Consider the following 101310-nt stretch of genomic DNA (forward strand, 5'->3'; position numbering starts at 1 on the left):
ACCATGACTTTTTATGGAATCCAAACCGTGCACCAAGTCTGTATTTGCATGTTCAGCGTGTAGACCGAGTCTCAGATTGACCCAAGTTCAGGTGGGCCACACAACAAGAAAGTTTTGAATTAACGCTTAAATTGAATAGATTTACATGATGAGGCCCACCTGAGTATTTATTGCCTAAGTTTTTCAGTATACCTCCATCCTTATTTGGATTGTGGATGAATTGATTGGATGGAACCGATGAAATTGCAGCTGTCCCATGATTTCGTTTGCATCAAATGATTGAATGCAAGTGTTTTGCAAACATATCTTGATCGGCCGTTACCTTGTCCTGTCAACTACATCTACACTTATTAGTTCTCTATTGGGAAGAAAAACGTGCACATGAATATGTATAAAGTTGGGGACCAGACTCTCATTATAATAGAATAGTCGTGGGAAGATCCTACCCATTGTATGACTCTTCCACTGCCTACGTCTTTTTACTACTGCTGTCAAATAAGAGTATATCGCTTCAAATACAATTCTATTCAGAGTTGTCAATGACATTCCGTGCCCCATGAAACTGTGTACACTCACAATATCATGGGGCTCCACCCTAATGGTCATGTTATTGATTCAAACTGATTGTTGCACTGACATATGAAGGTATGTTATATTGCTCATAATTCCAACATTCTCCTAGTCGGTACATTCCTGACATTCTTTAATATGCATTGTATTATCTACTACTTATGTTATGAACTTGAAACTTTAGTAGAAATTTGAATGGATCCCATGAAGTACTTTGAATTATCTGGTCCATTTGGAACTACTAACACTAGAGTACAGTAATCATCACCTCGTTTGTTGAGGCAGGAGCATGCTTGATCACAAATATCAGCATTCCTAGCGAGTGTGGAATATGAAAATCTCATGCCAACTATAACCCTCGTGCATACTTCTAAGTCATCCAATCATCTCTATCAAAAGATCGTTTACCTTAATCATAGCCAAATCTAAATGTTCTTTTCACCACATGCATGCACAATAAATATACTTCAATGAATAGAGGTCAAAACTTGAATCAGTAATAAACCTTACTATTCTAAAATGCATACACAATCTCAATATTTGCAATCACATTGACCCCGAGCATCCTATGAGACTAGAAGCAATTATCGGTTTGGGTCAACAAACACTTGACGATTATAAATCATCTTCCTTTCAAGGGGTTTTAAAATACGTTGTCTCATCCCTATCTTAATTCAAATGACTGCAATATTGCAAAGTCTAACACCTGACTTCACAATAAATGTTAAAATTTTGTTCCAATGCATAGTATCAAACGCACTCATGTTATAAAAACAAAACCTAAAAATGGACTTTCAATTAATGAGGCATTTAGTGTAATCCAAACTTATTCATCATAACAGTCCCACCTGACTGGTGTTACTATACGTGAGCAGAAAAGCTTATCACCCTATATGTGTCACCTTATTTATGGATCATTTAGGGGTTGTTTGATTTTTTAATTGCAGTGGTAATTCAAGGTAAATACATGTAAATAAATATTTATGACTAATTTCACCAGTTTAAAATCTACTACGAATTACATTTCAGAAATTGATCACAAAAACCATGTTATAATCGATTTAAACTTGTGGGCCCCATCGTGATGTATGTGACTTATCCACACCATCCAACTTTTTTAATAGCACATTATAGGGCAAGAGTCCAAAAATGAGGCAAATCCCATGATCGAGTGGGCCACACCTTAAGAAACATTAATTGTAAAAACGTCAACTGTTGAAAGTTATTTTCACCCTAGGGCTAAATTGATGTTTATTTGTCATCCAACTTGTTCATAAGGTCACAGAGCCATGGATAAAGGGAAAACAAAATTATCAACTTGATCCATAACTTTTTTTAATAGCACATTCTAGGGCATGAGTCAAAAAATGGGGCAAATCCCATGATCGAGTGGGCCACGCCTTAAGAAACAGTGATTGTAAAGACGTCAATCGTTGAAAGTTATTTTCACCCTAGGGCTAAATTGATGTTTATTTGTCATCCAACTGTTCATAAGGTTACAAAACCCTGGATAAAAGGAAAATAAAAATATCAGCTTGATCCATAACTTCTAGGGCCCACAAAAAGTTTTCAATGGTAGGAGCTCGAGTCTTATTATTTCCTATGGTGTGGTCCATTTGAGCTTTAGATTTACCTCATTTTTCGGCTCATGCCCTAAAATGAGCTGGCTTAAAGGGATAAACGGTGTGGATAAGACACGTATATCATGGTGGACACACGAATATAATGGTTTTTCCTCGGGTGACGTAAGAATGCTAAAAATGAAGGCGGTTGTCAATATCACCTTGAAAATACAGCCGAAAATTCAAAAGTAAATAATTATTACCCATTTACCTTGAATTACGACTGCAATTAGAAAATTGAACAGCCCCTTAGATTCACAATTTATTTCATATAGAAATATTTATGATTTTTAAAAAACTGAGTGCAGGCCTTAAACTGTCACAACACTTGTCAATCAACTCATATTATTCCCAACTAATTAAGCAATTAGAGGGCATATAGATATTTTGAGATAAGATTTCAGGTTGTGTATTTCGAGATTCCTCAGTATTACCATTCCTTTAAGTACTCACAATATCAACACAATTAGGTACAAGTAGTGATGGCACAACATAACAAGAAATTTCTTATTCTAATTAATTAAATACATGTATGTCATGATATGTTATAACCAAAGTAATCTAAACCGATGGTGATATGGCTCGTTGCCAAAATCACCCGTAAAAAATATTAAAAACTATAGTAATATGGTTCATTACAAATATTACCCGTAATGCAATTCTGAATCAACAATAATGTGCCTCGTCACCAACATTACCCGCAAATGCCATGATATACATGCTTTTTACCAAGCCTTTATTAATCAATTTATATATAACTGTATTAAGAAAATTACGATACTATAATTATATCACAAATCAAATAAACTGGATCACATGCTTCTCGTTAGTGTCCATTTATCCAAATTAGAATTTGTCACATAAATATCAAATATGAATAATAATTATAAATATAGGGGTCTGTCGCCCAAAGAAATAATTAACATGGTAAGACTCATCACCGATACCGAATACGAATAATTAAATCAAAGGTACAGGCTTGTCACCCATAACTTGATCAACATAGTAATAGCTCATCATCTAAGACTAATAAAGGAATGGTAGGGCTCACCACCTTCATTGGTGCTCATTAGACATTATTGGGGCTCGTCACTTAGCACATGTCAATAGCTTGAACATAATGTCCTATACCACCATACCCTACTTATGAAACTTTACTTATGAAATAAACTTACAATAACGATTATAATTTATACTTCAATTTAAAAGAAATCGTGGTATCTCATATTCAATAAAACACATGAATGGTCAGCTCTAAATTAGACTTAATCGGTGGAAGAATGGGAACTCTGACAAAACTGACATTGGGTGTAAAACAACCCATGTAGCCTTAGCTACTATTGATTGATTGTGTTCTGCCTCGGTCGACCGAACAAGTTTGTGATAGTCAACCAAAGGCAGGTAGTCTACTGCTCAACATTTTTCATAGCTTGATCCACATCAATGCAATTGTACGTATACATAATATCATGAACATAGTTACAAGCACATAACATGCTATACAACATCATAATAAATCGATTAGGAATACGTCTAAATATTTGATCAGCAATCCAAGCAATTTTATATACCCATAACATATCAAATAGCACAACAAATTTTAATTGCATAAATCCATACAAATCAGACATTTTATCGAGCATGTTATCATCTCAATAGTAAATAGCGTAAGGATTATAATAATGAGATATTCTAGCATTTATAACATAAGTAAATTCAAAAAAATTAAGTAATCATTAATTGAAACTATTAATGATTGATAAAGGGAAACATAGAAGGAATGATCGTCACCATTTGATAGAGATTATTGGTCTAGTTTGCACTTAAGTTTGGGAATTTGAGAGAAATTTAATTTCCCTAATTCAATTTATGAGAAATTCAAGTAAAAATAGAGAATTTATAAATTTCTTTGTTCAATTGCATTGTAGGGTGCGGGTTTTACCTAATATTTCATATAGATGTGGATTAAATGTAGGAATCAGGCAACTCTTGAGGTGTGTTTCAGCAATTCCCTTCCTCTGTAACAAAAGCCCAAATTTAGCTCTCTCTCTCTCTCTCTCTCTCTCTCTCTCTCTCTCTCTCTACACCATTAATTCGAAGGCCATAAAGGTAATTTAACGAATTAAGTTTTGTGTATGGGATAATCAAGATCTAATCCATTAGTTATTTTGATTTTAGGTGGATATTTATTAAGTTATAGTTTTTCTTATTAGTCAGCAGTAGGTCACCTGGTTCCTGGGCGTAGATTAATGGATCGAAAGGTTAGGCCTAAGATTTAGGTAATCGGGCGAATTCATTAGGTTCTTGAGAGTATTTAGTCAACCTTGTACGGTTCTTGAGAGGTAACAACCATATATATGATAGGAACGAGTAGAAATATACAGGGTGTTACAATCTCGCCTATTGAATACGTAGCGCTCCGCATCATTAAGTCTTAAGATCTTTATGTTCCACTGCACGAAATACAACACGTGAATTTTGGTCCAAAATTTATCAACATCAAGACAAATGTATATTCATTAAAACCTCATAAAATTGTCATACAAAAATTTTTACCTTTATATTTTTTATTCGTCTTGTGCTAAGCTTTATACTCATAACATTGTATCTTTAATTGACTTTTTTTATCACATAAGTATTAGGGTCCAACCGTTTGGTTTTTATCTCTCGACTCTGCACCATCGCTTGCTACCTTATCTTTACCATTGTTTTCTGGGCTCCTTTTTTTTTTCCCTTTAGGTTATTCCTTTTAAAGGAGTACGCGAGATGAGTACACTCTAATCGCTCCCGCCTAAGCCCTTCTTCCTCTTGCACGCAGTGCGATATTAGATTAGTCAAGTTTCATTTTTCCTTGTGGGTGTTATAATTGACATTGTAAGTGCTGGAATTGGAATGAAGATAAATCAACACAAATATAAACCACTACGTCTTATATAATGTTCAACTGGAGTGCGCTTGAGTTAGTCGTGAGGTTGACCATCTTTATGATGTGCTCCCTAATTTCATCACCATTATATTTCAGAGACACGAATTCAATAATAATTGTTATAGTCTTTACCTTATCGGATTTAATAAAACTCTTTCCAATTTAGTCGATGAATTCTTTCACATTTTCCTTCTCAAGTATACCCCCGCAAAAAGACTTTAGGATAATTATACTCAGCCTGTTGATCCGTTCCCACCTGTTATGAACTCACTAACGCGTCCGCTGACTTGAGAGGATACGTATTAGGAAACGCAACAGGGACTCAGAATGCTAGGGACCACCCCAGCCCCTGGGCTGACGCTCTTAGACGAAAGGTAAGACTCACAAAGTGTTAGAGTTGGGTAGCGAGAATAAGTAGTGACGCTACGAAATAGGTCAGAGAACCTTATGAAGGGCTTAGGCTGAGGAGAGAGAGCATAACAATATTAGAATTCAACTTAGGAGCCTTACGACACGCTTCAGCCCATTCTTAGGCAAAAAGTCAGGAACTTAACGGTGAGACCCGATCCGACTAACTAGGAAATTTAGGTAGTCTAGGCCACCTAATCCCTCAGGGCCTGTTTGGCCAACTGTGTTAGGTGAGATTAAGGTGAATGGAATGGTAAGAGTAGCAATACATACATGTGTAGGGTATTGTCCCTAGATTGTCTGTATCTCATGTTTTCCAATATCAGGTTTGGGATACATGCAATTAAAGGTAAATCACGAGATTTCCTTTCAAATTACACTTGAAAATCTCATATCACACCTTCCAACACAAGACTCATTCTACAAAGCCTATGAAATAAGCTTTAAATTTCGTCCTACACCCATTCCCCACATGCCATTCCCAAATCTTGAGTTGGGAGTAGCATTGCAACCCCATTTAGTACAATTAAATGCCCTTAGCCAGATAGGTATAAGTCGAAATCTCTCTTTCCAACATATCTCTTTAAATATTCACCCGGCATCACCCTATTCTTGAATTTCCCGGGTACATTGGTAGGAACGAGTCGGAAATCGAAGGATTTGACGGTCGGAAACATCGTTCTAGACCAAATGAGTGGATACCGGGCTAAATTTGATGATTCCGACCTGCTCTAGGATGAAGACTTAAGGGTGAATGAAAATTTACCGAAAATGGAGGAAACTGTAGAAAAATAAGATTTTGACTACTAACCAGGGAGAATCTCATGAAACCACTAGGCTCATTGCGTAGATCGGCTTCTCCTACCCCAAATTCATATATGGCACGTCAAATAACTCATTCCGGTTTGTGAGATAAGCACATCGAAAGATCAACAGTTCAGGGGCCCAGCGTGACCCCGCCCAACTCTCCAGCGGGCTGGCGTGACCCCGCCCAGAGTCCAGCAGCTGCACGGGACCCCGCCCGCTCGGCGTTGCACCCCGCCCGACCGGCGTGGCCCCGCCTACATTTGGACAGATTTTGCCCCAACTTTGAAAAATCATATCTCCTTCGTTACAACTCCGATTTAGGTGATTCAAAAGCCATATTGAAGCTTGATGAGTCTAGTTTTATATAAAAATAAGAATAAAATAAAATAAAAATTATAATATAGTTAAAATTAAGATTTTCTGTTAACTGTCCGAAAATTTTTAATTTCAGGCAGCTATTGATCCTAGAATTTTAATAATTTATTTACTACTCCAATTGATATGAAATTTTGTAAGATGACTTAAAACTTGATGATAAATCATCATAAAAATTTTAAAAATAATTCAGTTGTTAAAGGTACAAGAAACGTTATAAGATGTCTTCTCTCTATGTACACCTCGTACTCGTGTAGGGCCCACTTTCCTTGTAAGTAAAGGCTCCATAGCCCTATTTCCTCTCATTTCCTCCCTCTCTAATACTCCCACACATTTAGTGAAGCCTCTCCCTTTCCCAAAAATCTCAAATCCCTCATCTCTCCTTCATTACAACCCATCATCGCCTCTTTCACATCTTCACCTCTTCTTCCTCATTCCCAAACTCATTGTCTCAAGAACCCATTCTTATTCCTCCCATCCTCATTTCCAAGAACCACTACATTCTCACTTTCAAAACCCATTTACAAGCATCCCTCCCTAAAACCCATTCTACAACCCATATCCAACTCACACTCTCTATTCCCCACCTCCAAACTCTACTCCAAAAATCCAATCCTCCAAACCATCTTCTTCTCTTTTTTCTTTTTTTTTTTTCAAAACCCATTTCTTTTGTTTATTCCCACATATAAACTCTCAACTCATTTCCCAAATCCCTCTCATCACCCATATTTCCTTCTAGACCCATTCACCAAAACCACACTCCTTTCACTCTCTTCTCCCCATTTCCAAAGTTCACTTCCCACAATCTACCTCAAGACCATCCTCAACTTCATTTTCCTAAACATCATTCCAATATCACTTTCAAAGCCCATTCCTAAAACAAACTCCCAAAACCATTCCATCCCTATTTTCCAAAACCCATCTCAAATCCCAATCTCTACTCAAACCCCATATCCTCAACTCACCTTCCATTTCATCTTACACCACCTCATCTCAAACTCATTCCCAAATTTCATTTTCCAAACCCTTCTCAAATCCATTCACACCCAAAACTCATTTCCATTTCTCAACTCTCATTCTAAAAGTCATCCCTAAGACCATTCCTCCAACAATTTACCCACATTCCTCACACCCAAATCCTTCCTAACCGAGGAAAATGTTGTTCCTAGCGACCATCATCTCCTTTTTCACCATTTCGACGATTCTTTCCCTTATGGGGAGGAAGCGCCCCCACTTTCGCCCGACTCAGACGAGTAGCCCCACGACCTTACTAACGACTAGTAGTTTGTTAATGCAGTTGGGTTTAATGCATGTATTGAAGGATGGTTAGGACCTTTGCTTAATTAACTTGTATTTTTGTTGCGTCTAGCCTATCTAGTAATGCTTGAAATCCATGTTGTAACATGTAAATTACCTATGGCATTTTGAAATTTATGTGAATGTATGGATTGTTTTAGAATTTTCTTGTCGTCTTGTGAATGCTTGTATGAATAATGGTCTTATTGTGTCCATCTTAGCGTTATTAGCACTCTAAACTACCAGAATACCTTAAAACTTTCGATTCTTCCTTCCCTGTTAAAATTTATGAAACCAAGGAGTGATTTGCCCATAACCCACTAGCCATAAGATTGAAATGGTAATTCATATAAAAAAAAAAAAAAAAAAAAACTTTTTAGCATGATCATTTCTCGTAGGCATGTTGAGAGACTTATTAAACCCCAAATTGGATATAAATTAAAACGAGGACTCTCGTAGACAAAGACCCAAGGGACAACATTATAAATAGGAGATGTAAACTTTTCAATGATGGCTAAACAATTAGATTGATCGGACTACGAAATTGCGGAACCATACATTTACGAAGTATTCGCGGCTTAACCCAATTCTCGATCCTGGGTGAATACCAACAGACTCATTGCTTTGACCGAGTAGAAGACAAGGATCTACCAGGATTAGGAAGGGATATAACGATCTTTCTGCCCTGGTCAGGTAGAGGATCGACATATGGGATCAAAGTCTACCACAAATGTCTTTCCGTATTACCCCAATCATAAAGAGTAGAATATACCACCCTTAGGTAAACTTTATTATCAAACACTTAGCACAAAAAAAAAAAAGGATTTGACATCGTTTTCAAGCCTCAAAGGCGAAAACTGTTAAGGGGGGTAGATCATAATGAGCTAGGCCAACGTATTTAATATATATACCCTAAAATGTATATAAACCCGAAACCAACAAAACTTAAGCAAATGAAATGATAATATCTTTACTTATTATCCTTAGGCAATTTCGGGGACGAAATTGTTTTTAAGGGGGGTAGATTGTAACATCCTGGATTTTCACTGTTTTGGATTTTCAAAAAAATAAAAAAAATAAAAAAAAATAAAAAAAAAATCCTTAAAAATTTCTTTTAATTAACTTATAAAATCACTTAATGACCATTAGCACTCAATGTTAGTGTATACTGGGGTGGACCAGTCTGGTCATGATAGGACCTGGTGTGGCCCGCCAAGCCCGATGGCTGTTTACATTTAACAACAGCTCGTGTGGGCCGCCCAGCGACCGAGGAAGGTCAGAAAAATCTAAAAATTTAGAAAATCATAGATCTCACTGGACTTGTGGTCCATCGCGGACTGCGGACCCAGTGGACACCCAGAAGTACCATCTGGCGCTTGCCCAATGCGCCCCACCAATGCCAGATAAAAATCTGGCACTGACAAAAGAAACTGAGACTCCGGGCCTTCCAGCCGTCGGATTTCTTCCAAATTTACGGTGAAGGTTTAATGTATTTTTCAACGCCTGCCCACCAAATCTGGGCCCCGATCGTGGCACGATGACCGTTGATCGCGAATCGGACCCGTACGACCAAACCCCGCATCCGTTCGTTCCCAAATTTTGTAAGGCCCCTCATCGGGCCATGGACCACTTATCCTATAAATTTCATGGCCAGAGGGCCATCAGAAATGCTCCAATCACCAAAATGGCCCCCACAGTACCACTTAAAGGTTGGAAACGCTTGCTCAGATCATATATCCGTTCATCCGTTCGCCCTAAATTTTTGCATGGACCCTAGTCAGGCCATAAGGCACCTACACACCAAATTTGGTGGCCAGAGGGGTGATAGGGCCCTAGATCCTAGAAAGACCCTCCCATAAGTCTAGTATAGTAAGAATCCAACACTTGGGGCCATTTGCACCAAATCTGGCATTATAAAAGGGGCTTCTTTTGGGCACCCCTCTCCCCATACGATTTTACCCTAGAGAAGGAAAGAGAGAAGAGAGAAAAAGGGAGAGCAAGAGTGAAAGGAGAGAAGAAAGTGTGGGTGAAGAAGAGCTAGGTGGACCTTAGATCAAGGTGGGGCCCAAGGAAATCAACCATTTCAACTTCCTACTTCTCCTCAAGGGAGAATCTCTCCTCCACAACCTCCATAATCATCCGTTGGCCGTCTAGGTAAGATCCTTCACTTCTTCTTCTTGGAATCCATGCATTGAGAAGGGATTGACATGAAATTTCTCACATGCAAGGTTTGGTTTTAGGGATTCCGGCCGATCTACCCCGAAATCCATGTCTCCTAGGTCGTTTCCAAGCCTCCATCAAATCCAAGGTGTGGACTATTGTTCTTAGGTGGCCTAGCACCAATTTTATTATGGGTTTAATGATTTTGATTGTTTGGATGTTATGATTGGAGAAACTAGAGAAACCCTAGGAATTGCATGATTGTTGAAATTCGTATGGGATGCATGTTGATTCTCATTTGGTGTTGCTATTGCCTTTCACATGATTGGGTATTTGGATAATTAGGTGTTCATGCCTTGTTGCTTTTTCCCTACATTGTTGTTTCATAAAATGTATGATGATCGTGTGCATATGATTTCTTGCAATGGTGGAAGTGCTTAACTTCCTCCCACACACACACACACCTCACTTGCACTTGCATTATGATATTGTTGACCTTACTTGGTATGAGAATCTGAATTGTATGTTGAGAAGCATGAGAACATGAACGTTGTATATGCTAGATGACGCATTGGTAGTCAGCATGCTAGGGATTGCTACTCGAACCCTTGGGTTAGTCAGGAAATATGAGGAGAGCGAAGGTGGCTCTATTGGTAGGACCGCCTTGAGGCTAAACCCGCGGATTTGGGCGAGTGGGTGAGGGCGACAGTAGTTGGACTACATGGGTTGCATGCACCCGATGTCGTACCATTGTGTACTCGCCTGGACTCGTGTGGTCTAGCCTACCGTTGACCAACCATGATTTGTTAACTTTGTTTGCTCACATCTGTATGGAACCTGTGACACCCTGCAACCGAGGCAGCCCATCAATAATCCACCGGGAAATGGTCCACAGCCTCGTGAGCCGGGCATGGTGGAATGTGACACTGTGTTCAAGCTGTCGGCCTACGCTGGGGTGACGCGCCTCCCGTAGTGACCGCGAGCGACCCCATATTCAGCACCCCCATGTGCTTGAAGTCGGGGATGGGGAAAACCCGACGGGGTCAAGGACCGTGGGGTCTCGGCCTCACGCATTGGGGGGCCTTGGCCTCGCATCTAGTTCAGGGCATGTGATATGTGGGGTGTGATAGATTCTCAAACATGCTGGATGAATGGACTTAACTAATAACTCGGCTAACACGATCGCATCGCATCGCACTAGGTAGGGTAGCGACTCGGCAGTCGAGGTCGCACTGAGAGAGTGTTGGCATTGGCGATCGTTAGATGTTGTCGCACGAGGGAGCGTTGTTGTGAGGGCATGCATCATATCATGCTGCATACATGCGCATTAATAAAATTTATGTGATTATATGCTTTTCATTAAGACCATATTTAAATTGATGCATATGATAACCTGAGATTAATAGTACCCACTGAGTTGATCACTCACTCCCACTCTGGAACGGTGTTTTAAAACACCAACCAGACCCATTCATAGATGCAGGTGACTCAGGGCATGAGGAGCCTGACGAGGCGAGTTTGGACAAGGAGGACGGACTCTCCTACTTGCAGCTGATGGGCGGCTCTCCATAGCTTGATCGGGCTGAATTTGGATTTGCTGAGCCGCGGGCTCAGCTTTACTCTTTTTGGACATAGCCTTCTTTTATTATCCTGTTGGGCAACGCCTTGGGCGACCCTTGATTAGTTTTGGACCTGTATATTTGTGAGATTTCCTTCATTTCAATAGACTGGTGCAATTGTGCTTCATGCTTCAGGTGATTCCAAATTGCGCAGTTAAATTTGATTAATCATAAAAAAACCATAAATGCATGATAAGTGACACTCGGGAACTCGGGAGTCGAGTCTATGCACGACCCCCGATTTTTCGGGGCGTAACTGGAGTGCGCTTGAGTTAGTCGTGAGGTTGACCATCTTTATGATGTGCTCCCTAATTTCATCACCATTATATTTCAGAGACACGAATTCAATAATAATTGTTATAGTCTTTACCTTATCGGATTTAATAAAACTCTTTCCAATTTAGTCGATGAATTCTTTCACATTTTCCTTCTCAAGTATACCCCCGCAAAAAGACTTTAGGATAATTATACTCAGCCTGTTGATCCGTTCCCACCTGTTATATTTGGCAATATCACAAGCACAACTAAATTCAGAGGGATTATGGAAGTTGATCCTCATTTAGAGATAAGTTTAATTATATACATCCAAGTGTAATTTTTAACACCTTATTGTATTTTAAAAAGTCAGTGTCATTAAGAGTATGGAGGCTTTTAATTTGGAAGATAATAAATCCAATATTCATTACTCATAAAATGCGTAATTGCTCGTGTTAAGTAAAGATCTCATTAAACCTCAAACATCAATAAAAGACACTTTATTGTATTAAATTTTATTTAATCAGCGGACAATCGACTAGATTACCCATAATGATGGGCTTAATTGTCGAATTCTTGTGTGAAATTCGGTACATTATTATGACTCATTCCTTTGGGCCGAGGTCGCAACATGTGAGCAGTCTTCACAATATGAAGTTGACCGAATGTCGACAACATATACCTAAACAGTCCAACACTTTTGTGGCAAGATGGACCATTTGATCTAATATTGTTAACACTATCTACCCCACCTGTTTGAAAATAAACGCCACCTAATTGATCTTTGATGCATGATAATAGACAATGCTCTTGAATCTAAGAACCAATGAGTATCCTTTGATTACGACTAATTTAGTGGAACGCGTAACTAAGGGTACCCACTAAGACCTACAAATTAGGATCTCACCCAATCTAATTGCCCATCTTATGGATATTATTAATGTCCATAGACAATGAGACATGTGAACCGAGCCATATGGGTCACCATCTGTAGTATGTCTAGCCATTGGCAATGCATGGACCCTTATAGAATGGATGAGCATGATGCCCATAATTTTTGTCCGATGCCCTTAAGCTAGGATGAATAAAATTAGGCCTAAGTGACCAATGTCGATAATCCAAATATGCCTTGTTAGGTTCAAAATATAGTCCTTTCAAATTTCAGTATGACATGGATTTAAATATTGTCATTCGTCAATTATTTAATGTAAATTATACAAAACTAATGAACATAACCCGTCCACTCATTTCAACTAAAATAAATCAAAACTTCATATTTTAACCCGCTAAAGAGGTAGATTATCTTGGATCAACTCAAATACAATGATGGAAAGTGGTTTCTTAATGTCCAACAAAAGTGTAAAACAAGTCCAAAGGAGGCCCAATGAACTTGCCCAAAAATGATTATGTAAATAGACCCTAAAATTTAGGAAACAAGCCCTGGTCTTACCTTGACTGGCAGCCATAAAACAACAAACCAATGATGGACATACACCAAGACTGGGCCTTAGATATGTTGAAAATGAGCTAGGAACCAGGCCTGGAATCAACTTAAAATGGCCCAAGACTCGATCAATTGCAAACACCAAAACCTCAACCCAATCTCGTTCAAAGAACTCAAATTGAGCCCTAAATAAGATAAATATGGGCTAAAAACCATGCCTAAAAACAAGTCTAAAGCTTGTTAAGCCCGCAAAGGAGGCCCAGTCATCATATGCAATAGATTCACCCCAAAACAAATTACCGCACTGTACTCTTAAGCCCTGCCACACATAACCATGTTCCACCACCGTCGTCCGCAACTTCTCCATTGGCGTTAACACCATGGCCACTAACAATTGAAATCGAGCAACTTTCTCAATCATCCTCCATTTTCCCGGTCGCCTCTGCCACTTCTGAGAATGGTTGCCTCTACCATGTTCATATGCTACAAGACGCATCTCCCATGGCAGAAGGAACTCGCGACAACTACATGTCTCAAATCGAAGTTGAAGACAGGCAGCGGGTGGTAAGAGGCTTTTTTTTTTTTGTATTGGGGAAGCTCATCGGAATCCATGCCTTCTGACCCCAAATCATGCCATTATTATTGCTAACCCCTAATCATGGCGTCAAAATCAAACAGTTGTGTGAGGGTTTTAGATCATGGTTGTCGGCGGTTGGGTCGACAATGTTCATATAAGATGACTACGACCATAACTTAGCATGGTTTACGGCTATGGGTCTAATCGCAGGGATCTTATGTTATTAAGGTTCAAGATTGTTTGATTGCGCACGATCTTATAATGGGGTTTGAGAAATCCCTTTTCAATCCTACATGCTTGTTGTTATGTCACTCAACGGATTCCTCCGACAGGGAGGGTTTCCCTTTGATTTCGATAAAAGGGTTGTTGATCATCGACACAAGCCCATGCACTAGCCACCAATACCGTTAATGTGCACTTGCATAGAAAAAAAAGGTTCGCAATTGGCAATCCCAAATATGAATAGCAACGAATAAGATATAAAAGAGAAAACCCTTAAATTGCTATAAGATCTAAGATATTAGTGCAAGGTATGCTCTAATACCAACTATTGAAAGTACAACAGGTATCACGATCTCTCTTGCATTAAATCAGTACATGTAAGTGTTTTGCAAACATAAATTGATCGACCATTATGTTGGCTGTCAAGGTCATTGGAGAAGATGGTGTCTTGTCAGTTTTTCGCCTCTACTACACCTACGTTTCTAAGTTCTGTAATGGGAAGAATGGTGTGTATGAATATGTATACAGTCAGTGACTGGACACTCCTTTAAAATAGAGTGGTCATGGGAAGAATCTACCTATTGTAGGACTCTCCCACTACCCACGTCTCTTTACTTCTGTTGTCAAATAATAATAAATTACTTCTAATATAACTATATCTATAGTTGTTAATGGTACTTCTGTAGGGAAGCGCGGAATGTAAGCCCTCAAGATCTGACGGTCTACATGAAGTTTGGAACCCTCACAAAGTAGAAGAACGGTGCTTCAACGGCCCACCTATCTACTACTGGAGCAGATGGAACTATTCACACATCTGATCCTACGGTACATAGTGGCCCCGGATTGCGATCTATGGATCAGATCGTCCCAAGGACAAGCTAAAATGGACAGACTATAGCGCACACAATATCTCTCTGTATACTCTCGGTTTATCGTATGACTCAATGCTTTACACGAGAGAAGCGCATTCCTTTTTATAATAGAGAAAAGAGAGTTTGGGTGGGATTGGGATAAGGCCAATTAATCCGATCAAATCCCTATCTTCAATTAAAAATCAAATTCATATTTGAATTTGAAATTTAATTCAAAGGAAGAGATCGAAGAAAACATGGGACGTACCCACTAATTATTGCTCACAAGTGGGCCCCACTGGCCTACGTCCAACATCTCCCACTCAATCACATTGTGTGATAGACATATAAATTTGTCCATCTAACTTGCCTAATAATAATCAAAGAACCAAACATCGCGATCAAAAGAATCAGAGACGTGGGACTAGCTGGATCACCATAATCTCCTCACAGGTGCTTTAGTATTAAATGACCACCTGACTAGTACTCAATAACCCAAGCTTTGCAATGCCTATCCTAGTCCGCATGACCACACCGGATGGAGTTAACTCCCGATCTGGAGTACTCGGCCAACATACGCACTTATCCAACTTATCGAGTTATTCTGAAAACTTGATTTTTCACAAACTTCGACTAAAACCAATTTAAAGCAATACTTATATATATATATATATATATATATATATATATATATATATATATATATATATATATATATATATATATATATATATGCTTTTTAAGAAAAATATTATTTGTAAAAGTCTAATAAAAACAACTCGATACTGCCAGCGGATAAGTCTTCAAGTGCGTATTTATAGTTCTAGAAACTTGGTGTAGCTGTCACGGGATCTTCCCCACGCAGATGTGTAATTTGGAATTAATCAAGCCACTTTCCTAGCGTAACTGAGTCTGGCCAATCAAGGACCTTTCGTCATAGTACACTAAAGTAGCGACACTCAATCTCATCCTCATATACACAAGAGGAGGGTAGCTAAGGACACAAAGAGTCACCTACGGGACTGGCTACTCGCACGTTGCAATGATTGGATCGAATCAAAGCAATCTGTAGGTAAAAGGTCCCAGCACGTGGCTACAATCCACGTCGTAAAGTAGACAATACTAGGTGAATGTCGGGTCTACAATACGCAGGTCATTCTACATGAGGTACGACTCATCTCATAACCTCATAACCTGGCTTTAATTTCAGGCCATAACATTGATCGCATGTAACGGAATGGTGCAATTATGTTATTCGACTTTATCAGTCTCATCTTCAATCTTTATAAGATTGTAAGCGAATACGACTCACTCATATCCTCATCCTTTATTATTCACAATAAAGGGAAGTTCATACCTCAATGTATAAACATAGTCCCAAATGTACCTCTCTTATACATTTAAGGTTAGTCAACCCGTGCGAGTGGGTAACCAGCCTGCCGACAAAAATAGAAATCCCACATGATTTCAAGGTAAATGCTGATGATCTTCATACCTAGTTATATTAGTGTTCAATACTGAATAAAATGAATATAATATTCATTAATGAAAGATCGAATATATTACAAAATAAGTACATCTGTCAAACTTTCTTCAATCCCATCTGCCTGACGTGAACTTGAAATAGATTTCTAGTTATAGGTTTCGTCATGGGATCAGCCATCATCTCCTTCGTAGGAATGTAGTTGAGGGCGACCTTCTTATCTCTCACTTGATCACGGACGTAATGATACTTGATCTCAATGTGCTTAGATTTCTGGTGGTGTTTAGGGTCCTTTGCCAAGTCAATGGCGGAAGAATTGTCTATCTTCAGCGATGTAGGCTGACGAACACTCGGTACAACACCCCAGACTCAATAGAAATTTGTGGACCCATACAGACTCCTGAACTGCAGCACAACATGCAATGTACTCGGCCTCCATAGATGAAAGAGCTGTGGATGTCTGCTTCTTACTTGACCATGAGATAGCTCCTCCCCCGAGTAAGAATACATATCTTGAAGTAGACTTTCCCTCGTCGACGTCATTACCCCAAGCAGCATCTCAATATCCTTTGAGCTCAAGGTTTGTGCCTTCATAACACAACATTAGGTCTTTTGTTCCTCTGAGATAGCGGAATATACGTCTGACGGCTTGCCAATGAGACTGTCCTGGGTTACTCTGATAACGGCTGACTATGCTAACTACATAACTTATATCCGGTCTGGTATAAAGCATAACATATATTAAGCTACCTACTGCGCTTGCATAAGGTACTGAGGACATAGCCAATTTCTCGGATTCAGTCTGGGGACACGATTTCCTGTCTAGCTTGGTAGCTTTATCCATAGGAGTTTTATCAGCTTTTGAATTTTTCATCCTAAACCGCTCCAAAATCTTTTATATATAGGTTGCTTGAGACAAATCTAAAAATTTCTTAGGGCGATCCCTGATGATTTTTATCCCAAAAATAAAATTGGCTTCACCGAGGTCTTTCATCTCAAAGTTCGAGAATAGCCAATCTTTAGTCGATATTAACAATTGTATGTCATTACCAGCTAACAGGATATCGTCTACATATAGAGATAGTATCAAAAAAGATCTTCCAGACCGTTTCATGTATACACAATGATCTTCTTCACTCATCATGAATCCAAAAGTGGTGATGGCCAAGTGGAACCTCATGTACCATTGTCTTGAAGATTGCTTCAGCCCATAGATAGATTTCAACAATTTATAGACTTTCTTTGGATGCTTTTTGTCCACATAACCCATAGGCTATTGCATGTATATTTCTTCATCCAAGTCACCATTTAAGAATGCAGTCTTTACATCCATCTGATATAACTCTAAGTTTAAACTTATGACAATAGACAAGATCATGTGGATTGAAGAGAACTTTGCAACAGGTAAAAAGGTCTCCTCGTAATCAATGCCTTGTTGTTGTGTAAAATCTTTAGCAACTAATCGTGCTTTATGCTTGTCCACTGTACCATCTGCCTTTCTTTTGATCTTAAGTACCCATTTATTACCTATCGCTTTACGATTGGAAGGCAGATCAACAAGTTCCCAGACTTTATTCTTCTCCATAGAAGCGATCTCTTCGTCCATAGCATTCACCCAATCGGCCGAGTTAGAAGATAATAATGCATCCTGATACGAATCAGGTTCATCATCATCAACTGCAACGCAAGAGAATGTTTGCCCCTCAATATCGAAGTATCTTCGAAAAATTAACCCTCTTTCACTACGACGTAACTCAGGAGCCTGCTGAGATGTCCTCCCACCGTCCTGACGAACGATAGGAGCATCATCATCGTGAGAAGCAGAACTCCCACTCTCCTGAGATACATCGGGTATTTCAAAAAATTCTAAGGGAACCTTTTGCTTCATTCGGCTTGGGTATCTATCTTCAACGAAGGTCACGTCTCGGGATTCTATCTCAATCCATCGTTCATGGTCCTCATAAACTATAACGTATCTCTTTGAATGCATAAGGTATCTTATGAACACGCATTCAATGGTTTTAATATCAAGTTTAATTCTATGCGGAGTAAGTAGCAAAACATATCCTAAAGATCCCCAGGGGCGTAGGTTGGCCAGAGAAGGAATCCTCCCAGACCACATCTCATATGGAGTCTTAGGAATGGATTTGGTTGGGACTCTATTAAGGACGTAGACGGCTGTTAACAATGCGTCTCCCCAGAATGTGGTAGAGAGATTGGCTTGTGCCATCATCGATCTAACCATGTCCAATAGTGTCCTATTCCTTCTCTCTGCAACACCATTTTGTTGTGGAGTGTAAGCTATTGTGTACTGCCGAACAATTCTAACGTTTTCACAATATGATTTAAACGTTTCAGATGTATACTCGCCACCTCTATCAGATTTAAGGATTTTAATCTTTTTCTTAAGCTGATTTTCCACCTCAGCTTTATATTTAAGAAAACAATCAAAAGCCTCAGATTTGTGTGAGATGAGATACACATATCCATAGCGCGAGTAATCGTCAATGAAAGTGACAAAATATTGACATCCGTTTCTGACATGTACATTAAAGGGTCCACAGATATCTGAATGGATTATCTCTAGTGTGCCCTTGGACCTAGCCGCTTTGGGAAATGATTTTTTCGATGTCTTCCAGACACACAATGTTCACAAAATGGCAAATCAAGTTTGGATAAGGACTCTAATAGACCAGAACGTAATAGTCTTGTCATATGATCCTTTCCGATGTGACCTAATCTCGCATGCCATTTTTAAGATTCAGATACTACATTTTTATTCGACATAGCAGATAAAGCAAGAGGGGCATTATCATAATCTACGTCTAAAATAAATAAATCTGAAATCAAATTTTTCCATGCAAAGATGAGGTTATTCAGTCTCAAAGAAACTCTTGTCCAGGAAAATCGAATATCAAAACCGTCAAATAATAACCTAGAAACAGAAATTAAATTTCGACGCATCCCCGGTGCAAAAAGAGTATCACGAAGGATTATTGTTTGCCCTATGCGCTACGGAGATGGAGAACGTCAATCCCTAGTACGTCTTCAACAGCGTTATTGCCCATGTACAGCTTGTAACTTTCTTTGGCTACAGGCTGGAATTCCTCGAGTCCTCGACGACTCTATGTCATGTGCTTTGTTGCGCCTGAATCCAAAATCCACTCGTTAGATATAGTATCAACGGAAAGGATTTCAGAACAAACGCCTACATACAAAGTATCTTGTGACTGAGAAATTACCGTCTTATAGGCACACAGTCGAGCATAATGGCGAAATTTTCACAGACAAAGTAGATTATATTTGTCTTTTCTGTTTCTTCTTTTCATTCCCCTTCTTAAGATTTGGAGGAGGTGTTATGGTCTTCGTTCTTGATTATTCTTCTTCGCCTTCTTGCGAGTTTTGGAACTATTTATTGTTAGCTTTCCGCTTATAGGTCTCTCTGCTACAAAGGCCTTGGCCGAACCAGGTGAATTGCATTCATTTCAACCTCACGTACCAAGTGGCTATAAAAGTCTCTGAACGTAGTGATAGAATCAGTATGGTTCAGAATTCTTTTGATTTAGGCCCAAGATTCAGGCAAGGAACGGTGCATGGCTATAATCTTCTGATTTTCAATCAATTTACACCCAACATTTCTAAGGGCACCTATTATTTGCTCTATCTTACGAATATGATCTTTGATAGGGCAGCCGACAGGCATCATGTACTCCTGAAATTCTAATTCTATTGCCCTAACTCTCGCATCTGACTTCTGCGTATAGGCATCTGTCAATGCTTCCCAGATTCCCTTAGCGGTTTCATGCACTTCATACGTAGGTATGAGTTCTTTGTGCATAGTGCTAAGAAGGACATTACGGGCTGAACGCTTTTATTTTCGCCACTTATTATAGCGAGTCATCGCAACCCTATGTTCTTGTAAATTTTCATTTTTAGCCAAGATGAGTTCCTCTTGAACTACATCGAGTATGTGAGATATGTCGTCCTCGTCCAAAAAGCATCGCACCGCGCAGGACCAGTCTTCGTAGTTATTGCCGTTAAAATGTTGTCCTTTCAGTTGTTCAGCGATTAACACTTTAGTGACCATATCTACATTGCATGAGTATCACTACTTAGCTATGATCTAAGGTATTGACACTAATCATCAGCATTTATACGTGTTATATAAATTTTCAAAGTATAAAAGTAGTTAACGCATCTTAATGAGATTTGAAAGTCCACATGCCCGAATGGGCGGTGTAGAACAATCAAGTTCTCCTTTTAAGATGGGATTTAATGTTTTTATAAAAATAAATTTATATAACGTGCAACCTACCATTACTTAGTTGCATGCATCATTTGGTGGAGGAAAATAAACTCTCACTTAGGTTATGCATAACCTATTTTTATGTATATAGGGAGTATCTAAGTACTAAGTTTTTCTATATTTTCCAATGAAAAATAAGGGGGCTTAGATCTAAGCACATTAAGCCTAATTATATCACATATATAAACATCATCATCAGAAAGAAAAATAAAGTGCTAAGATATCAGGAGAGTTCTATCTTTACCTGTGATCATGACCATTAGTGATGAATCCGATCATTACCGATAATGATCATTGTTGATGATAGATCCTTTCATCAACATTGATCATCATAGTTGATGATCGTTTTGATCACTAATGAGCTTTATATCAACAGTGAAGAAGATATAATAAAGGAAACAACACAATTGATATGTGTCCATCAACTCATAAAAAATATATATGATCAAATCCAAAACTCAGGATAACACATTCGGTTTGCAACATATCTGAATGTGGGTCACACTATTGTTTTGTTGATTAAACATGAATTCAACAATTATGTGCATAGATCTTTCAACAAATCTATTCATGTGGAATTAACAAAACTATAACATAGTTGCTGCATGTGTACATCAGCCAACACGTGTACGTTAGCTAATCACGTGAGATGTACATCAGCCTATCTGCTTCACACAGCAGGGAGGCATGTATGCCACGAGCTGATTTTTGAAATTATTTCACACATATGCCATCTGCTTCACACGTGAAATGTACATATCATTATTCAACTGATGTACATATCAGATGTGTACCTTTAAATGTGTTGGATTTTATAATAGCAACGTGAATAGCAACTATAGAGAATGTGTAACGCCCGAAAATCGGGGTCGCGCATCCGCTCAACTCCCGAGTTCCCGAGAGTCACCTTTATTTTTCATTTATATGCGTTTAATCAGGTTTAAAGTAGCCTGAAATTCTCTGAACATGAAACATGAACACGCAAGATTGCTGAAATGAAAGAGATCGACATATATATATATACAGTCAAAATATAAATGGGTCGCACAAGGCGTCGCCTAACCCAAACAACAAAAGAATAATGTGTCCAAAAGAATAGTGCGCCCATTGCCCAACCATCCAATCCCGCCCCTCAGCGGGCGGCGAGCCTCCATCGGTGGAAGTATGACGGCTCGTCCTCCTCGTCCGAGCACGCCTCGCCGAGCTCCTCCAATCCCGAGTCACTTGCATCTATGATAGGGTCGGTTGGTGTTTTAAAACATCGTCCCAGTGGGAGTGAGTGATCAACTCGTGGTGCTATTAATCTTAAGTTATCACAGCATCAATTTTAATAGGATCTTAATGAAAAGCGACATTCACGTAAGTCTATGTAATCTTATTAATGCGTATGTGTAACAATGTGAAAATGATGCATGCCCTCACCACAACACTCTCTCGTACGACATCATCTAACGATCGTCAATGCCAACACTCCCTTAGTGCGACCTCGACTGTCGAGTCGCCACCCTAACTAGTGCGATGCAATGATCGTGTTAGTCGTGTGATTAGTTAGGTCCATTCATCCAACAGATTTGGGAATCTGGTACACCACACATATCATGCCCTAACTGATTGCGAGGCCAAGACCCCCCAATGCGTGAGGCTGAGACCCCACGGTCCGTGATCCCATCGGATTCCTCATTCCCAACTTCAAGCACATGAGGAGTGCCAAGAGAAAGGGATCGCTCGCGGTCACTACGAGGAGGCGCAGTACCCCACCGTAGGCCGACAGCTCGGACACAGTGTCCCATTCCACCATGCCCGGCTCACGAGGCTGTGGACCAATTTCAAGTGGGTTATTGATGAGCTACAACGGTTGTAGGGTGTTCTAGGTTCCATACAAGTGTGAGCAAACAGGTTAACAATCAAGGTTAGTCAGACAATAGGCTAGACCGCACGAGCCTGTAAGGGCATGGTGGAACGACATCGGGTGCAATCAACCCATGTAGTCTAACTACTATCGCCCACACGCACTCGTCCAAATCCATGGGTTTGGCCTCAAGGCGATCCTACCAACGAGACCGCCTTAACTCTCCTTGTTTTCTTGACCAACCCTAGGGTTTGGATGATAGTTCACCACACGTCAACGGACAGAGCTATCAATTAGCAAAAATCATAATCATGTTCTCACACCTCAATCATATAATTCAAATTCGTCTAATAAACAAGCTGACACAATTTATGAGCAATGGTGCATGTGTGTTGTGTGTGTTGGTGAGGAAGTTGCTCACTTCCTACAACTCACAGAAACAATTACATAGAAATTAATAAGGCACGCATATTATAGGGCATCATCATATGAGTAATCCAACAAGTCATCAACAAGCGATCATCAAATTTCAACAAGTCATGTAAGAAGCAAGAATAGCATCATGTAAGGAAATCAATTAAAACATTACAATTCCATACCATTCGAATAGACATAAATTCCTAGGTTTTCTCTATACTCTCTAAATGCATCAACCAAGCAATCATAATCATTAAACTCATATCGAAATTGGTGCTAAGCCACCTAGGAGTAATAGTCCGCACCTATGGCTCGATGGAGATTTGGAAAACGCCCTAGGAACGAGGGCTTCCGGGTCGATCGGCCGGAAATCCTAAAACAAGCTCTTGCATGTTAGAATTCCAAGACAAACCCACATTTCTACTTGGATTTCAAGAAGAATGGGTGAAAACCTTACCCAGGCAATCCACGGTCGGTTGTTGAAGACAAGGGGGAGAGTTTCTCCTTGTAAGAGAGGCAAGGAGATGGAGGGGTTGGCTCACTTGGGACCGCACCTTGATCTAAGGTCCACCTTGGATCTCTTTCTTCTCTCTTTCTCCTCTTTACTCTCCTTCACTCTCCTTCTCTCTTGGTGGTTGTAGCAAGTGGGAGAGAGAGAGTTATGAGAGATAGGGTTTATTCCTTTTGGCCCTAAGTTCCCTCAAATTCTCAAAATAACCTACTAGGTCTCCCTTTTAGAGTTGGAGTGGCCCTAACACTCCTTTGGCCACCAAATTTGGTGGGTAGGTGCCCTATGGCCCGATTAGGGCCCGTATAAAATTTGGGAACAAACGGATGGACGATTGTGGGGTCTGAGTCAATGATTTTGATCTTTAAACGGCCCTTAGGGGCCCATTCTGGTGATTGGAGTGATTCTGGCGGTCCTCTGGCTATGAAATTTCTAGGATAGGTGCTTCATGGCCCGATAAAGGGCCATGCAAAATTTGGAGACGATCGGACTTGGGATTTGGTCGTACGGGTTCGTTTTTTGATCGAGGGTCACCGACCCATGTTTGGGTCGCAGAGTTGGTGGACGGGTGTAGGAAAATCCATTAGACCTCCACGGTAAATATGGAAGAGATCCGATGGTCGGATAGCCTGGAATCTCAATTTATTTACAAGCGCCAGATTTGGTCCTGGCATGGGTGGGGTGCATTTAGTCGGTGTCAGATCCCACTTCTGGGTGTCCGCTAGGTCCGCGGTGCACGTTAGCTAATCACGTGAGATGTACTTCAGCCTATCTGCTTCACGCAACAGGGAGGCATGTATGCCACGAGCTGATTTTTGAATTTATTTCACACATATGCCATCTGCTTCACACGGGAAATGTACATATCATTATTCAACAAATGTATATATCAGATGTGTACCATTAAACGTGTTGGATTTATAATAGCAACGTGTACAGCAACATGTAAGCTGACGTACAACACGTAGGAAACGTGTGATGTATACATGTAGACTGACGTATGATGAACATCTTGTAGGCTGACGTATTGTATTTTAACACGTTAGAATATATACATGTATTGCATGTTAAAGTACTTTAACATATACTCATGTGGTATGGTCCACCAGAATAGTGAATCTGCCTCATTTTTAACCCTATATCATGAGATGATACAGAGAAAATAATGAACAGAGCGGATCCCCAAGATAAAATCATTAGCGGACCCCACCATTCCATCCTTCTTAAATGGAAACCTTCCACGTACAATCATATGATGATGTATATATTTTAGTTATAGTACAACACGTCAGCCCTCCTCACACGTTAACATATGGCTTGTAGTTAATATGTTTAATGATATTGTAGGCTGCATTACATGTGTTATTCTTGCATGCTTTATACGTGCACAGCATCTACACCATCATTTAAACTACATGTATTTGAGAAGTCATGTGTATTGTAAGCACTAGATCACGTGGCCTACATCTATATTCAGCCAACTATATCACATGTGTACAGTAAGCCATCCATGTGTACTGTGAACAATTTATATCTTTCCATGTGTACATATATAAAGTACATGTGTAAACACCATGCTAACGTGTTGCTGTAAACAACATGTTAACAGAAACAATGCAATATGTTATAGGACATCATGCAACAATATGCAACATATAACCAACGTGTTATAGTACATCATATAACAACATGGAACGTATTGCTGTAAACTACATGTTAACAGAAACAACGTGTTGACATATGTACAATACAACAAATTAACATGTGTACATAACAATATGTGCACAAAAGAACATGTATACAGTAGCCAATGTGTACAAAAGCCATGGTAATTATTGCTAAACTTGTATATATATACATGTGTGTACAACCAACATGTGTACAAATACATGTATAAATATACATGTGTGTACAGATACAAGATTCACTTCGAAAGGCCTTTATTTATGTATATATAAAATATATATATTTTTATCGAAATACAGTGTGCAGTGTCTACATCATGCACATCTATGTACACAGTCATACATAAAAATAGTTCTGTATGGCTACATCATGCACATCTATGTACACAGTCACATATGCACATATATATGTATACAGTCTCATGTGTATACATCTATGCACATCTATGTAGTCCCATTCGGTGCATATTTGCATATCAAGAGTCACAGTGCACACTGATCTTATACATTTCAAAAACCAGAAGCATGAATCCAAAATTTTTTTAAAAAAGGGTCACTTACCTTTTTAGATGAAAATTATAAATCGGAAATCCGCCGTTGAGTTCGCTCTGATACCACTGTAGGGAAGCGCGGAAGGTGAGCCCTAAAGATCTGACGGTCTACACGAAGTTTGGAACCCTCACAAAGCAGAAGAACGGTGCTTCAACGACCCACCTATCTACTACTGGAGCAGATGAAACTATTCACACCTCTGATCCTACGGTATATAGTGGCCCCGGATTACGATTTATGGATCAGATCGTCTCAAGGACAAGTTAAAATGGACAGACTATAGCGCACACAATATCTATCTGTATACTCTCGGTTTATCATATGACTCAATGCTTTACACGAGAGAAGCGCATTCCTTTTTATAACAGAGGAAGGAGAGTTTGGGTGGGATTGGGATAATGCCAAATAATCCGATCAAATCCCTATCTTCTATTAAAAATCAAATTCATATTTAAATTTGATATTTAATTCAGAGGAAGAGATCGGAGAAAACATGAGACGTACCCACTAGTGATTGCTCACAAGTGGGCCCCACTGGCCTACGTCCAACAACTTCATGCCCTATAAAATTGTGTACACACACCCACTGTAGTGTGGGCCCGACCCTGATAGTTATGTAATTGGTTCAAATCGATCATTGCATTGCTAGATGAAGATATGTCATACGTGGCCAACATTTCTAATAGGTACATATAAAGAATTTTGGTCCACAAACATAATATGAAAATTTCTATGGTGGGTGCCCCCCACCATTGATCTTCTTCATTTCTTGTGTTATGGTACACTTAAAATTTTTTTATTAGGTTGTTTTTTTGGGATATTAGATAAACACATGGGTGCACATCTTATGGACAATTTAGATTGCACACAAATATTAAAGGTCCCACATATATTGTATGTATGGAATCTCGGTACGCCACATTTGTGATCAATGAGGAGTTGTACAATACTCTAGCTACATATGATGCTTGATACACAAGCACTTCAAATGATACACGTGGAATATATAAACTCAAAATAAATTGGTTAAATTATGAAATCCATTGTTGTTAAAGGGCCATTTGGATCTAAGTTACTTTAAAATAAGTTACTTATGCCTTAAATAGCTTATATTGGTTTATATTTATTAAACTGAAGTGATTGAGTAACTTTAAGTAGAAAAGTTACCTGTAGTTAATCGTAAACTAAACTTACTTGTCTTAAATAAGTTACCCATCTACTGATGTAAGTAGAAAAAGTAACTTACTTGATGGTATCCAAACGACTCTAAATTACAACATAAAGATTAGGCCATCTGGACAATCCTCACCTCTAACCAGTGGACACTTGTTTTTTGAAATAAAACCATGTGATGTTTTTATTTTTATGTCCCATAAATTTCAAAACATGTGTTAACTAAATAAATCAATACAAATAACTTTTAGTTGTTGATACATCTAAGATGATATGCATTGTTGGGCGATCCATTTTGAATTACTTGTGTTTACACCTAGCTTGGTGCAATCCACATTGTCCAATGAGATGTTGGCACTACTGTACGGATGATGAGAGGCAAATTGCTCTAGTACCTTAAGAATCTTTGATTCACATCATTCAGTGATAGGTAACCCGCTAAAAGCGGTATGACAAAGCCATGCACATAATTGTGTTTGAGATGAGAGGGACACTGCGTGAAGGACGCTTAATCGTCACACAAGTGGCACATGTAACCTACAATGTATGCAGCAAGCTGCTTAAACTTTGTCAATGCCAACTCACAATCTAGGATAAGCGTGACAAGGTTGTCTCACACATGTACCAAAAAGAAAAACTTTTAAGAGATATCAATGCTTTTTTGAAAACTACGAAGAATTATAATATGGATTTATCTGAGATTAAAAGGAGGTCAAATCACAATGGCATGAAAGAATTCGATTTATGTTGGGACACGACCTAGTCATCTTCGAGGGATCGACAAGGAAATATCAACTCGGCCACCCCCTTCCAAGTTTATAAAGGTAATACTCGATCAAGAGCACCAGGCTCTCATCATACACAATCATTCAATCTTTATAACATAATGCTACTTATCATACTTTTAGCTTATTAGTTTAGATATTCAACTCAGGACCTGTTTGGAACCCCTAGATTCGGAACCCCTTATATTTGAAACCCCGTCGATTTGAAATCCTTCTATTGTGTTTAGAGTTGGGCATCGGATCGAGTCGGATCGGATTGGGTCCAACTCGACTCGGTCCGGATTTTACATGGCCTGACCCAAACTTGATCCGATATGGGACCAAGTCCGGTCATCTAACTCGATCCGATCCGATGCACTGCTAGCCTGACTTGAACCGAGTCCGACTCGGTCAGGAAAACCGAATCGGATCGGGTTGGGTACTGTTCGGATCGGGCTACGTAAATATGATGAGTATAAAACACCAGTTGATTTGTTTTAGCCACCCATTTTCTCATACTCATGTGGCTCACCTGATCAATGGACTAGTCAATTATTCGGGGTCGATGAACGACGAGGATCCCGGGAAAGCATGCCATATTGGTGGGACAGAAGTATATGCGTCTCCATCACATTTCCAACAAGGAATGACATAATTCCTGTTCGTTGAGGACTTTCTAGAACGTTGTGCATTTCACATGTCTCGATCTGTTTCCACTCCAACGTGCAAGTAATCACAAAGTTGATGAAGGTAGGGCCCTATTAGATGACGGCGCAGGTTCCACAATCCACACAAATTGAAGTATCAATCGACCAAGTTAACAATCATTTTTCTCCTTTTATTCTGGACCATCCAAAATTTCTCTCTTTATTTTCCGATATTCTGGCTGAAAAATGGGCATCAAGATATTTATTTTCAGTAATTTTTTTTTGTAGATTAGTAAAAAATTGGTGGGGTCACACAGATTAACGATTCCAATTTAATGATAACACAACCACCTGTGCCCAGGACCATCAATGCACTGAGATTTGTCCGTCGTTGGAAGGCCAGAGTTATTTTTAACATTATTAACAGATTAGATGGAAAATAAACGTTATGGTGGGGCCCATGTAACTTTGATCTAATTTGAGCCATTTGTACAACTCGGAGCTCGAGGTGCGTACACGCTCGTCTTCACACGACACGTATCTACAAGACTACAACAACCTGTCCTGTGTAACTTGCATGGGACGCAGATTAGCTACTGCCTACTGACAGGTTGAGTAGCTAAAGGCTAGAGCCTAGACTCCCTACTAAAGTGACGTGACCAAGTTCTGTGGGACCCACCATGATATATGTGCTGTATCTGCACCGTCCATTCATTTGGAGATATCAATTTAGGGCAGGAGCCAGAGAATGAGTCAGATCCAAAGCTCAAATGAACCCCACCACATAAAACAGTAGAGCGAGTGACGCCCACCATTAAAATTTTCTAAGGCCCGCAAAAGTTTTCAATCAAACTGAAATTTGTGTTTTTCCTTCTTTCATGTGTATCTTAACTTGTGTACATGTTGGATCTCAAATAAACATCATAGTGGACCTTAGGAAGGTTTCAACGGTAGGAGTCACTCTTCCCACTGTTTTTTGTGGTGGGGTCCACTCCAAATCTAGATCCGACTCATTCTTTGTCTCGTGGCTTGAAATGATCTCTACAAATTGATAGACGATGTGGATACAACACATGCATCATGGTGGGTCCCACAAAACCTGGTGACGTCACTTCAGTAGGAGTCTCTCTAGCTACTCAACCTGTCACTTGTCAGTAGCTTGCGTGTGATACAAGCAATTAATTTCAAATTTATCCAGGCCACACACGGTAGTATAGTTGGCATGCACGTGGGCCCACCATGAATGCATGTGGTTGATCCACACCATCCATTCATTTTTCTAGATCATTTTAGGGGTTGAACCCAAAATTTATGCATATCCAAAGCTTAAGTGGACCATACCATCTGAAAAAGTAGAAGCACTGATGATGCAAACATCCAATGACTCTATTTTAATCTCAACCCTTTATTTTTTTATCTATTTTAACTTCATACTATATGACTGGATCGGATCGGATCGGATTCCGGATCGAATCGGATCGGATTGGCATTGAACCGAACTCGATCTGATGAACGGTCGGATCAGACTGACCCTACTCAAACCGCACCGATCTAGGCCGTCGGTTCGGTTCGAATCGGGTCAGATCTGGTCGGATCGGGTCGAATTCAGCGGATCGGGTCAGACATGCCCAGCTCTAATTGTGTTTGACACTTTGGATTGAGAATCAACTTTAATCCCAAGGTAGCTATGCATGGTATATTTACATGGGTTTGAATTTAATCACTAAATCAACTTTAATATATCTAATTAATAATGTATGTAATGTTTTGACATAATGGTTGTAATAAGCCCGCCGAAATATATACTTTGCTAAAAAATGATGAAATTCTAAGTCTCGAATAGGCCACAAGCACAAGATCATTTCTGAGTGACTAACCAACGATTTTTAACCATTGATCTGCATGGACAATGTTTGGACTGTGTTAATCATCATATTAAAGTAATTATATTGATGCAATTGATAATCTAATTGTTTCAGGATATCATTGGTGGGCCATGTGCCCAGTAGAATAATAGTCTAGTGACACACGTTACACATGGAACTCTTGAAAGGATTTTATATGTAATCCAAACTCTCACCGTGGATTTCAAATCTCCTATCCGAGGGGATTTGAAACCCCTAGTTACTTTATGGTGCCAAGCAATCAGGGGATTTGAAACCCCCTCAAATCCCCCTAAATCCATGGTGCCAAATGACCCCTTACGTACGCCCATGCCGTGGCAAGATCAAAATTCTTAGTCTAGCTTATATTCACTATTGTTAAGCACCTTTGTTGTAGTACACCTTAAGAGTACATTAATTCAACAGCCTTCGTCATTGAATCTCATTGATCGCGAAGTTCTTACTTTGCGGATCAAACCGGTCACGTCCTACATACTAAATACCTTGATTGTTCTGTCAACGCAAGCAATCGTTGGTAATTATAATTATTTTTTTCTACTTAGCCTAAATTCATTTCTACTGATTGTACTTATCTTCCTCGATTAATAAAATCAACGATCTACTCTTAATTTTTAGTCTTATTTGTTCATCATCGCATTACTTAAAAACCAAAAAATACCATCATTACTGAAAGAAAAAAGTCATGAGTGCATGGCAAAAAGATTATATTCTAAATGACTAACTATGTCCTTCTAGATCCTGAACAACCTTGACAAGCCTTGTCCTAATTCAGTTAGTTCGGTGCATGGGGTCACAAGCGTTTAATTGATTTGAGTCGAATACAACTCTAGCATGCCTAACATTATTCTTAATTGCACACATTTAACTGAATTCAATCCATTAATAACACGCGTGCTTATGTGTCCATGTGCCCATGTGTCGAATTGAACAACAATAACTTGTATGCCAAGCTTACCATTTCCCATTAATTTCTAACTACTTGTGTATCATCAACACATTCTGCTAGGGTAAGAAAGTATTTCTGACAATCACGATCCTTATGGACACAGCTTTAATAGGATATATGAGGTTAGTGGATCCCTAGCTGTGGGGCCCACTGTGATGTATGTGCCTTAAATCTATGCTATCCATTTGTTTTTATAGATCCTTTTAGCGCATGAAAAAAAACCAAGCAAATTCAAATCCTAGTTGAACGCCATCACAAGGAACACATATAATTGAATACCCACAATTAAAAACTCATCGAGGGTGACTAAAATGTTTATTTACCATCCAATCTATTGATAAGGTTGCAAAGACCGGGATGAAGGGACACAAATATTAACTTGATCCAAAACTTTCGTGGCCGATAAAAAAAGTTTTAATGATCAATCACTATTGTATTCATTTTTTGATCATTTTCTCCATCATACAATTAAATAAGCTATGAAGATGGGTGGACCGTATGAATGTCAGGCAAATGCATCAAGGTGGGCCCACTATGAGGCACGACTGCGATGATCACCTAGGTGGGTGGGATCCATGACATTGGGGCTAACCATGAAGTATGTTCTTTAGATCATGCGGTATTATTACATATCATTTTAAGGCATGATAAAAATCAATGAAGCATATCAAAATAGCAGGTGGACCATATCACAAGAAACAGCGGTGATTGACCATTAAAAACTTCTCATGGGCCACAAAAGATTTTGGACCAAGCTGATATTTGTGTGAACCCTTCATCCAGGTCATTATGACCTCATCAAAGGGTTGGATGGTAAATAAACATTTCGGTGCCCCCCAAGAAGATTTTAATGGTGGGGATTCAATCATTTCGGATGGTAAATAAACATTTCGGATGGTAAATAAACATTTCGGTTGGATGGTAAATAAATATTTTAAAAAGGATGGAAGGCGTGGATGTAAGCTACATAAATGAAGATGGGCCCCACGGTCAGGGATCCGATCCACCGAAGCCGCGCCCAAAAGAATGGTTGTCCCCACAGCAATGCGCCCACGGGAGTCGTCTTTTTCTATCATTTTAGTCAGACGCGTCTGGCCCTATCTCTCTCCCATTCAATAAAAATCGAGTCCCTCTCTCTCTTTCTTTGAAACCCCGACACGGAACTCTCTCTCTCTCATATACGATGGCGACGGAAAACTCCTCTCCCCCAAAACCGCTTCAACAACCTTCCAATTCCAACCCAAACCCCACTACAGACTCCATCCAACCGTCCAATCCTACAAACCCTAACCTACCTTCCCCCCAAATTCCCCCTTCTCCTTCATCCATGGAACTCCCCCAAATTTCCTCTCCCCAACTCACCCTCTCTCAACAACAGCAACAGCAACAGCAGCAGCAGCAGCAGCAGCAACAACAACAACAACAGCAACAACCACAGCAAATGAACCCCTCCTTACAACAACAGCAGCTGCAGCAACAGCAGCTACAGCAGCTACAGCAACAGCACAATCTGACATCTTCGTCGAGTTTCCAGTTGCAGCAGAGCCTTCAACGGTCTACGTCAATGCCCAGGATCAATGCGATCCAGCAGCAGCAGCAGCAGCAGCCGCAGTACTCGATGAGGCAGCAGGCTGCCGGGATCTATGGGCAGATGAATTTCGGGAATTCGGGTGGGGTCCACATCCAGCAGCAGCAGCAGCAGCAGCAGTTGGGCGGCGGGATGTCGCGGTCGGGGCTGATCGGGCAGGCCGGGCAGGCGGGCGGGCACCTTCCCATGTTGTCTGGGCAGGCTTCTGCTCCGTTCAATATGCAGTCGCAGTTGCTTGCGCCGGTAATTGATTTTCATTTCTCTCTCTCTCTCTCTCAATCTTAGCTTTTGGATTGGTCAATTGTAGTTAGGATGGAAATGCTAACCCTGAGATTATTCTGGGTGCTTTTATTTGTATTATTTTTATTTGATATGTGGAACTCTGACAATTCCCTGATCGATGGCTGTCTCATTTAGATGGTGGAATTGTTTGCTTGAGAAAAAAAAAAGAAATGCTTGGCCTGAACTAGTGACATTTTCGCTAGGTCCAGGATTCCCCGATGGTGTGGCCCACATTCCAGTGATCCATGTTCGCCATCTGGTGGGCATCAAAGACGGTGGTCAAATTCTGCAGGAGGACACCCTCATAGGACAATCCTATACATCCAGTTGTTTGGCCATGTTATTATCGGATTGCAAAGGGATGGGTAAAAGTAAAACATACAGTCTGTACTCAACGTAATCAGGTCCACTGATCCATTGCTAGGATTCTTCAGAGGAGTAGATTCTCTTTCTTGTCCATTGACCATCCACGGGTGGGGCCCACTAGACGAACAGTCTGGAATCTCTGGATCACTGGAAGGTCGGTCCCTATTTGATGGACAGTTTGCCTGAACAGAAGTGCTGCTGGTTTAGGCCAACATGATGATTTTTGCCCCTCCAAATGATGGTTTTACCAGGCTGGAGCCGGGTCATTGCCAGAAAGTAATAATACGTCTGTCTTAATTGTGTGATAACTACGGAATATGATACACATAACTGTCAAAGAAATTTATGATATTCCATGGTCATGAATTAGGTGTTGAAGAAAGATTTTCTAATGATTTTTTTTCCCCCATTGCAGCAGAGGCAAAAGACAGCCTTGGTTCAAAATTCCCAATTCCACTCTGCTAATTCTACAGGGCAGTCGTTGCAAGGGCCGATTGGAATGTCGCTTGGCTTGAGCACGCAACTCAGAGCGAACGTGCCTCTTTCATATGTCCATCAACGCATGAACCATCCTGCGGCGATGAGGCAACAACAGTTGCCACAACAGGCATCGCTGGCCTCTCCCCAGGTACTTTAAAAAATATTGTGTTTTGTGCTACTAAAGAGGAGAGATGCTTCTAGTTCTAAGTATATTCCTGACTATATACTTCTATATTTATTATATTGGACTTTTCTATGTTATCTTTTGGAAGGAATAAGACACATACACTCGCAAATGAGCAATGCATCCACAAACATTGCCTCCTGACCACACATGATACACATTAGTCATAAACATGTCTTTTTCAAAGATCAGCAAAGGTGGGAACCTTGTTTTTATCCTCCAATAGTTGAAAGCAATCACCCTTGGTGGACCTTTTGTCACGCCCCGAAATTCGGTACCCAAGTTGGCTAGGCCCGAATCCGAATTCCAGGACTGTGAGTTGACTTTAAACAAAATATATACTACAACCCACATTATGTTCATGATTTTTACGGCAATCGGAATAACTAAAAGGAGTCAAAGTAATTATCATTAAATAGCATCTACAAATTAATCATTGAATATTTAATTACATTGATATAAAATAATAATAATAATAATCATATACATTAAACTTTAATTAATTTCTAAATAAATAAGAAAAAAAAATCTTCAATCTTTCCCAACTGATTCTTCATGTACAAACCCTGCAAAATAATCTATACGGGTGTGAGCACGACGGCTCGTAGGGTCACATCCTTCCCAAAATTGAAAACTCTATGTTAACACCAATACAACTTAATAAAATAAATAAGATCAATTAAGAGTATTAAATTGACATTTTACATGATAATAATAACAATTTGTATTTCATAATAACAAAATAAGATAATAAAGTCATCTAAAATCCTTTTTGGTTCAATCCAGGGTAGAACACCCGTGTGTGTTGATCCTTTTAGGGAATGACCCTAGGCAGAGCACCGGTGTTGATCCTTTTAGGGAATGACCCTCGGCAGAGCACCTGGTGAATAAACTTTTAGGGTAAATACTCAAGGCAGAGCACCCGTGTGTGTTGATCGTTTTAGGGAATCGCACAGGGCAGAGCACCCGTGCCGATCCTTTCGGGTATGACCCTGGGCAGAGCACCCGTACCGTGCCGATCCTTTCGGGAATGACTCTGAGCAGAGCACCCATAAAAAATACAATGATTCTTTTAAGGCAGAGCATCCATAAATTGAAATATATTTTTCATCATGTAATAATAAGGAAATAATTGTAATTTAAACATGCCACGATAATAATTCAAATAAATTATCTCTACAATATGCAACCAAGAAATCAAATAAAATAATATGCAATTAATGACAACGATCAGATAAATTTAATTCATAACAAATAATCAAATCAATCTATATGTTAACCTAAAATTTTCAACAGGGAAGATCACCTACCTGATTTAGTGTGACAGATCCCATGTATGATGGCTGGAAATTACGTGTAGACAGTCTGATTCGGTTCTAGTTATACGAAGTTCAACATACTTCTACAAGAAGCGACTCGGTGTATCCGTTGATGTCTTCCAATACTAAGATGTAGGTTGAATCTGAGGCTATGAAACGATGGAGATTAAAAGCCATTATGGAGAAGGAAGGTTGTGCCTGCGAAAATGGAACGAGTTTTCGCTTTGAAAAGAACTTGCGTTGGATGCTCAAGTTTTCAGTTTTGATGGCTAGGCTAGGCAGGGTCCACTAGTGATGGTTAGAGAGATCTAAGTTGTTCATCAGTTTTGCAAGATAAGGATAGATTGTGAACTTAAAAACGAAGAAGACCCGAATCTTTAGTGGGCCGCATCAAAGGTTTTTAGGCAAAAGATTTCAAGGGCCAGGGTTACTCGAGGGTCCGGATCTATTGGGCGGTTTAGATTGAGGAGTGGATCCCACCATGATGATGACATGCATGGTGGATGGGTTCATGTGCACAATTGTACGGCGAATAAGAAGGAAAGAGAGAGAGAGTCGTGGAGAAGAGGTTTGGTTGTGGGGTGACACACGTCACTTGTTGTTTTGGTTTTTTTTTGAATTTTTTTTTATATGCACGCTGGGCCCCACAAGGATGACACGACGAATCCACTCCATCCATTTATTTTTCTAGATCAAGTTAGGGCATTAGCCCAAAAATGAGGCTGATCCAAGGTTCAAGTGGGCCACATCATAGGGAACAGTGGAACCCAACGTTTTAAAAAAAAAAAACGGAGTGTTACATTCTACCCCCCTTAACAAAATTTCGTCCCCGAAATTTACTAGACTAATGTTTGTCGTCGAATCTTGTGGAGTGTATGCAATTGGCGGTGCTTGCGTTGGTGTTTCTTCTAGTTTTGTCATTCTCTTAAATGGTGATTGCTATACCCGAGTGTTAAAATTTGCTCCTCCTTTGGTGGTGTGGTAATGTATCCTTGGGCTGATGTGAGCGTCGTGAAGACTTATGATGTTGCCACTATTGTCATTGTTGATGTAGTTGCTCAGATTGTCGACGTGGTAATGTATCCTTGTAAAGTTGAATTATATTGTTTGAAAGTGGTGTCGTGGCCAGGTGTATACATGGGTTTGAGGTCGTGGCGCATGGCTCCTTGGACATGTCTGTTGATGCCAGTTGGTCTAACTTGTTGATGTGGCTGCTGAGGTGGTCCTAGAATATCCTGTGGATAGCTTTGCTATTGTAACCACGGTGGAGGTCGTTGATGTAATTGTCGAAATTGTTGTGGCAATCCTTGTGGATACGACGGAGATGAGCTCAAGGAATGGTTGTGTTGAAGAGTAAAGTGGAGATTGTCGGTGCAAGGATGGTGGCACATGCTATAGAGCTGGCCGGTAGACTTGCTGAGGTGTGGGTTCTTGACTCAGTGGTTAACGGAGATGAGGCGATTGTTGACGTTGAGACGTAGATGCTCCTTGAGTCCCTAAATATAGCAGTTATCGGGGTAAAAATGAAAATCATACTGGTACTGGAGTTGAGGCGCTCGGCATAGATGTGCAATGTGATCTTCGTATCCTTAATTGTAGTAGGCTAACGTGTGATCTCGGTGAAGTCTAATTCTTTTACTAACTCTGTCATACCTAATAATCTACCAACGCTTAAGGATCTCTTAAGGCTTACCTAGTTACTCTTAGCTACTTACTCGCATTTAATTTGTTCCCAAGGGCATCGGGTATAGGTGTTTATGATGGAGTGTTGTGATTCGTATCGCTCAGATATAATCTACCATTGATTGGACAAAGTTTATATATATATATATATATATATATATATATATAATAATAAGTATGTTGATAGAGGTGGGCATATTGGACCCGATCCGACCTGACTCGACCCGTTCCGAACAGAACTGATGACCAAAATCGGGTTTGATCGAGTCTATCCGTCTAGATCCGATCGTTTTTCGGGTCGGGGTCGGATAATGGTGTATCCGGATAGATCCAATCCAATAACCCGAACCGAAATGACCCGGACCGACCCGACCCAACCCAACCCAACCCAACCCGGAGCGGGTAGTCGGGTAGTATAAATACATTTTTTTATACCCCTAAATCTCTTACCCTATTTCTCATCTTCTTCTTCTTCAACGCTCTCTTCTTCCTCTCCACTACCCAACGCCATTTCTAACATATTTCTTTTCTTTCTTTCATCATGGTGGGGCCCACAGAGCACTGTCCAGTAGCCGGTCCCCTTCGGTAGTGTCAGTATCCAATCCCTCTCCAAGTCAAAGCTATTCGTCGCTCGGATGGGCCACATGCCATGCACGGTTTCAATCCTCCACGAATGAGAAGGTGTCTCAGACGTGTGGGGTCACATGGGTCTTAACAGCTTTTCTACATATATGATACTCGGCTACGTATGGCACTTGATACGCGTGGACTCGGAATTATTCACTTGATTTATATTAACTAAAAAATTTGAGTAGACCATGCACCGTACTGCCTCCATGAGAAAACCTGAGATCAGATTGATTGGACAATCCTATCATCTGATCCGTAAAAACTTGTTTGTGGAAATAAGACCGTTGGATTTTATAACCGTCCCACAAATGTCTCCACCATTCCTCGTAAGATAATCAAATAAGCTTAATCTCTGGTTCATAATAAATCTTCCCTATATACAATAATTTGGTAGGTTTAATTGGACTACTCATATGACACATCTGTAATTTCTAAGTGACTGTGTATGATCCATCACACTCCACCAGAGTATTAAATTTTCTCGTAACTGCAATTCAGGTGAAATCAGATTGCGTACTGAGTAACCTTATCGTACTTAGGAAACTTAGTTGGGCCCACCGTGAATGTATGTGTTTAATCCATGCCGTCCATACGATTTTTCAGCTCATTTAAGGGGATGAACCCAAAATTTAAGAATATCCAAACCTCAAATGTATCATACCACAGGAAACAGTGGTAGTAATGATTTTTCACCGTTGAAATCTTTATGTGCCCTATAGTGATGTTTACTTGCCATCCAACCTGTTCATAAGATCTTACAGACATGGAGGAAAGGAAAACACAAATATAAGCTTGATAAAAAACTTCTGTGGCCCACAAGAATATTTTCAACAGTGGACGCTCAGTTCACACTGTTTCCTGTAGTGTGGTCAGTTCAAGCTTCGGATATAATTCATATTTTGTCTCTAGCACTAAAATTATTAGGTAAAATGGATGCACAGAGTGGATTAAATATATAAATCATGGTGAACCTCGAAGAGTTTACTAAGTACGCTGAGCCTACTGAGTTACTCAGTTCCGTTTCCAATTCAAGCTCTATAGCAGTTTCGAGCAAAACAATGGGTTGGAAAGCGGTTTTAAGTAAAAACATGGGCGCTCGAGCTCTGAGTTGTACGAACGGTTCAAAGGATATCAAAGTTACATGGGCCCCACAGTGATGTATTTATTATATCTACACCGTTCATATATTTTTAGAGATCATCGTAGAGTATTATCTAAAAAATTATTAATATCCAAAGATCATCTGGACCACACCACAAGTAGCAACAACGAATGATTTTCACCATTAAATATTTCGTGTGGTCCACTTGATAGTTAGATCTGTCTTATTTTTCATCATAAGCCTTATGATGAGCTCGCCAAATGGATGGACGGTTTAGATATAACACATACCTCATGATAAGACCCACGTAACTTGCTAAGGTCGTTACAGCAAGTCCCCACTCACTGTATAAAAAAAAAGTCAGAGTGCTTTCGTGTGAAAAGCACGTCACTACATGGTGCAGTGCACGTCAACACTACTGATGACGCTGTTCAGAGCCATGTGGGGCCCACCTTGATGTATATGTTTTATCTAAGCTGTTCATCCATTTTGACATATCAATTTAGGCCTTGAGCAAAAAAAAGTATATATTAAAGGTTGAAGTGGACCACATTATATGAAAAGTTAAATTAAATTCACACATATCCGAATCGTACCCAACTCGATCAGATTCGGTTTCTCTGACCGAGTCGGACTCGGTTCGGGTCAGGCTAATCATGTATCGGATCTGTTCGGGTCAGGTGACCCGAATTTGATTCCGGATTTGATCGAGTTCGGGTCAAACCATTGCCATTTCGGATCCGATCGGGTTGAAACCAATCCGCTCCGATCCAAACTGATGCCCACCTCTATACGTTGAAGATTTTGTAGGATTGCAAGGAAGATTAGATGGTCTAAAAGACTTACACATGAAGATCAAGAGAATAAGAGCTGTGATATGTACTAAGGTTGTAGTGCAAAAAAAATTAGATTATGAGGATATTGTTCCTGCTAATGTTTCTGGTATTTGCAAGTATCGGATTGATCTAAAACTTTCTAAAACGATGCATCTATTAGTCTATTATACCTCTATAAAATTTCAGCTGAATCCAAAGTTTATAAAAAATCCTAAAATTCGGATAATTGGGTCTGCTCAGAAGTAAACGATTTCTAACTAGTATACATATAAATTAAAATCGGTATAGGAGAAACCTAGATTTATATTTTTGTATTATTTTTCTATAAAACTACACTTGTTAATCTACAACTAATATTTTGAATCGCCTTAAACGGAGTTATAATTAATTAGTTATGATTTTTATAATTCAGGTGTTTTATACTTACTATTGTTGTCCAACTCATCGTACTAGGCTAAAAATTCTTAAAAATTTCTTAGGGTCCAGTTTTGGGCTGTTAATTCAATGTCAAGCCTAATTAATATCATATTTGATGTCATACAGATACATAGGTTTTTTTTTTTTTTTTAAGGTCATATTTTATTTTATTTTTTATTTTTTTTATTACAAAAGCAAAAAATCTTATATTTAGATCTCTAATTCAATCTCTATCATAGGTCCTCGAATTGATTCTAGCCCAGGCTTAATCTAACTATTAGTGTAACATATATCAAAGGTCCTCATGAGAATCTAAAACCTAAGCTCTGATACCAATCTGTCACGCCCCGAAATTCGGTACCCGAGTTGGCCAGGCCCGAACCGGAATTCCAGGATTGTGAGTTGACTTTAAACAAAATATACACCACAACCCACATTATTTTCATGATTTTTACGGCAATTAGAATAACTAAAAGGAGTCAAAGTAATTATCATTAAATAACATGTACAAATTAATCATTGAATATTTAATTACATTGATATAAAATAGTAATAATAATAATATACATTGAACTTTAATTAATTTCTAAATAAATAAGGAAAAAAAATCTTCAATCTTTCCCAACTGATTCTTCATGTACAAACCCTACAAAAGAATCTATACGGGTGTGAGCACGATGGCTCGTAGGGTCACATCCTTCCCAAAATTGAAAACTCTATGTTAACACCAATACAACTCAATAAAATAAATAGGATTAATTACGAGTATTAAATCGGCATTTTACATGATAATAATAACAATTTGTATTTCATAATAACAAAATAAGATAATACAGTAATCTAAAATCCTTTTTGGTTCAATTCAGGACAGAGCACCCGTGTGTTGATCCTTTTTGGGAATGACCCTCGGCAGAGCACCAGTGTTGATCCTTTTAGGGAATGACCCTTGACAGAGCACCTGGTGAATAAACTTTTAGGGTAAATACCCAGGGCAGAGCACCCGTGTGTGTTGATCGTTTTAGGGAATCGCCTAGGGCAAAGCACCCATGCCGATCTTTTCGGGTATGACTCTGGGCAGAGCACCCGTACCGTGCCGATCCTTTTGGGAATGACCCTGGGCAGAGCACTCATAAAATTACAACGATCCTTTTAGGGTATAGCATCCATAAATTGAAATACATTTTTCATCATGTAATAATGAGGAAATAATTGTAATTTAAACATGCCACGATAATAATTCAAATAAATTATCTCTACAATATGCAACCAAGAAATCAAATACAATAATATGCAATTAATGACAATGATTAGATAAATTTAATTCATAACAAATAATCAAATCAATCTATATGTTAGCCTAAAATTTTCAACAGGGAAGATCACCTACCTGATTTAGTGTGACAGATCCCATGTATGATGGCTGGAAATTACGTGTAGACAGTCTGACTCGGTTCTAGTTATACGAAGTTCGACATACTTCTACAAAAGGCAACTCGGTGTATCCGTTTATGTCTTTCAATACTAAGATGTAGGTTGAATCTGAGGCTATGAAACGGTGGAGATCAAAAGCCATTATGGAGAAGGAAGGTTGTGCCTACGAAAACGGAACGAGTTTCCGCTTCGAACAGAACTTGCGTTGGATGCTCAAGTTTTCAGTTTTGATGGCTAGGCTAGGCAGGGTCCACTAGTGATGGTTAGAGAGATCTAAGTTGTTCATCAGTTTTGCAAGATAAGGATAGATTGTGAACTTAAAAACGAAGAAGATCCGAATCCTTAGTGGGCCGCATCAAAGGTTTTTAGGCAAAAGATTTCAAGGGCTAGGGTTACTCGAGGGTCCGGATCTATTGGGCGGTTTAGATTGAGGAGTGGATCCCACCATGATGATGGCATGCATGGTGGATGGGTTCATGTGCGTAACTGTACGGCAAATAAGAAGGAAAGAGAGAGAGAGAGAGTCGTGGAGAAGAGGTTTGGTTGTGGGGTGACGCACGTCACTTGTTGTTTTGATTTTTTTTTTAAATTTTTTTTTATGTGCACGATGGGCCCCACAAGGATGACACGACGAATCCACTCCGTCCATTTATTTTTCTAGATCAAGTTAGGGCATTAGCCCAAAAATGAGGCTGATCCAAGGTTTAAGTGGGCCACATCATAGGGAACAGTGGAACCCACCGTTTAAAAAAAAAAACGAAGTGTTACACCTTTGGAAGGCCAAATGAATTCCATCGAATCATGATCCAATCTAGGCTGAGTTGAGTAGATAGCAATGAAGATCAAATTGAAGTTTTGTTTGACTTCCTTTGATTCCAAGAATTAATCATCCCCGTCACGTGCAGAGGGATTCCATCAATGCAACAAGTCTAAGAATCCAACCATGCCATCCAATTCTTCATCCCTCGAGTTTCTGCAGCACATGGCTCCCACATAACTTTGCCTCCCTCCATGGAAAAACAACGGGCTATATACATCCTTCTCCATAGGGAGGATGAAGATGTGAGGCTGTGTAGAGCGCTAAGCGTCTACCCGAAAAGAAGACAAGAAATCAACACCCATGAAACAAAGCCAACTAAAGAGAAAAAAGAAAATACAATGGGAGATTGGGCACAAGTGTTAAGAGCCTGAGCCTAATCAATTACATCCAATATCACCCTCATAAATACCTTTTCCGGGCTTTGAGCATGACTTTGAAAGCATTTTTTTCCTGCTCGGCCTAAATGGACAATAGACCGACAAGGAGTGATAATCTCCAGAGGATTGTCCTTTTGGACCTTGTGCCAAGATAAGAATAAGCTTTCAATCGAATGAGGCATCACCTAATGATACTGAAAGATTTTGAAGAATCTTGTGCAAACCGCATTTGCAAATGAGCAATGCATCCACAAACATTACATTATGAACGCACATGATGCACACATTAGTCATAAACATGTTTCTTTTTTGAAGATCATCAAAGGTGGGAACCATGCTTTTACCCTCCAATAGCTGAAAGCAATTACCCTTGGTGGATCTTTGGAAGGCCAGATGAATTCCCTTTAATCATAATTCACACTAGGCTGAGTTGAGCAGAGAGCATCGAAGATCAAATTGAAATTTTGCCTGCCTTTCTCTCATTCGAAGAAGCAATCATCCCTATCATGTGCGAAGGGAGTCCATCAATGAATCAAGTCTAAGAATTGAACCATGCCATCCAATTCTTCGTCCCTCGAGTTTCTACAACACTTAGTGGGCTATAAACATGTCCTTCTCCATAGAGATAGACCAATCTAGGGAAGATGAAGATATGAGGCTGTGTAGAGTAGGGTGTCCTGTATCCGTTACGATACGGCTGTATCGGCCGATACGTAACGGTAACAGCCAACACCGTTATGTGATACGGGGTCGAAACGGGCACCCCCCGGCTGTTATGGTACGGGCCATAACGGCTGTTACAGGCCATAATGGCCGTTAAGGCCCCGTAACGGCTGTTACAAGCCATAATGTCCGTTACGGTCCCGTAACGGCTGTTACGGGCAAAAAGAAAAAAAGATACCTTTTTTTCTTTCTTTCTTTCTTTCTTTTCTTCTTCTTCTTTTCCTCCTCCTCCTTCTCCTTCCTCTTCTTCTTCTTCTCGGACTGCGGCCCCGGCTCCGGTTGAGGTTGAGGCTGCGGCTGCGGCTGAGGTTACGGCTGCAGCCTTCTTCCTCTTCATCTTCTTCTTCTTCTTCTTCTTCTTCTCTCTCTCTCTCTCTCTCTCTCTCTCTCTCTCTCTCTCCCTCCCTCTTTTCTTTTCGATTTCCCTCTCTCTCTTCTTTTTCATTTCTGGCATCGAAAACAGAATGGACTGCGTGGAACAGCCACGCACTTATTATTTTTATTTATTTATTTTATTTTATTTTTTGTGTTCTGCGGTGCACGCTGAACAGTGCACTTGCACTATTTTGTTACACGGTCCGCTGTAATGTTTATTTTCCATCTAACCTGTTAATTGGGTCACACTGATGTGGATAAAGGGAAAACACACATGTTAGCTTGATCTAAAACTTTTGTAGCCCCCAATAAAATTTTAATGGTGGACATTTAATTATTGTTGTTTCTTATGGTACGGTCCACCTGAGCTTTGGATTTGCCTGATTGTTGGGCTCATGCCCTAAAATTATTTGGCAAAATGGATGGACGGTGTGGATATAACACATTCATCACGGTGGGGCCCAAAAAACTTTGACACTCGTGTGCTACACTTCACAATACGAGTCCTACCTAATTCGAGCCCTTAAAAAATTGTACACGAGACATGTATTAACTTAAAAATTTACCAATTAAATTATGAATTGTAGTTGCTAACTCACAATGCCAAAATCAAATTGTTTGAATAGTTTTAATTGTTAATTTGTGGACGCTTATTTTTTAAAATTGGGCCTTTTGATTTTTTTCATGATTCACTATCCAATAAATGTCCACCAATTCATAAGTGGGATAATGCCAATAAATTGCATGAATTTGAGGTTGATTTGGGGCATGGATTGGTCCTCCAAGTCAGCCCCAAATTGGCAACGCCATCTACCTGAATTTAATTTCATTTTTTAAAAAGAACTATTGGGAGAAATAATATCAAATTGTTAAGTATATAAATTATATATGTAGAAAATTAAATATATGAATTTTGTAGTCAAATTCAGGTTATCTGGTTCATAAATTCATCAGACAGTCTGATACAACTTCTCACCAAAGAGTAGACCATTACACCACCATAAACATGTTCCAATTTATAAATGAATGCATATTTGGAATGCTTAGAATATTCCGGATTTAATCCATATTTTGCATATTTTTTTGGCAAAAATAAAAAATAAAATAAAATTGCACCGTTACGGGCCGTTACGCCCCCGTATCGCCATTACACCCCCGCATCCGTATTGGTGTCGGAGGGCACTGTTATGCCAACCGATACCGATACGGGATACCTTGGTGTAGAGTGCCAAGTGTCTACCCAAAACCCGATTCTCGAATCGTCACCCATGGCAGAGTTGATTTTCTTCTTTAATGTATTCAAGGTGCTAAAAATTGCTTTTTGTGCTCCCCGATCATCTACATGTAGAAGGGCTTTTGGCAAACCGCTCTCCCTTAGATACTCCGTATTTGCATGAGATGAGTTATTTACAGAGTGCATCTTGTTCTATTCCAAATCTCTAGAGCTACTTCCCTAACACAGCCATGTTTGTTGATTTCAACCCTCTTATAGTGCACCTCCTTTTATTGGTCTGCATCCTTCATCCCAACTCATCAGATGGATGCCATCTTAGCATCTTTAAAGAAAATCCCTTCGGATCTTTTCCAACCTGCTAGTGAGACTTGTCGAGCATTGAAACATGGACATGTAATGTGCATGCATTTTTTATAAGGCCACTTTAGTAAGGGTTATCTCCTTTCACCATAAATAAATAAAAAAAGAAAGGGAAGAAGAAGAAAAGAAAAAGAAAAAAAGAACAAAAAAAGGAGGGTTTATCTCCTTCCCAGGACAAACCTGCCCTTCCAGCTAGATAACTTCCTGTCAATTCTCTTCACGACCTTATAATAAAGGGCCTTTGCTGGTTTCAAATGCACAACAAGAGTGTTTTTTTTTTTTTTTTTTTTGTTTTTACACGCTCTCACGCCCTAGACCCCACGCACACCCACACCCTCACGCCATAGCGGGTTTCACCACAATGTGTACTCGAACCCATGGCCTCGTGTTGAAAATCTTGTGAGTCTACCACTGAGGCATGAGTAAGGACCCCACAATAGGAGGTTGAGATGGGAGGATGAAAGCCTACCTGCCTTGCAACTGAATGCTTTAGCCAATCTGCCCACTTCCTCCTAGTCAATTTGACAACCAAAATCTTGATTTTCAACCTGTAGATCACTTTGAAACACCGGATGACTTCTCTCATATTGTCAACTTGATCCAACTCAAGTGTCATAAAATAGGAGTGTATTGTCAGCAAACTGCATGTGGGTTTTATTTGGAAGCCCACATTTTCCACCTAAAATCCATTCACCAGGCCCCACGATCTTGCATTACTCATTATTTTCTAAGAGCCTCAACCGCAACAACAAATAAAAATGGGGAGAGCGGATCCCTTTGTCACAGTCCTCTCAAACTCCTGAAGAATACTTTGGGTGATCCATTAATTAACACAGAATATGTACTTGAGCTTATGCATTCCTGAATCCATCCTCTCCACTTGGCCCCACACCATGATCTCTCGAGCGTAAAGTTTAGGAATTTCCAATCCACCTGATCACAGGATTTCTTCTTCTTCTTCTTTTGGGAAGAGTAATGAAAATATCATTAAGAGAGCGCAAAAATGGTGCAAAAGCTACAAGCCTACAACCGAAGCAAAAAGCAAAAATTACAATCCTTAAACAGGAGAAATACAAGAGGTCCACTCCACTACAAGGAGAACAACCTTAAAGGAAACCTCTCCCACCCTAGAAGAATCATTTCAGAGGCACCTACTATTTCGTTTGCCCCTGATTGCCCACGAGGTGGCAAGAAGAGCCAATCTCTCAAGAGACTTCTTGTGTATAGCAAACTCTGCACCATGCTAAACAAAAAGAAGGGATTCCATTGAGCGTGGCTTAACCCACATCACATCAAAGAGCTTGAAATTCTTTTCCATATTTGTCCAATGAAGGAGCCATGGATGAAGAGATGTTCTACAAATTCGGCATCATCCAAGCACATCACACACATTAGGAAGCACTATAGCTCTTTTTGGAGATTGTCAATAGTCAAGACTCGGTTTCTTCCAACTAACCATCTGAAGGTCGCAATTTTCGGGGGTTGGGGGAGCCCTATAGTGCCACACATTATAGGGGGAACCTTGGTGGAGGATTGAGGAGATCATAGGCTTTCTCCAAATCAAGTTTGCAAATAATTCCCATTCTCCCTTGCCTATACCTTGAATCGATATACTTGTGTGCAACTAGAGCCCCTAGGATCTGCCTACCATAGAAGGAAAACCCCGTTCCTGGAAACAACATTATGCATTCTCTATTTTATTTCTATGTACTAAACATTTCAATTATAAAGAGAACACCAATTTAAAAGAAAACAATAGAACATTCCCAAGGAAGAAGGTCCTAGGACTCAAGTTCTATTGTAAGACAGGAATTTTGAGTAATTTGTATTTATAAGTGGTTAGGTGTAACTGTTACTGTTAATTCATATACAGTTAACTAAACCCTCGTGTCTTGTCCCCACATATTATCCAACTAGACGTTAGTATTTCAAAGATATGATTTTTTTTTTTTTTTTGAAAGGTAACACATTTATTAGCACAACTCAAAGAGGGAGTGAAGAAACGCTAAAGGAGGAAGGGGAGAATGAGAGATCATCCCAAGAAATACAAGGGAAAGTTAGACAAAAGCCCAAAAAATCTTCTCTTTTATATCTAGAACTGTACATAAGCTGAACTCTGCCCCAGCTCAACTCGGCTTGTTCAACCAAGGGACTTGGCTTGAGTTTGGCTCGGCTTGATCATCAAGCCGACCTGGTTTGGTAATCAAATCGAGCCGAACTCGAGCCAGGTTTGAGCTGGGTCAGCCGGTCGGGTGTGGCAGGCAGGCTGGGTAGCAGACGGGTCAGCCGGTTGGGAGTAGGTAGAGAGAGGAAGATGAGATTCAAAGAATGGGAGAGGAAGAGAGGAGGGCACTTGGTCAGGTGTGTAGGGTAAATGGGAGGGAGAGGCGGAGAGGAGGGTGCTCGCCGCTCAGTCGGGACTCGGGTAGGGTTGCAAACTTAGAAGTTAGGTTTTTTTTATTTTTTATTTTTTTATTTTTTTTATTTTTTAATTTTTTGTATGTATACTACATTTATACTCGGCCGGCCGAATCGAGCCAAGGTTCAAGCCGAACCAAACTGGGCTGGCATACAGTCCGGGCTTTGCCTGATTTTGAAATGAGCTGGGAATTCTAGCTTGGCCCGGCTTGAACAGGCTGTTCGAGCCAAACCAAGCCGAGCGAAATCGGGCTGAACTGAGCGAGCTAACCAAGCTGGCTTGGTTTGTGTTCAGCTCTATTTATATCCCTCAAATTGGCAGAGACCCAAAACCTAAAAAATCACCTCACCTTTTACTTTAAGCATGACTGCATCGGGGGCTCTGATCTGCTATTGAATGTATGCCATGTGTACAGTACATAAGACAGCTCGAACCTGGCTTAATGCACATGTACACCATGTGTATAGTAGATGAGTCACTTTGGATTTCACTCATAGAGTCTGGCTCTTTTGGATTTCATATATGTGTTTCTAACATCCAGCTCTCATTTCGTTCGGGTTAGATTCAGTCTGTTGTTTTTTCCCCCCACAGATGTCTTTCACCTTAGCTATTGTATACATGCTTTTAACATTTGAAATATCTCTAGAAGTTGCAGGCTCAAAGCTTGCCAAGGACATCACTGGCATCTATGAACCCTCCTCTATCTGGCTTGACCCAAAATGGGCCATCAGTTATGATGCAAAATTCCTTGTCGCAACAGCAGTGGTTAAAACAAATGCAGTCTACAAGCTCTACTCCAGGTTCTCCTTCATATCTTCAACAGCAGAGGCAGCAATTCTTGCAGCAACAATTGTCTTCATCTTCTCATCTGCATCAAAAGGCCATTGCACTGAACCAACAACAGCAGCCGCAGCAGCTCAGTAATCAGCAACAGTTGCATCACCAGCAGCAGCCTCAATTGCATCAGCAACAACAGTATGCACAGCAGCAGCAGCCATCTCCAAAAATGCCAGGGCCTGGGGTCCAGAAATCCATAAGTTTGACTGGATCACAGCCGGAAACTAATGCATCTGGCACAACGACACCTGGTGGGAGTTCAAGTCAAGGAACAGAAGCAAGTAATCAACTTCTTGGGAAGCGTAAGATACAGGATTTGGTTTCACAGGTATTTCCTACATTTCACCCTTGGATAGTTCAGTTCTACCATGTTACAATAGTTTTTCCCTCTACTGTTGGGATTTTTGTCAGTACAAAATCATGACTAATAAGATTGGTAGCCCATGAGAACAATGGTTGTCACGGGATGGATTAAGGGGGTATTTAAAATTTTCTAGGTTTTTTTTTTTGGATAGATGAGGTCTAGGAGTGGTCGAAGTAGAGTGTGAGGAATTTATGTGGTGGTATGTACAGTACAAAAGTTGAAGAAAAGAATTAAAAAAAGGATAATGGGCTGAATCACATACTGTAAGCTAGGATCCTCAAAGTCACCACCTTAGACCTCTAATGCAATATTGGAGTTGCACCAATCGATAAGATATAAGAGACATCACGCCTTTGTAAGGCCTTGATAGAGCTACACCACCAAGGAAGCATGCAGGTGTTGGAAATTTTTGTTTGCATTCATTCATGCTCAAAAGAAAATTAGTACATGTTTGTTTGTTTGTTTGTTTTTTTTTTTTTTTTATAAATAAAATATTTTAATGGAAGATCAATAATGCTAAAGAAGCTACTACAATCAACAGTCAATAGAGGAAATCTACTACATATTCCCTACACAATCATCTTCCCTCATTAGTTGGGTTGTAATAAGGTTGGATATCTGTATCCAACTTAGAACTGACTTCTTTGGATAATATCAGCATCCGTATACGCATCCAACCTTAAATCGGATATTTGTCCAATAGTCTGATAATGGGATGTCTGACTAATTTCTAATTAGAAAACTAAAGAATTAATTTGCCTTTGGCGTTATGGAGCTCCTCCCAAGGTGGCTGCATTTGTTTGGCTGGTAGGCAGAAATAGTGCGCTCACCATCAACCTGTGCAAGAGAGCGATTGTGTTGCTGGCCATCTGTCTCCTCTGCATGAAAGATATGGAATTGGTGGAGCATATCTTCGTCTATTGTCCGTTCTCGAGGGGGGATAGTACCTATCAATCTTCAAGGACCCACAAGTTATTCCTAAGTCAATGGAGGGGCTTTTCCTTGCGTGGCTTGAGGGAGGGCCCCGGTCTAAAGGCAGGTCAAAGTGGTGGCTTGCATTTCTTGCGGGTCTCTAGTCTATTTAGGCGGAGAGGAATAATCGCTGCTTTAGAAACCATAGCGCTTTTTTAGTCAAAATTGTTAGGAAGGTCCTCTTGTTGCTAAGGGAGTGGGAACCCTAAGCCTTCGGGTGCTGGTTGGTCCAGCTTTTGTAGTTTCTTTTTGCTTGTTGTTTGTGGCCTTTTTGCCTTTTCAACAAATATTACTAATTCTCAAAAAAAAAAAAAAAAAAAAAAAGAAAAGAAAAGAAAAGAAAAGAAAAAGAATAAGTCGCAGACCGAATAAAATTAGCAAAAATACCAAAAAGTAAAAAAAAATGATGACTACTTAATAAACTAGTAAAAAATAGCAATTGGCAAAACATAATTAGCTAATGAGAATATTCGACTAATCCATAATAGAAGAACCAAAAAGTGAAGTTAAATGGTATTTACAAATTGCAATACCTAATTAACTAATATATCATATATTAGTGTTTAATATTTTAGTTAAAAATATTACTAGTTGGGTAAATTACCAAAATGCGCTCGGGTAATCATGTAAGATACAGACTAACCCGCTTAGAAGTCAGGTAATTGGCTAAATATTTGAATCAAATAAAAATCCCATAGTTAAATGTGGTTTTCTTGGCTTCGATATGTTGGGTAATCGGGTAAACAGATATCCATTGCCAGAATTACTTATAAGCTCCCATGGATTTTACCTTTCCCAAGCCAACAACCTTTTTAATGACTTAAATAGCTTATTTTCCCTAGGCACTTATGCTGCATGAAGTTATGGGCTTGGGCTGTGTTTATGTATGGCCTAGGCCTAAGCTTAGACCCATTGCCATCAATGGTCCACGTTCTGCCATTGGCAGAAGATATGGGGCTTCACCTGAAAAGGTATGGGACCTCATGTGTTGTCTTTGGGTCCCAGCTTTTGTGGACTGGTTGTTGTTTTCAGTTCCCTTAACGAATACAATAGGTCAATTAAAATGGGTTTTGACACAAGTGGCGCCTGAGATATATAGTTTAAGAAATCTGAAGCTGTGGCTATGGGTATTCTTGGTCATTTTGTAGAGTTAGAGCATTTGAATCTACCTGTTGTAATGTGTCTTTTTCTATTGATACCGCTTGCAGCATGTTTGTACCCATAAATCACAAGGACACTTTTCCAGGTTGCCCTTAATTGTACCATGAATCCCTTCATGGAGGGAAAAAAAGGATCTCCTTTTTGGAATTCTGTGCGTATTAAGATTAGGAGTTATATGATCCTCAGCTCTAGCATATGCACTCTCCATTGGTTTTCAGTTTGTACAAGTGGGGCCCATGCTTGACTGATCAAGACTGTTGATCTGATAGGATCCTCTGTCAGTGGACTATTCTCCAAAACTCTCCTAGAGTGGAAATCTTATCTATCCAATTTTTGGCTCTTTCAGTTGATTATGGACTAGATTGTATATTATGGACTAGATTGTATATCTCTCAACTGCTTAATTATGGGCCACCAATCCAAGGGCTATGATCACCCACTGAGGAAATTCTTGGAGTGTTGTCCATCAGTTGCAAAGCCCATCATATCAACGGCCTGAATCACTTACGGCCCACTTGTATAAATTGTAAACCAGAGGGTACTATGCATATCTGTGGGTAGTGGGTCATGTACTTCCTCTTATGATTATTCCCTTTTCATTTTGGAGCAAATGTCTATGGATAAATGGCTTTGGGCATCTTCTTTTATCCAGTCATGATCACCTGTTTTGAAATATTTCAACTAATTAGTTTCCTCTATTTGCTATTGAATTTTGCTGAATGTCAGTGATTTTCTCAACTCAATTGACTATTGTGGCAATCTGGCTGTAGCTTCCCTTTTCAGTGGACTTCCCTTTTTTGTTTGTTAATGATGGCTATACTGCAGGTGGATTCACAGGGAAAGCTGGATCCTGAAGTTGAGGATCTCCTTTTGGAGATCGCTGATGAATTCATTGATTCAGTGAGTCATCTGTAATATGCTCATTCCTTTTATGGCTTGATAAAGATGTCCTTGTGCTTTAGTAAAAATAGTATTGGAACTTTCTAATGTTCCTAGGGAAGCAATAGCTGATTTCCTTGCTAGACTAAATTATGATTCTCTTCATTACCCCTCTCACAAATCTGCCTCTGTTCTCCTTTTCATGGTTTTGGATATCGTCTGTATTGTAACCATATAAACCACCCCATTATGCAATATGGGGTTGAACTGGTCCGTTGCAAAAAAAAAAAAAGGGCCGTATCAACAACAATATTGGGCTGATACAACCAATACATGCCGATATGACCCTAAAGGCCCCATTTCGATTTTTTTTTGCCCTTTGAAAACTCTCTTAATTTTTCACTTTTTCCTTCATTTCAGTTGAGGAAGCTTAGAAACTCTTAAAATAAAAAAAAACTACTCCTAAGCCTATTTTGAGATCAGAATACAAGATTTGAATGGTATTTGGTGTAACCCGGTTATTGAGTCAATTAAATCTCGAGACCCAAATCGCAAAAAAATAAAAAAGTATACCCACAAGAACAATGGAGAAGAGAGGGAGAGAATTTTATTGATACGAACCTTTTTCTCTTACAAAAACTGTAAGCAAACTTATACTTAGAAAATTTGGAATGACTAACTCCTACACCACCCTCTCCTTTTATAGACCCTAAATGAATCTTTAATTAAAATCCTCCCAACTAAGAAATTGATTTCAAATCAATCATAATTTATTTCAAACCAATTTAATCTACCCAAGATGGTAAAGGCCTAACACTGGTAAAAGCGAAAAAGAAAGTAATCTTAATTACAACCCTAAATCAGCTCCATATCTTTAATCACATCAGTCACATGATTCACATCCCATTCATATCTTCAATCACATTTTTAAATTAGCCCCCCATATCTCCCAAAAATAGTAAATTACAATCCTTAATTTAAGCCCCTAAATCTATAAATAAATAGTAAACAAGTCAGCACATGTTGGGCCCTACGGTGGGCTATGGGTCTACATCTTATTGGGCCCATAGTGGGTTGTGGGCCTGGATCATTTCCTCCAGACTGGAAATAACTTGATTCCGATGAGTTGGACACTTTAAACAAGCAATTGTGGTTCAGATCCAATTTTTTCAATTCGTCGCCCGTGGTTCGTATGCATTCAGAATATGGCTTGTTCTTCCTTTTCACCAAGTATTGCTCATATTGGCCCCGATGAGTGTTTGCAATCTTCATTCACAACACTTTGTCAACTTCTTTCTTCTTTTCTTTGGGAGCTGTTTATCCATATTGATAATGCCTTTATCTTGCACGTCAGATGCCTTGCCTTGGTACTCAAATATATCTGCCACATTGAAAGTCGGCAAGATATCTAAGTCATCTGGAAACTCGATTTCATAGGCATTGTTACCCTACTTCCTCTTGACTCGACATGAACCAATCTTCTTACACTTGAGCTTGTTGTAAGTTCCTCTTGGAAACCTTTCTTTGCGGAGATAAACCATAACTAAGTCATGTTTTTTATATACCTTCCTATGCCGATGTTCGTTCGTAGCTTCTTGGTACCTAGTGTTGTTGTTTGCAATCTTCTTCTTTATGTGAGCTTGTAGGTGTTGGACGTGCTTGGCAACTGTATCAACATCTTCGCTCACTTGATCTTGTATCGGTAATGTTACTAAGTCAAGCGCATGATGTGGACTTCTCCCATTTACGACCTCAAATGGGATTTTTTAATTTTTTTTTGGTAATACAATTTATTGAATTGTTGTGGGCAAATTCGGCTTGGGATAGAGCCAAGTCCCACTTAGATATTGTTTAAAAAAAGAAGAAGTCCCACTTGGATACTTTGTCACCTACGATACTTCTTAAGAGGTTACCAAGGCTCCTGTTAACTACCTTGGTTTGGCCGTCTGTTTGAGGATGATATGCACTAGAGAATTGGAGCTTATTCCTCCATCACTTACATGAGAAAGTATGCTGGAAGTGGCCCATAAACTTCAAGTCATTGTTCGAAATTATTGTTTTTGGTACCTTGTGAAGTCGTACATTTTTTTGTGAAAAATATGTTGGCAATATGCATAGCGCCTATCGTCCTTTTGCATGGAATGAAGTGGACCATTTTTGAAGAAGGTCCACCACAATGAAAATCGAATGTGCTTCCTTTGAGTCTTGGGAAGGCCTAGAATGAAGTCTATAGAAATATCCACCCATGGTGCAATTGGAATGGGAAGCAACTTATAAAGGCCAATATTTTGCACATGACCTTTTGAGACTTGGCATCGAAGACATGGTGCTACGAATTTGTCAATGTCATGGTGCATATGGGGCCATTAGTATTTTTCTCCATCATGACCAATGTTTTATCCCCTTCAAAGTTTCCACCCAGTCCTCCTCCGTATAGCTTAGACATTATCTTCTCTCGCAACAATCTGTCAGGAATGCATAAGCGAGAACCCTTGAATAGATATCCATTGTGTGAGATGAATTCACACTTTGAATCTCGGCCATCCACACACCTATCAAGTATTTTGCAAAAAATGAGGTCCTCTTTGTATTATTCATCTAATGGCTCAAATTTGACGACCTCAACGGCGAGAGTTCCTAGTAGAAACACCCTCTTACTCAAAGAATTTGTCGCTTTATTCTGACTTCCAGCTTTGTAACTCAAAAGGATAGTATACTCTTGTAGGAAAGCCATCCACTTCACATGACGAGAACCCATCTTCTTTTGAGAGTTGAGATATCTCAACGCCTCATGGTCTGAGTGGAGAATGAATTCCCAATGAATCAAGTAATGTCTCCAATGTCGTAGCACCTGAACTACTTTATAGAATTCGAGATCATATGTGGAGTAGTTCTTCCGTGCATTAGGCTTCTCGATAAAGAAAGTGACCGACTTTCCTTCTTGACTTACCACCGCGCCAATGCCAACATTTGAAGCGTCGCTTTCCACTTTAAAGAGTTTATTGAAGTCCAGAAGTGCAAGAACTGGGGCCCTCCGTCATCTTCTTTTTTATGGCATCGAAGCTTGATTTGCCGCTTTAGTCCATTCGAATGTGCCTCCTCGGATACAATCGATGATAGGTGTTGATGGTTCTAAAATTCCAAATAAATCTCCGGTAAAATTTCGCCAAGCTGTGGAATGAACAAACCTCTGAAAGGGTTCATGGGGTGACAACTCCCCAACGGCCTTGAATTTTTCCTAGTCAACCTTGATCCATTCTGTAGGCCCAATGTACCCCAAAAACACAATGCTATCGATAAAGAATGAGCACCTTTTCAACTTAATAAATATTAATTCCCTCCATTGTACATAAAATATTTGCTACAAATGATTAAGGTGAAGAGATGAATTTGAACTAAAAACAAGTATGTCATCAAAATAGACAACTAAGAACGTTCTCATAAAGGGGTTGAGTACCTCCGTCATCAGCCTCATAAAAGTACTCAACGCATTTGAAAGTCCAAATGGCATGACGAACCACTCGTACAGCTTGTCTCAAGCTTTAAATGTGGCTTTCCACTCGTTTCTGGGCTGAATATGTATCTGATGATTTCCATTCCTCAGGTTGATCTTTGAAAAGACCTTTGCTCCCTGCAACATGTCCAACATGTTGTCCATGCGAGGAATAGGAAATTGGTACTTGATAGTAATTCGGTTGATTGCAAGACTTCGCATGACTGTTCATGCACATCTTCCAAGATCCATCTTTCTTGGGGCTTAATAATGTAAGAACAACACATGAGGACACACTTTCCTGAATTAAACCCTTCTATAGCAACTCATAACTTGCCAGTGGAGCCCGACATGCTTAGCTGGACTCATCCAGTTGTGCGCAAGATTCGGTAGACTCGAACCAGGCACTAAATCAATGTGGTGTTAAATGCTCCTCATAGGAGGAAGTCCAATTGGGAGTTCTTCGGGCACCTAGTCTTTATATTCATGAAGGAGCTCTTGTATAGGAGGCGAAACATCTAACTGTTTCGTGTCTTCTTTAGTAACAAAGACATAAATGATGCTAGTCTCCTTGCTTTTCTCTTCAAACTTCTGCACACTGAGTGATTTTTGACCCTCCTCTTTATTAAATTTGGGTATTGGAAGATGTTTCATTGGGCGCAATGTGATATTAACGCCTTCCGTGATAAAGGAATTGGCGTTGGCCCGAGCCAAATGCATTATATCTCGATCCCATTACCACGGCCTCCCTAATAAAATGTGGCATTCATATATGGGGACCACACCACCTCATCTTTGTACTTAGATCCAATAGAGAAGGGAACTAAGCACTTGGAGTTAACATAAACTTCTTCCTTATCCCTTCTTCCTACTCTTCTTCTCTTCGGCCTTCTTTTCTCCATGTTGTGGCTATAACCTATGGTTTTGGGTTGAACAGCGATTCGCATTAACTCTAAAATCAAAGAGAAATTTTGATACACAGGCACCGTGAAATTTCATCCATGGCATATGTTTAACTTAAGATAAATCATCCAAATCGTGGGTCTCAATGTAGAAGACTCGTAAATAAAAAACGACAGGGCTTTGATTTCCCAACTATTTGATTGGTGGATGTTTACTAGAATGTGGAGTGAAAATTAGTGAATGGTGGAAATTCAATTTATAAATGCATATTTGTCGAAGGATAGGATTATTAAATTAACCCGACTTTTGGATGATAAACTATTCACGGTGGGACCCATAATCTTGGCAGTTTAATTTGGGTTAATATGCAACACTTGCCATTTTTGAGCGTATGCATCAACCATCAAATGGGGCATTACGCGATGTTTGATGTGCACTTAGAAATTGTGCTAGACTATTGTGATGGTTCACCACCATTTTAACAACTGTAGTGACTCTTTTACCATACACTTGACGTATGGCAATCTAAACCATCCAAAATTTGGTCAATTTTGGATGGAGCAAGATAAAAAAAACAAAACTTGGAAGATAGTAACCATATTCTTTTGCCCTTGCAATTTGGATGACTATCTATTTTAGTTTTAACCATCCATTTGATACCCATCCTTGGATGGTAAGAATTGATTGGTTTGTTTGATTTTAGTGGTGTGTTCCATGCATGAAATTCCTTACAATTTGGACGGTCTGGATTTGAATGCATGTGTGTCACATCTGTGGAGGATGGATCACCACCAATGGTCACTAGGAGGGGCACAATCAGCGCCAATTCTATGAAACATGACTAGGCTGAGTCGCTACATGGACTCGTCTGAGTCAAATTATTGTAGGTGGCTGATCTGAGTCAGACCCAAGTTTGCCAACCTTGCCTTATATACTTCATTTGGGGAAGCCCTCCACGAACTATGGCTCTCCGGAGCTTTGCTGCTTGGGTAGAGAAATCCTTCCAATTGTTATGAAACAAAGATGTGGGAATTTCCCTGCACCTGCTGCCAGCTCTAGCCCAACCGATAATCAGAGAAATGATGGCCTTCACAATCTATTCTGGGCTTGCCACTTTGCCTCGGAATATTCTTCTATTTCTCTCCAGCCAGGATGGCCTAAAGAACAGCTGAACCCACTATACTGCAGTGCAATTTTGCTGATCTCACCTGATGCAAATGAGATCCAGGCCTCCATCGAGTTTTTCATATCATTTTGGGAAGAGCCAGTTAATATTAAATTTACCTACAGCAGCTGTCCAAATTTCTTCGGCTACATTGCAGACAAGAAGCTCGTGGTTTACTGATTTTTCATTGCTGCAACATAGAAGGCACCTATTTGGAATAACCATGAGTCTACGTTATCAACGGTTAAATTTTTTTCCATGGCATGCTAACTAGACAACAGACAAAAACCCTTACCTTTCGGAGAAATTGGGGTGCCCCAAATCTTTGCAAACACAGGTTGATCCAAATTTGTACTCCTAAAGATGTGAACCACAGATCTTGTTGAGAAATTCCCACTGAGACCCAAATCCCAAATTCTCCTATCCACACCCTGTCTTGGGATAAAAACTCTATCCAGAATATCTAGCAAATCCTAAAGGTGTCGTATATCTCTTCTTCTTTCAGGTTCCCTTCTGCACGTGGGACACCATACTGCCTTCTCATTAATCCTTTCAAATACCTCTCTCACCTGGGCCCCTTTTTGGTTAAGGTCACCATATAGTTCTTCAAACATCTCTCATAAAAAGGTTCCTATACACCACTTACCAAAATCTGATTGTCACCCGGACCATTTGTGAATCTAAGATTGCTGCTAGAGAACTGGTGGGCCCAAGAGACGGCTCTCCACAGCTGTAACCTGCCTCTACTCAATGCATCAGCCACGTCCCATCCATTTTCCACAGCGCCATATTTGGATAGTAAAACATACCTTAATAGTGATCCCTCTCCATTTTCCAAACGCCATCACTTAATAGAAGCAAAATATTCTTTGAGATGAAACTTATGAGATTCTTCACGTCACTCCATAGTAATATTCTTTGAATACCTGCGTTTGTTTCAGCATCCTTACCTGGGAGAGCAAGCCAACAAACTGGAAGACTTGCAAGAACCGATTTAATAAGAGTAATCCTCCCTCACGGCAATAGTAACTTTCCCCTTCAAAGATGAGATTTTCTGGACGAACTTTATGATAATGTAAGTCCCAACACTCCTTCACACACCTTCCCTGAAATATTGGATAAACAAGATGTCTCCCGACATCGTTGACCCAGTGCAATCAAGGGCCTTGGCAATGGAACTCAAATATGAAAGCTCCATACCATCATTGTTATCATCATCATCTAACCCTTATCGCAAGCAGTGTTTTAAATAATGGTAGCGTGTTGCGCAGTGTAAGGTACATGAAACTTCTATTTTTTAATTTAGAAATAAAAATATATAATAAATAGCAAGAAAAAATAAAATAAAATAGCCTAAAAGATAATTCATTTTTTCAAGTGTAAGCATATTCAAACAAGTTATTAATTATCATTTATCAAAAGCCAATTCGCACATATAAACCAAATCAAATCATTATCACATCAACAACTTTCTAAACAAACCACTTTAATTAATAATGTGTAATTGAAACGACAAGCCACAAGTATATAACGGACCGTAATGGCCTTATAACGGACCGTAACGGTCCCGTAATGGTTTTGTAACAATTTTTTCGAAAAACAAAAAAGGGCCATAACGACCGATATGGGGGTCGTAACGGCCGTTACGGCCCGTATCATAACAGTAACTGTGGTGGCCATTATAGCCACCGTTACTGTTTTGGAACACCTTGATTATCACACCAAAAACTTTTTAAGCAAACCACTTTAATTAATAATGTCTAATTGAAACCACAAGTCACAATTAGTGTTGTCATGTCCAACCGCATGTGCGCATATCCATATCCAAATCGCATATGTGATCGCATATTTGATGTATACGATCGCATATTGGCCATGGCACATTAATTTTATTTTTTTTAGTTTTCGCAAAAAAAAAAGAAAAAAACCTTTTGCCTATAAAAAAGGCTTCCAAACCTCCTCTACTTGCAATATTCTCATCCCATAACTCTCTTCTTCTTTTACGTTTCTTAATTCCAAGTAGTCTTAATCTCTCTCTCTCTCTCTCTCTCTCTCACATTTCCTAATTCCAAGTGGTCTTTATCTCTCTCTCTCTCTCTCTCTCTCTCTCTCTCTCTCTTGGAAGTTGGAAGATCAAGATTCAAGCACTTTCAAGTTTCAAGGAAGATAACTTGTTGATTTTATACAATAATAAATAAATAGCTTGTTGATTTTGTTGTTACTTCTTACTTGTTTACTCTTTTGTTGAATGTTGATGACTTGATGTTTAATTCTTATTTAATTTATTTAATTTCTCTCAAATGTATTTTAAATATGTAAAATTAGTTATCTATTTACTTAGAAAAGTTCCCCTTAGTTTATATATATATTACATTTTTTTTTCTTCCTTTTTTTTTTTTGTTTGTAAATTTTTCAAAAAGAAAAAAAGAAAAGCGATCACATATGCGATTGTGCGATCGCATATGTGCATAGGCATATGTGATTCGATGACATTGGTGATAAGTATGAAAAGAAATTAAAATCCCACTGGTTGAGAGTATTAAGTATAAAATACAAAATACAATTATCATTTATATAAAAAAGTGTAGCGTATGCTATATACGTTATGCATACACTACAAACGCTACATACGCTATGCTACAGGGCATTTATGCTATTTGATAACACTACGCTAATAGCACTACAGGGGATTTATGCTATTTGCTAACGCTATGCCAACAGCGTACACTATTAGTGTACGAGCCCTCTAGTTTACAACGCTATTCAAAACACTGATCACAACTAATTGGGGTCGGCTACATGAATTCTATTCTGCCGGATTCATGATGTAAGTTATGGCAAAAGTTTGATGCTGACCACCGACCTGATGCAAACCATACTCCTTAATCTGGGCTTGGGACTAGCAATGAGAGCACAAAACTCCCACAGGCGCTATGTATTAGACTATTACATAGGTTGATTACAATCAAGGGCTATCTAATATTCTATAACATAGGTTGATTACAATCAATGAGTTTTTTAGCTAGATTGACCTTCAGTCCTGTCACTACTAGAAAGCAAAGTAAAACGTCTCTGAATCTTATAGCTTCTCTTTATTTTCCTAGAGAACATTGTGTCATCATCATAGAACACATGAGAACAGTAACTTCATTATTACTCACTTGCATTCCTCTTATTGCCCAACATTTTCTGCTTTCCGAACAAAGCCAGACAGCGCCTCCATCACAATAGAAAATAGCCTAGGTGACAATGGATCACCCTGATGGAGGCCTCTCTCGTCTTTAAAAAATCCCCCAGGAGATTCATTTTTGAGGATTGACAACCATGGAGACTTGACACAGGCTTTAATCCACATATGCCATCTGCAACCGAACCCCATAAAATCAAGGAGATGAAGAAAAAAGATTCCAGTTTATGCAGCCACATGCTTTTCCTAGATCAACCCTAAGCAGGAATCCTTTTTTATTTACTTCTTCTGCATTTATCGATTAAAAATTGACAATATGGGCAGTCAGTGACACTTCTCCCTGGCATGAAAGTGCTTTACGAATTAGAGATGATATAGTTTGTGACTTTCTGCAATCTCCTGGCCAGCACTTTTGAAATGATTTCAGAACAGCTTCCTCTTAAGTTAACTGGTCTATACTCTGTCACCGTATCACAAATGGAGCTCCTTTTTTATTTTAAAGAATTAGGGCAATAAAAGACACTCCAGCTGGCTTGCATATCCCTCTGTTGTCATAGAATTCTTCAAAAACTAGAAGATCCTCCTTTATAGGGTTCAAGCCTTTAGGTCAATGGCAGACGGTGTGTTTAAACATTGAGGTCTTGGGTTTGCGTCCGACTTACCTATTAAAGAAAAAGGATTCCTCCTTTATAGTATCTCAGCAGCATTGACAGCAAGGTTTAAAGTATCATCTGAAACCAGTACATTTTGCGATATGTACCGGTATCGTCCATGAACTATATATATATATATATATATATATATATATATATATATATATATATATATATATATATATATATATATATCTGGTTGTTTGTACTTGATTCTTCTGTATAATTTCGGCAGAAATAAGCATTATATATATCCATTTCTATGCATACTTTGCAACCAAAATCATGGATTTTATGCTTTGATTTTTGTTCTAGGAAAAGGGAAAATTTGGTATAAGTCCAAAAATTTGTATGAACTCATTTTAAATATGTAACTACACTTCTGTTAAACAATGCATAGTTTAGGTCCTTATACAATAGAAACTTGTTATGCATACTTGTTTTTTGTAATTTTGAGTTCCAAGTGTGCGATCATACCTCTTTTAACATCTCCTGAAGTCTCATAGAAAAAATTCTATCATTTCCCCAATGTTTCCTTCAAACAGCAATACGTTCCCCAATACACGCGATATTTCCCTTGCAGTACTTGGATGTTTCTGCACCCGAGGGTGCAATATTGGAATTAATACCAACACTTTAAACACTGCTTCTAACCAGGTGCCTCTCCTGCTTCAAATTGCGCTTGTTACTCTCTCCCTCTCCGATGTCCTGGCAATGTACTTGTTTACATTTTGAAACCGACACTTCCCCACTTCCACACCTGAATCTCTTGCTTATTCGCTTTAAGCTTCATGCAACTATAGCATGGATTTCATCATCCATGGATGTTCTTAAGATATAGTCTAACCTACCTATTCCATTTAGCCGCTACTTTGATTAGTTTGAGATCATTGTAGTAGGACATGCTATAACCTACTAGGAGGTAGCAGGCTACATGCAGGGAGGGAGAGAGGGAGAGAGAGAGGGAGAGGGATAACTTGGACACAGACACGTGTGTTAATGTCTGTCATGGACGCCATGGCTCCCTAAAGTCAGATGCACTGGCATATCCATACAGATATTTAAGCAATTAAATATTATATTTTAATCATGTGTCTATTGATTTATCTTTAAGAAAAAGAACAACCCTGAAAAATAAACAAACAACAACTAGGAACCCAAAGATCAATTATCATATGTAAAAAAATCAATAACCGCTAAGCATAAAAAGTATTTTTGTGTGTGTGTGAGCCTTGGCCAGGAGCACTGGACATGCAGACACAAACACGGACATGTCTCAAGATGGCACAACTTAGAAAAACTGCCATGTCCTTATTTACCTAGATCATAACTGTTTGGAATTTTGCTTGAGCCTTCATACTTTGAACGCATATGCACTATCCACCCCCCACCCTTTCCTAGCCAGCACAGGCGATGTTTGGTGCTGTACATAAGGATCTTGTGGTTTTTCTAGTACTTATTTTCTTGTCATGCTTTAAGTAGGGTTTTCTCTTTGCAGGTCACTACATTTGCATGCAAGCTGGCAAAGCATAGGAAATCTTCAACTTTAGAACCCAAGGATGTCTTGCTACACCTAGGTCAGACCAAAACGGTTTGATGGTTTTGTTTCTCTAGTTATTTTCAGATCTAAGAGAATCTATACTTGCATACTCCAGGTGTGTGGCCATGACTATTGAAACACACTGCTGCTTACAGATGTTTGCAGAAATTTCTTGAGGAATTATTGGATCCTGATGCATCTGGACACACACTGTTTTGACACACAGCCTGTACAATTGGAACCATGGTTCATGATCCAGACCATCGATATGATAAGCCATACATGAATAGGAGATGCCCCCTAAAACTTTTAGATTGGAAGATCTTAACCTTCTAATGTTTATCCTTCTTTTCAGACCTTTGGTAGTAAAGACTATGATGCTGATGATGATGATCTCTGGACCATTTATGTATTAACCATCTTTTTTACTAACTCGTTGGATGCAGCAGGTCAACATGGCTGATAGGAGAAAAGTTTATATATATATATATATATATATATATATAGATTTTTTTTGTTTTTAAATGTTATTTTGTAATGTGATGTTTATATAGTTTTCTGAGAGATCTTATTATTTTTATGTTGTTTTTTATAGTCGCTGATGCAAATAGCTTGGACAAGGCTTTAATGTTTAAGATGAACTTTCTACTAGTGGTCCACTAATCAAAAGTTTAACATCTTCCAATCTGTATGCTTTAGGGGCAACGCCTTGTCCATTATGGGGCCCATTCATCAAATCATGGACAGTAAGGAACTGGATGTGGCATAATACTTGTTAGATCCTGATGCATCAGGATGAAAATACATGCGGCTGTTGTTATTTCTTTTCCTATTTAACATAATTTCAAAAGGGTCAATAGGTTTTCTCTATGTTTTGAGGTTATTTTCATTTCTTGAAACTAATTGAAGTAAAACATTGTGCAGAGAAAAATTGGCAGTTGACCATCCCAGGATTCACAAGCGAGGAACGAAAATACCAAAGAAAACATGTAAGAAATGTTCGTGATTATGTGGTTCTCTTTCCCTTGTATGAAGCTGTCTTTTCGGTTTTTCACTTGCATCTACTATTCCTTGCCCCTCTTTCTTTTTCCCTTTCTTTCTTTCTTTCTGAAAGATAATTGAAATTTTCTGAAAAAGAAAATGAGGCTACAGAGATGAAAATATCAAAATAACATCACAAGGGTAGTTGATGAGGAGACCAAGAACCATGCTGGTTGGGGAGGGAGTGGGTACAAGTTGAAAGCTCTAAAAGGGCAAGGGGAAGCCCCAAAAGGATGTGGATGGATGTAGAAAGAAAAGATTTGATGACTTATGGTCTAACTGAAAATATGGCCCTTGACAGAGACAGAGTGGAATGGCGGAGTAGGACTCATGTGGCCGACCCTAATTAATTGGGATAAAGCTTAGATGATGATGATGATGATGATGATGATGAAGGGTAGATGATGAGGAATCATCAATCTCAGGAAAATGACATCTTAGCTCCCCACTTTCCATCAAACTGGCCTGAACTATAGCCAGAAAATAAACATAGGCCCATATCCCAAATGACCACCTTCCTCCTAACCTTTTGGAAAACCCCTTCCAGCAGGTTGGCTTTGTTGCGGAATGTCATGGACCACAACCCAGCCAATAAAGCAAATCTCCACTTTGTCTTCCTTCTCTATATGAAGCAACCACCATATCACACACTAAAAGAGCAGCTTAATTGATCCTGCATGACGGGAGATATCCTGAAAAGGTAAAAAACCTCTATCGAAGAGCCATTGAGAAATCAAAGTACATGACCTATTCTGCATTCTCTTGGTAAGGGATTCATGCATTTGGGATGATCATCTGTCTCATTCCCAAGTGGTCAATCGTGAGCCCCTTATCCTTCCCCATGAGCCACTTGAAAGCTAACATCGTTGAAGGTCCCATACATGGCCCAATCAAAACCATTGAGACCATGGTTTTAAGACTCATCCAAGTCGATTCGGACTCAATTGGATCTGGGATGAGTCAACACAACAATTCGACCAAACCTGACTTGGGATGACTCATCAAAGTCGCTTGAGACTTGGGTGGGTCAATCCTTTGTGACTCAACAGGCTATACATGTCTAGGCAACAATTTCTAGACATACGTACATGAAATTGTTTCCTAGACATAAGTACATGTTTTCCATGTTGCTTGTTTTTAAAGAGATTCGAAGAAAAAGTAGTAGAAAAATGTGAGATGCTGAAATTTTATATTATTGTTTAAATGATTAAAGCTATTTTCAAGGAGTTTTCTTCATTAAACTTTTCAAGAAAGAGCTCAAGGGGTTTTCTTGTTTTAACCCATGAATTTATTAATTTAATAAAAAAATTATTATTTTATCAATCAGACACTTACGCAGCACAACAAAGTGATGTTTACTGCATTTTAGGTCACACATTAATTATATTTTACCTTAAAACAGCCTTAGGCATCATCTTTTATTTTTATAAATTTTTTATGTATATTTTTCTTGTAATTTGAGAATAAAGGGGTTGACTCAGCTGGACTTGACTCAAGACCGAACGAGATGGTCCAAGTCCCCGAGTCTTAAAACCATGTTCAAGACCAACTCATTTCTGTTGGCATCACCTAATAGCGTAGAACATAATTAATGGAGAAGCAATAACGTAGAATCAGTGTTTTAAATAGCGGGAGCGTGATGTGTAGCACTCTGCCGTCTATAGCGTTTAGCGTAAGCTACACGATACTTCTATTCAGTGTTTTAAATATCGACGTATCTTGTATCCCACTAGTGCGATACGAAACGCACAAGTAGTGCGATATATCCCACATGTTCAATCTGGTGAGCATTTTCGAATTTCGATCCTTTATTTTTTGTAAACAATGTTAAATTAGTGTCAAATTGTTACAAATCCATGATTTTTAATGTAATACATGAAAAATCATGGATTGGGAACTTCAATTTTGAGATTTGGAGGAGATGGGCCGAGTTGCAGAAAATTTCCCAATTTCTCGCAAATCATTTGCAATCTGTGTCCAAACATCAAATCAAACATGTATGTAACCTAATCTAGTGATTCTTCTTTTGCTTTTGAATGCATCGCTTGTGTTTCCACGTGTCTTCTTACATTTATAAATTATATGAATAGACATTGAATATACTTGCATCAATTCGGTTAGACAACTCATAGATTAGGACCCCATACAAAGAAAACCTATTATGTGTACTTGTTTTTTGTAATGTTTTGATTTATAAGTGTGTATTGATGTCTTTTTTAACAATCACCGAAGTTTCATTGAAAAATTCAACCAATTTCCCAATGTTTCCCCATGTTTTCAACAACAACGATACATTACACGATACAACCGATATATCCCATGTGATAACTGATACATATCCATATCCCAAGAATGCAATATGTAACGTGATACCGATATTTCGAACACTGCTTCTATTTTTTTTTAAAAATTTAAAAATAGGACAAATGTAATAAATAATGGAAAAAGGAAAAAATAAAAATAAAAATACCTAAAAGATGATTCATTTTATCAATTATAAGCATGTTCAAACAAGTTATTAGTTATCAATTATCAAAAGCCAATCCACATATATAGACTAAATCAAATAATTATCACATCAACAACTTTGTAAGCAAACCACTTTAATTAATAATGTCTAATTGAAACCACAAGTCACAATTATGAAAAGAAATAAAAATCCCATGGGTTAAAAGTATCAAGTACAATACATTTCTTTCCAGTTGGGAGATGGTTCGGCTACACCTTGTTGGGAAGACCATTGGATTGGGGAGCGGTGCTTGAAAGAGAGCTTCCCCTCCATTTTTCGTCTCGCTGTTTGGAAGGACAAGCCCATCAACAGATTCTTTTCCCGCTCTGAACATGGCATTGTCTGGGACATTAGCTGCCGCAGAAATCTTCTTGATTGGGAGGTTCCCCTCTTCGCAGATCTTCTGCAATGCTTATCCACGGCCTCCCCTTCCCTCATTGAAAGGGACCAAATCATTTGGACCAAGTAGAAATCCTCCCAATTCACAGTGAAATCCATATACGCTTCTACTGTTCTGATTTCCCCGTTTATCTGGAAATACCCAGCCCCTCCTAAATATATCTGCTTCACTTGGCTGGCCTCTAGGAACCATATTTTAACCATCGACAATCTTAAGAAGAGGGGTATGCAACTTGCCAACATTTGCCTGTGTTGTATGGCTTGAGGAATCGGTCGACCATCTGCTAGTGCACTGTCCTCTAGTTTCTGAGATCTGATTGAATTTTCTCTCAAGGTTCAGCGTCTGTGGCGTTATGCCGGCATCTGCGTCCTCCCTTGTTGCCTATTGGAATGGTTTCAAGTTGGGCAAAAATATTTCCAAGCTTTGGAAAATGGCTATTATGGCAATATGGTGGGCGGTTTGGCAGGAACGTAATGACAGATGCTTTAACAATGTGCAGACTTCGGCTCAAGATGTCGGATCAAGAGCAAAGCAAATGCTAATCGAATGGGCTTCTGATGTGCCCTCTTTTAATAATTTTAATTTTCTCTTTTTAGGTTTCTAGTTTCCTTCTGCTTTTTTTTTTTTTTTTCTTTTGCTTCTGCTATCTCGGCAGTCCCCCTTGTTTTTTCTCTTTTGCTCCGTTTCAATTCAATCTCGTTGCTTTTTTTTTTTAAAAAAGTATCAAGTACAATACAAGTGTCACATTCCTCAACATTAGATTAAAAGAAAATACGAAAAAATAGTAAATATATCTGCTTCACTTGGCTGGCCTCTAGGAACCATATTTTAACCATCGACAATTTTAAGAAGAGGGGTATGCAGCTCGCCAACATTTGCCTGTGTTGTATGGCTTGTGAGGAATCGGTCGACCATCTGCTAGTGCACTGTCCTCTAGTTTCTGAGATCTGATTGAATTTTCTCTCAAGGTTCAGTGTTTGTGGCGTTATGCCGGCATCTGCGTCCTCCCTTCTTGCCTATTGGAATGGTTTCAAGTTGGGCAAAAATATTTCCAAGCTTTGGAAAATGGCTATTATGGCAATATGGTGGGTGGTTTGGCAGGAACGTAATGACAGATGCTTTAACAATGTGCAGACTTCGGCTCAAGATGTCGGATCAAGAGCAAAGCAAATGCTAATCGAATGGGCTTCTGTTGTGCCCTCTTTTAATAATTTTAATTTTCTCTTTTTAGGTTTCTAGTTTCCTTCTGCTTTTTTTTTTTTTCTTTTGCTTCTGCTATCTCAGCAGTCCCCCTTGTTTTTTCTCTTTTGCTCCGTTTCAATTCAATCTCGTTGCTTATATGTTATAATAAAGTATCAAGTACAATACAAGTGTCACATTCCTCAACATTAGATTAAAAGAAAATACGAAAAAATAGTAAATATATCTGCTTCACTTGGCTGGCCTCTAGGAACCATATTTTAACCATCGACAATTTTAAGAAGAGGGGTATGCAGCTCGCCAACATTTGCCTGTGTTGTATGGCTTGTGAGGAATCGGTCGACCATCTGCTAGTGCACTGTCCTCTAGTTTCTGAGATCTGATTGAATTTTCTCTCAAGGTTCAGTGTTTGTGGCGTTATGCCGGCATCTGCGTCCTCCCTTCTTGCCTATTGGAATGGTTTCAAGTTGGGCAAAAATATTTCCAAGCTTTGGAAAATGGCTATTATGGCAATATGGTGGGTGGTTTGGCAGGAACGTAATGACAGATGCTTTAACAATGTGCAGACTTCGGCTCAAGATGTCGGATCAAGAGCAAAGCAAATGCTAATCGAATGGGCTTCTGTTGTGCCCTCTTTTAATAATTTTAATTTTCTCTTTTTAGGTTTCTAGTTTCCTTCTGCTTTTTTTTTTTTTCTTTTGCTTCTGCTATCTCAGCAGTCCCCCTTGTTTTTTCTCTTTTGCTCCGTTTCAATTCAATCTCGTTGCTTTTTTTAAAAAAAGTATCAAGTACAATACAAGTGTCACATTCCTCAACATTAGATTAAAAGAAAATACGAAAGAATAGTAAAAAAAAACATTGCATACAGTACGTACGCTATGCGCTACGTAGTTATAGCGTACGCTACAGGGGATTTACACTATTTAGGACACTACGTAGCGCTACAGCCATGCTATGCTACATAGTGCTACAGCGATGCTACCACTACGCTACGGGTGCTATTTGAAACACTGCGTAGAATAGAATTCATGCAGAAGCTTCCTGATCTTTTAAGCATCAAATTCCACCTATCCCTCTCGCCTAAAACTGGCTTCATCTGTGTGGCCGCTTCATAGGACTTGAGGAATTCATCAATTTCGACTTCACTCAGGTCCCTCTGAAAAGACGGTGTCCACCTGATCCCATGATAAATAATAGCACTGAGATATCGTTACTTCTTTCTCTAGAGCAGCCCAGAACAAGCTAGGACAGATAATATTAAAAGTTCCATCTCCACATCTAACATCATCCCGAAACTGCATCCTCGATCCATCCCTAATACGCTTAATACAATCTTTTTCTTAAAATTGTTTTCCTTTTCCTCTTGCTCCAGTTTTGCCAAAAAGAAAGAAAAGAAAAGAAATGCTTTGAGCGGATCCGGGCATCCAGTTTTTTTTTTTTGAGGCAATGAGACTACCATGGGCATCCATGTCTGAATTGTGATTTCTTTTCAATGTCCTAAAAGGTTCGACCGTAGTTACTAGACCAAGAGATGTTGGGGAAACAATGCAAGAAACTGATGCACGAAACCTCATATTTATACAACTGTTATAGTATTTAGGTGTGACATGGGGACCATCTGGGATATTTTGGCAAATGAGCCATCCCCAGTGGGGCTTAAAACGCAATCTCAACAAGAGCAAGAGAATGGGATATGTTGTACAAATTGAAAGCTGAGAGTGCTTCATGAACTCTCCAAAGATTATGTATACCTCGTTCACAGTATAGTCAGCTTGGAGTGAAAACAGTAACATATCTGATATATCTAAAGGTATGTCTGTATGCATTTTCCTTTATCTTATGGGTTGCAGGTTGCTTGTTTTTTAACCATCCATTTCCCTGTACATGTGTGACGCCTTATGAAAGTCGTGATTTTCGGAACGTGGTGGGCCTAGCCGGGATGCAGCACACACATTGTACACGGGATGAGAGTGCCATGGAATTTGTCTTTTGCATTTCTCAATTTCTTTTACTGATGCAATGATTTTAGACTCTAGACGAGGATGGCTCAGGAAAGAACAATAGTACAAGCACATTGTGGCAGTTATTAGTAGTTTGGTTACTTGTAAAAATGTTTTTTCCCCCTTCAACATTAAGGGTCAGTTTGGGTAGGGGATCCTGTGTAATCAGGATTAAGTCAAATCCCAATTTGGTGGGCCCCGTGATCTCTGTGTAGGATTTGCGGCAATAAAGCGGGCACTTTCCTCCAAAAAATGCAATTAATGAAGTATTGAGGAAAACCAAAATGCCGCTAATTGTGTTTATGTGAAAGAAGGTGCTGGTTTGGTATGCTGGATCCAAAGTCAGGATTAGATTTAATCCCAATTATGCGGGATCCCCTACCCAAATGGACCCTAAGAAAATTGAGATTCACATAGTTCACCCGATGTTCCTGGGTTAAATACTAATTCTCTCTCTTTTTCCCTGACTTGTATTCGTTTGCTTTTGAATTTTCATCAGCTCCTCTTTATTACCATCTTGACTTGGGTTGTGCTGTAAAATCATTGGTCTTACGCTTGTTGTTTCTGATCTGAGCAGGCATTTTAGTTTGAGCAATTAATTAATTGTAGAGTTTCCTTTCCCTATCCTTGATGGTATCATGTGATCGGCGTTTTGTTTCAAATATATGTATGCAGTTATCAGGCGATTTGCACAAGAAGCGGCTTGATATGGTAAGCAATCACAGTGTGTGTGTGTACTGATCGCCTTCAGGCAACAGCACCATGACTTGTGGTGCTGTACCATCTTTCTCGTTAATCTGTCATATGTGTGGGACATTTGTACCATGAAATGGTAGTCCCACCATGATTACCCTTCTTGAAAATCCGGCTGATACACTAGCTCGGTGGGCTGGCATCAGTTGTCCATTAATTCCTCAATATGGCCCATCTGATGAGCCGACTGGCCTGATTTGTGTGCCGACAGACCCAAAAGATTTTAAAATTTTCTCAGAAAATAGGAAAAAAAAAAATGTAAAAATCGAGAATCTATCATTTTTCTATGTTTTTAACAAGTATTCAATTGTGTTTCAAATCATTCTTTGACAAGAATTCTCTCTATCGGCTTGACCTGTAAATAGGCCCTAATCAATCACAAATCAAGCATGATTTGATAGATTAGGGCCCATTATGTTGATGTACAACAAACAGAAAATGGAAAAAAAAACCCCCAAAAATATGTTGGTTTCCCAATGTTTCATTCTGCTTCGATTAGTTGACTCTCTCAAATCTCATGTGTGATCCCAAAAAAATGGCCTAGAACTTGTATAAAATGAGTTTTTAAGCCTCATTCATAGTTGAAATGAAGAAACAAGTAACACAGTAATTGCTGATACAGTTATCATCCATATTGTAACCAACTGTCAAAACCATGGTAGGATATAATGGGCCCTACTTGCACAACATTAATGATCCAAGGATATTTGCATATCTTGGGATGAGTTTCCAACAAAATTCCTTTTGGTTATTTTGCTCCTTATCATTTGCATCGAGTAGAAACCAAACAGTTACTGACATATGACATTAAATCAGGTCCGCACACTGATGGAGTCTACGCATTCGGCAACTGATACAAGCAATGTTAGAGACATGGCCCGACAGGGCATGGGCAATTCCGTTGCAGCTGATCATCCAATAAAACCTTCTCCAAGCTCAGAGCACTTGGTTGCACCCTCATCCGGATCTCAAATGATGCAGAAAGTACAACGATTTTAGTCAATCTCCCAGGACATTGATGGGTTCTCCACTTCCACTGCGTATTATTACCTAGACCAGATCAGTGAGCATCCTTGCCTCCATCCATGCATACAAATCTATGCTACTGCAAATTATCAAGCACACCCAAAAATAAAAATAAAAAGTAAATTATTATTATTATTATTATTTAAAAGGACCTCATCTTCCCTCTAATGTTTTACGAGTTGCAGAAGTACCTGGATTATTGATAAGCCGACAGTGTAGGATCCGAATACAGGAACCATGGGGTCCTTATGCATCAGGATGCATTGTGTCTTATTGTGCTCAAATCCAAACAAACGAAATTCATGGTTTAGTGATCCAGTCTGTTGATCTGGTAGGCCCCCCACCTTCAATGGAGGATGCCTCGATGATCTTCCCCAGCTTGGAAGATCCTAGAAACCTGTTCTTTGACCTGCCTTCTGTGTTATTGCTGTAGTGTTCTTCTTCTTCTTCTTCTTTTCTTGTTTGTTTTTAAAGGATACATTTTGATTTTTTATTTTGGTTCCCGTCACTTTAGGCCACTAACTGAAGGGTTAGGATCTTCCATTCTGGTAGATTTTTTAGGCCATTTGTAGTGCAACTAATCAGATCAACAATCTGGATCACCAAATAGACGCCTTGTTTTTTTGGACTGAGGGACATCAGGATAGTATAACCAACCCCATGCATCAGATTCCCACTAAACCCAGCCACTAGACTACGGTATTTTTATTTTTGAGGAAATGGGTATTGTTATTCCATAGAAATCAGAGTATTTTTGAGAAACATGTGCCACTGCTTTTTTCACTTGTACTCTTATCATTTTGCTGAAGAAACTACATGGTCTTTTAGACTTTTACATGGGAAGAAATCTACCGTCGTGATTTTATCAGTAGCGCTGCATTTGGATGCACTACTGAATCGCAATAAGTTCAATAATGTGGACATGATCAAATTGAAATTACTTTGTTAGCATTCGAACTATGCTCCAAATCACAAGTATATCACCTCCAAGTTGGCATGAAATGATGAAATTTCATTCTGAGGGTTACTTCCTCAGTTTGGTCAATAGAGGGTTATTGCAATACAATTCAGCAGTGCATCCAAACGCGACAACCTAAAGTGCTTACGTAACATTGTAGTGCCCACTATGATAAAAACCCAGGTATTTTCGTAATCTGACTCTAGTAGTAGATGGACGGACATCTTTTGATCGAAAAGGCCCATGGACACCGCCATTTTTGTATCAATTCAATCTTTTCGTCATGTCATGCAGGTCAGATCGTTGAATGCACGGAGATCCTTTTCCTTTTATCATCAAAGCCTTTGAAAGGTGTTCTCATGGGGATGCACGCATGTATGCTATGCTGGGAAAAGCACATGCATGCCGTATTTGTCGCGCTGTCTCGACTCCATGCATGCTCTTAATTGCCCTTCTTTCCGTGCCGTATTTACCATGTGGTGCCACCTTGAAGAATATGCAGCATTTTTTCTTTCATGTAAAAGAAGCTAGCTTTTTCTTCTTTTTTCTTTTCTGCAAAGCTGCTTGAAATAGTTGAAGATGAGAATGCAGAAAGTAGATGGTCTGTTGCTGTATTACTATCTGTTCATAAATAATGAGTATTGAAAGCATTCTGCCGGATGTAGCGGAATGATGTACATGCATCCATGCAAGCACACAAATATTAGTTAGAATGTCATTGTCTGCTGCCCTTTCTGCATGTGGATGACCTGTCCTTCATACGCATGGCATCTGCATCAATGGCGACCGTTTAAATCATGGCCCACTTTGGATGGGCCATGGCCAAGATTCACACTGATGACAATCTTGACTATGTGATTTAATTGTTGAATTTCGACAGCCAACCGTTTTACTTTTCCTTATCCGTTTGCGGCCACCATTGAACGGATAGGATTTGTTTGATCACTGGGGCCAGTGATTTGGACGATCTAGATGTTCATATGTGTGATGTGTACATGATGATGAGGATTAGGATTATCCAAGAACATTTTCTAGGTTGTTTGGTTGGAGAGTTTGGATTAAATAATGCATTTGATCATGGATCTCTAACGGTGGAGATTTCATGAGCATTGCGGCCTGGTCACATTTTAATCAAAACTTAAAACCTTGTATTTCCCCAATTGCTTCAACAATTAGCTCTGAGATTTTGATAATCTAGTGAGATTTTTGTGAAAATTAGCACAAATCATTTAAATTTTCTAATAATTCACTACAGGAATTTTCCCAAGCACAATGCACTCAGTTCACACCATGCAACTTTTTATAAGGGAAACAGTACGGTTGAAGGTCGACATACCAATCAGAACCATCCATATTGTGGGCACCGTTGTAGATGGAAAATGATTTAAAAACCACATAAATTTGATGATCCAAGCCATGCAATCTTGGCTGTCAAAATGACGGTTGGGAAAGAAAAATGCCCTACCGTTTCGATTCAGCTGAAGAGTGATGGTAGGATTTTCGCTACAGGTATAATTTTTAAAACATGGTCCATCCATGATAGGCTACCTTGATGGAAGGGGCCGATTGCTACATCATCCTGACACGTGTACTGACTGGATGGTGTGTGATCTTTCCATCAACACCTAAGTTTTCTTTCTTCTTAATTTTTTTTCCCTTTTGAGAAAGAGTGTTAATCCATTGCTCGAGGTTTGCATTAAGTGGGGTAAGTAGAGCCCACATTGGTGATGGCCCATGCATCCAAACTCTCTCGTTTTGGTACGATCTGAAGCATTCAATAGATGTTCAGCGAATGGATGGTTGGGATCCCTCACTCTTCATGAGGTAACCATTACAAGTAACTGCAATTCAAAACAAACAAGTGTAGGAAAATCAAAATCCATAGCTTTTACTTAAAAGGTGAGTATTCTATTCATGGGTGTCCCATTGTAACTATTTGCTATTGTGTGGCTGTGATGGCCTTAACTTTGGACGGTTATCAAAATATGTGGGAGAAGATGATCTAATGATCGAACGGTTGCGATTGTCTTTGTGTGATTAGATTGGATGGTAGAGATGGTGTCTCACCGAAACATCCCACTTAAATGAAGAGGAACGGCACTGGAATTTGTGCTCCACAATGGAGTGACTGGGCCCCGTGATTGGTTCCGTACGGCGATTCCTACGTGCTAGCTCCATATGATGCGGCCTCCCACTGGGAAACTGGAGGGACCCAACCACTCAAATACTAAAATGCAGGTGTGGGGCCCACGTCTTGAGTTCGATGGTTCTTCGCGAGAGTAGGCGTTTGCATTCTATTCTTCCCCACATGGACCGATCTGGCACGTGTGAGATAGATCCAGGCCGTTCGACTGGTGCTCAAGATCAGGCTAATCAAGTTCACCTCGTGCATTAAAAAAAAGAAAAATGAATGGTTAGAAAGACCTGACCATTGGTCTAGACTCAATGAAAATGGACCGCCTGATGATCAAACGGAAGCTGCTTTTTAAAGATCGATCCCCGCACGGTGGCCCTTCCAGATAAACGGCCCTGATCTCCATTCACATGCTTCATTCTGCAGGTGCCGAGAGAATAGAATCCGAGCATTGATCAAGCTGAAAAAAGGCACGGGACTACCTTCGTATCGGGGAATGGGGAGTGACATGATACTCTGGCCCCGGATGCACTTGATGTGCAGGCACTTGGAATAGAACACGTGGCATAAATTGACTCAGCTATACCTTCTCTAAGTCACCAGTCCCAAATTAGATTACTCGATCAATCGTAAACTGGAGGACACTTGTTTTTTGAAATATAACCGTTGGATACTTGTCATTTTCAGCCGTCCAAAAAAATCAGTCAGATTATCAAAACAAGCCTAACCATTCGTTGATGATAGATACACCTATACTGGAATCCATGCGGCTCATGCAATTTCAAAGTGCGTATCATGCATCACACTCAACCAGAGTATTAAAATTTTCCTCTTCCGCATTATAGCGCTCGACCACCTAATTTTGTCTGTGCGACTTCAAAGGGGCGGGAATTGCGTTAGGTGGGCCCATGGAGGTGACCGTGGAAAATCCACTCCATTCATCAGTTTCTCAATATGACAATAGAACAGGAATCCAAAAATCAGACGGATAGGTAACTCAGGTGGACCACTCCACATGAAAGAGTGGGAATTAAATTCCCACCATTGGAAACATTGTGGGGGCCACAGAAGTTTTGGATCAGGATAATATTTGTGGCTACAGTTTATCCTATGTAATAATGATGGCAGATAAACATCATGATCGGCTCCAGGAGGGTTTCAACTGTGCACGTTTACATTTTTCATTTTTCCTGTCGTGTGGCCCACCTAAGTTTTTTATCTCCATGATTTTTGGATTTCTATCCTGTTGTAATCTTGAAAATCTGATGGAAGCAGTGGATTTCTCACAGGTTGCTCTGTGGGCCTCGCATAGCTTGGGGGATGCGGATTCCCTGGGACGGCCTTTGGTAGGAACTTCCAGCGATGGGAAGCTAGTGGGGCCCACTGTGATATTTTTGAGAAATCCAACCCGTCCATCCGTTTTTTCGGATCATGTTATGACCTGGCCCCGTATATGACTCAAATGCAAAACTCAAGTTGGCCGCACAATAGGAAAAAGTGGGTAGGTAAATGCGTACCGTTGAGACCTCCCCAGGTGAACCGTGATGTTTATATGCCATCCATACCGTTCACAAGGTCATTCCTACTGGAATGAACTAAAATTCCAAAAAAAACAAAAGCCTGCGAATGTGTCAATGGTAGAAGTTCAAATCTCTTTCGTGTGGCCTACTTGATATTTGTATTTGAGTCATTTGTTGTGGCATGTCCTAACATGATCCGTAAAAACGTATGGACGGTGTAGATTTCTCACAGACATCACGGTGGGCCCCAACTAACTTTCCGTCTTCGCAGGCAATCCGCGTCCCCTTGGGAGTTGGGACGACTGACGAGTGGGGCTTCCCTTCAAAGCCGGATTGTAAAAGAGAAAAACTTCGGTACTCTGACAGAGAGTGATTGCTTATACGCGGGCCCTTGTCAATTGCAGAACTCGACATATAAATAACTCTAAAAAAACGTTCCACATGGTGGGCCACAGTTTAGATGGATCTTATCCAAAACAATTGGCTGACATTTAACAGACGGTAGAAATAAAAATAATAAACGGTCCAAATTCAACATGAAAACGTCTACTATCAGAAAATAAAACTACTTAATTTATTTCGTCTAGATAGTACAATCTATTCCTGGTGGTCCCCATAATTTAGACGGCTCAGTGAGTAAATGCAGTCCATGTGTACGATTTATGAGTTGCTGCGTATCATCCATCGCGCTCTGCCAGAGTATCAAGTAACTCCAAACAGGAAAAAGGTAAAAACCAAACAAAGGCCTGCAGCTCCAGAGGCTGTACGATTTGATGACGTCATCAAACGAGTGCTTTTCTTTTGGAGGGGTGCGTACTGTTTGCCTTCAAGCGCACTCTATCAGCTACCTCCTTCCTTTCCCTTCTGCAATATCATTGCTACGCCAGTGCGGTTCACCGAGCTAAAAGATACTCGCACTTGCTGGCATGGTGAAGGGCCTCTCCTGGCACGTGCTGACTTGGCACATGTGTGATACATCTCTTCCATTGTCCAATGTCTACCACCTTAAAATTTTCATGTATGGATATTAACCTGGTCCTCTAATCCCTTGGACTATCTGATGTGAGAAATCCAACGGTAAGTGTGAAAGAACAAATGGTTTAAAATTACAGGTAGACTGTGGCCCATTACATGATTTTACTAGCCTGGTTTATTTTCCAGGAGATATTCATGGTAATCCTTGCCTTATTGATGTACTGGATATCTCACATGTGTTAAAAATTACCACGTGTGCAGCAAGGTACCTTTCCTATCTCACTCGCGCGAGTGCAAGTTATATATATCTGTTTAGTTGCTCTTGCTGTACATCCTCTGGAGAAAGAAAGTTGTACTGTGGCAGAGTTTGATGGTTCATACGCATGCAATAAAAAATTGTACACGTGGCACACTTGTAACTCAAACCGTCTGATCTAGGGTCCACTTTACGTGGGTCGCAAACCAAAAGTTACACTGCACTGATTTCCTGACTAACTGGCTGGTGGATTCCTAGCGGACGGTTCTGGTGAATCATAGTCGGCAGTATGTATTGGACAACGATTATCCATTCATCAACGGCTAAAAATAGCCTAATCGATCTGATTCTTGGGTTATGAACTATATTCAGTAGGCCTCACAATTTGGACTGTCAGATTTGAGCTGCATGAATTTCAAGTAAGCAATTTATGAGTGCATGAGTACGAAGAGTCTCTATATTCCAGAGTATGAAAAAACTCCAGTCGAAACTGTGCGCAATGCGCACAGCCTACGTGTACCGTGTCCCTCCCATTTAAGTGGTCGGCTCCACTTCAAGAAAAATGAACGCCGTGCAGTTGTCCTTGTTGCCGCCCAACGTGACGGTGCGCAGTGCGCATACCCACGTGATACTCTCATGGGGAGTTATTTGATACTCTGGCTGCGTACGACACTTGATACTCGGGCACAGAACACGTGCCATTATTAACTCAATTTAAACTGACTACATTGTACAACCCCTTGTCTCTAAGTTACAGACTTGAAATCAGAGTAGTTGAAGAATCCTAACCGCTGATTCTTGGAGTCTTGTCTTTTGAGAGGATACCATTGGATGTTTTCATTTTTAACCGTCCAGTGAATGTCCAGCAATCAGATTATAACATAAAGAAATAAAAGTAATTTTTGGTTGATGATGAATCTAAACTAGCAGTCCTAATATGAACACTTTATTTTAAATTTATGATACGCCACGTATGTAATTTCTAATTGCCTGAGTATCATCTACTAAACGCTGCCAGAGTATTAGAGTATGTCCGTGCTCTCGTACTCGTATTTAAAATGCACGGCTCCTCTTCAAGAGAAAACTCCATTTGGTAGTCTTATTATCGTTGCACGTGACTGTGCGCAGTTTAAATACACGTGACCGTGCGCAGTACGCATACCCTCCCGCTCCAATTTTAAGAATCCGTTTTGCTTCTGTCGCTCGTCGCGACCCAGAATCCCAGCGCGTGTCACTCCATTTGGAGATTTGCAGAAGATCGCAGCCGTCCATATTCTGAAGGCTCTGCTATGTGGGCCTCTATAAACATAAGTTGAACTAACGACTTAAATAATCATTATATTTAGGATGAATCTACGGCATTGAAAAGATTTTTTTTCAATGGATCATATTCAGGATCAGAGATCTAAGGGCATAATCATCAGAGAAGTGCGATAACTAAACTCTAGCTTAGTTACTACAGTACAAAGAATATGGACGGTTCATATCACAGGACCATGGACCATGGTAGAAAAGTGGGCTCCAAAGAGGCGACATATGATATCCTTTGTGAGTCGCATCATACTTGAATCGGATTTCCCATTTAATTGGACGCGGATTGCATCCTGCCCATGCATGGACGGAAGCGGATTGGCTGGTGCCTGGTGTACCACACGCCAGCTATATAGCTGGTGACGGTGTATTAACGTCAGCAAGTTCTGTGAATCAAATCATGAGGTCTGTATTATATACAAACCGTACATCCATTTGAAGAGCTTTTCCTCAGGCTTGAGAAGAAAAATAAGACAGATATAGCTATTAAGTGGACCACACTACAAAAAAATAGTGGGGATTGAACGTCTACCATTGAAACCTCAACGTTAGTTTCTGATCAATATGAAATTTGTTTTTCCTCTTCGTCCATGTATTTTAACCTTATTAACAAATTGGATGGAAAAAAGTGTTATGGGGCCTATGAATTTTTTAACGGTGAAAATCATTATCCTCACTGCTTATTTTGGCGTGGTCCATTTGGGCTTTGGATACCATTCAATTTTATTTTTTATTTTTATAATTCTCTAAAATGATTTTAAAAAAAGGGATGAAACGTATGGATATAATAAATACATCATTGCGGGGCCATGTAACTTTCATCTCATTTGAACCATTCCTACGACTCCGAGCTAGAGGCGCGTCGGCGCTCATCTTGGCAACACGTATCTACACCAGTTATATAGCTGGTGTGTGGTACACCAGCCAATCCGCTTGCAGACGGGGAAAAGGGTTGGCTAGTCCCCTGCCACCAGCCAATAGCTAGTGGTCGCTGCTCTGTGGGCTCCACCATGATGTATTATCTCATCCATGCCGTCCATCTATTGTCTTAGACATGAGACTAAAAATAAATTATATCCATATCTCAAGCTGACCACATTACAGGAAACAGTTTTGAACGAAGGTTGACGGTTTAAAACTTTTTGGGGCCATAAAAGTTTTGGATCAAGCCGATCTTTATTTTTTCCCTTCATCTGGGTCTGTATGACCTAATCAACTGATTGGATGTCAAATAAACAGTACATTGGGCCTTAGGTGGAATTTAATGGTGGATATCTAATCACTATTGTTTCCCTGTGGTGTGATCCACCTAAGATTTATATTCCTCTCTTTTTTAGGATCAGATACTAAACTGATACGTAAAAATGGATGAACGGAATGGATGAAACATATAAATCATGGTGGGGCCAACGGAGCACTCACCACCAGCCACGGGGTTGGTGGCAAGGGGAGCAGCCAATCCACTCTCTCAGAGGGGGGTTTTGTGGGGCCCACCATGATGTATTGTTTTATCCTGATGTATTTGTTTTATCCACGCTATTCATATATATATTTTTCATTATTTTAGGATAAAGCCCAAGAATGAGGCAGATCCAATGCTCAGGTAGACCATACCTTTTTTTTTCATCATTTTAGGATAGAGCCCAGGAATGAGGCAGCTCCAATGCTCAGCTGGACCATATCGTGGGAATTGAATACTTACTATTAAAAACTTCTTGAAAGCCTTTGATTAAACTTATATTTGTATTTTCCCTTCATCTGAGTTTGAGTTTACGTGACCTTATAAATAGGTTGGATGTAAAATAAACACAAAGTGGCCCTAGGAACATTTTAAGGGTGGTCGTCATTATCACCACTACTACTTGTGGTGTGGTCCACTTGAGCCTTGAAATGGTCTCATTTTTAGGCTGTTACCTTAAAATGATATGAAAAAATTAGTTGAATGGTGTGGATAAAACTCATACATCGCGGTGGCCCTTAAAATGATCCAAAAAATGGATGGACGGTGTGGATAAAACTCATACATCTTAATGGCCCCACAGAGCCCCTACCTGGCACCAATCTGTCCATGTGGGCATAGGACGCAATCTGATTCTCATTTAATTCGGATGCGGATTGCGTCCTACTCACCAATCTCCAGCCAGAAACAGGCAAGAGCTTTGAGTGGCCACAGTGATGTACGAGCCTTATTTACACCGTATATTTAATTATTTTTTTTATTGATCATTTTAGGATATATGACCGACAGGTCCTAGAGTCTGCACGACCATTGTTGATGCAGTTTTCTAGTTAACCTTTCTTGTACCTTTAAGTATCTTCGGAGAAGACTTCGGGCTATTCCCTTAGATAAGGTTGGACTACGGACGTGGGTAAGGTTGGATGAGCTCCTCCTCGGCTACCAACCTGTCCTTTCAGTTAGGAAGAACATTTTTACAAAAGTGATGCTTAATTTCTGTAGCTTTTAACTTCTTCATAAGTCCTAATAGCCTCTCAAGGTCGTTCATCGGAGAGTCCATTCTGAATCGTGCTACCTCCAGGCCGACCTTGGTCATGTTGACCTATGTTGTGTTGATCTGTGTTGTGCCAACCTTTCTCCTTAACCCAGCGGTAGGATTCTTTATCCTCTGTTACCCATCAGTAGAGCTGTACACGAGTTGAGCCGACCCGAGTATTGCCCAGCTCGTGCTCGGCTCGCACTGCCCGAGTCCCAGCTCGTGCTCGGCTCGGCTCGGGCTTCGAGCTTAGATGCCTAACTCTTGCTCTGCTCGTCCGAGTTCGATCTGAGTTCAAGCAAATATTAAGTTGAGTCGAGTCCGAGTTTTTGAGTAGGGCAGGGACAAGCGGAAAGGACTAGCACCAAACATGGGAGAGAGAGAGAGAGAGAGAAGAGGGATGGGCCGGACGGCACCGGACAGGAGAAATGAGAGGGGAAATGAGAGAGAGAGAGAGAGAGAGAGAGAGAGAGGAAAGAAGAGGGACGGGCCAATGGGTGAGAGCGTTGGTCCGCTGAACGTCGATGGGAGGGATGGGTTTTTGGGTTTTGAACGGGCGTTAGGAGGGGTGTAGGGTTTTTTTGAACGGGCGGGCTGAAAGCGACTGGGAGTTAGGGTATTTTTGTTTTGGGGTATATATATACCATTGGTCGAGTACTGAGTCGAGTATCGAGTTGAGTACCGAGTCAAGTATTGCCCAGCTTGTACTCTACTTGAAATCTATTCGAGTACCAAAAATCAACTTGTGCTCGGCTCAAACCTCATTGGACGACTTCTCTGTATTTGGGAGTAGTTTTGAGAAATGCCTCAACAATTTATCTCTTGTCTTGTCTAGGTGTGAAGAGAAACACCTTGTCTTAAGTTGGGAGAAATGTCATTTCATGGTTCAAAAGGGAATTGTTTTGGGCCATGTTATCTCTAAAAATGGAATCGAGGTAGATCGCTCAAAACTCAACATTATAGCTAATCTACCTATCCCCCGAACTGTTGATCCAAGTCATTATGATTTTGGAACATTAACTTATGTGTGGAACTTTGAAGCTTGGGTGTTATTTTATTCAATTGAATCACATCCATTCAAAAATCCTAAAATCAAATCATCAGATTAATTTTTATTACTTAGTTTGTTTTGCATTTGATTTTTTTTCTTCTCACAATTCATCTCCCTGTGGGATCGACCCTGTATTCATGGGATACTACTTACGAACCTCTGCACTTAGAGGCAAGCAATCAAGTTTTTGGCGCCATTGCCGATTTACCTTGATTCCATTTTTAGAGATAACATGGCTCAAATCTAATATCTCTAACAGTTCGGGAGATAGGTAGATTAGCTATAATGTCGAGTTTTGAGCGATCTACATTGATTCCATTTTTTAAGATAACATGGTCCAAAACAATTTTCTTTTGAACCATGAAATGACATTACTCCCAATTTAAGACAAGGTGTTTCTCTTCACACCTAGACAAGACAAGAGATAAATTGTTGAGGCATTCCTCAAAACTACTCCCAAATACAGAGAAGTCGTCCATGAAAACCTCAAGAAACTTTCCAACCATATTTGAAAAAATGCTTAACATACACCATTAGAAAGTTGGTGGGGCGTTACACAATTCAAATGGCATCCGTTTGAAAGAAAACGTGCCAAATGGACAAGTGAACGTGGTTTTCTCTTGGTCTCCAGGGCTATCTCTATTTAGTTATATCCGGAATATCCATTAAGAAAACTATAGAAGGAGTGACCTGCTACCCTCTCTAAAACTTGATCAATGAATGATAGAGGGAAATGGTCCTTCTTTGTGACCTGGTTCAATTTTCTATAGTCAATGCAAACACGTCAACCAGTGGTGACACATGTTGGTATAAGTTCATTATTAGAATTCTGCACAATAGTTATTCTAGATTTCTTTGGGACTACTTGAGTTGGACTCACCCAAACACTATCGGATATTGGGTAGATGATTCCCACATCCAACAATTTAATCACCTCATTTTTTACAACTTCCATCATGTTTGGATTGAGACGCCTTTGAGGCTATCTAATCGGTTTGGCGTCATCATCGAGGTGGATCCGATGGTGCATATGGAAGGGCTTATACCCTTGATATTAGAAATGGTCCAGCCCAAGGCTCCTTTGTGGTCCCCTAGAACTTTCAACAATTTAATCTCTTGATCCTTGTCTAAAAATGAAGAGATTACCATAGAATAAGTTTTATTTTCACCTAAGTATACATACTTAAGCTCATTTGGTAGTGGTTTTAAATCAAGCTTTGGAATATTGGTTGGTGATGGCAGAGGTCGCAAGTCCTTAATAGATAGAATTTGAGTACGTGTCTCCATTGGTACATACCAATGTCCTGGGTGGTAGTGCTCTCATTATCATCAGAAATTTCATCAAGCACTTTTTCTAAATCATAATTTTTCAAGTCCCCAATTACTTGAATCAATTCCTTAGTCAGACTAGGTTCCAATTCCTCTTCTTCTATCAAGCAGTCCATGAAATTCAGCTCATGGATCTCATTATTATCAATGGGCTGCTTACATAGATTAAAAATATTTAGCTCTAGAGTCATGTTACCAAAAGACAAGTTCATCATTCCATTCCTACAATTTATGATTGCATTTGAAGTTGCTAGGAATGGGCGGCCTAAAATGATGGGAACTTGAGCACTAGCATTTACACATGGTTCAGTGTCTAGTACAATAAAATCCACGGGGAAGTAGAATTTCTCCACTTGGACTAGCACGTCCTCTAAAATTTCCATTGGTACCTTAATAGAGCGGTCAGCGAGTTGGAGTGTAATCGTGGTTGGTTTAAGCTCGCCTAACCTCATTTGTTTGTAAACCGAATAAGGTACTAAGTTGACACTTGCACCCAAATCTAGCAAAGCATGCTCAATTTAGAAATTTCCAATAATACAAAGAATAGTGGAACTTCCCGGGTCTTTGTATTTGGGTACAACCCTTTGTTGAATGATAGCGCTCACTTTCTCAGTAAGGAATGCCTTTTTGTGCACATTTAATTTCCACTTTATAGTACACAAGTCCTTTAGATATTTAACATATTATGGAATTTGTCTAATGACATCAAGCAGAGGAATATTAACAGTAACCTTTTGAAGCACATCCAACATCTCTTGATATTTTATGAGGACAGTTGGATTCCGAAGTCTAGATGGGAACGGAAGTAGATGCTCATATGACTTAGTCTCTTTATCCTTTTGCTGTTGCGGCTTTTGAACCATAGTCAGTTCATCATTTTCTTGAGCCAGTAGCTCATCCTCCGGTATTTCTACCGGTTACATTATCTTATTATCAACCTTTTTTCTACTTCTCAAGGTAATGATGACCTTAGCTTGTTCATGATGTAGCTCACTTGGATTTGAGTCTCCAATGAAATGTGTATTTCTCGGGTTTGGAACAGGTTGAGAAGGAAGGGTGCCTTTTTCTCTAGCATTTAGTTGAGTCTCAATCCTAGCCACGACTGTTTTTAATTCCTGATTTGATTGGATTAAAGACTAATTCATTTGAGCTTGAGAGTTCATGAATGCGGTCAATGCATCCTCCACAGATGATCGCTTTGGTGGGGGCACATATGGTGCATTATTAGGTGCCCCAAAGAAGTTGTTTTGTGGAGGGCCTTGAGGTGCACTGGGCGTATTACTTTGTGATTCATTCCTCCAACTAAGATTAGGATGGTTATGCCAATTTAGATTGTACGTGTTTCCCATTAGTTGCATAACTGACCTTTAGTAGTTATTTATAGCATTTGCTTGCTCTTGTTCATGCGCGATATTTTGTACAACTGGGATTATTGGACAATCCTTTATGTCATGATCTGCACCACCACAAATGCTACAAAAATTACCTAAGGAAGTATTTTCTTTAACTATACCAACCATCCTAATTTCCAAGGCTTCGACCTTTCTATCCTATGCAGTGAATTTTGCATTAAGGTTGTCTTCCTCTCTTAGGATATACATCCCCGCTTTCTCTCTAGGAATGGGTCTAGTTTGGTCTGATTTAACAGAGACATCCCATGTCTGAGTATTCTCTGCTAACATATCTAGAAAATCCCAAGCCTCATTATGATCTTTGTCAAGAAAGGTTCCACCACACATCATCTCTATGAACTGACGAGTATCCATGGTGAGCCCCCTTCGGAAAGCATCAATCACGTGCCATGGTTCATAACCACGATGTGGACAAGTAATTAGAATATCTTTGAAGCGCTCTCAAGCTTGAAAAAATAGTTCATTCCCCTTTTAGGAGAATGATATGATTTCTTGTTTTAGTGCATTTGTTTTGTGCTCGGAAAAGAACTTTTTCAAAAACTCTCTACTTAAGACTTGTCATGAAGTGATGGTATTAGGTCTTAGAGAGTTGAGCCATGCTTTGGCCCGATCCTTTAGAGAAAATGAGAATAACCTAAGCTTAAGTACATTCCTATTGCCATTGTTTACTTGTAACGTTGTAATTACTTCCTCAAAGTCCTTGAGGTGCAAGTAAGGGCTTTCAGAATCCAAGCCATGAAATTTAGAAATTAATTGAATCACACCTGGTTTAAAATCAATGTTCCCTGTGTAAGCAGAGAACACTATGCAAGATGGTAAAGTTGATCTCTCGGGGTGTAAATGTTCACGTAAAGTCCGTGGTTGGTTTAACATATTTTTATGAACTTCATTTTCATCCTCAAGAGGAGGATTATGTTGATTTTCTCTATTTTGATTTATAGTTGGATCTAGTAGATTTGGATTTGGATTATCAGCTGGGTCTGTCATGGAATCCAAGTGATATTGAATGCCTCTTCTAAGTGAATAATCAAGGCCCGGAACTAGTCCCCCTTCAGAGGAGAGTCGATTGTTTTGATCCCTACTCCAATGGGACATAAACCATCCACACCACACAACAAATACCACTAATAGCAAGTATGATACTTAAAATAAAAATAAAAACTTAACCAACAACCCAAGCGGCAGGGCCGACCATGAGGGTTCAGTCCACAAAGCAAAATAAATCAACAACTCAGGTGGTAGGGCCGACCATGAGGGTTCAGTCCACAAAACAAAATAAATCAACAACCCAGGTGACAGGGCCGACCATGAGGGTTCAATCCACAAAGCAAGATAAATCAACAACCTAGGTGGCAGGGCCGACCATGAGGGTTCAATCCATAAAATAAATAAATAAATAAAAGTAAAACTAATGCAGAAATTAAACTATGCAAATCTGAAAAATAGATTCGGCGAATGATCTTTGTGATCAAAAGCAACTGTAGGACAACCATAACACTTGGGTGATAAAATCCCAAGCAAGGCAACTTTATGTCATAGTTAGTGTTTGAAAGACCCTACTGAATTTATTTTCAAAAAAAAAAAAAAATCTACAGAAAATCTGGAGGGTTTAGAAGAGAACTTACCTTAGCTATCTTGCATAGATCTAATCTATCTCAGTCTCTCCCCGGCAATGGCGCCAAAAACTTGATTGCTTGCCTCCAAGTGCAGAGGTTCGTAAGTAATATCCCGTGAATACAGGGTCGATCCCACAGGGAGATGAATTGTGAGAAGAAAAAAATCAAATGCAAAACAAACTAAGTAATAAAAACTAAACTGATGATTTGATTTTGAAATTTTTGAATGGATGTAATTCAACTGAATAAAATAACACCCAAGCTTCAAAGTTCCACACATAGGTTAATGTTCCAAAATCATGATGACTTGGATAACACAACTAGGATCTGAGCACTATGGTCAGCCTAATCGAAAAATAAAATAGTTTAAATATTTTAATAAATGATATAAAAGATTAGAAAATAATGGATTTGCACCATTGACATATATTCTCAAGCGCCAGTGATTTTAAGTATTCAATATCTATAGGATAATGAATATCAAAGAAATATGACAGGTTGAGAACATCTCCTATCTAGGAAATCTGATTAATCTAGGGTAAGCCCATCCATCAATGTGGATCTCATATGATAGAAACATATGGATCTCACAAGAGGATAAAAAAATAAAACCTAAATAATAGATAACATGCATATACCATTCTTCTCATCATTAAAACAATCAATCATCATAATCTTAAAGAAATATTAAACCCATGTGCTTCCCTTTTAGCTTGGGTTAGAGGGAACTTAGAAAAACATAATTAAATTGCAGAAAAAAAAAAGAAATAAAGAAAAAATTGCAAATAGAAAAGATCTAAAAAAAAACAACTTACAAAGCTTTGATAAAACTAAAAACTCTTTAAAAACCTTAAATTTTGCTTTGGGATGCCTTGAATAATATTTAAGAATGCCCTATGAAGCCCTATTTATAAGTAAGGAACTCCAATTTTCGTATAAAGTTGAAAAACCCTAAAAACCGTCTAAAATATACGTATTTTTTAAAAATAGACTTCTCGATGCATAGTTCATTTAAAACAGACTTCTTGCTGCGTAGTTTCCCAAAATAAACTTCACAGGTTCATAATACATTTTTTCAGAACGATTTCAGGATTCTTCACTTCAAATCTTCGATTCTCCTCATTCCTCACTTGGTTTTCTTGGATCTTTAACATGTGAATTCTTCAATCTTGGCTCCTAAGATCCATCCCTTGCCTTGGTGATTTTTTAGCATCAAATTCTTGCTTTTTAACACCACTTTTCAATCCAAGCTCTTAAATTCACCTTGCAACATATACATGAGTAAAATAAAATATTAAGATGATTTATGTTTATAAAACCAAGATATAAATGGGGAAAATTATGCAATATTTGAGTCTCAACACTGAATTAAATAATTTCGAGTCGAGTTGAGCGAGTAACCAAGCTTACTCTGCTCGTGTACTGCTCTACGCATCAGGCCATGCCAGATCTCGACCTGATCTGCCTATTTAGGTCGGTCCAATCTTCCCCATAACAACTGTTATTAAACTCCTATAGTTGAAAAGTTTTTAAGACAATGGAAGTTTTGAATGAAGTTGATATGTATATCTATATAACTTTATAAATTTGTTGGATGGCAAATAAACATAGCCTTAGAAAAGTTTCAACGGTTAGAATCATTGTCACCGTTGCTTCCCGTTATATGGCCTTCCTGTGGTGTGGCCCACTTGAGCCTTGTATCTGCCTTCATTTTGGCATTATCTCATAAAATGATACGGAAGAATGAATGCACAATGTGGATAAAATCCATACATCACAGCGGCCAATCAAAGCTCCTGTCCAAATGGGTGGTCCACATGTTAATGACAAAAAAGGATAACTCTTTAAATCAAGGTCTGTCGATCGAATAATCATAGGTATGTGTGATATTTGCACTATGGCGGATGAATGATTAATACCCATCGACTAACCAGACCAACCCCTCCATGGACTCACCATCTGCTCATTGTATGAGAAGGATTCTTTGATGCTTTGCCCCAAGGTAAGTAGGATTGCAAGTCACTGTTTATTGACTCAGCTACTCGAGCTTGCTCGGTTGCTCTTGAGTCGTATTGCAACTCAGCCAAATACCTTGACACCAGCCTCAAAGCTCTATAGACCCTATAGACCCCACCATGATGTATGTGTTTTATCCATGCCATGAATTCATTTTTTCATCTCATTTTAAAGCACGAGGCAAAAAATGAGAAGTAGATCTAAGGCTCAAGTGGATCACACCACACTAAATAGTGTGGAGAATGGTGTCCACAATTGTAACCTTTCTAGGGCCCATAGTGATGTTTATTTATTCTGAGGTCACAAGGACCTTAATGAAGATAGAATATATGTATATATGTATATATGCTTGTGTGTGTGTGGAGCTAGGCATCGAGTTGAGTTGGACTGAGTTAGGGCTGGCCTAACTTGATCCAATTTTGAAATATGCCTGACCCAAACTCGACCCGACTTGGTATTGAGTCCAGCATGCCTGACCCAATCCGAGTCCAGTATGCCCTAGACTGATCTAGATCGAGTCCGAACCAGTCAAAAGAACCGAGTCGAGCTAGCACCGAGTTGGATTGAGAGATGAGGGAGGGAGTGGAGAGGAGAGAGAGATAGAGAAGAGGAGGAGGAGGGTGGTGATGGTGGTGGGTGGCTACCGGATTTGGAAGAGGAGGAGGAGGAAGAGGGAGGGAGAGCGATAGTTTGGATTTGGATTAAGGGTCGGATGCGGGTAGGTTTAGAAATACTTAAAAACTAGAGTTTTACCCAACTCGACTCGAAACTCAATCCGGTTATACTCGACTCGATCCAAAACCCAACTCAACTTCGATTCAGGTGTGTGTGTGTGTGTGTGTGTGTGTGTGTGTACCTAAATCAAAGTTGAGTCGGGATTCAGATCGAGTTAGGTCGAGTTACTGGGTAACTCAGACTCGACTTGGTTTGAGTTCGGATTGGGCGAAGCCTACTCAATTCGAACCGACTCACCCATTCGGTTCGGATCGAGTTAGGTCCGAACAAGTTGAGTTAGTTGTATCGAATCGTCCCATGCCTAGCTCTATTGTGTGTGTGGGAAATGGTACTACGATGTCGACCTCATGGGAACTTATCATGAGGTCGAGCTCTGTGGGCTCCACCGTGAAGTGTTTCGAACATCAACACCATGCATTTGATGAGTCCCCTTTAAGGTGTAGGATATCCCAAAAATCAGACACGTTCAGAACTAAGGTGGGTTATACCATCTAAAATCATATGAAGACATGTTTAAAACATATAAAATCACTTGGTAGGGATCACCTGAGTTTTGGATGCGGGTGAAACTTGGTCCTACCCCTTATCTAATTGGGACACACACAATGGATGGGCTGGATCTGTGAACCACATCTCAGTAGGCCCAATAATTGATTATGAATGTTTTAATGGGAGGGTAAACCTTTCCCAATTGTTGTATATGGTGTGGCCCACCCAAGTCATGGATTGACTTGATTTTTAAGCCACTTGCTCATCATGGAATGGTGCATCTGACTAATGGGGTAGATGTTTGACACATATCACGATGGGGCCCACACAGCTTGACCTCATGGGAAGTTCCCATTAGCTCAACCTCAAAGTATCATTTACCACACACATATATAGTTGCACACCAGTTCGCACGGAACTCGTGTGAACTTTTTTGAGAACTCATCATCCATGATGTGACTTCAAAATTTGAACGGTCCACATGAAGCACGACACCTCATGAAACCCCCCGGGCCCAATTTTTTACTTTGATCCAAAACTTTGGTGGGCCATGAAAAATGAAAATAGTTTCCTCCCTTGATTTGTATTTCTCTTTACTATGGCCCACCAGAATTTTAGATCATGGTATAAATTTGTCCCTTGGAGTTTCATGGGATTCCGCATCACATGGACCGTTCGGATTAGACGCCATGACATGCGTGCAAAGGTGCGCACTTGCGTAAGAGCGCATGCCTCTCTCTCTCTCTCTCTCTCTCTCTCTCTCTCTCTCTCTCTCTCTATATATATATATACACACACACACACACACACACACACACACACACACACACACTAAAATAATATGATAAAATAGATGGGCAAAGTGAATACAACACACATCATGGTTGGGGCCATTGAGCTTTGACACCAGCTAGCTGGCTGGTGTTCGGGTCACCAGCTGAACCGCGCCCCTGAAAGTCAGGCATGTTTGAGGGGATGACTTGGGCTACTGAACCAACTTGGACTTGATCGAATCCAAGTAGATTTGGACAAGTCAGCAATCTATGCAAATGGGTCAGACCAATGAACTCTATAAATGATTCTGGATTTGAATTTGGGTCCATACAGTATCCAAACTGTGAGATTGGACAGGCTAGAAACCACTCAAGGTAGACCTGATCCAACTATATATTCCCCAACTCGACTTTTAAGTAGAACAGATACATATGGACCCCACCACAACCCCAATGATGGCAACATGGACCCAACCAATCCTAACCATAGTGAGGATATGAACTAAAGTTAACTGCCAGAATGGCAAGAGGGGAAAATCAATATCATTGCCTAACTTTTTATAAAAGAAAATGAATAAAACTATTTTTAGAAAAATAAAATTGACAAAAATTAGAAAAGTGAAAAAGAAATGTTTTCCATTACTAAGAGCTTTTGGAGAAAGAACATAATGATTTGTAAGGATTTTAAAAGAAAAAATAATAAAAGAGTTTGCAAAAGGCGGGCCGTCCTCCCAAGCTCTTGGACTCTTAAACATGTCAATGGATAGCTTGAAAGGAGAGGTGGCTTATTTGTCCTAATATAGAAATTGCAGCCAGTCACCGACGCAATAGTTTAACTAGTTGAACTTCCTAAATGGTGAGCAATGTATTTTTGGATTTTTTGATTGATCATAAAGCTTTTAACATTGTAATGAAAAATAGCACTGACATACTATTGAATTCCGTAGTTTTTCATGTCTTGATAACTTAATATAGTTTTTCGAAGTAAGTGAATCGGGAGTAAATAACTTACGCAATTGAGTTTGAATGGGAGTGGGTGATATGCATTTGAAATCCAGATATCTTATTTGGATGAGAGTAATTGGGAGGAATTGGGAGAGCTTATAATTTTTTAAAATATTTTTGCAGAAATATACGTGATATCTCACATTAAAGCTCATGTCATAAATTAGTGTATGTATGTGATATTTGTCATAATTATTGTAATGAGTCCATTGAAATATATACTTTGGCAAAAAATGATAAAAAAAAAAATTAAACTTCAAGTGGATTATAAACATAAGGATTACAAACAAGTAACTTGTCCATATTTTTTAGTTATCAATTTAGATAACTACTCTTTGCGTAGTTTGAATAATTTTATTGGTGTGATTTTAATGATATAGTTGATTATTAGATTATTTCAAAGTATCATCAACGTGCAACATCCATGGTAGACATGTGCATAGTGACACCTTTGCTTACTTGTGCGACTATTCAAGGGAGTCCAAAAGGGCATTTCATCACATTTACTTCCAAATCTCTCCCATTTATTTGTGCAACTCTCGTTAGTATATTTACTCTCATTTTATTTTATTTTCTTGCATTTATTTCCATTTAAATGCACCTCAAAGGCCAATTCTCTCCATTTATGCTTAATTTCATTCAATAGCTTATAGAGAAGGGAAATGGAAAAAAATGGATCAAATTAGAGGTAAATGAATTGAGAGTAAATGGTTTGCTCAATTATATTTGGATGGAAGTAGATGAAATATATTTGAAATTAAAATATTCTATTTACATGGGGGGAATTGGAATGCATTGGAACTTTTCTATATATTCACAACAATATATATTATATCTTGAATCTACTTTAATTAACTCAAATGAGCGTACATATGTGATAATTAATAGAATGATTATAATAAGCCCATTCAAATATTTATGTCCGCAAAAAATGAAAAAATTTCAAACCATGGGTGAGTCACAAATGTAAGGATAACAAACAAACAACTCGCCAATCATTTTTAACCATTCATTTAGATGGATAACCCTTAGATGGTTTGAATAATTCTATTAGTGCGATTTTAGTGATGTAGTAAACAGTTAGATTCTTTCACACTATCATCAATGTGTCACGTGTATGGTAGACATGTGAATAGCAACACCCTTTATTTACTCCTGTGACTTTCGAAAGAAGCTCAAATAGGCGTTTCACCCCATTTACTTACAAATACTCTCACCAAGAGATGACTTCATCTACATGCCCATTTATTCTTTCATTTTCATGCATTTAGTCACATATTAACATACCTCAAATATAATTTATCTCAAGTTACTCCCAATTCCTCTCATTTATCGACATTTACTACCATCTAAACAACTTATCTCCATTTTTCTCTATTCAAGCACTAAGCCAATATCGACTCAACCCGCATATAAATAGCTTGCGTCGGGATCCTCTTAATCTAGACCTTAGTCTAGGCCTAACCTAGTTCCGTGATTGATCACATACACAATTATCATGCATTTAAGCTATGTAGGGCCCACCATAATGTGTGAATGCTATCCATCTATATTTTAGGCATCTATCCTAAAAATCCTACCTCATTTATAATTTAAGTGGGCCACACCAAAGACAATAATGGGAGGCATGGTGATGCTTACCATAGTAACTTTCACAAGAAATGCGGAGTCAACATGTTGTGAATGTGACATCTAACATAGTCATCAGGTGCCATCCCATAGAGATAAAAGGGTCACAACAGAACTTAGGGCATTCCTCAGGCGTGCCGGACCAAATGAATACATTGGTTTTCCGTGTGGTTGTGCATTACTCCTGCGGTGGGCCATAGCTGAGTGTTAGGATCATGATGATTCATGGGATGTAGATGGTCATGAGGATGCCACGTACCTCTCACGGGTGGGGTAGTTACCGTACATTCAGCCATATAATCCGAGAACGGATTGGCTACTTCCCCCTGCCACTAGCCAATGGCTAGTGATTGGTGCTCTGTGGGCCCTACCATGATGTATGTGTTTCATCCATGCTGTCCATATATTTTACTAGATCATTTTATGCTATGAGCCCAAAAATTGGATATGTCCCAATCTCAATTGGACCACATTATAGGAAAAAGTGTTGATTGAATGTAGACCATTAAAAACTTTTTGGAGGCCATAAAAGTTTTGGATCAAGCTGATCTTTGTTTTTTCCCTTCATATAGGTCTGTATGGCCTAATCAACAGATTGGATGTCAAATAAAAAGTACAGTGGGACTTAGGAGGATTTTAATGGTGGATATCAAATCACTATTGTTTTCATGTGGTGTGGTCCATCTGAGATTTATGTCCCTCTCATTTTTTTGGACCAAGACCTAAAATCATCTTTAAAAATGGATGAACGGAATGGATAAAAGATATACTTGATAGTGGGGCCCGCAGAGCACCGACCACTAGCCACAGGGCTAGTGGCAGAGGGAGTAGCCAATCCGTTTCCATATAATCTAGTGTAGTTGTACGGTTGGAGTTTGCTTAGCCCTACGTGCGGACTATGAAGTAATCACATGCAATTTGAATTGGTCGAAATGGAATAGCATCCACAAGCTGAGTGGAGTCCACGGATCGAAGATCTAAACCGTTGATCTGATGATATCCACTTAGAATGGCTGTTAATGCCGTTAATGCCCGAAAATTGACAGGAACGCAGTACAGCGGTCCACCTTCAATGGAATATGGACCGTTAGATCACTTTAATATTACAATCAAAGAGATTTAGAAGATCTGGATTATTAAAAACTGTGAGCCCCACTTGTACATTTCTTCATTATTTTCAATCGCTAGATGCGAACACAAACGCATCACATGTGCCAACGAGGCACATGTGTGTAGGAATGTGAAATTCACAAGGTCCTTAAATGCTCCTTATCCCAGAAATCTGCGCTGTCCATTTACACGGTGGGCTACTCGTAATAATAAATGGACGGTTAGAAAATAAGATGCGTGTGTTTCTCACCTCATGAGTGGGACGGCCTAATTCTTTTGTATCGTATGGAACCGACGGGTTAATATAATGAACGTCCCAGATCCCACACAAATAGGCTGTGCTGGCACGTGTGATGCGTTTGTGGTCGGCGCTTGAGGTTGCAAGAATGGAAAAGCACTGTGCGAGGCCTCTATCCAATGAAAACGACGCCACGTGGCGACTATACGTGTCGGTTTCAGACTCAGGTAAATCATCCGCGGTCACGTGTCTGAACTCGATGTGGGGCTGCTGGCGGGCCGACATCCACGGCCACTGGTCTACCCTTTCGGTCGGCCTGGAACCGGCTACCTATCTGGAACTTGCCACGTGTCCGATGGGAGTGGCTGATGTTGACACGTGTAAAGCCTCTACTGGAGATTCCCAGAATCGGTTTGGTCTCTTTTTGGAACTATTTTATTTATCGGGAGAGGCGTTTTTGGTACTCGGGCTGTGTAGGACGCTTGATATGCGTGTACTTAGAAATTGTACACGTGGAATATATTAACTCCAAATAAAATGACCAAATCGTGGAACCTACTGTTTTTAAATTGGAATATAAAAATTCGATTTTTAACGATACTGACCTCTGATTCGTGGACACTTGTTTGTGGAAATAAGACCGTTGAAAATCTTTTATTTTTAACCGTCCAAATGATGTCCATCTATCTGAGAGTAAGATGATCAAATAGGGCATGATTTTTGGCTCATAATAGATCTAGAATGGAATCTATGATTAGGCAGTCTGATTCGAAGTAATGTTTGCCACGTATGCGATATCCATATAATTTCTTAGTGTCTGCATATCATCTATCACACTCCGCCGGAGTATAAAAACCTTTCAATTTTCTGGGAGTTGGAGACGCGACCAAGGCATATTTGGGGACTCGCGCGGGAGAAAGAACCTTCGCAGTAGGTGGGGATTCCGTCATCCCAGTGGTGGGCCCGACTTTCGTCCCAACAGCGAAACCGTAGGAATGCCAATCGAACTCGCTCGATGCGCAGACTGCACTCGCTTCACGTGGGAAACCAAGGCTGCAGACATGTGCACATGTGGAAGATCCCAGCCACTCGTTGAGTTCCCGAATGTGTATGACATATCCAAAAAGCTGGCTTACATGGATCAACAGGTGGGCCATACCTGTGTAAAATAATCAATAGACACTGACCAATGGTTCAGATTCCTTGAACATATGTGGACTAACTAATAATCATAATTGCAGGATTTTAGATGTATGGGATGTTCACAAGGAGTATTTTATTAATGTATCAAATGAGGATTTAATCTCTTAACGTGTGACTCATTCTAATGGGTTGCAATGAGTGGGGACTCATTTACTAAGCGCTCGTTTGGATTATCTATTACAACAGTAATGCCCTGTAACGTATGGTATATGAGTAAGGAATATTATTATTATTATATGTGGAAGTGAAATAGAGTAATGGTACTATACAATATGTCTGTGGTAGTTCCATCTACGAGATATAAGACACTTTCTCTAATTAGATATATTTGGATGTAATTTCATTAATATATTTCATATTCAAGAGGTATCCCAGAAATATGAAAAAAAAAAATATCTAAAGCTCAAGTGGACCACTTTATAAAAAGTATTAGGGACCACAATGTTTGCTGTTGAAACTTTGCTACATCCCGGTAGGATGCTTATTTGTCATCCAAGGTAAGACAGACCTAGATAAAAGAAGAACACAAATATCAACTTGATCCAATACTTTCTTGAACCCAAGAAGTTTTCAATGGTAGGCTATTGATTGCGATGGGTCTACTTTCACTTTTTTTCTACTTTAATTTTGTCTCATTTCATAAAATAATCACGTAAGATGGATGGACTGTGTGGGTATAACACATATATCACGGCGAGGTCTACGAAGCTATGCCATATCAACGAACCTTCGTTAAGCCATGTCTTGCAGTGATTTTAAAAAGGTCACTATAATTTGATATTGGGCAATATTCAATAAAAAAAAAAAAAAAATGAAATGTAATGATGTGAGTTTTACACTACATTATTGTAGTAGCCACTGACCCAAACAAACTTGAAATAAGTCAAAATTTTAACCTTAACCCTAACCCGCAGTCCATGACGGGAACCTAACCCACTTAAAAGAGAGCATATTAGCTGCGGCCAACCTCACTCAAGTCTGTGTGGCCCTTATTGTGGGGCCCATCTTGATGTATGTATCCTATATCCATTGCCATCCATCCATTTTTCTAGATTAATTTAGGCATGAGCCCAAAAATAAGGTAAATCTAAATCTTAGATGGAGCATACTATTAGCAAAAGTGGTGATTGAATGTCACACCATTAAAAATAAAAATAAAAATCCAATGCCCACGTAATGTTTCCTATATGTTTATTTGCCACCAGCAGTGGTGATTGAACGTCACACCATTAAAAAAAAAAAAAAAAAACTCAAGGCCCATCGTAATGTTTCCTGTATGTTTATTTGCCACCAACCTGTTGATAAGGTCACATAAACCAAGATGAAAGAAAGAAAGAAAGAAAAAAAAAAAATCAAATATCAACTTGATCCAAAACTTTTGTGGCCCATTATATGGTTTTAGTGGTCCATCACCATTATTTCCTATGGTATGGTTCACCAGAGATTTGAATCTGCTTCATATTTATGCCCACACCATAAAATGATTCGAAAAGATAGATGGATGGTGTGGATACAGAATAAATGCATCAAGGTGAGCCCTGCAGTAAGGGTCACACCATCATGGGCAAGGCCACTTAAAATTTATCAAATCAAAGCCTGACCCCCACCATGCTTATTTTATGTAATTTGGTTGGGCTTGACCAATAACCTGACCAAGCAATGCTAAACTTGGATTTAAGAATATAATATGGGGCTAAAGGTATGCTGAACACTACTTTGAATTGGTTTGGACAGGCCAATAAAATGGTTCATTTTGTTTTATTTATTGATCTCTAATATACTTATGATTGAGCAAATTTGTTTTTTTTATATTAGAGATCTAATACATGATAATGATTAATTAAAATGTGATGAACTCATACCAACTAATACAAGTGAATACACAACAACTTATACATCCCATTCATCTGTGCTTATCCTCTGTTAATATCATTTTGATTTTCAGGTCAAAATGGGTTGGATCATGTGGCTTAGCCCATTGATAAGGTATATGGGTGGGTCAAGTTGAGTAGGGCTCAACCCTAGCTAGGGCTATTTGTAGGGGGTGTACATTGAGTCAAACCGAGTCAAGCTGGCCTCAACTCGGCTCTGCTTGGCCACTAGCTAACCCCAGCTCGAACTCGGCTCGCCTCAGTCCTTGTGCCTATCTGGCCGGCTTGGCTCAGCTCGGTCAGCAGCTTGGGCGAGTTCGAGCCGAGTTTGCCTGTACAACATTTTCACAAACACATGGATTGCACCTTCAAAATCTCACTGTATGTAAAACAACAACAGTGGTTTTATAGCTATTTTATCAAACATCTTCTAAGCAACATAAAATTCAAGAAAAAAATGATATTTGTTTCATATACATACCTTCCTTGCCATCAACCACACTTCGTTGAGTCATTTTATCAAACACTTGGTGAGCAGCATCAATATCAAAGTAACCAAGTCATCGAACTGGTTCGATCCGAGTCGAATCGAGCTGGGACCAACTCAACTCAAAAAATCAACTCAACTCGGCTCGAACTCAGCTTCGAACCAAGTCGAATCAAGCTTTTTCAAGTCAAATCAAGCTTTTTTGAGTTGAGTCGAGTTGAGCGAGCTAACCAAGCTAGCTCGGTTTGTGTACACCCCTAGTTATTTGCTCAAATAAGATGCATTTTCTAACAAAGACTGATACACTTGAGCCATTGCCACCCATGCATGTTTCCAACTATGAGGAGAGTTGAATTAGCCATTGTAGGACCCACATACAAAGATGGTCTCACGAATGTAAGCGTCCATCTTCTTAAAATTGCTTTATTTGAGCCAGAGTTCGGAATCACTCTAGATGGATGGTTGCGAAGGTCTATCAATGGAATTTATTTTCAACCATTGATGATATTCATTTTCAAATGGTTCTATGCCTCTGATAGATGCTTATCGGCAATATTCAGAGTGATTTATTATTATTATTATTTATTTATTTTGCGCATTACCCATTCACAGCATCCTCGGCTGATGGACGGTTTCAATGATTCCAACATCTTTACAAATGAGTGATAGATGAGCATTTAGAGCACACTACATGATCCCCATCATGCTTAGAGAAAAGAACGGTCCTCGAACATCTTGTAGTTGGCGTCCCGATTTAAAGCCATGCTTGTGTAATGGGTTCACATGGTGTGCTTATCTACATTATCGAAAGAGTGGGCCCAGCGATTCGACAATTTGACACATTTGATTCACTTTCCATGTATTGCTTGTCCATGAAATTTTGCACATGAGTAGCAGAGAATGAGATGAATGTGTGGAAAGACTAAGAGCAGACAGGATTTTGAAAGAATGCATTACTATTAGATGACTAAATCCCAGATTTGACAGAAACTATGCCAGAATCCAGGCCATTCATTAAGTGAGGAACATGGCCAAAATGCCCTAGACTAAAAATAATGTTGTTTATGAATCGTGCACGGGTCAATGATATGGAAAAAAAAGGATAGTTAGGCAGAAAATCAAATAGTCTAAGCTCAATATACATGTGTGGCTCACTTGAAGAGAGCAATAATATATATATATATATATATATATATCATTTTTTTGATACATGGCATTTTCACAACGAGCACTACCTAATCAATGGCCCGTATTGGAGAGATTGCGATGTCTGACATAGAAACAAGGCCTTGCATGAGATCTATAATGTAAGGGTATGTATTCTATGAAAGGATATGAGTGATAAAATAAGAATGAAGTCATCATCAAATTAGCTTACTCTTAATTTGAAGAGGAAATAAAATGATGGAGTGAAAATTGAGATAGTTTGATCATGTGCAACAAGAGATCATGGTCAACTTTAGTGTTAAAAATGGAGGACTAATTACAGGTTTGTTTGGTTTTCAATTATAATAGTAAATGGATGTAGATGAGTAATAATTATTTAATCTTATAATTATGTGATGACATTACTTAATGTCGGCAAAGTTGATTTTACTACATTCTTTGTTTTATTTAGAAATCACTGTAATAATTATAGTTTTATAATTTGATAATATAATGATTATAATTTATTTTACCTATTTTATAAGTGCATGACTCTCGATTTTACAAACTATAATTCTTGTTTAAACAAACACCTAAAAATAATAATGATGACTCATTTACCTTACCATGTTGTAGGAAATTGGGAAACCAAACATGCCTAAAATGTATTTACATTGAAGTCATAAGAGGAGACTCGAAGGCATGTTCACTCATTAAAATGGGATTCACGAGCCACCTGTTGTGTTTTGTAATAAAAATAAAATTTAAAAATGAAAGTTATTTTAAGAAAGTAAATGAATATGTTAATTATTTAAACTTTTCATAAATACTGTGTATAGCCAGTCGTTAAGAGAATAAATTTTTGCTAGCTTTTACAACTAGTGTTTAAACTCCTTAACAACAGGTACATTTGCAGATTTCCTTTGTTTGCACTTGCTAGATCTACTAAAAAAATTGTAGATCTAATTGTTACATTATATTTTTCCTTTATCCTCTTTATGTTCTAGAATGTTATTTTTCCAACACCAACCCCAAGGAGTGGGGGCCATAGTTTTAGTCACATCGATAAAATTAGAGATGGGTTGGTTGAATTGGGCTATGCCACTCCCTCCCTTCTCAAAACGTAAGGAAAAGACCGGAAAATTACAAAAATAAAAAATGACACCTAAGCTAACTTTATGATAAGTTTTAGTTAACGTTGGACTTATAAATGCAATTAATGTCAACTCTAAAGTTCAAAATATCTATATGATTGATTTTTTTAATAAAAATGATAATTTTTAATAAAATATTTTTATCAAATAAATAAATTCATGGAACGCTCATAAATCATCCTCATAGACTTCAATAACTTAAATCTAGGGTCCGGTAGAAATTAAAATATGTAAAAAAAATTGAAAAAAAATGAAAAGAATTTAAACAAGGCAAAATCACACTAACTCAAATTGACTCGCTTGGACTCGTCCGAGTCTCAAGGGA

At 39.3% G+C, this 101310-nt stretch overlaps 1 protein-coding gene across 11 annotated transcripts; it reads left to right on the plus strand.

Annotated features, from left to right (window-relative positions):
* Positions 1 to 32448: 32448 nt before the first annotated feature.
* LOC131252797 (transcription initiation factor TFIID subunit 12b) lies at positions 32449 to 73716 on the plus strand. 11 transcript variants are annotated; one of them, XM_058253503.1, is made up of 9 exons: positions 32450 to 33197; positions 34021 to 34230; positions 48648 to 49157; positions 52152 to 52226; positions 63105 to 63183; positions 64071 to 64135; positions 70972 to 71007; positions 71866 to 72112; positions 73328 to 73716. In XM_058253503.1, the coding sequence occupies exons 1-8, from the start codon at positions 32550 to 32552 to the stop codon at positions 72046 to 72048; spliced, it is 1806 nt and encodes a 601-aa protein (XP_058109486.1). In that variant the 5' UTR covers positions 32450 to 32549; the 3' UTR covers positions 72049 to 72112; positions 73328 to 73716. The 11 variants fall into 11 exon arrangements, with proteins under 11 accessions (XP_058109490.1, XP_058109491.1, XP_058109492.1 ...); XM_058253501.1 differs by having other exon boundaries at positions 32451 to 33197; positions 34018 to 34230; positions 48642 to 49157; XM_058253502.1 differs by having other exon boundaries at positions 32451 to 33197; positions 34018 to 34230.
* The last annotated feature ends 27594 nt before the right edge of the window (positions 73717 to 101310 follow it).

Source organism: Magnolia sinica, chromosome 8, assembly GCF_029962835.1.
Source record: "Magnolia sinica isolate HGM2019 chromosome 8, MsV1, whole genome shotgun sequence".
In the NCBI taxonomy this organism is placed as follows: Eukaryota; Viridiplantae; Streptophyta; class Magnoliopsida; order Magnoliales; family Magnoliaceae; genus Magnolia; species Magnolia sinica.

What these genes read in the sequence shown, in the direction of transcription:
- LOC131252797 (XM_058253498.1), top strand. Translation starts at nt 32,550, where the DNA reads ATGGCGACGGAAAACTCCTCTCCCCCAAAACCGCTTCAACAACCTTCC. An exon ending in CATCGCTGGCCTCTCCCCAG is followed by an intron (nt 34,231 to 48,638) that starts GTACTTTAAAAA and finishes AAATATCTCTAG; the next exon opens with AAGTTGCAGGCTCAAAGCTT. An exon ending in ACAAGAAGCGGCTTGATATG is followed by an intron (nt 71,008 to 71,865) that starts GTAAGCAATCAC and finishes ACATTAAATCAG; the next exon opens with GTCCGCACACTGATGGAGTC.